The following is a 144,179-nucleotide window of genomic DNA, read 5'->3' on the forward strand; positions in this document are numbered from 1 at the left end:
CTGCCAGAATCCTACTCTCCCGACACAGAAAAAATTATTCCAAAGTTTCGCATGAAACCTTACCAAAATTATTACATTTTGTACAAACGATCAAGGAATTGTCATCAATTCATGTTAATCACACGATTCTAGCAGCACTTTCCAAGTACTATAGAAAACAAGCTTTCGATACTAACAAAAATTATGTCTACAAGTATGCGGCGTAGTGTTGAACTTTTGCAACTTTGTTGGTATAGAACGACAGAGGAAAGGCTGATCGGGATTTTAAAGCACTGCCTGTGTTCATTATAAGAAAACATGATTAGAATATATCAGCGTACCTGATTTTTAATCTTTAATTCCTTATGAATCACACATAACATTCATGGTATATGCTTGAAAACTCCCATTTTGCATATTTGATTACATGAATTCTCGTCACGTTTAATTTTCACTCGGCAAATATTTGATCAATAGTTATGACGTCATGGGTTTGGTATTTAGCCCCCGTGATAAATACTAAGCTGTTTATACCACCCAAAAACGACATGATTTTGTTTATATTATGTTTTTGAATGATTCCATTCATTTCTTGGACCTGAAATTAAACTATAAATTATAGATATTAATAGCGATTCTCTGTAACCACTTAAACTTCTTTGCTACGCATGGTCACCGATTTTGATGAAACTTTGCCCATTATTACAACTTGACACTAGAAACATGTATCAAATAAAATGTCGTTGCTATGTGTCTTGGTTGCCATGGTAACAGCCAGAAAAGGTGAAAAAATTAAGATTTTCAGCGACTTTAAATCTTTATTAAGCCTTAATAAAGACTAAGAAAAACAAACAAACCATTCTCCCAAAAACATGACACCTTGTTGCCACTTATGCTATAAAGAAACTATTTAGAATTTATCTCTAAGTAAGTGGTAACCATGGGTACATTTGGAATACATTTCAGATGCTGAAAAATGCTGAAAAACGCTCTGTAGTCACAAATGATAGATGTTACATGATCAAACTCAATCAACAACGTAAGAAAAACAATGAAAAATATTTGACCTCATGTAATTAGGTATTGGCAATATTATTCTAAAAATAACTTTCATGGTTGCCATGGTAACACAGTGTCACCATGCAAAATCTGATACTATGATTGGGTTAATACTACTATCGTGAGGAAAAACAATAAAATTCATGGCTGGCACATATGCATCCTTAGGACCTTGCAACACCGACAACATAAGAAAAATTGAGATTAATTGTTACTTTGCAGTGTAACCATGGAAACAACGTACTAGTTGTTTAAAGTGATATTTTTTGCAGCTTTAGGAATTTACTAACCTTTTAATCAAGAAACACATTATTTGAATCACCTTGAATAGTACTTATCTCGTAGAACTAAAGTTGAATATCATATATTGATGAAGGTTGTTGAAAAATACAACACTGTTGCTATGGTTACCAAGAAGAGAAAATGTTTGATTTTGTTTATTTTTTGTCAATATTAGACCCTATGTGCCAGGTTTTTGCATCCAGTTAGAGATTGGGTGATAGTCAAAATTGAAAGTCATGTTAGTTGCTCACATATATCAATCATTAAAGTTTTGGGAATCTACATACAACGGTACGTATCCAAGGAAAAAGAGTATTTTTCAGATTTTTATGCATGCTTTTTCGCCTTCTTTCCATAGCAACGCACTATTTAAAGAATTGAAATTGAATTTTTTGAAATGTGAAAATTAGGGTCACACCAAGACCTTTAAAAATTGATCATCAGTTATATAGAAATATGCTTTTTAAAAAGATAGGATAAGATTAAAACACGAAGAGAGTAAATTTAAAATCCCTTCGTGGTATTAAAACCATGGCAACCATTGGCAACCTATAAGAAATATCATATTTTGTCCTTGGTATATGTTACAAGGATCTTTTCTCTATTATTTGCTTCCATTTCAACCTATAATTGTTTTTATTCTTAATTGTTTGACTTTATAAAGTTAAATGAACAAAATTATTACTTTTGAATACTTTGTTTCCATAGTAACGTATGTTATAGATGATTTACTAAACATGTTTATCATGCATTTAAGACACCAGGCCTTCAACTTTCAGAAACAGTCATTGCCACTTGTTTGCTTTGCTGCAAACGTTAACTGTGGGACTCTGAAGATGTTGAAAAATGCCATTTTTCAAATTTTAGGACATGTTGCTATGGTAACCATGACACGTAGCAACCAATTTTTGCCTGATTTGAGTTTACGGTATCAAAGACTTTTATTATAGAGAGTTTGGAGAAATTCTGATACTATGCGTGCCACAGCTCCTATATAAAAGTTCAAGTCATTACAGAGAATGGCTCTTAAGAAATCATTATTTCTAAACTTCACGTCATACAGCTTACTATGACGTCATATTGTAGAGGCAAGTAGTATATCTCTGGGTGTAGCCTTAACATACCCGCGAAATTACTACAAATTCGTACTCTAAATTAACAAATAAACTTTTTGCTCCATCCATGTGCTTACCATTGATGTTTGCAAAAGGAATATTTTGTGCACAATTGATACATATGTTGTATTCAAGGATAACTAACAACTGGTTAAATGGAAAATGTGTAGAATAATCTGTAAACATCTTGTCCGCGCTGTGTGTATAGCTGGTTTGATTCTGGTTTCGTCCCAGGTGTCATCTACTGAATCAGGTAGTATTTTCGTTTCTTTATTTGGTAGAAGAAAATTAAATATTTCATTCCAAGACCATCAGCTGACTTGTAACTTTCACACAAATGTATAAGATTAGTGCGAAGTATGTATTCAGGTTTTTTTTATTATCATTATATTCTCTAGTGGAGAGGACTTATATAGGCAGTGCCTGCTGTCCAATCCAGTTATGTTTAATCATAATAAAATATTGTTTAAAAAAAAAATATTCTCTAGTTGAGTGTGACTTCAGTAAGGACACGTGCAGTTGGAAAAGTGTCAAAGTGTACACCAAAGGAGGAGAAAGAATTCCCATCTGTGGCTTAGGGGGGAACATAAGTCACTGTTTATCCCCAGATAAATATGTAGGCCAAATTACTTGGACAAGAATGAGGATCAGTGATCTAGCTGTCGACGAAATAAAATCAGGTATCGAAGTTCATCAATCAAATTACATTAAGTTAAACAGATTGAAATTTACATTTGACACTTGGGGTTCTTTTAATATGGAAAAGAGATATTAACTTGCTCTGGGGTTTTCTCACTTGTATAAATGAGATATTGCTTCCATTCTCAATTAATTATTTGATGTTTGAATACATATACAGGAAATAAATCTTCAACACCATGTGCGAGGAGGAACAATAAGATGTCGCTGATTATGTGATTTATTCTTGATTGTAATTATTTTGTTTAATACGTTTGGGGAAAATATGATGTGTGAAAATTTCCACAGCTGATTGATTAAAACAATGTAATTCTAATTGTAAAATCACCTTCTGCATGATCACAATGAAAAGTGTTGTGTATGGGTCTTAAAATCATAATTCTTTTTTTTTTAATTCACCCTAGATATGACTTAACTATAATAATCAACTATAATTTTGACCATGTTTGCTGCTAAAAATAATTCGTTTTAAATACATTAAGGTACAAAATATATGCTTACATAATCTACAGCATCTCAATATTACAGGGTTTCAAAACTTGGAGAGTTTCGCATTTGGTTTTGTTGACACAAACATTGTTATTCCTGGATTGGATAGGATTCGTACGTCATTTATACTGAGTGAAAGTCTTCTGTTTAGCAATCTTCCCAGAAGTCTTCACTACAAGTATTTCCTTTATGGAAACACAGCCTTGACAATTTCGTATCTAACAGATATTGCAGTTTACAAAAGCAAGATAATTGCTGCTCACGGGGCGTCTTCTTCACGGAAAACGAATGTTACAGAAGGATGTGTTGATTTGCCATTTCAAGCCGACTTTAAGGTAATAAACTAAACGTCCAGGTATAATTTTCTCTGCTAGTGTTTTGAAAGCTAGACAGCAAAGTATTCCATTGTTATGACCATCTCAAGTGCAAGCTAGATGCAACAAATTCTGCAATAAATTTAAAATTCTACAGATTCTTTGCTAAATATAATTGATTATCCTATGCTTCTTCGTTGCATAAACGAAGTTTTCTCCTATAAGTTGTGCAAAGCAGGAAGAAATAAAAGAGGTAATGGGCCTGAAGCATAGCAAGCCATAGGCTAAAATATTTGCCTCAAGCTTTCGTATACAGGATTGAGCCTCCTTTAAATTTAGTGAAGAAAATCAGTAAAAAATTGTCTTTTATTTATCTAAAGATAGTCTTTCAAGGAATATTTCAAGGAAGTAGAATAGAAGCCATTTTATTGTCTGAAGTGGCTGTCAAGTATGGACTCTGCAATAATGCTGATGTAGACGGTAAGTGAGTCAAACGCAATATCAACGATATCATTTTATAATGGATCATTCCATTGATAAATAGTTCTTAATTGTAATTTTTACTATGAATAAATCGAAGTTCGAATATATGTATTTTTTCTGAATTAATTAATGATTAATATAATCAAAAAACGCTCACATTTCCTGCTTTTGAATATTGAATAAGTTGGGGGACATAAACACAATATTAAGTTCGGGGGCATAAACACAATATTCAGGTGATAGTGAAATGGAAAAGCTAAATTCATCTCGTTATTCAAACAATTTAGTTCAAACAAACTAGTTTTGGCGCACTTTAACTGACTTTGAACTTCATCGTCTATATTTAGTAAAACATCAAATTAAGATGGTGCATACTCTAAGTTTTTTCATTCCAGTTACTGGGATATATAAGAAAAACATATGAATGGAAGTAATGATCGTTAATTGATCTGAATGTCATTTTTTTTATATAGAATATGATTTGCTTCGGAAAAAATTCTCTTTCTTAAGCAAAATCATCAAACTTTTATTGCTGAACTGATTTTCTTTATTTGCAGAAATATCAAAGTCGCTGAAGGGCATGTGCAAATTTCCTGTAGAAGACTGTGTTTCTTCGGGGTTGATTTTGCCTAACACTCAAAATTCCTCTCTAAACACGTCTCTGTGTTCATTTTGTGAAGGGGAAAATTTTAGTGTGTCAACTGAGGGCTCCCCTAGTTCATGCTTTTGTAAAGGGGACGACAAAGTTTGTAGCGCCTGTAGATGTTCTAGTATAGTCACACGTGCTTATGTCAAAAATCTGAAATGCAATGAATTCTACCTTGAAAGCGTAACAAATAACGATGAAAATTATGCATGGTTTTACAATCTGAATATACAATTTTTTTCCATATTAGTCGCAAAAAATGCTACGGTTTTCAATTTTGATGAATCGCAAAGGACATCTCTGTTTATTTCGATTAGAGGACCACATCATTTCCTCCATATTTCAAAAGGAACACTAAGTCTTATTATGGATTCCACAATGAATTGGTATATTATCAATGACGTCAGTAATTCTTCTGTCTATTTCAGCACAACTTTCGACTATTTTTACTTTGCTCAAAACAATTTAAATGAAGCAAAGCAGATAAATGTTGGTTATTTCAAAACGGTAGTTTCAACCAATTTCAGCAATTGCAATATTCCAAATCAAACTCGTTTATCAATAAATTCTAGAATGGTTGATTTGAGCGGAAACAAACTTACATCCTTTGTGATAAGTAAAAATACTGAATTTCTTTACATAAAGAATAATATGCTGAACGATATAGTAAAGAATTATGCTAAACTCGATAAACTTCAATATTATCCACTGTCAATTTTAGATATCTCCTTTAATAAAATATCCAAAATACGACGCGAAGATTTTAGCTATTATGTGTTACTTGTAAGCTTAAACCTTTCTGGGAATCTTATCGAGCACATCGACGTGGATATTTTTTCAGATCTCACATTATTAGTTTCAATAGATTTATCAGAAAACAAAATTTCTCGAATTCGACGAGAACATTTTAGATCGTTGAGCCAACTGCGTTACCTTTACATTCAAAAGAACAATATATTTCGTGTCTCTAGTGACATCTTCCATGGATTAGTAAACATGCGGTACTTACAGGTGGAATCGTTTTCAATTTGTTGTGCTAAACCACAGTCGATGTATAACATTGAGTGTGTTGCACCAGTGAACGAACTTTCCTCTTGTGACTATTTGATTGCAGTACCTATACTTAATGTTGCGATTTGGTATATGGCGCCTCTTGCTCTTTTGGGAAACTTAACGGTACTATTCTACAATTTGTTTCACTTGAAGAGTAAGACTCAAGCTAGTTATCTCATCCTTACCATTAATTTAAGTTGTGCAGATTTACTCATGGGTGTGTATCTGTTCATTATAGCCATAGTAAATTTGGAGTATGCAGGAAAGTATGGACTGATGGATTATACTTGGAGGCATAGTTATCTTTGCATTCTAGCAGGCATCGTTGCTACTGTGTCAAGTGAAGCATCCGTCTTTACTGTTTTTCTTATAACTGTTGACCGATTTCTTGCTATCAAATATACTATTTCGGAAAAACGAATTTCTAGGAGAGGGGCAATTTTCATTTGTTTGTTCATTTGGACACTGTCGCTACTGATGGCTACACTTCCAGTATTTCCGTTTCCCACGTCTTTCTTTGACGAGTTTTATTCACAGTCGGGTGTATGCATTTCTTTGCCGCTTTCTGTCATTCGAAAAGTTGGCTGGCAATACTCCATGATTATTTTTGTTGGGCTTAATACGTTTTTATTCATTGGGATTTTGACTGGACAAATTGCTATATTTGTTGAGGCTTTGAAAATAGGGAAAGATGTCCGGACATCCAAAATCAGAGATAGGGAGATTTCTTTGGCAAAAACGCTCATAGCCATTGTTATCACTGACATGTTTTGCTGGATTCCAATAGGAATTATTGGTGAGTATGGCATCAGCTAATGTATTTACTTCTAGAAAAATAATTTAAAATACTAAAAGTACATTGTATAGTAATTTTAATGCAATTTATCAACTAAATTATTTTAAGATATTTACATTGGAAGAATATATGTAAAATATGCAATGTAGGAGTTGATAGATTAATTCGTTTTGTCTTTAAAACATCTTCAGTGCTTTCTTTTCATATTCAGGCACTGTCACTTTCTTTGGAACTGAAGTTTCCATTGAGGTTTATGCTTGGATAATTGTTCTCGTATTACCCATAAATTCAGCACTCAACCCTATCCTTTATACATTGACAGCTGTAGTCAGACAAAAGGTATTTTGTACACGTGAATCAAAGAAATCACCCCTAATGGTTTATCCTTTTCTAATGTATCGGTCCTAAGTAATTTTGAATGGATATTTTCCTCCCTTCTTCTGCAATAAGAAATCTATGATGTTTAAAAGAAAAATAAAACTATTTTTTGTTGAAAGGGCGATATTTTCCTTGATTTTTATACTTTTCATACAAATTAAAAAGTGCAATATAATGAAAAAGCGTTATCTTTATTGTGACTTGTTTATCAATGTATTACAAATTTATGATATTATATAATAAAAAATAAAATAATACGCTGAAACATTATTTACAGTTTTTAATATGTATCGGTATAATTATTGATTAAAATTCCTGATTACTAGTACACAATTATAGTTTATTCCAAAATATTTTTTGTTCAACAAAATGTTATCAAAAGAAACATGATATTTAATAATCAATGCCTATACACTGTCATACATATTTCAGGGACAACTTCATATGAAACGATTGACACAAGAAAATTTGATTCTGAGAAAACAACTGGACACGTTGAAGGTATGTATGCTTATGTGTACTGTTTTTGACTCTGATATTTCTTAAAAATTGATATTAACTGATGTACTTTTGCATTTCTTTTGTAGAGTTCATCTTCTAACACCAAGCAATACTAGAAGGGAAATAATTTTATAAAAACTCTCGAATCCAAGCTCAGAATGTAATGATATTTTATCATTATTCATTTCAGTCAGTGTAAAAATTGTTTCCATCATGATTTAAGTTTTACTGTTTTAATGATTGATTTGTACACTATTGCATGTAAGGAATTAATCTTTAATGTATCTATGCATTTTTTGTTTGTTTGTTGTATAGACTGAAAACTATAAAGTTTTATCATTCATATTATTTAAATGTAATATTCTGAAAAAAGTATATTCAGGTTCCTATTTATCCTGTGCTGTAATTAAAATTCAAATATTAAGATTAAAGTCCATTAAATTAGGAAACCGGAGAAAGTGGTGATCGGAAGATTGTCTGAATAATATCCGCTACCTCCTTGTCGTTTGATCCAAATAGTATCATCTTGTTCGAGGCTTACCATTAACATGTTCGTCCTGTTTGGTAAGGCGAGATCCCAGTATCTTCAGATACCGTTGTCACCTTTGGATTTCCATTTGATACGATATGCACATATATATCGTCATATCTATATCCAACTACGGTTACAAGAAATTGATACATCCCTGCGACGGGAGCCTTAAAGATCCCTGTGTTATATTTATAACCACCTCCAATATTGGTGATCACCTTTGTAAGGACCAGTGCATCACCGGACCAGCCGGGGAATGACAGGGCATGCCAGCAGTAAATCCGACCTTTTTCTTTAAATCTAAATGTAAAATCATTTCAAAAAAATAGACGCTAAAATTGAAGTTGTATATTTTAAGAAGCATACGTACATCACAATAACTTCAGCAAAATAGAATTAAAAGAAACAGCTGCATTAAAAGGGATAAAATGAATCAGTTTGATTAAATGAACACATGTGTTGAACTTAATTTTTGTGTTGCCTGCAAAGCAGAGTAACACTTTGGGATCACTTTACCCAGCAACTGTTTGTCCGTCCGTCTGTCTGTCTATCTCTCCATCTGTCCGTCTGTAAATTCATATATCTCGAGAACTTTAAGAGGAATTGATTTGATATTTTGCACATATATTGCTTTTGTAAATTACTATAGTTACCGACTTCCTGACTCTTGACCGCAACCTATGACCTACTTTTCAAAATATTCTATAGTGCCGATAAACAACATATTTTTCACATTTAAGAGGTAAGTCTATTCTATGTAGCATGTGCACTGATTGTTCTATTATGAAAAATAGCATTGTTACAATCAAATTGACCTTGTCCTTTGAACTACTTTGCAAAAAATACCCTGGACAGTTCAAGTTTATTATATGTCTTTTGAATTTTGAGGGGCAGGTTTTTTTTATACTAAACATATATACATGTTTATGAGCTCACGGTACTGTACTTTAAAACTGTATGATATTCAGTTATCACACAAACTTAATATTTAAATACCATCATCGGGATCTGTATTCTACAATGGCTTGTGTAGACTGACAATTGCAGTAAAGACAGACTCAAAACTCTTTTGGATTGTTGTTGGAAACACGAATTAATTACACATGTTCCGGTATATACAAATTATTATTTATTATAATTCCAGTTTAATTATTCTTTTAGGGTTGGGGAATCATATATTTTTGATTGTCAGATTCTATTGCAGTCTAATACTATCCGTTAGATTTTTTTTCTTTCCAGGCAAATGCATGAACTATTATGCTATAGTAAATAAATAGCTGACCACTTATAGATTTATTTACATCTTTAATGAAGCTACAAAGCAGGCGACACATGGGTTCCTTGGAACACTCCAGTTTGTTAAATAATCACTTGATCTGATCCTTATTATGTAGTAATAAGATAGGACGAAAAGATTAAAATGAATACATTTTTAAAGACAATCGAAAATCAATAAAGCATTGTATTAAATTCAATATACAGAATTACCACAAAAACGATGTTAGAGTTAATCCAATCGTAAGAAGTTATTATATTCATTGTTTTTTATATATACTGTCAGATGTCGAGAGTGGGAGTGTAACTTAATTCCCCTATTTTTTAAGTCTCTTAGCGCTTTTGTATTTCAAAAATATTACCAACACCTAGAAAGTATAACTTGCTAAATATCATATATATATTTTACATAGTAGTTGGAAACACCGGCCAATTATATATGATAGAAGTTAAATGAGCAAGTACTTCCCATCCCTACATCCCCCCCCCCCCCCCCGACAAAATGAAGCTTCCTATTTTGATAATATCTCATGCAATGATATTTTAGTAAATATATAGAATATAAAAAAAATTGCAAATATTGTTTTTTGATTTTTATCATCATGTTATTTATAAGCTCTTTTTGATCAATTCGCATATTCATTGAAACACATCGTTAAAGAAAGAAATCTTTATTTAGCCAAATTGCACATTTTTTATTTTTACTTCAATTTTTATACGATTGTTTGTCAAATTCATTTTGATGTCCTCTTTTAATTTCTTATTTTCCTCTTTTAATGAAGCCATTTCTGTTTGTAAATCCGATATCAATGAAGAACTCTCTTTCTGCCATTTCTGCAATGAGGTGATAGTTTGCTTCATTTCCGTCATATCCCTCACCAAAGATATTCGGATAAGAGTTTCTTGGTTTAGCAGTTGTCGAAAAACATCTGTATTATAACTTCCTTTATACTAGTTAAGGTGTGGTTGTCGTTGCCTGTAACAATGGACAATCCTTTGATGTGTACAAATAAGGCAGAAAACACAAAGGCAAGCCAAGTCTTGGAGTTCATGTTGGTATTTCAAGCTATAGTCTGATTAGTGAGTTGAGAAAACTTTAAGGTCTGAGAAATTATGTATGTTCTTTCATTGAAGTATGAATACTTGAGTTAAAATTGTAAATCCATTACTAAAAGGCGTACCGTAAGAATTCAAGAAACTGTTATCTTTTGCAAACACTTTGTTTTAACATATATTATGGTCTCCGCTTGTGGTTAATCCACTTTCGTTGTAATTTTATCTCTAAGGAAAACACTTTTGTAAGATCTTTTTATGACAGCAGTTGTTTTTCCAACATAATACAAGTTGTTCTAAAACCTGAGTTACATGAGGAATACTTGATTTTTTCTGTGTATGTCCTTCTTTGTAGTAATTTAGGAAAAGTCATTAAGATGGACTATTATGTTTTGTAGCATTACACAAAAAATATGTTTCCAATTGCATTCATAAATCCCATTTGTTCAATACAGAGAAGTTTACCTATAACTGCTTGTATATATAAAAATGATATATGATAAAATTCTTACTTTCCATATAGGGACAAATCTACTCTAATTCTAGCAAGTGATAATGATGAGTAGAAACATCACATGAGACATTTGTAATTTAACTCTATTAGACGGCTTCTGGATGAGACCAACCAATCAAGTTTGATTTATAGTTGAGAAACAACTCAAGACCCCACAATTAAAAAATCAAATTACACCGCCCTTAACCAAAGATTTAAGCGCTTGTGCCAATTTTATAGTGTTACCTGCACTTAGGTATCGTTTTCAGGTCGTTATATTGATTGATTGTATGTTGTTTTACGTCCCATGCGAGCATTTTTCACTCATATAGAGACGTCACCATATACCGGTGAAGGGCTTCAAATCTAGACCTTTATTCGGGACTCAGGACCATTGAGCAGTGATGGTTGTTAATCGTGCCAACGCCTTCCGTGACACAGGGCCTCGACTTTTAAGGTCTCATCAGAAGGACCCGCAGCTTTCACTTCAAAGTGCCTAGCGCCTGGTGAAGGAACAGTTGCTACCTATTTTTCATCGACTTAGGTCAGTCGCGGCCGTGATTCAAATACAAGACCTTCCGATCACGGAGCGAGCGCTCTACCGACTGAGCTACCGTGACGGTCCAGGTCGTTAGATAATATTTCTGTAAAGGCAAAACAACAAAAAAAATTTTAAAGTCCGAAATAATAAGCAGCGCTCTCAGAATTACCTGGTCTGTATTTCCCCGTCAATCAAGTGAATTAAGATCCATCACTGGGTGCTTGAAATTGATTGACATTTAGCCACTAGTCCCTGTGTATACATGTAACTTGTTCACCTTGTTTGACGCTCGTGGTGACCATCAAATTAACTTTCGGTCTTTTGATGTTTATCGCAAATAGAACAGCGCGTTAAAGAAGTCGTATCCATGCAATTTAATTTTTTTAGCTTGATTATCATTATCTGTAGTACAAACATGAAAAAAAATCTCAATGGTCGCCACAACCAAATCATAAGGATTCAGTAAAATAAATCATGCTAGTGTATAATAACTTTTTTTTAATAAGAAAAAATTTGGTTCAAAGTACATTATGATTAGTAGATAGGTGAATGAAATCTTGTTTTCACTCGTAGAAGATTTTTTTTTGGGACATGGTGAAAAGATTACGATAAAAATAGAGAAGAACAAAGTTGATAACACGACGCTTTTTGTATATAATGGATAGCGAGGATGAACGCAGCTAGGTTAAGGACGCCCATGAAATATACGCCTTATATATTCAGGGAAAATGAATACAATTTTAATATTTTTTAACAGCATTAGTTTTGATAAATGTGATATGTGGTGTTTGCACTTGTATATATCGGGTCTCTGCTGAGTTCGGCCAAAAGGACATAGCTTACATCAGCTGTTTGTCACGTGACAGTTTTAAAATTAGAACTTATATGTACTACTACGAAGATCGTAAAAATTCAACGATTTTTACGCTATAAAATTTATTCTGTTTTCTTTGAGACAAATTCCTTAACACGAAAAGTGCTGGGAGCAACTTCCTCATGCTCGGGAATTGTTTAAAATTTAGCCGTCTTTCTAAAAACTCCAGTCAAAAATGTAATTCGCATTGGAATAATTTTACATTACGGAATAAATCAACAATGCACAACCAGCTCCCAGCACTTTTCAGAATAATAGGAATAATAGCTACACGTGTTTAAAAATTCAGAATTTATAGTGAAGCGGATATCGTTGAACTTTTGTTATTTTCGAGGGGCTGGACCTGTCATTCTAGCATGTTACTGTACAAATGTGCTCCCTACGGCCTAATATAAAGTCTACACATTATCAATTTAGTTTGACAATAAAATGTGGATTAATATATTTCAGAATATTTCTCTCTTTTTTGTCCGACTACGCGTGTTTCGTATTTATTTTTATTTTTACAAGCTACGATAAAAGCTTGATTCACGCCTCAAGAACAGAGAAACTGCGTGTCAAACTAAGAAATGACGTCATCTCAGTAAGTACAGCGAGATCAAGCTAGCTTTCATTCTACATACGCTAAGTGCTATTATGGCAAGATAAGTTGCACATCTATTTATCTTTATAATATTTATGATAAACGAAAGTATTTAATGTGTTTTAAAAAGAACATATAGTATTTATTCATCGAGATTCATTTGTATTGTTTTAACGTGACGTCATAATAGCTTTACAGAACCTCTGCATAGGCTGACGTATATATGGGAGTCCTTAACCTAGCTGCGAAAACAAAATGTCTGGTCAATAAAAAATTCACCTGGACAAGGTATTGAGGGTTTCTTCTTCTTCTTCTTTTTTTATTAACCCAGCACTTCTTGCTAAGTTTACCTCTTTCCGGGGTGTTAAACATATTTTTTGAAACAAATTGATATATGTTAACAATTAATATATATTTTGTTTATTGTTTTATTATAATCTACATTTACTAAAATATATTTATTTTGAACTCTATGAAAGCATCGTTCTCGCGAATTTTTCACCATATAGGACACACTTGCTAAAAATAGGACCACGTGACTTTTCATAAAAACGGGAAGTAACTATTAAAATTTGCAGTGATCGAAGTTCAAATGCTACAAAATTTACGATAATATTTTTTTTTAAATTGAAAGGAATAGGCCAGGATGAATATCTTACTTTTAAAAAAGTACCTGTATTCATTAATTTTAACGATGAAATCAACTCATTGCTACAATGACATTAAAAACATAGATTTTTATAAAAGTCGATCGGATTTCTGTTTGTTTGATATCAGTTATAAGTATGGAATTTTAAAATATTAGTTATTGCTAATGATATTTTCTATCGATGTAGAGATTTATAATAATTTTATCTCCCGATGAAATGTAGGCCAAACAAATTGAACAAGTAATACTCATGGACATCTTGTGTATACTGTTGGAAAGAGAGTACCAAATCTGCGGATATACACGTGGTTTTGTTTGTTATGGAAAGAAGTATAGAGTACTGAATAGTGTGCTTTACCTGATAGACTGAATTCAGGTATGTATTTTTTTCATTTTAAAGTAATGTTTGAAATAAATGATGGAATGTAGGAATATTACAGAAAATATAGAAATATCAGGGGAGATTGTAGGAGTGTTTTTTTTTTTTTTTTTTTTTTTTTTGTTTTGTTTTGTTTTTTTTTTTTTTTTTGCAGAGTGTCATTTACTGCCGATCGCTATCAGTTGTGAACAACTGAAATTTTGACTTATAAACGCCGTGGGACCATATATATTGGGGGATGTTTTTATAAGCGCATAAAATGAATTTTCAAACGGTGCTAACAATTGGTCTGAAAGTGATATGGTAAAGTACTGGGGAGCATAAAGTCTGTATAGAGTTCTATGGGAAAATAATTAGTACTCTTTTCCCTTGTATAGGGATTTAGCGCTCTGCATGGTTTCCAAGACCCTCAATGCCTCGGGTTACCACGTATGTAAAATTAATTCCCTCTTCTTACCTGAGAAAATCGTACTTTTAAAAATCTCCACCTTTAAATAAAACTTTTGTCGGCCAATAAAATGAACTATCATACTCGTACGTGTAATGAAATATGAAAATAACGAACAGTATTCAAGCGCAAAGTCCATTAAAACAATACAAATCGGAAGCAGAGGAAACATGGATCTCAGAATTTAGAGGTGGGATCAGGTGCCATGGAGGAATGAGCATCCCCTGCCGACCGGTCACACCCGTCGTTTGCTCCTTGTCATGATCGGTGAATAACGGAAAAAACCGTCGACAATTCAGTGTATAAGTAATGGTCTAACAATTACATGTAGTATGAAAAACGTCAGTCAGCATATGACTTATTGACAGATTGTATTTGCTGACAAGGTCACTGTATCGACCACAGAACCTGAGAAATGATGACTTTAAACGAGACTGTTGATATTCTGGTTTCATCAACTTGTTTGTCAATAACTTGCTTCGTTTAAGAAATTGTTCTTACGTAGAGCATGCTCTTGCGTATCGAATCAACGTAGAGATATACACCCATATGCAGGTGATAATGGTACATTGCTGCATAAGTAAAGGAGGCTGACGATTGAAAAGTTAAAATCATCATAGATAACCATTAAAGTCTTTTTCTAGTAAAATATCTAAATATGAAACAGATGCTTCAGACTCTGTAAAATCTTTTATTTCAAGCTCACTGGGATATATCGTGTCTATAAATGAATGGAAATAACTATTGCTAATTGATAATACGTCGTCGATATATCTAAATGTAGAGTTGAAGGCCACCGCAAGAGATTTCTTTTTCTCATGTATAACATTTTGAATAAATTCTGCTTCATATGAATACAAAAATAGGTCTGCTAACAACGGGACGCAATTGGTACCCATGGGAATTCAAAAAGATTGTTGGAAGACCTGGTCTCCAAAAACAAAATAGATAATGTCAATCAGAAACTCAAGCATCATTTTGATATCAACTTCAGAGTACTTATGTGTACAATCAGATTGTTTTTTAACAAATAATTTTGCAAAGGACCAGTGACAAGGTAAGTAAATTTAAGAGTTCCATTTTATTGAAAAAGCAGCTGCCAATGAAGTCAAAAAGCCTTTAATTTATCGTAAGGAATGGTAGTGTACAGAGTTGAAAAGTCGTAAGTTTTTATGTTATTGATTTTGGTAAAATTTTGAGATTTCAAATTTTCCAAAAGTTCCTTTGAATTTTTAAGTATCCATATCTAATTCAGGGAATGCATTTAATGTTGGTGTGTATGAAGTAATAGAGATTACTCTATCTGACGTATCCCTGTAAGTATACGTATCCGTATACGTATCGAGGTATTAGACAGAGGCATCTCCATCCCGATGTCTAAACCATTTGTAAACATTTCTATCGTTATTTGTTTGGTTTCAAAGCTGCCCCATTCATTAGCGTATGGTAAATTGTTTATAAAAATATATCAAGCTGCTGTTAACCCCTATCATTTTGTGGGAAACTTAAATAAGTAGAAAATGAAATTCAGTAAATAATTATGTATTTGTTTAATTATAATGTTTTAAAATTCATTTGCAATTTTGTTTCAAAACATTTATCGGGCATCTCTCTCTCTCTCTCTCTCTCTCTCTCTCTCTCTCTCTCTCTCTCTCTCTCTCTCTCTCTCTCTCTCTCTCTCTCTTAATATCATATATTTTAATTCAATTTGTAATTTACATATATCATTACATGGCTTAACAGTTACACCCACCCCAATCTAAAATACAAAAGATGCTAATATCAACAAGATCAATAAAACCGTGTAGCCTTTTTTAGAGAAACCCTTGAAATTTATTACACAATTCGCTTCCAGACTATTACCAGTATTTGATAAAAATGCAAGTTAATACCCCCCCCCCCCGGGACACACACACACAAACTTCGATAGCTTTCATTCAATTTTCTTTTCCAATGAACTTCTTGACAGATACATGTTTGTCTCCACACTCTCCAGTTGAAATTGCTTCTTTCGTGCCTATACTCATACGGCTTGATTTCACTGATATGGTGTCTCTCAGGCGGTATTAACTTAAAAAGACTTGATGGCGACACAAAGTGAGTAATGAAATAAAATACATTTGTTAAATTTGATTTTCTTTTTCGCTCTCTTGTTGTCGTACTTGTGTAATATCATTTATAGTTTGATATAAAACTGTTTCAGAATATAGTATTTATTATTCTAACTGTCTTTTTTATAACAAAGAAAAGAACATTAGGCTAAAACTTTTCAAAACAATTGATCTATCTCATTCTGCTAAGCTACCGTGTCCATCCAGCCTTTCTTTTTTTTTATTTTGGCCGAGACCGAGGCCAGTGTGAGTCAATTCAGCACTCAAAACATAGAATTGAAGAGGAGAGGCTGCTTCAACGTAGCAGAGAAAAAAAATCAAGGAATAAAGGATAAAATTTATACAAAAGAATATCAGCATTTTTTTTCAGAGCTTTCATGTCTTGTAAACCTGTACACTAAGAATTAAGGTCATCTAAATTTCATAAAAAGTACTTAATATGTACATAGAGTAGTGATTAATACATGATTACGATACACGTACAATGTTTGACTCGAAGTGCCAATGTAGTTTAGAAACGTAGTTATGCATAGTATTTTTATTTAAGGTTATTAATTGATAATTTAAAAAAAAAAAAAAATCATATGCAGTTACCGAGAAGAGTGAAAAAATAGCGTCTCTCTTTTAATTCGTGCGCAAAGTCCAGCGAGGTCTAGAAAATAATTAAATGTGCAAGCTAAACAATGGACACGAATTAAAGTTCATTAACGGTTTAAAATTAGAAAGTTAAAAAAAAAAAAAAAAAAAAAAAACGGTATACATGGAGGTTCATATTTATACATTGACGATGATCTTATACATGTATACATTGACAATGATCCTACTGTGACGCTAATGTTTAACTAATATTTGGCGGAACTATGGTTCTGATTTTTTAACTGTGGCACTAAGGAATTTAACTGTGGCGGGGCCGCCACGTTAAACGGCCCATGTAGAATCCTGTATTATTAGTTACATAGTTTTGTAGTGACAGGGCACGGGATGATACCTGGTTAGTAAATTTCATACCTGGCGAGGCGAAGCCGTGCCACGTATGAAAGTACTACGTACGCTAACTCACAATTCCCGCCTACATTTTACACCCATTTAATTCAATACTAATGACAATTTGGCCATAAAATCTTTGTTGAATCCAAAGAAGAGTTCGATGTTAATTGATTAATAATTTTAATACCAAATGAAATAATTAATTACTCTTAATTTCAGCTCTTTTTATAAGGAGGGTAGACGATGCTTTCCATTGAAATCAGGCTTAAAAGCATCAGCATATTTTAAAGTATTCTTGGATATGGATAAATGTTTTTTAAATCTTTCCTTATGATTTACTCATATAAAATTAAACATATGTAATAGATAAAATACAACGTTTAAGTTGTAAAACCCTTCGAAATTAGTGAAAAAATGTGTATTTTTGTCGTTTTTTGTCCGTAAAAATATGTCCCCCCACGTAAAACACAAAATTTGTGAAATAACAATCTATATTACCAGTAAAAAGGATTTTTTGTTTCGGGGAGGGGGGGGATGGAAGATGTTTTAAAAATATTTTCCGTTTTACCAAAATTATAGAGTTATCTCTTTTTGTTTTCCCAAATAAGTAATGTTTTATGAAAATTTATATAAATATCTATATTAATATGAAATATCATTCAAACGTGTTAACTTTTGAACATTGACTTGGAGGTAGGCGGGAGAACAATACTATCGTTCGCAGTTCTTTACTAACCAGCTATCATCCCGTGCCCTGTCACTACAAAACTATGTAACGAATTTACCCAACCGATGAAATATTTATGTATTGTCTGTGGTTTGTAAAATTGTTTTTCTCCGCTAAATGTTTCATCACTCGTAGAATGATTATAACGACGTCACGTTGTGTTACGTAATGTTGTTTTGCGAGTGTTTCATAACGTACTGACAGTTTCGAAGACTCAGTAAAGTGAGAAAAAGGTTCCATCTCGTTACCTACATTAATTAACTTTTTTTCTTGTCAACAGACACCAGCAAACCTCGTGAACTCAGGTTGTTCGAAGTGTTACAAAAGAACGATATCTCCGTATCAACCATGTATTGATTTTCAAGCGACTAGGTATAAGTAATACACTCCCTTCACGTGACAGATTTCAACCAATCGTAAGCCAGGGTTTTATCGAAAAATCATCAGAGGTGGGGTAAACAGTCAAATCTCGTTATCTCAAACTTGATGGGACCAAATAAAACTTTGAAATATCCGAGGATTCGAGTTGACAAAGTTCAACTGTAATACCCCGATGTAAGTAACGCTTTGTTGTAGTTTGTTGAAGTGTAAGAGATCAAACATTCTAGATAATTATAATTATGTCTGCATCAGACAGACATTTGAAACGGTTTTACAAAGGGGCGAGAGGGCGAGGCACGAGGAAAGGGAAAAAATAACAAGTGACATAAACAAAACGTTGACAACAAAACTATGAAGAAATTAACCAAACTCTAAATACCTATAACTAAGTTGGGGGGGGGGGGGGGGAGTTATTTAGTTCCGAGTCTCCCATTTCCACAAAAAATATTTCCAGATACAATACCTGGGAAAGATTTAACCATACTGCAACAAAAAATTGGGGAGGGGGGATTCACTGAAAATTTCAATCTTTTTTCTTTTTTATCATCCTTTGACGCATTTAATATAGCGTATTTGATTGCCATAGTTCTTCTAAGAAGCTAAGGAATTCCGGGGCGATTTAAAGACCCGAAATTCCCTTAATTGCTAGTCGATAGCCGTATCCGGGGTTTCAAAGAGCATGAGAATGGACTACAATGTCCGAAAGTGATACAATTCACGCGCAGTATTTTAACACTTGTTGTTGAGAAAAATTGTTAGGTTATGATCAATCTATATCTTAGAAATTACTCTTCATGGATAAACATATGATATATAATACATTTTTTTTTATATATATAATACATTTTCTCTCATAGTTCCTATATACAAAACCCTGGATCAAGTTTGACCAGACACATTACTTGTGTGTACATTTTTTGTCACACAGTTTCTTAAACCTTACCTCTGAATCTAAATTCACACCTATACTGGTACATGTATGCATACGTCATATAAATTTTTATTAATAAAAACAATTGGTTTTCATGGCCTTTATATATACAAGCCACGCCTTCTGACGTAATGCAAAACAGCCGTTTGTACATTCTATTTGTAAAAAATTGGCAATGAAAAACAAGGTTTTATGAATAAGCAAATATAAGCAATGATTACAATTAATTGCTAGACCACGGATTCTGTAGAGTGCCGCATATACAATGTTTGTTTGGTAAAATTCTTGAAAACTCATTTTCTGTCTTAACTTTATTATCTACATACAATATGATATTATCTCAAAAAATGATCATTATGTATGAGACTTATCAAGTGAATATTGTGATCAAATTTAGACTACATTTAGTAAACTACTATAACAACAGTTTATGGAATAAGAAAACCAGAGAAAGTGGTGAAGGGAGGACTGGATGAATAGTATCCGGAACCTGAACGCCGTTTAATCCACACTTTATCACCTTGTTCAAGACGTACCAACAACATGTTCGTCCCTGTCTGGTACGGGGCATGATTTGAGGATTGAGACAGCGCTGTCACCTTGGAAATTCCATTTAATACGATGTAATAGGAAGTAGTCTTAGAGGCATAACTACATATGTTTACAAAAAATTGGTACATTCCAGCGACAGGAGCTGTAAAGATCCCCGTGTTAGAATTGTAGCCTCCTCCAATATTTGTGATAACGTTTGAAAAAATTAATACATCGCCGGTCCAGAAAGAAGATTGCGACGGTATACCAGCTGTAAATCCCACCTGTTTAGTTAGACCTGAAAGTGATATAGTTCTAAATTTATTATATGATACAGGTAAGAAGCATACGTACATCGAAATTACGGCTGCAGTAAAATTGGCTAAAAAGAAATACAGTAAAAAAATAATAATAATAAATTGGATATGTGTTTGAACTTGAACTTGTTTGAATAATCTCTACATTTGACCTTCAATGTCTCATGATTATAAATAATTAGACACAAGTTTTAAAAAAAAAAAACATATGAAGAAATTTGTTTAAATAAATCGAAAAAAGAATTTGTTTGTGAGAAAAAGTAATAATTCATAAAATGTTAAAATAAAGAACTCGTAAGCATAAAATTCAATACACGGAAATAGCACGAAAAAATGGTAGAGATGATCCAACAGTAAGATGCTGTTTTGTTCAGTCTTTATAATTCAAGGCGTAGGATTGTAACATTAGATGATGTTTAAGTGCACTGATACTTTTAGTATATCAAAAATACCACCAACATTCAGAAAGTATAGGTTGCCAAAAGGCAATTTTTTTTATCAAAAAATATTAATATACTAATAGAATAGTAATATTTGTAGTAGGATACACGACCCCTTTAAATTTGACAGCAATTATAACCCCTCCCCCGTTTTTAGGTAAAACCTAATTTACTTGCTTTGGTATATTCTGATGAGTATCTAAGATTTTTCATGCAATGATAATTTCCTTAAATATCTAGAACAAAACAGGGCTTTTGAAAATATTAATGACTTTTTATTTTCCATCAGTAAACTATTTATAGCTCTTTTAGACCAGTTCTCATATACATCGAACCACATTACAATCACAATTAAAGACAAGACAAATCTATATTTTGTCAACTTTTACAATTACCTTCCATTGTGATTCGAGTGTCTGTCAAATTCCTTTCGATGTCCTCTTTCAGTTTCTCATTTTCATTTTTTAATGATGCCACTTCTGTTTGTAAAAAAGAGTTATCTCTCTGAGACTCCTGCAAGGAGGATATAATTTGCTTCATGTCTATCACATCTTTGATCAATGTATCGACGCTTCTCACCAAAGACATTCGGATAAGAGTTTCTTGGTTTAGCAGTTGTCGGAAAACATCTGTACTTTTGGCATCGACTCTTATTTCTTTCATACTAGTCAAGGTATAATTGTCGTTCCCTGTAACAATGGATAATCCCTTGATGTGTATAAATGACACAGAAAGCACAAAGACAAGCAAGGGTTTGAAGTCCATGTTGATTTTTCAAACTATCGTCTGATGAGTGAGTTGAGAAAGCTTTATATTCTGAAGAAATATGTGTGGACTTAAGCTTGAAGTATCTGTACTTGAAACAAATTGTAAATCCTTTACTTTAAGGTGTGCCATAAGAATTTGAAAAATTGTCATCTTTTGCAAACACTTTGTTTTAACATCTTCTGGCGTCCGCTTGCGGTTTTTCCTCTTCTGTAGGAATTTTATCTCTTACGAAAAAGGTATTTTCAACGACAGTGGTTTATCCAACATTACACACATTGTTTTTGAATCACTTAAGGTCAACATGAGTCCTCTTATAAAAGACCTACATTGCAATATTTGAAAAAAAAATATAGGTGTCCTACATGAAAACTATGTTGTCAAAATTAAACATTTGATTTTGCCCCTTAGGACGATAACAATAGATTGACATTCCTTGTTAACAGGCAAGAAATGATCAAACTATTGACGTTAAAGCTTAACAAATGGTATCCTATCGACATTATTAATTCATATTATATTGAATTGTCCGGATATTTCTACGCATTTTTTTCTTGCGACAAAAGTTATGACGCGAACAACTATCACGAGTTGATCAAAGTCAACAAAGCTGGAACAAGGCTGTTAAATCATCCAAGGTTTATCGAATTTTTCTGATCTCCTTGTACAAGTCGACATAATTTTGACGTTATAAACATTTTATTGGAAGATGACACTAATTTTATATTGCCATTTTGAGGTATAACACAACAACACAAGACAGTGATACGATTTCGTAAGAAGCAGCTATATAGTTGGTCTTATTCTTAAGTTCTTTTTTGAAATGGACCCCAGGTGTCGCAAGAGATGATAAATTGAAGTGCATGAGGTAATAACTAACATTTGAACACGTGATCAGACGTATAATCGAATCTCAGCTACATGGAAGATTTATCACCTGCTCTTATTATCGTCTTCATCTTCGTACACATTGCACACACATGTAATAGACACAATACTTACGTTTAATTATATTTTACCTCTTTGTTACTATAATTCTACCTCTGGATCCAACTTGACACATTAAAAGGTATGCATAATTCATATAAATTATAATTGAATTAAATAAATTAAATGAATTAAATAAAAATATTTCGCTTTTATCGCCTTCCCCTCCACTTGACAAAATGGTATATATTGTAGATAGGAGGTAAAGTCATCTTGAATTTCGTCATGTTTCATTGACCTTGTTTGACAATTGAACCATGAACCTTGTCAATTAAAGACAAACTATACGGACAAGTGATATACAATATCTGCATTGACGAAGGGAAGACTGAAAAAAATGAGCCGTGTTTCAGAGACTGATGATTACAACTCCATTGGGATCGTCCACATTATGTGATATACCCCTCAATAAATTTAGATGTAAATGGCTATATCGCAGGGCGAGTCTGGATACTGTCAAGAATTAGAGATTATTTTCTCTTAATACTAATAAACTGATATCAGCATTTATATTTTTATTATTGGGATGTGTATCTTTTTGCCCTAATCACACGGAGAGTTTATTCAAATTAAACGTAAGATACTTTGAATTAATTTTATGGCGAATTAGTTTAACTCGAATTAATTACTGCACATCAAATTACTTCGCATTACCTCAGTGTTAACGCTTTATTAAGCAAGGCTAATTCAAATTAAGTTTTGGCAAAGGCTTAATAACAGAATTAAGTCACATGCCTCCTGTCGGTTATCAGAAATAGGTAATTATACTATTTTGCAGTGAATTTTTTTTAATTTACTGCGAAGTAAAGAATTCAATGCGCATTTGTTTGAACAGCGCATTTTAATTTAACAAGATAAACTATGGATTGGTAAAACATAATTGGCCTTTTTCGTTTCTATGACGTCACAATCTGTTAGCATCTCCCATTACTTTTAGAGAAAAAAAGGGCAAAATGCATTATAAGTAATGTTGGCATATTGTTGCCTCCCATTATGACAGATAATAATGTCAACATGCAAGATAATTATTTCTACATTCAAGATGATAAGTTAGCATGCCAGCTTCCCATCTTTAATAGAATTGAAATTAATATAAGTTAATTTACTTACTCACTACATGGAAGATTAGATTCAAAGTTTTTTTTCTGTTGAGACTTATTTATGTCGACATGCGATATAATTATGTCATCAGTAGACTTATTCATGTCAACCTGGGAAATACTTATGCTGACATGAGACTTATTGATAAGGGCAGATTAACTTTTTTCGAGATGTAGCATTACCGCGTGTCAATATGATAAACTTGTATGTCAACATGATTATATTATATGTACATATTGATGTAATCATATGCATGTTGATATAATTAGGTTGCATATAGACATATAACTGGCGTGTGAATATAAATACTTGTATTACAACAAAATGTTTGTTGTGAAATATGGACATTAGTACATGTACCTTTCTTATTTACCTTGATTTATCATGATTATGTAGATGACTTTTACTGAACTATGACGTCATAAAGATGTGACGTCATAGAGGTTACTACGACGTTATGGAGATAACAGTTTTAGAGTTTCAATAAACCACTATACGATACAGAGGTGTTTTACTTTAGCTACATTCCTAACATTGGTGCCGTGACCAAAGGGGAGTAATGATTTCTAAACTCAAGGCAGTCCGAGCAGGACAAAGAAGTGCAGTAACTAGACTTTTGAAAAGACTGGAAGAGGAAAACACAGATACAGAGGATATTGAAACAATACTGGAATCAATGAAAGAGAAGCAAGAAGTTCTCAAAGATCTCGATGAAAAGATTTTAGCAGACACAGCAGAGGAGGATATTGAGAAAGAAATACTTGATACAGATGAGTACAATTTGAATCTAAATTCTAAAATGCGGAAATTTAAGAAACATCTGTCAGTACAAAGATCAAGTTTAAATCCAACTGCCAACAGTTACTCAGATCACAATGAGAATTCACAGATCAGAGAGAATGGTCAATCGTCACATAGTTTCAGTGAAGATTCCAGAGGTCATCATTCCTTCACAAACTTTCTTTCTAATTCCAATCTGGGTAGCAGTACTAACTTTCATAAACTACCAAAACTCAACTTGCCTATTTTTGAGGGAAATGTATTAGAATGGCAGTCATTCTGGGATTCATTCGATTCAGCAATTCATAGGAATGTTGTGAAATATGGACATTAGTACATGTACCTTTCTTATTTATCTTGATTTATCATGATTATGTAGATGACTTTTACTGAACTATGACGTCATAAAGATGTGACGTCATAGAGGTTACTACGACGTTATGGAGATAACAGTTTTAGAGTTTCAATAAACCACTATACGATACAGAGGTGTTTTACTTTAGCTACATTCCTAACAATGTTGTTGTGTGTCGACATAATTAACTTCCATGTCGACATATATATGTCGAATGCCAACATCATTGCGTTGCGTGTCGATTTAGTTATTTCGTGTGTTGACACAAGTTGCATATCCACTTAAATTTTTTGCACTTATGATGTAAGATCTTGGCATAAGTAAGTAAATTTGCCCATATTCAAATCAGAATTTCTTAAAAGATGGTTAACAACTTCCACCGATAGTGGAATGTTACTACAAAAATAAGCAGGGAACTTGATGATGGAAAAGTTCCGTTTCCGTTTGTGAGATAGCTTAGGTGTTAGTTGGCCATTAATGTCTAAAAGATCAAGATCTAGTAAATGTAAGGTGCCTACAGATTTCTGGAATTTGAGAAATGAATTCCTTCAATTACGCCTTATAAGTTCAGACTGGTAAAACAAACAAGATGTATCGTGACATAATTGTGAAGTAAACTCTAGGATAAAACAGAGTTTATAATATTATACTTGAATCTGATTCGTCGATAAACATTTGTTAAAAAACACAATTGCCCGCTTAATAATGAAGCCACGCCCTCCAGCGTAGCAACAGTCAACATTGCTTGACGACAGGCGATATTCAAAAAGATATTGACTGCGCAGAACTTACGCGCGCCAGGTTCACTGTAATATGTATTTGTATAAAACATTAAGTATTATATAATAAATATTGCGTGAAAGTGAGTGTAACACTGAAAATTTTCACCCCTCGAAAACCATTGTCAACCTCGGCTGCGCCTCGGTTGACAATTGGTTTTCTTGGGGTGAAATTAAATAAAATTGAATTTATTGCATGTAGTTGAGTACATATAAGAAGTCTCCATTCTTTATGTACAATAGAGGTCACGGTCATATAAAGAGGTCAAAGGTCAAATATTGTGACGTCATCTACTGAACACTGAACATTTCAATTTTTTGCCATTGAAATTCTTTTTTTTTTATCGCCAGAATATCTGAAACCATCAGTTCAATTTTCCGTATTTTGACACATCTTATTCTGGGATCCATGTTAATCATAGTGCTATTTTTTTTGTGAAAATTGAATTATACATTTTCTTTTAAGAGAATTCAAAGTGCAGAATATTTTCTTGTGAATTTTCAATTCTGGGGCTATGTATATTTTATTTTTTTACCATATTTTACTCAAATTTACCACTATCGATATAGTTTACTAAAATTTAGTCACAGAAAGGTTGCTTTTATAAACAGCATCACACAAGTTTGCAGAAGATCAATTAATAATTTTTAAATAAGGCACATTCTCATGTCGAATGTCTGATTCCATAGTCTTCTTACAGATGCCCGATAGGCCATATTTCAAACTATGTGGACAAAAAAATGTGCTTTTGAATTTCTTTCATATTAAATATAAAGAGAGATTTGTATCCTGGAACAAAATATCCAAGTTTCAAAGAAATTGAATTTGAGGAAAATATTTTAGCCCATCTATTGTTTTCTACCTTATATGATGCTTTGATTTACCTGAGACAGTCCGATATTTGAACAAAAGACGAAAGTGTAAATTGCCAATGAAGCAATTCTTTCAAGAATGCATGCTTGAATGAAAAGTACTCAGTATTTTTTGAATCAGATATACAGTTATGGGTATTTCAGTAATACAATTATTTGGAAGCGTTGGACTGAAATATCCTTTAGCGTATGCGTAGAGTTTTAAGCAGTGCATTGGATTATGACACAGACAGTCTAGTGAATGGGAAGGAAAATACAGATTGGAACTTTGAAATACAGAAAATAAATTTGATGCTCATTGTATATTAATTTCTAATTACTGCTGTCTACACCCGAAAATCCTATTTCTGAGGGGATGGGGTGGATCTTTTTACTTTTGGTACACTTTAAAAACAAAAGAAAATTGAAATTTGTCAGTGCTCGACCTTACAGCAACGAAAAAGCGGGGAGGGGCAGTTAAGTGAAGATTTACTATAGAAAAACTATAAGGACCTGCATTATAAAGGATTGCATGTCTAATGGGTATTTTTTTAAATATACTGTTCTATGATTGACACAATCTAATTAAAATTAGACTTGTATTTTCGCCCCTCTACTTTACGCTTCAATACAAGCGACATAACAAACTACAGGAGCATAAAGGATCTAATTTTAATTAGATTGTGATTGAAAGATTTACCAGCCAACTCTGCTGTATAAATATTCATTGGTTTCAACCCAGAATATGAGAATTTCTGAATTTTTAATACTGACTGAAAACATCACTAAAAGTCATACATGTTTATTACAAGTTCAGGGAGCTCAGGTTTGGAACGTTTTATTTTGTCCCTTCCTATTTCAGAATAATCATATTTTTAATTTTCCAATTCTGTGTGATCATTAAATAATATTCTGTTTTTAAAAAAATGTTCAAATAACTAAGATCAAACATTGGTGATTGCTATATAATCACATTTTAATTTCTTTTGTTCAGTAACAGTCCAATTTTGAAAGATATCAGTACTTAGACAGTCTGATATTACGATTAATATCAGACTGCTCACTAATATCGGACTGCAAAAGGTATTTTTTTTACTGCAAGAACAAAAAGAACAAAGGAATGACATTACAGCAATGTTGTAATATAATAATAATTCCATACATTTTATGGGAAGAAGTTTGAGACTTTATTCACAGAAAATCAAAGATGTATAAGAGATCGCAAGAGGATTATAATTATGGTAGCTATACATTTTTATTTATTTGTTTCTCTTTCTTACACCAGCTAAGAAAATGATCTTGATTTTTTAAATACGAGGGGTAATCAAAATGTTTGCAAACTAATTGAATTACTTCCATAAAAGAAATAAAATCAAATTTTAGTGTTTTTTTATTTTTTAAAGCAGCCCACTCCAATTTTAATGCACATCTGTCACTGTTCTGCCCATACGTGAATCACGTGGTCCATGGGGCCACGTGACATGCTCTGTAGCGTACTGTTCACAAAAGCTGAAAGGTTTTTCCAAGACTTATATTTCTTACCTAGCTGGTTACTTTTTATAACAAAAATTAATTTGTCACAAATGGCCATATCCCGGCAATAGGATGGGTGGATAGACGGTATCCTTTCCCAGAATGAGCATGGTGACCATCACAACAGGAATTATCTGCCTTTGGTGCGTCGTTTATCCAAAGTGGATCAAGTTTGGGCGCCTTCTCTTACCATATTTGAAATGTTTTAAGTCTAAAGTTAGTGATATTTTAGGAATTTAATAATTATTCTATTGTTAAGATATTCAACTGTTTTTTCTAACTGTAACTTTGCGATCTTTCATAACAAATTGCTCAACTTACTTTCACTGGGCACCTAAGAACACCATTTTTAAGCATCTCCATTCCTTCCTAAAACAATAAATCAAATTAATGATTGAACTTCTGGCAAGTCCTTTGTCCTACAAGTGTAGCGAACTATGTGTGCGGATCAATGGATCTGATTTTATCAGATTGGTTCTTTGATTTCATAAACCTTGTACAAATTATTACTGTAAATTACTTTTTATTCACGGGAACTATATTTTCGCGTAATTACGCGAGACAATGTGATCGCGAAAATATCATTCTCTCGTAAATAAGTATTCCTTAAGATTATACAGAATAGTAACCACAATTCGTAAAAATTTTGTCTCGCTTATAAAAAGTTTATGACTACCTCGCAAAAATAAGGTGTCACGAAAATTAAGTGATCTCCATACGTTCTATTTTTCCATAATTTCTTTAATACACATTAAACTTAAAAGTCCTTCCTTGCTCGAGTATGACTGAGTCAACCATTTTTTTATCAAAGTCATTTACATATTGACGTCATTTTCACATCGTGACGTCACAAACATGGAGTAAAACATTACGTAACATCTGCTATTTATAGACTATGTTTATGACTTTATGTGTGCGAAATTTCATTTTGATCTGAATTGTGGTTTTGTAAATATAACGAGATAATTCGCGAACTTTTTTTATCACCCCTCATAATTAAAACTGTGGAAACTTATCTTATTAAATGTGATAAAACAAATCAGAGAAAGCGCGAATTCTTGCTCTAATAGTCAAAGAACATCATTATAGTCTTGTTATGTTTTCTTTTAATGGGGATAAAACATCTTGTATTATTAACGGAAAGTAAAGTTAAGCTTTAAATATTGTTATTTGCCAAACCATGCAGATTTTGTATCAAAATATGACACAGGGTCATAATTATTATACGGGGTAATTTTTCTACAATCCACACGGAGAAAAATGACCCCAAGGCCATAATTTCTACGAAAAAGTTAGTCATTTATCAACGTAGAATATTGACCGGGGTCAAATTTCTACGAAGAAAAATGATCTCCGGTAAACATTCTACGGGGGTCACTTTTCGTCGTTAAACCGGCGCACCCCCACCCCCCCCCCCCCCCCCCGCCCGGTGGTTTGATTTTTTTTTTTTTTTTGGTAAATTCTGTTTGTTTAACTTGTAAACTTGTTTGTTTAACTTGTAAACTTGTAAAATTTTCTGATTGAATAATTTACTTAACATATACAGTTACACACCTTGTGACGGTACATATTGTCGTTTTGTACATATTGTCGTCGGCGACAATATGTACATACACTCACTGCACATATTGTCGTCCATCAGTACATATTGTCGCAGGCTGATAAGTAACACATGTACATATTGTCGCTGGCGACATTATGTGCCTCACCCTCACAGTACATATTGTCGTCCCATAGATTTTGTTGCTTAAAGATTTCTTTTGTTTGTTTTTGGTAGTTTTGTGAATGTAATTGGTGTGTGAATCACACTGACGTGTCGCGTATGCTATTTCATGCAGCGTGATGTGACGGTACATTTTGTCGTCCTGTTCATTTTGTCGCCGGCGACAATGTGTACCTACCCTCACCATCAGAGCAATGATCCATATAAATATGCAATGCAATGCAATGATCCATATAAATATGGTCAGAGAAACCAAAAACTCCAACAATGGTCATATACACTTAATTTGATCGCCAAAATATGGCCGAAATATTGCCGACTCGGCGTTACACATAATTTTTAATCACTCAATCCATATATATATGACTTATCATTGCTTTGATGTTTTTAAGAAGGTAATTTTTAAAGAATATTCCTATATATCCCTTTGTAAAACTTTGATCGCCCATTGTGGACCCACCCTAGACCCGTTTTGATTTGAAGATACTTGTATCTGCGCTACCTGAGGATGTTTCCATAAAAAATCACTAACCACGGGCTTACTGCTGTTCTTATTGGTGGATGAAGGAATTTTAGAACGGAAAGGGTTGGGGGGTTCGGGCGGTTCAAAAAAATTTAAAAGTCATTTGTATGTAAAGTTGTTTCACTGTTTATGTTAAGTAAATTATTTAATAATGAAATTTTACTTGTGGACTAATTAAGAGTATATACAAGATAAACAAAGAGAATTTGCCAAAGCAGAAAAAAAATCAAAACACCGGGCGGGGGAGTGGGGGAGGGGGGGCGATGCTACATCTTTTTTTTTTTTTGGTTTTTGAGAAGATTTTTAAAGGTTTTCTGTATATATTTCTATGTAAAGCTTTTATCACCCATTGTGGCCTAACCCTACCCCTGGAGTCATGATTTGAATAAAATTGATTTTGTTTTTATTTGTTGTTATAATGTCCATCTCGAGAATTTATCATTCGTATTTAGACTTCACCACTTGCCGATTGAGGGCTGCAAAATTGAACCTTTACTTGGCATTCAGGGTCACTGAGTAGTGAGGGATCTTTTTCGTGCCAGCACCTCAAAATTGAATTTACGCCTTATAACGCAGCATCTCTTTTGACCCGGTTCTTCTTGAAAAAAAATTGAAAGATTTTTTTCTAAATATTCTATGAAAAATTTTGATCACATTTTTAGCCACACCCTTCCCCCGAGGGACGTGATCTGAATAAAACTCAATCTTCACTTCATAATGAAGCTTTCACATAAGTTTCAACTTTTCTGAAACAGTGGTTCTTGAGAAGATTTTTAAAAGATGTCAATAAATTTTCACTCATTCTTAACTACTTCCCTTAAAGAGGGCATGGCCCTTCATTTGAACAAACTTGGATCCCCTTCATCCACGGATATTTTGTGGCAATTTTGTTTGGAATTGACCAAGTAGTTCCTAAGAAGAAGCTGAAATTATGAAAAGTTTCCAGACAGTGAGACGGTCAGAAAAAATGTGATCAGAAAGGTTCAGGTGATCTAAAAATGTCAACCCCAAATATATCCGCACATGATTGTATATAAGAATAGTGCAAAAATGATTTCCAAATAATCATTACTACTAAACAAAAAAAATATATGTTTTCAATCTCAAAGTATACTAGTATATTACAAGAAAAAAAGAATGGGCTGATTTATCAGATATTTCAAATATTTTGGTATCTTGACATGTAATGCTGATGTACATCAATCCTGGACACAATTTTCTGACCCAAAAGTTTTCCCCCTACAACATTGCAGGTAATGCTGTCTGTCTTTCTCCGTGCGTGTGTGTGTGTTTGTCAATCTCTCTTTCCTTTCTCAATTAAATATTCGTTGAAACAATATATCGATGACAATATATGACGACCTTGACTGTAAATATTGTCGCCGACAATATGTGCTGGTTCTTGACTGTACATTTTGTCGTCCTTTATGGAGGAGGAAAAAATGGCTCGTCTCGGTACATATTGTCGCCGCGGCGACAATATGTTTCGATGGACGACAATATGTGCAGTGAGGGTAGGAATATATTGTCGCCGACGACACTATGTACAAAACGACAATATGTATCGTCACACACCTTTACAGACAAATAACTTTTTTTGCGTGTCAAAAAAATTCTGAATCGTACCCCCTCCCCCCTCCGTTCTGAAATTTCTGGATCAACAACTGATGCACAGCAGAGCAGAAGGCCCGTGATTAGTGATGTTTATATAGAAGCATCCTCAGGTAGCGCAGATTCAAGTACCTTCAAATTAAACCGGGCCTAAGGTGGGGCCACAATGGGCGATCAAAGTTTTACATAAGATTATATGGGAAAATTCTTTGAAAATTATCTTCTCAAAAAAAAACAGCAAAGCAATGATTAATTATATTTATATATGGAGTATTGTCGTGCATTGTCAAGCGACATGTTCTGATGGACGACAATTTGCGCAGTGAGGGTAGATACATATTGTCGCCGGCGATAATATGAACAGAACGACAAAATGTACCTTCACAATCACGCTGCATGAAATAGCACACGAGACTCGTCAGTGTGATTCACACACCAATTACATTCACAAAACAACCAAAAACAACAAAAAAAAATCTTTACACAACAATATCTGTGGGGCGACAATGTGTACAGTGAGGATTGAGGCGCATAATGTCACCAACGACAAGTGTTACTTTTCAGCCTGCGACAATATGTACCGATGGACGGCAATATGTGCAGTGTCGGTACATGTAGGTACATATTTTCGACGACGACAATATGTACAAAACGACAATATGTACCGTCACACTCCATTACTGGAAAATTAAATATGAATAAATATATTTTTCAGCATATTTTCATACAGAAATAACGAACAATCTGTTAACAAAATAATAAATGAAATAAACTTGAAACTTATCTATTACAAGCTATAGTATATGTCACCCAAAACTGACCCCAAATGTACAATTATATTTTGGTTGAATGCAAAAATCAGAAAGAACTATTTTAAGAAATTCCACAATGAAATTTAACCATATTTCCAATGCTATTAGCCATTTTAGGAATTTTAAACCGTAGACATTGGGACTTTGGGAGGCCCTAAGGCATCAAAATTATACAGTTTGAAATACCTTTAAAAGCAGAAATAATGTTTAAATTCCTTTTATTTTTCCATAGCAGCAGAGACCAACTTTGTCGACCTTGCTGAATCGATTCCAATATCTTTTGCAGGAATTAGATTGATTTGGTGCAAGAAATAATTCTTTAAAGTTATTTTTATTTAGCTGGGCAGTTACTTAGAAAATGAATTTGAAGGTGTTTATATTTTGTCTGTTTCGATGGTAATGGTCGCCATTTTGAAATTTCCAAATGCTGAATGCATGGACAGCAAGACATAGTAGTTATCATTTTTAAAATGTTTCATTAAGATTTTCCGAGCCATCTGCGAGAACAATAGCAAATATAAAATATTAAATATTATGTGGAATAATAACAATATATCTATCCCCGAAAATGTTGGGAAAAGCATAATTCATATCAAAATGCAAATAATTTATAAGCAATGATTACAAAATTGATGAGGAAACAGCATGAGGACGACAATACTAGTGCATTAAATAAGAAAACCAGAGAAAGTGGTGTACGGAATACTGTCTGAATAGTATCCAGAACCCGACTTCCGTTTAATCCACACTGTATCATCTTGTTCGAGACGTACCACCAACATGTTAGTCCCTGTTTGGTATGTCGAGCTAGCTGAGGCTTCGGACATCGCTGTCACCTTCGAATTCCCATTTGATACCACGTGAAGGTCAATAGACTTAGTATCATAACCAACTAAATTTAGAAAAAAATGGTACATCCCTGCGACAGGAGCAGTGAAGATCCCAGTGTTAGAATTGTAACCTCCTCCAATGTTGGTGATCACTTTTGAAAAGACCATTACATCACTGGACCAATAAGTGGATGACGAGGGCATACCAGCTGTAAATCCTACTTTTTTGTTTAAATCTAAATGCATAAAATATTCAATAATTTGTCAATATCGTGTTGTTACTTCAAGATTAATGAAGCAAAATTAGGTTAAAAGACATTATATATATATATATATATATATATATATATATATATATATATATATATATATATATATATATATATATATATATATATATATATATATATATATATATATAATTCAAAATGATTGAATTTCAATATGTTTGATATATTAAATAGGTTTAAGTATTTTCAAAACTTGTTTGACCCAATATCTTTATTGTTTCGTTATAACTAGTAAATAATATAAAAAGTGAACATATCAAAAATTGTTTAATTTAAACCAAATTTAAATGTAAGTAAAATTGAATCTGTATATAAAATTCGGGAAGCCCAGGTTCTGCTTCCTGTCAACAATTTGCTGGATGCAGAGTGGGTGCAAAATAGGAGTTAGGGGCCTATATGATTTTTTCCTTCGATGGTTTGGATTTTTAGCCTGATAATCCGCATGTTTTCTTTTAAGAGTAGTTATTAGTTTTTTTCTAAATAAATTAATTTATGGTTATTGTTCATTCCTATGAGCTGAAATGCCTCCAAAAGGCGGCCTAATAGCCTATAGTTGTAGTCAGTCCCACACAAGAAATTCCCATTTCACATCTATCCCCGCGTTGGCTGTTCAAGCAGATGCTAGCATTGCTTTTGGCAGTTTCTTTTCGTTGATATCTCACCTTACATAGACAATGGGTAATTGCTTGCCAATACATATTTGACTGAATCTACAGAGAAAAAATGTCTGGTGAAAAGATTGAATCTGTCGGTAGATGAACATATGCTTTTTTAAGTGTATGCCAGTATATATCACCCCAATTCATTTCAAGTTTTTTTGAAATATTTACATGACATAAGACTCGGGACATCAAAATGTGGTAAGGCCATTTGGGGTGGAAGAATTATAATGAGCTATTCAGACTCCTTCGCAGTATCGATCTCATGGTCTAAAGTAGATAACGAGTTATGGTTGAGAACTGAATTTTGTTTAATTTTCAAACAGTAAATTGTTCAATAATTAACTTTTGGATCAATTTTTGTATGTTTTCAATTACATCGGCAAAGAAAAAGTAGATCTATATTTAGCAATAAATTGTCAATTTGTTATTTACTTTCATTTTTGATACTCACCACAGTGATTGTTCGTCACATTCATTCGGAATACCTCGAGAGAAGACACAGCAGAAATGAGCCTTAGATTTTCCATCTTCGACTGTGTGACATCAGCCCTAAGGGCTGTTTATGTCATCTATGAAACAATAAATATATTATATATAGCAAGTACAATCTCTAAAATATGTTATACTGCCTCCACATTTACCTGTTATACCTCTCTTCAAAATTACTGTTTGGTAACAGTAGTCGTTATTCACAGCTAAATGTCGTTTGTATATATATTCATATCTAGCACATTCAGAAAAGCTAAATTAAATCTTCGTTAACTTGCTGAAAAATCAATTTCCGCAAAATATCGTACACACTAAATGCAATGCATTTACAGTATATTTGACGAATGAAATTTCTTTTGAAATATTCGATACTTCCGAGAAGTTGAATTTGCTTTAATTTGTTTTCAATTTATATGCATGTTAGGATAAGCTTTAATCTGATCTTATGATGAAGGAGTACATACGAGAAACAGATGAAGTAAAAATGTTTTGAAATGAGCTCAGATCGTTTGCTGTCGTCAGGAGTCTTCTCTTTGTAGCCATCAGATCCGCATTCAGATTATTAAAAGATTCATTCAACATCTCATAATCTTTAGCATTTTTCTCTTCTATGGTTTTGGGCAAGGTCTTCTCCATATCCATTGTATGTTTGTTCAAATCCAGCAAAGTGACAGATTGATATCGAACCTCAGTCTTTAGATCTCCTAAAACGCTAGATATATTTGATTCAAATGTCTGTCTTTTCACTTCCATATTTCTGTCTACAGTTTGCTGAATCTTTAATAATTCTGTCAAATTTTCTTTGACTATTTCAGCATTTTCTTTTAAACTTATAATGTCGTTGTTTAATTTCTTATTTTGTTCTTTTAATGAAGCAACTTCTGTTCGTAAATTTGATATCAAAGAAGAGCTTTCTTTTTGAGACTCCTGCAAGAAAGTTAAAAATTGCTTCATGTCGACCATATCCTTCATCAGTGTATGAACGTTTTTCACCAATGAAATTCGGATGAGAGTTTCTTGATTTAGCAGTTGTCGGAAAACATCGGTATTTTTGGCGTCGACTTTTATTTCTTCCAGACTGGTCAGGGTATGGTTATCGTTGTCTGTAACCACGGATAATCCCTTTACAAATGCAAATGAGATGGAAAGCCCAAAAGCTAACAAAGTCCATGTTGGTTTTTATATCTACCGTCTTATGAATGAGTTCAGAAAACTTTATAGTCTGAAGAAATATGCGTGGACTTCAGCTTAAAGTATCAGTACTTAAAATGAATTGTAAATACTTCACTTTAAGGTGTACCACAATAATTCGAAAAACTGTTATCTTTGGAAACACTTTGTTTTAACATCTTACGTCGTCCGCTTGCGGTTTTTCCACTTCTGTTGGAATTTTATCTCTTAAGAAAACGTTGGTGTTAGATATTTTCACCGACAGTGGTTTTTCCAACATTATACACATTGTTCTTGAAACTTGAATAGAGGTAACTTAAGTTCTCTTATAAAAGTCCAACTTATTCCAATAATTGAAAATTTGAAAAACAATCACGATAGAACAGCATGTTTGTAGCAATACAGAGAAATAGGTTTCCATTTTCATTTATGAATCCCAATTAGTCCAACAGAACATTTTATTTTTCGAACTATTACTTGTATCTACATATGAAATATTATAATTTTCTAACTTCCCATACAAATGTGCGTACTGTGGGGGGAAAACATCCTCTTAATTCTAGTTTTTGAGAATTTGGAAATATGTTTTAGAAATCTTTGAGTAAAATATAAGTAGGCAAGGTGTTGGAAGCAGCTGGTTTCAGTCATAAGTTCACGGACCCCAGATGTCGCAAAAGATGTCATATTGTTGTGTATGAGGTAATAACTAACATTTGAAAACGCGGGCAGTGTTGTTTCAAAATTAAACAGTCAAGTGGCTTTTAGAATTTTTTTTGCTTTCACTAATTAATTTCCACTTTGAAATAATTGAGAATAACCATCATCATGACGGATACTAAATGGAGTATTTTGTGTAGCGTAGCATAACATAGATATTGGTAGCCAACTGCTTTCTTGAATGCTTATTGAGAAAAGCGTGAGCGGAATTTGTAAGCATTTCAAAGAAAGGTTTTCGAATGACAGTTTCCGACTTCCTTTTGGTTTATCAATCAGAAAATAAATAGAAACGTGTTTGAAGGGTAACCGTTGAAATTACATCCCTCCAAAAAGAGTAAGTGTGTCTTTTTGATTGATTAAAAAAATGGTCAAATTCAGGTTTATTTAAAAAATAATAAGTCCTGTTCAAGGTGCCCTATTTAACATTACCTTAAAACCAATGGTATATTGAAATTGTTGTAAAAAGTTAACGATACAATTTTTTGGATAATGAGTATTTTCAATAACACTGATATATCCCTTAGTGAATTATGTTGTTCAAGTGGCTATTTGAAGCAATTATTTTTCTATGTTAAATACCCTGATTTGGTCCTTTTATCATAGAATAATTGACATTTCATCATACCTCTGCTGTACTTGAGGAGATTTTTTAAGATACCATCGTATTTTTATGAATTCATATTAAAGAGACTGTGGCTATTCGCTTGCAGAAACTAGAATCTTTTACCCAAGGAAACTTTATGGAAATCTTTTTTTTTTTTTAAATCAGCCTTTTTATTATGAACAAGAGGTTGAAAATGTGAAAAGTTTACAAACAATACAAGACACACGACAGACGGACACTGGATATATATTCAGATCCCTTGAGTCCTTGTTTTAGATGAGATAAAAACGGAGATTCATATACAATCTTCAACGCTCTGATAAGGTAAAAAATGAATGTCCTTTTAATGGTCCTTTGGAAAAATACTTAATGATCCAGTAAGTGTTAGATCCAGCTCTGTTGGTCCTTGAACCTCTCTGATTCCTTTTTCGAAACACCCCATTGCCTCAATTAGAGGATAGAGCTTAACACAGGCAGCATGGCCGACCTGTCGAATGATCTCCCTCTGCAATACAGGCATGAAATAAATAGAACAATTGATGTGTAGTGGGCAAAAGAGGATGGTATGAAAAATTTCTTGACTTAAATTGTTTTGGATATTTACTATCTAAAACAAAAACTTTCAACATGCAAGTGATATGTATTAAATGAAGTATTCAAAAGTGTGGTCTCAAAGGGAAATATTAACTTTTACTTTCAGAATGAAACAGCAAAACATAAGTGGGTATAAAAACAAAAAAACAAGATTTAAAAAGACTACGTTTTGTTACATTATCATTTTTATATATACAATGTTTTATGTTACACATAATTATATTAATAGATGCATTATTATCAGCATCTAAATATCATTCTTCTCCGCACCTTTCCTTTGCATTTTCTTTATCTTCACAAGAATTTCAGGAGCCTGATAATGATCGAGATTTTTAATAAGCGATCTGAAAAAAATAAATTATAAGACAGAGAGATGTAAACCATGAACGTGATATTCATTTTTTTTTTTTAGCATTTCATTACATTCCTTTTATAAATCATTGACAAATCTTTGAAAAGAAAACAATAATAGTCGTATTTAATAACAATAATAGATATATAAATCTTAAAATAGATTTGCTGTAGTAACATCTTAACTATCTTAACAAATGTGTATTATCTTTAAAATCTCACTTCTGAAGTTTTTCTGACTCCTTTTCCCAAAATTTTCTGTTTTTCTTCTTCATTTTCTCGTCCATTCCTGGCATCCAAATAATAGAAAAGAAATACTTTAGTCTGTGTATTTTATTTTACATCACTCAATGTTTTAGCATTAGGTTGCCAACTATTTATCCATACCATTTCTAATGTTAGTAATCAGAAATATCCTACCAAATTTGCCTAGCAGTCAATAGCGAACTTCTTGTACTTAAAAATGTATAAAAAAAAAAAAAAAAAAAAAAAAATGTTAGTAAAATATATAAAAAATTATAAGAATATTTATTTACATTCTGTGAGTATTTCTACTCAATTGAAAGTAAAAATACTGCGAGCAATAATCCAGTATGTATCTACTTTCTAATAAATAAAGTTTGAAACAACATCGGTAGTACCTTTGTAAAAATAAACATTTGATTCCGTAGACTCACTCCTTGAGACTTTCTGTGATGATGAGTCATTTCCTTGAAAATGGATTTAAAAAAACACTAAGTATAATCGTATCATTATAGATTGGCTAAAAATATTCTTACAACCATCTTGCAAAAGAGTAAAGAGAATTCAAAATAAGAAAGAGATTGTAAAAATTTTTATTAGAATGATGTTTCTACACATGATTTCAACTCTAAGCGCTGTTGTGATATTACAGGTCAAATATGAAACTGAAATTTGTTACGAATTCATAGTATTTTGAGTTCAGAAATTTTAGTTTATATGGTTTAAATAATTCTCAATGATCAGTGTATCATTTTCCTTGCATCTTAGGAAGTAAAAATTTGAACAATTCTGCATTATTAGGTGGAAAATCATGAAAATCAGAATTAAATTGACTTTACAATAAGTTTTTAGAAAAAAATTATTTTTCAGTGAAATATATAGTGAAAAAAATTGAAATTATGAATCACTAAATGGCCATATACTGTAGTTTTTCCATACATTATCCAGCTAAGCATGATTTTAAATGTGCACTGAATACGTTATTTAAACCCCGAAGTGGTAGTTTACGTAGTGAAAACATTTCGAATGTAAAGTTAAAATATCGTTCTTCCTATATGATGAAATATAACAACCTCTAGCTATTAGTTTCAGCAAATTCTGCGAATTCATCGAACTGCGATTGTGTCAGAAAAGAGAAGAACATGAAAATTATAATCCGTGAAAATTATAACCCGTGGAATTAACCAACTATAAGTATTACATTTTTGTTTGTAGGTGTGTGGCATATAATGTAATTTTCTTGTTTTGTGAATCAGGTACAATACTCTTTGGTTTTTATGTCTGTCGCGTATGTAACTTTTTGGTTTGTATTTGATTGACGTAGGTTACTTTTTTTTTGGTATGTCTGCAACCTAGATTACTATTTGGTTTGTATGTGTGGTCGTATATTTCTTTTTTATTATGTGTGATGTAAATTACTTTTTGGTTTTTGTGTGTGATGTATGTATATTATAACTTTTTAAGTTTGTATGTGTCATGTGTATGTGACAAATATTATGTTTTTGGTTTTGTATGTGTGTGAAGTATTTTAGTTTTGGGGTTTGTATATGTAACGTATATTATACTGTTTTGTTTGAATGCATGTGACCTATATAACTATCTTGTTTATATATGTGTGTGTGTGACCTATGTTACTTTTTGGTTTGTATGTGTGTTACCAAAACTTTTTTTGATTTGTATATGTGTGATTTTTTTTACATTTTGGGTTGAATATCTATGATCTGTATTACTTTTTGGTTTGTATATGTGAGAGGTTAGTCGTAAATAATTTGTTTTTGGTTTGTATGTTGACTTTTATCAATTTTTGGTATGTATGAGTGTGACTTATATTACTCTTTGGTTTGTATATGAGTGACGTTAGTCATATATTATTTTTTGGATTTGTATGTTGACTAATATTACTTTTTGGTTTGTATGTCTGTGGTTCCTGGAGAAACTTGAGGATTTGTTTGATAGTTGGACGGTCAGCGCTCACTTTGGATAGCATCTGTTTAATCAGGTTTTCTATGTCGTCATTGTATGGAATGGCAGGACTCTCTGGGAGCTTTTATAATACAGAAAGAATCGTTACCTCCCTTTATAGCAAACGTTAATTGATTAATTAAATAGTCATTTATTGCAGCATTGTAATTTTGTCTTCCTTTTAATATATATATTACAAGTTAAATGAAGTATTGTTATATTTGCAATGAAACTGAACGAAGCTCTCGAGTGGCTACGCCAGAGACAAAAAAAAAACGAACAGTATTTGTCTATATCTTTAATATACAATATGTAAATGCTTACCTTCCCTTTACATACAGCCTCTTTTAAAGCTTCCATTGTATCAAGATGAAATGCGTAATTTCCTGTTGCCATTTCGTAACAAGAGCACCCAAGGCTCCAAATATCTGTCTGTATTAATTAAAGATTTTACAATTTTTTAATTAATTTTGTCGCTCAAGATAAATTCTTTCTCGTGCGTTATTGTTGTTTCAATAAATCATTAATTAATTCATGATATTTAAAAAAGAAATTAATTTACTTTTTCGTCATATGGTTTTTCTTCGAGAATCTCCGGGCTCAGATAATACGGTGTTCCTACCAAAACTGACATCTTAGGACTGTTGCTGATGAGTCTACATACGAAAAACAAATATAAAATTTTCAAGAAGCAGTCTTGTTGAATTATTTATGATTACTTGTTCGGTTAAGCATACTTTCCTAGACATTGCAGTGATAGAAAATATCAAGGAATTTTTCACATAAAATCACATAAGACAATTAATTATTTGATTTTAATTCTTCTGAACAACTGCTACGTACACTTTTGCTGAGAGAATAAAATTAAAGAACAAGTGCACTTATGGGCACTGAAATTTGGGCACTATTCAAAGATGTAACAGGTGACGATAACAAACAGTGATTAATATCATAAATCCAGTAAACAAAACCAATTGTGAACAGGACAAAACACGGACCCCTGGAAACTCCAGAGGTGGGATCAGGTGTCTAGGAGGAGTAAGCATCCCCTGTTGACCGGTTACACCCGCCGTGAGCCCTATTAATATTGTATTGACTAGTGTACGGAGTACTCCGTAGTCAAATTTAGCATTAAAATAATGACTTTAGAAATAATATGAATCATGTCATACGAAATACGACAAAACAGAGCAAAGCCATACAACGAAGGGACGAAGGAAGAACGGACGAAGGGATCATCCGATATTTTTTTTTAAAAATTTCTTTAGTAAATACTCGTCCTTGATTTACTAAAGAAATTAAAAAATATCGGATGACCCCTACCACATTGTATGGTTTTGCTCTATTTTGTCGTATTTTGTCTGACAAGTTTTATACTATTTGTAAAGTCACTGTTTTTATACTAAATTTGACTACGGAGTATTCCGTACACTGGTCAATACAATTAGGGCTCACGGCGGGTGTGACCGATCAACAGAGAATGCTTACTCCTTCTAGACACCTGATCCCACCTCTGGGTGATTCCAGAGGTCCGTGTTCTGTTCACGAATCGTTTTGTTTACTGTATTTGTGAGATTGTTCACTGTTTGTTATCTTCACCTTTTATATTTTTGAATTTGACTTTTATCCAAATTCGTCACTTACTTGGCCACTCCAAAATCTCCAATTTTTATAACTTTTTTGTCGCCAGTGTACATGTTTTTTGTCTTGAGATCTCGGTGTATGATAGCATTATCATGAAGAAACTGAGAAAAAATAGATCCAAACATTATTTTACAATATTATATTTTCATGTCATATTTAGTTGAATCCCTTTCGCCGAGAAACATTTGATAAAATTGATAAAATCATGCCCTCCAGCACGACAGAGGGTAGCAACAGTCAGCATTACTTGACGACGGGCGATAGTTCAGTAAATGTTGACTGCGCGGACTGTGCTCAGTCTTCTAAGCAAACTGTTTGCCTTCACCCTAACGGCCACAGACATACAATTTGGTTCTTGCAAATAGTCCGACAATTTAAAAACGCATGTTGCCCTCGAACTAATTTATATATATATGTAGAATGTTACCCTTACTACGCATGCAATACCTATATAATGTGCACATGAACCACATTATACATTTATTGACTTTAACTTTACATTTAAGTTTTGAATAATCTGTAGTTCCTTCAATCTAGTACATATACACCATTTTCAAATTCATTCCAGTGTGTAGTTCTCGCAGTATTCCATTTTTCTTAACTGATCACCGACCTTTTCTTCCACATTTGATATCCGACTTCCTAATGAAGTAATGGTTTATGCCAGAAAATCAGCGGCCTAGCGTGTTTTCCAGTTTCAACGAGTGTATGATTTTTTTAAAGCGAAAAGTTTTAAGGAGGCTGGGGGGTCAACAAATTAACCACCAGATTTAACTTAATTTTTTAGATATGATATCTTAAGCTGTCAACTATCATTTGGCAAAGAAAAATTTCAAAAATTCTAGTTTTAAAATTTGATCATTTTCTATACATGTATCTTCATATGGAGCTCTTCTTCTAAAGGAGATCAATATACATGTAGTCTAAAAATGGCCACAACCCCCCAGCTTCTTTAAAATACCATTAATTTTTATTAACCAGTATATACCTCTACACCTTTGGCGATTTGAATTAAAGTACTGACGAATTCCTCTTCGTCCATGACTTTGTTATCCCTCTTCAAAGCTCCAATGTGTTGGAACAAAGTACCTCCGCTGCAGTACTCCATCACTATACACGCTATCTTGTCCGCCACTATGTGGTACTGGTAATGTACAACATTTGGGTGGTCCAACTGCTGTAAAATGTTTATTTCTCGGTTGACAAGTTCCCGATGACGGTCTGTGGCATTTTCTAAGCTTAAAATCTTAGCGGCATAAATTTCTCCCTAAAACATGTAAAATGAAATAAATTAATAAACAGTGATAAAGTAACGGTTTCTGCGGAGTACATGTTGAAACGCGCTGATTAGCAGAATAGTAGCTTTGCCTTTGCAAGTCAAGTGCTTCTGATCCGTTCTCACCTCAAAGGTGAGAAGTGGAGCAGATCAAACACTCTTGACTAACCAGGGTTAAATCACGAAAATTATGTTTATAATTTGTAGGTAGTGTTTTAAAATTGAAATTCTCGAAATTTAATACACTAAACACAGATGTGTTGTGAAATTTAAAACCGTTTTAAAATAGATATGCAGAATTATAGTTTCAGATATAGTTTAGTACCCTATAGTTTCAGATATGTCATAATGTTAGTGACTCCATACAAATATTTTCGAAAAAAGACGAGTTTATCAATATCACTAGGAGAATTTGTATTGAAATATTTGCCATTAATACCCCAGTATGAGCCCTACCAATGTCCATAACACCCAGCACTTTTTCTGCACTAACCTTATATCCTGTGGAACCTGTTTCTTTATCCGTCAATCTAGCTTTATACACAAACCCAAAACTACCCTTGTTCATAAACTCAACAAGTGCACAATCTCCATACTCCTTCCCGGCTAAGTTTTCCATTATTTTCCAATCTTCATGCAGAAATTTTCCATCGTCAACACTCAATTTGTCAATAAAAGATGCAGCTCGATTTCTGATGAAGCAATATTCTATTGGGGTAGGTTTTTCTTCCTCTTTCGTATTCCTACTTCAGGCTATAACCTTCCAAGTTTAAAATTCCGATCTATCGATTTGTCCACACGGTATTTTAAATATCCTCAAAGAATAATATGGATAATTGACGATAGGGTTTCTTTATTCTTATTATCTGTCGCAGTGCCAATAATGCATATCTTGAACCGAGATTTCCCCGCCATTCTAAAGAAAATAAACGGAACAGTTACAAATACATATGGAAAGTATCAGCACATTATTTCAAAGTATCAGCATATAATGTTGAAATATCAGCATATAATGTTAAAGTATCAGCATATAATGTTGAAGTATCAGCATATAATGTTAAAGTATCAGCATATAACGACGAAATATCATTACATGATTGTTATCCACAGAAGGCAGTTGAGGCGTTCCAAAAATACGTGTATTTAGCATGACAAGTATATATTTACTAGGGCTAAGTATCAGTTGGAAATTTCGTATAGCGATATATTGCGATATTTGGAACTGTATTGCGATATATTTATTGCAATATTTTAAATACAGTTAAAATGCACTTTTTTTATTATATTAACTTCCATGTATAAGCAGAGGTTATAAAACTTTTATAAATACGTTGTAACAAAAAGTTTTAGTTTATTTCACTACAGTTTGGCAACGAAATGCAACCATACAACAGAAACCTTTACCATTTAGTACTGTTTGACAACGTTTCTCACATCTTAAATTCCATATTTTACTTCATAAATCTAAAGCCCAGTCATTTTGCCGGTATATCGGTACTGGAAAAAAGTATCGCAATACGATATTTTTGGTTAACGAATCGCAATATACCGGAATATCAATATTATTGCGCAGCCCTAATATTTACCAAGTTATCAGACCGGAGTAGAATGGGAAAAAATCTCCTTCAGCCATCCTGGAGCAATGATTTAGAGAAACTTAGATCTTCACTACATGTATGCTTCCATAACAATAAATTTTATTGTATAGCTTTGTTGTTTTTGAAAAGATTTTTCAAGTTTCTTTTTTTTTTTACCATATAATACAATGTGAAAATTCTATCCCCTTTGTATGGTCCATCCCTAACCCAAGTAGATGATTTGAACAATCTTGAATTTATACACTCAAAGAAAAGCTTTCCTGTAAGTCATTTGGTACTTGAGACAATTTATTTCCCTTGAAAAGACAGGACCCTTCATTTGTACAACTTATAGCCCCTTTACCCTAGGTTGCTTTGCCCCATGTCTGGATAAAATCACAAGTGGTACTGAGAAGTTGTAACAATATGAAACGTTAACAGATGCCAACAGACAGACATCTACACAGACAGACAGACAAACTTTGATCATAAAATTTCATTTGAGCCTTTGGCTCCTGTGATCTAGAAAACAACAACAGTGTAAAATTTATTACCGTTTATTATTTGTAAAATGTCGTTTGGTTGCCATTAAAGTACACGCAATTGAAAGTTTCTAACATCTTAAAGGTTTAGAGCAATAATCTTTAACTTTATTGCTATGAAATATACATGTAAAACAAATGAAGATTATAGCTACAATACTATGTAGTTTTCTGTCAAAAATATGTGTCTACATGTAGCATTTAATATTTATGCCTGAAAATTTACAGAGAAAGCAGATCATTTAGCATCAATATAACAAATACAATTTTTGATTGCTACAAAACAAAGCAATTAATTTTGATACCTCTTTTAAACTGGTATTAATAAGAAATGGGTATTTGACATACATAGTTATGCTATATGCAAGACTCTAACAAAAAAAAAAGCACTTCCTTTGATAAATTTATAAGGACTTGTCTGAACATCTTTCGACTTTTCCAGTGCAATGAAAAACATCAAGCATTATGTGTATACAGCAGACAAAGTGTATGGAGATGAGCAATTTTAACCCATTCTCTCTACATTTAATTTCTTGTACTTTGTCTGTTTGAATCCCTGACATCATGAACACAATACAAACACTTCAGGATTTAGTGTTGTTGTTTCCTTGTGTCAATTAAAATATATGTAAATGTATGTACACCATATTTTATGCAAGTCAGATCTATCAGCTAATACACTGTACATGTAAAATAGCCCCTTCCATACAACACCATATTCATTATTATCCATTAAATACATGTACAGTAAAACATGCTTATAGGAAACCCGCTTATAATGAATTGATGCTTACAGCGAAGTGATTTTCATTTTGATTTTTTTATTTTCATAATGGATATAATGAATTACGTTTATAACAAAGCAGAATCATCCATCCTGGCACTTCATTATAAGCCTGATTTACTGTCCATGAATTTACATGTACATAATGATCCTTGCAGTGCAAAAGCTGCAACAAAGTGTTATACACAATAGAGTTTCAACATTTCATACCTGTAGAGATCTGACAAACTTTCTAGTTATCTAAAAGGTTCAAGATATCAAAGTTGAATCTCAAGTATACAACATATTTGGAAAAGTGAACTCCTTGATCATATCCCTGTTATTTGACATATCAGTATAAAACAAACCAAAATTAAACTTTATTGAAAACCTTAAATACTGAAAAATAAATAAATTGGAAATAAAAAAATCTATCCATTCATTCATGTAAATTAAGAAAGATTAATCTCTCCTCTGTTGGTGTTCCATTGATTGTATTGATCTTCCATTGATTGTACATGTATTGGTACCGTTACAGCGATATCTTACTTATATTACCGTTTGAATTAACCCATATGTAGCAATTTAACTCCCCACCTAAGAGTTACATATCAATCATAATTTATATCAGGCCATCATTAAAATTTTTTTGTTTGATGTACTCCAACCCATTTTTTTTAAGGTAGTAGGTACATTTTTCAAATCATCTAACACAATGATAAATATTATGAAAATCACAAATTTACATTTACCGGTATTCCTCTACGATTGATACCTAAACTTCATTGTCGTAGTTTAGATAATTTTCCTAGGACAATTTGACGCTGCAATCAGAGCACATCAAACAAAACATTTTTTACTGTTGGCCCCATTTAGAAATTTAACCACAGTATTTATATCGAGTACATCACATGTTTCCAAAAGAAGCAAGATACACTGCAAATAATAATACGGAGCATTCTGAAGTTATTAAATGTATTAAAAAGCTGAATACTTTACCAGATACAGGTTTTTATGTTACATCTAAATCCAGAAGTGAATTCCATTTGATATGCATAATAATTTCGATTCTCTGTCAAACCCTGTTTTCCCCTGATTAGTCATTTATAATTAAAGCCCATTCAAAATCCTTCCTTCTCATTTCTTTTCTCACCGAGTATTGAGTATTTTAACTTTTTAGTTTCAAATGTGAACTATATTTGTATAAGTCATTTTGAAAAACTCAATCTGACAATCCTTAACAACATAAAACTTTTTGTAACAGAAAAAAATCCTAAATTCTTACTAAACATGCTTTAAAAAAAAAATATCATAAAATAACAGTACCAGACAAAATGTCTAAAGGGAACAAATAATTTATAAAACTGTCATCAACAATACTTTCTATCACAATACAATTTTAACTTTTAACGTCCATCCGAGGAAGTCCTCTGAGCTCTGTTAGGAAACGTTGAGTGATTGTTTGACAGTGTTCACGATGTTAAAAACCTGAGGGAAAGAGTGGTCTTCTAAAGTTTTTGCATATGGAGTAGGTACATCTGCACCGGTAACCCTCATAACTGGAGCATCCAGATAATTAAAGGCTGGACCTGGAATTTTATGACAAAATTAATTCAATAAAGAAAATTACAGACATTTTCAATTTCTTCATTGAGGGATTTCACAAAATCATTCCAAAATGAAGCAATGAATAATTTTATTGACTGTGTACTCTTATTTAAAATGAGTATACTGAATTTGATACCATTATGTCTAAAACAATGTCATAAGAACCTTCAGAAATTTGGATACCCACGTTGTTAAATTTCCCAAATTAAGCGTAATATCAGTGGCAATAGGTTGTTGTTTAAGTGAGGCCTATCAAAGGAAATCTTGATGTCCACTTACTTTCTATAATTCTAGCACAGACTTCAGCCCCTATCCCACACTGCGGCCATCCCCCCTCCACAGTCACTAGGTGATTGGTTTTGATGACTGACTGGATGATCGGGGCATCATCCATTGGCCTCAGAGTTCTTAGGTTAATGACCTTCAATTAGATGCAATAGATTTCTTTACATTTGCATTTATGTAAACAATTCATCTCATATAGGCTGCAAATTGTAGAAACTAAAAATTATTTATCAATTTAGAAAAAATATGATTCATCTTAAAACACCTCAAAGGAATTTTTCTAAGACTGACATTTGTCCACAATTTTCAAATCATCACAGTTGTCAACAAATTTCAATTCAAGATTGACAATATAATTAAACTAAGCCTAAGACATTTACTTTATTTCACCACACAGAAGCTGTTCTGCTATTTATTACCGGCCGCCAGGAGGCGGTCGGTTATTTGATATGAAAGTTTTAAGTAGCCGTGCGTTTATGCGGAGCTAACTGAAAACAAATAAAAGTATTTAACATTCATATAGAATATTAATCAGGAGTGTCTAAATGTTTAACAAAAACGCACAATAATTATAAAATAAAAAAAATTAATAAATAATGGGGTAAATATTTTATCTGATGGAATCCTGATTGACGAATTTTGAAGAGCGGAGAATCCTATCAGCACACGTTTGGCATTATCTAAAGCAAAGACCGAGATATATATAATCAACATTACTTTCTCAGTTTAACAGGATTTATTATATTTGTTTTAAAATGAAAAATAAACATTTCATTAGAAATTTTAAAAAAAACTTTTGACTTCTTAAAAGAAAAAATACAGATTGTTACGAAATTTTTGCTCCAGCAAACGAGGATAAAGCGCGTTTTACAATGTGCCAAGCATATTCCCGCCACATCTCAACACCACAACAAAGAAACTGAGAGAAGAAATGCAGTGGTGGATCTAAAGGGGGTTGTTTGGGTTTCAACACTCTCCTTTGGATTTGCGAGAGAGAGAGAGAGAGAGAGAGAGAGAGAGAGAGGTCCCAAATATTTGCTTTGTTTTACTATTAAAGTAAAATATTTCGTGAAACGCAAATTATGTATGAGAAAGATTCGGTTGTTGAAAAATGAAATCCGCACCTGCATTGTCCCGTATGTAATGTTTTATGTCACCGGCTTATATTAACAGATAAATGTCAGATATATTAACAACAGATTACGCATTTCAGTTTCTTGCCTCAGAGAGACAATTGGTTTGCGGCCGATTTTTTGACGCTTGCGTCAATATGTTTCTTGTTTATTTATTTTATTTATAAATACTGTTATATTAAGCAATTTTTAAAGGCAATAGGCTAACAAAGATAAAAGAAAAATGGGGTAAAGATATCAAAGTATAGAAATAAACAGTGACAAACAATGATTAATCTTACTTCAGCTTCTATTCCGATTCCTGCTAGTTCATTGGCTGCCTCTAAACAATGTCCTACGTATCTAGAGTGTGACACTAGGGTTATGTGTTTTCCTGTCAAAACACAAGACTTAATAAAATACTGAATTTGAAAAAAAAGCCTAAACTTCAATCGAAAAGTATTATTCAAACACCAATGTGATAACATGTATGACACAATTTCATTTTCTGAATTCCTTTCATTATATATGACATATTTTATTGTTACATTGTAGACATTTCCATATCAACCTCTTTAAGATACTGTAGATCATTCAAACTTTGCGACCCCTTATTTTTGCAAGATTGTTGTTTGGTATTTATAAACGAAACAAAAATTGCTCGAATTTTGGTTATGGTTCTATATAATCTTTAATTGTAGAATTACATGTATATGCGAGAATGAAATTTTCCCAGGCAGACAGTATCCCATCACTATGCAAAATTAAAGTTCTCATGAATAAAAAGTGATTTACAGTATATTAGAAGATATTTAAATCTTCAAATTCTCTGTAAAACCTACCTTCTCTTTCTATTTTACTTTTTCCTATGGGGATGAGAAAATCGGGTGAAAGAGCTTCATCTGAGATTTCAAAAGAGGAACCATACATGATCTCGTTCTCCAAACATACCACTACAATACAAATAACATTTCATAAAACATCAAACATTCTTACAAAAACTTACATTATGTAGTAATCAATTCAATTCCAAAACAATACAAAACATTTCATTTGTAGTTTGATTTCTTCAAAATTAAAGACATTTAACAGGCCTCGGGAGAAAATATGAATACAGTACAATATATCTTAGAATATCTTTTGAGAGGAGCTCTACCTACCACCTAACAGATCATTAACAAATCTGCTGGACTGACAAAGAAGCATATTGCTTAGAAAAACCAAATCTTGTACAAACACCATGGAAGTTTGCATCTGTATCTTTCTTTTATTCCGCAGATGGCAGATATACAATTTTGTTAAAAAATTATGCATCATATCATTAACAACTCATACCTTTAGATACAATATATGCTTAAAATAATTTTCAGTACTTAGGCATTAAAAAAATTCTTAGATCTTCTTGTAAGAAAAATTTTTAAAAATCATATTCCAAGAAAAGAGAAAAATCAATTAGCTGGGGGGAAAGTCCTTTCCTCCTTCTCATATAAAGTTCATGTAAAATGCTATAGAAAGAGATATTGTGGGAGAAAAGCACATACACACACTAAAATACAAAGGTACGTGCAGAACTTACCCGGATTGGGGTCACGGATGGCTGACTTGAGCAATCCTCGACAATCTTCCGGACTGAAAGGGGAGACAACTTTCAGTCCCGGGCAGTGACTGTACCATGAGGCGAAACACTGGGAATGCTGTGCTGCTACTCCAGCTGCTGCTCCGTTAGGACCGCGAAACGTGATCGGAACAGGGACCTACCATATAAAAAAAGCAGTCTGATTTAATACTGATGAAATATTAATGGGTGACTATTCCTATTGGGCCTATTGCAAACTTTTCTATTAAAGACTACTAGGTGTAGCATATGATGCACCAGAATGACAGACCACCTAAACATAGACTACATGTCAGCAAGTCTTGTTTGTACAATACATTAAATCTTGAACTTTCTTACTTGTCTTACATTTAAAATGGTTAGACAGGAAATCAACATACTCCCCACTAACTACATTGTGGTACAGGACTTATGTTAATTTCAAAGAATTTATTAATCTTTTTTCAGCTAGGGTATGCAACGTGTTACTAGGCTATATGTGTGAATTTCATATCTGTGTTACATTTACAACTTAATACAGACTTAGCTCAAACTAAGGAAATTTCAAATACTGTATGTGACCAATCTTACGATCAGATGAAACTGAAGACTATATTCCACAACTAGCTGGATTTAAAAATATCTTGACTGTTATTTGCCGATGTTACACAAAATGGTGAAAAAAGTTTCTGGATATTTTCTTTAATATAATTAAATAGATATAATTATCAATAAATCAGCTCTTTTTTTGTTTCTCCAAGCCTTAAAAGTATCAATAAATTAGCTTTTTTGTTTCCGCAAGTCTTAAAAGTTGTATGAATAAACTACATGAACCTGGTTGTAAAATGAATCTAACGGAAAAGACAGTGTGACCTCTGTACAATCGTTTATTGTTATTTTTAAGTCATCCATGTTTACAAAAGCTGTTTGGAACAGTCTTATGACTCATTATTCAATATGCTAATAATATCTGTGGGTGATTTAAATCTATTTATATCTACAACCCGGAAGTAGATTACAAATCTCCTAAAGTCTCATTCAAACTCTCTTTCTACCAATCCCAGTCTGCTGCTCTATAAAATGGTTACTCCTAGGTCTTTCACAGGTATTGTGAGTGTATAGTTAATTTTTAATTTCTGGTAGTTATTTTCAGGATGATCTTTCCTGTATTATATATTAGTGTGCTTTAATGCATCTTCAACATGTTTAATGTACATTTATCATGTATAATGAAAACAACTCCTTTCAAATAGATCTCAGGAATTTATTTCATATTATATAACAACTTCAAGCTTGTTTTGATGAAGATGTTGATTTTTGTTTTCTAATGTGTTTTAGTCTGCTTTTGGTCATTTGAAATCTGACACAACACAATGCATCCAGCTTCTGCTATCACCAAGGTTAGGGAATTCAGTGTATACGGAGTTGAGAGTGTAAGCCATATATCTCTGGATCAATCTGGCAAACTCTGGATCAGTGACAACAATGAGAACCTAATCCAAACGGATCAACAGGGGAACCAGCTACAGGGGGACCAACTACAGAGGAGGATAAAGACAAATGGTGAGGATGAAGGCTACCATGCGGTCAAACAGGATGGGGAGCTGGTCTTCACTGACCGCTACAAGAGAGTGGTCAACAGGATAACTGTGAATAATTATATCGTAAAATTCATTAAAACTGGGGACTGGGAACCAATCAGTGTATACTCCTCCCACATCAATGGGGACATTCTGGTGGGGATGGTGAAAGGTAAAAAGGCTAAAATCACAAGGTACAACAAGACAGGCGATAAAATACTGGACATACAGAAGAAGAACCTGATACAGAGACTGTATGGTGAACCCCATTACATCACAGAAAATCAGAATGGTGACATCTGTGTATCTGATAATGACAAAGAGGCAGTAGTGGTGGTGAATAAATCAGGACATTACAGATTCTCCTACAGAGGTCAGCAAGAAAAGTTTCTTCCACAAGGGATCTGCACTGATGCCCTCGGTCACATCCTGGTGTGTGATTTTTACGATAGCTCTATTCACTTGCTTGATCAGGATGGGCAGTTTTTATTTCTGTTACTCAAAGAGCAGCCAGGGGTCAGTTCCCCTCAGTGTGTGTGTGTTGATAAAGATGATAATCTTTATGTAGGAAAAAATATGCACACAACGGTCACAGTTTACAAATACTTGTAGTGATTTTGTCTCCCTTAAACACGTTGTGGAACATGTGGATGAATTCTGTTTCTTATGACTAGTTTATAATTTGCTACTTATGTAAACCTCTCACTTATAATAAAGCTAGTTGAGCACGCTGCACTATATATTTAATAAATTCATTTTATCAACCTTGTTTACAGCTTTTATATGAATATTGTAAAATATCATCAGAGAAATAAAATTGTATAATTTCAAAGCAAGGCCAATTTTACAGCAATAAAGTTAAATATAGCATTTTAGACAGGTAATGGGGTATGTAAGACAGATTTGTTGAACAGGTGAAGTCTACTACACATGATGAGATGTACACTCACAATTATCAAAACACTTAAGCCATGCATACACCAATTATGAACACTAAATGGTCCAGTAGTTTCAGTGAAAAAGCAGAAAATTTAATTGTGTTTTATAACCATTGGCAATATGCAACAGACAAAAGAATGGCGTCTTGTGGATTCAGATTACAACCATCATAAAATCATAGGAGTATGTGAAAATATGGGAGAAACAAGTTGGATTTTAAAATTTATTCTTTTTTAAAAATCGCCTATAAATACCCCTCCAAAAAAAGCTAGGATCAATTTAGGCATAAAATGGTCCAATCTAGAGCGTAACCAATTTATTCACCTGTCATCTTATCTCCAATTTCAAGTGTAAATATCAAGAAGAAACTTCACACTTTTGACACCCATAGAGAAAGTTACTTCTGAGAGTTGATGTAGTGAAGAATAAACTTAATGAAACTGTAATGTTTCTGACTGATATATTTGAGTATAAATATAAATATTTATACATGCAAATGAGCACAACCCTCAATTTAAAATGAAAGTTGTGTAATAAACTTTAATAACTGCTCTATCAATATATACACTTAAATTTTTCTATCAGAGATTACGCTGTATTCCAAATAATGAAAAGAAGCCTGAAATAATTGCCGTTTTGGAAGAAAATTTCATAAAATTAGAATATTGACAAATTCATGACATCTTGCTACAAATACACTAGGAAGAAATTTAAAGGTTTTTATTTTTTTTTTCAGAATTCGATGGGCTAATTAATACCCTTGGTGAACCTTGCTCTTCCTAGCTTGAATTTTCTTGAAAATTTTGACAAATTGCTCCACAAACATCCGGTGTACATTGGAAAAAATGTTTTAACTTAATCAAACACCCCCCAGAAAAAAAAATTGTAAGTTTACACCTTAAGGACTTATCTCATATTCATGCCCACATTTGTATGATATTCAGTAACTGCATTTAAGCAAAGTACTTTTAAGTGAAATATCCAAGAAAATATGAACATGAAATTCAGAAGAATAATTTAATATATATATACTGTAAAAGCAGAAATATTCGTTGGGGATTAAATTTCGTTAATTTCGTTGTTAACGATTATAAACGAAATAAACTCACACAAAATTTTATATGACTATATACTGAATAGGGTTACTTTCGAAACAACGAAATTAAATCCTCACGAAACCTTTTTAGATGACAAATCAACGAAATTTCATCCCCACGAAAATTTGTGCTTCTACAGTATTAAAATCACATTGTACCAACTGTTACTTAATCAATATATACAGGGTTGTCCCTAAGACTTGAGAGCCGCAGCATTTCCTCCTCCCCCCTCCCCCCCCCCCATAATGGCATTATCCCCTGGTTACTCAGGCATTCCCCCTCAACCCTCTGGTTAAGGAAGGAACCCAAGACCCCCTTCTTCTTTTTTAATTGTCCCCTACTATTTCAATTCTTAGGAACAACCCCAATATATATGCATAAAATATTATTTAAATGACACATCCCAACTATAAGTTCACACTTACAGTTCCTGCTGACATGTAGAAGGTCTTGGCAGCTGAGTTGATAACCTTCAATAAAAACAAATTACAATAAATTTAATGATAATGAATTAATAATTTGATGGTCCAATACCTGTTGTAGGTTTGCACCTGTTATCACAGTTAATCATTATCTACTGTATATATATATTTTTGGATGAAACATTGAATAGAAACTTGGTTCGCTAGTTTGACTTCTATGATCTTTAAATCATACCTAAATCTCTTTTATAGGCTTTACTCTTTGTTTAAGTAAGCTTGTTAAATCAAAAATATATCTGTATCACACCAACAATACACAAACATGTAGTATTATTTGTGGGGTGACATGGGTCCCCATATTTCTTCCTTTTAAAAAGGTTTATTACATGTACATAAGGTCCAGGGTTCGACACTAACGGTGGACCGGCGGCCTGAGTCCACCAAAAAATTGAAAGGTCCACCAAATGTTCTGGACTAGGTGGACCATCGGTCCACTTAAAATTAAAACACCGAATTGAAAAATACACAGTAAAATTCCGGGTTTTTTTTCTATAAATCTGTTATCGACATCCGTAAATCAAATGATTAATTCATCCATACTTGTATTTTACAATAAATAAATATGGTAAAATTTGTTTTAGGTAAATATTTAGCTGAATATATATTTTACAAGTAATATTGATGACTACAATAACAATAACATTGAAACGCAAGAACATTCAACATGGACCTTGAAAAGAAGCATGTGAAATTCGTGCCAAATTAATCAGTCTCTCCTTCCTTTATTTAATGCACAGAAAGGTGTGAAAATGTACACTGGGTTACAGGAAATCACTTCACGCTTGAATGCAAACTGATGGTCAGGTTTGGAGATAATTAGAATTGATTGACAGCTGCATTTATGCATTGTTAATTTTTTTAGATCTTCAAACAGGCATGATTTATTTTTTATGAAACGTTACCTGCAGTTTCTTTTTTTTTCTGCTATACATTAAATCACATTTGAATAAATAATAATTTTAAAAATAATAAATAAATACATATACTTTTGTTGTTTTGCATTGTAGTAAAAATTGTTCTAGCCACAGATACATGAAAAATTCACTTGTTTATATATACAACTTAATTACAGGGATTTTAAATTTTATCTACTGTTGGAAGCAAAATAAATGCTGGTTTTTACCACTGTAAATAAATGATATTAAAATAAATTGTTTGAAGATATAGATTGTTTCTTTTTTAAAATACTGAAAACATATTAGAGAATATTGCAGAAAAACTCCTGACTAATTGATTTGTTTCAGTTATACTTTATTAGTATGACTGGACTTGGTACACAAGTTAGTTTCAAGCCTTGTGTAATGAATTCATTCATTAATTCAAACGTTTATGAAGGTCCACCAGAATTTGAGAAGGTCCACCAATAATTTTTGACAAATGGACCTGCGGTCCACCAAGGTAAAAAATTTAGTGTCGAACCCTGAGGTCTTCTTCTTTTTTTTTTTTTTTTTTTTTACATCAAACCCTTCTTTTATTCTGGAACTGTGGGATGGATAGGAACTTTTAAAATCAACAATATGCAAAAGTAGGCATATATCTTCTATACTTGCCTGGTCTATAGCTTGCATTGAAAAGTTGAAGGTCATGAATTCACAAATAGGTTTTAGTCCTGCCTGCAAAAAATGTAAATCACTTGGCTTTAAAAAATGTTATTTACTCTCATTCATGTGAATATTCCAGCTACTAGATTTCAAAAGCATACCAACATAATATTTATCAATTTTATACACTCCAATTAAAATTTTCAAACAAATAATGTAGATCAACATAGCCTGCATAACTAATGAACAATCTGACCAAACCAGTCTATAAAACATTATTTCTGTTACATACCATAGCTGCACCAACAGCTAGGCCCGCAAACCCCATCTATTTGGAAAGAAAAATGTTCATAAATGGTATTAATTCTCCTTCTTTAAGGGGGGGGGGGGGGGGGAGAGAGAGAGAGAAATATTCAAACTTTTCTCTACAAAAATGCATGTCTTGATTTAACCATATCTTAATTTCATTTACACAAGATTATAAAAATAACATATTGACAAGAATAAAAAATCTGAAAAGATAATTCCAATTTTACAAATTTAATTCAAATCAATTCCAACATATTTTAAAAACTGCAAATCATCTAGAGAGAAACAATTTCAAAGGTTCAAAACTGATGTAAATATCAAACTTTGAAACACTTACCTCTGTAATTGGGGTGTCTATAATTCTTTTGTCTCCATATTTAGCATGAAGTCCTCTTGACACCTGAAAAAAAAATCATTAGTATTTTAAGAAATGCTCAATTCTCCAAATTCATGGAGAAATTCCTTGAGAAACAATGATGAAATAACTTTATCATAAACAGTAAGTTGAATCATAAGAAATTAGCAAAAATTCCCTGCACTTATTTTTCAAAAGTTTTACTTTTCATCTAAAATATGTGTTTAATATTACTAAAATTGATGGCCTGGCCTTAAGTCAAACCAGTTCATTTTTCTTAGAATTTAATATTTTGAGATCATATACAATATTTTTGAAAACCTCCAGTAAAAAAATATTTTTTAAAAAATCCGGCGAGAGAGAAAAAAACAGTTATTTTGGAGTTTAAACACTGTCAAGAATTTATTTAAAAAAATCAGTGTTTAGGAAATCACCTTATAGGCCCCATCATACAGAGCCACTTCCTCCCCCATTAAAAACACTTTGTCATCTCTTGCTATCTCCTCATCCATGGCGGAATTTAGGGCATCTCGCACCGTCATCTAATATTATTGAATGAACAGCAAACATGTTTAATACAGTTAGAATCTGAGAACAGAGAAAATATAGACAGGGATCAAAATATTCCACACCTTTAAAATAGTTCAATTAGATAAGGAACAAACTTAGACCTACTCTACAGAGTATACATTTGTAATACTCGGCAGAATTTTTTTTTGGATATGATCATGTAGAGGGCCTGAGGCTCAGTCATACTGCTAAAAAAAGATGGGCAGCCAGACTTTGGATGGATATTTCCATATAATTTAATTTTGTTTGTATTCTAGCCTCTGATTGGTTAATATCCAAAAAGGAACACAAATTATTTCTGTATAACCTGGTTTGGTATGGGACCCCCCCCCCCCCCTGACAACCAGCTGAATCATCTGTATCCATACAATCCTCTTATTTCCAGTCCTCGGGATTCATGGAAAATTCCAGATTTAATAAATGTACCTTTAACTTCAAACAATAATTTGATCTTACCACATGTAAACAAACAACAAGGCTGATAGGCCTATGTATCAGTTTTTACCTCCCCTCGCTTCCTATCACTTCCGTAACTATGGTTGTATTATTGAGCGGCAAATTTGAACGAATAAAATGCAACGAAATTTCACACCCATAGTTATTTAATGATTTTTAAAATTAAATTATAAGGAAGGACTCTAATTCTTGGCCAAATTATTCGAGTATAACCTGGTTTGGGTCAGTTTACGCTGTTTTATAATCTGCTTCACGGATTTTAAAGCGTAAACTGACCCAAACCAGGTTATACTCGAATATTTTGGCCAAGAATTAGAGTCATTCCTAAAATAAATTAACAGTAAAACACTCTTCTTGGAAAAAGTGGTCGTTTCCCCACCCCATCCCCGTCCTCATACTAAGGACAGACCAACTCTACCATTAGCATGAACTGGATAGACCAACTCTACCATTAGCATGAACTGGATGTTTATAAACATTTTTTTCACACTGCAATAATTGTACGAAATGGCAGCTAACACTAGAACTTCACCTCTGGCTTTCAAACTTAAAGTATTATCTTCTGAGGGAGATTAAAATTAATGAATTGTCTAGGTTCCTGATAGGACCAGGATTAATATTTCACAGTTCAATAATGTGTGCAAGGTGCAAAACAAAAAACAAAAAAAAAAGAGGAAACAATCAAACTCTATATTGAATTTTCATACTAAAACATACACTTAAATAAGATGACTATCTTTAATCATGAATTTGTAAAATCCGTTTACCTGGGTCGCTGCCCTTGAGACAGTGGTAGAGAAGTTTCTCTGCACAATTCCCCATGACGATTTCTATTAAAAAAGCATTAACTGAATCAAGAACAATATTCTTAACAGATTCAGAAGTTTGCACTTTCTCATAACTAGCAATAAATAAGTGGATGCATTTCAGTGTTTTTGTATTATTGCTTAGAAGACTTACACCGAGCAATCGTGCCATTGCTTTCGACGCCATGTTGTTTTCTGCAGTCACCTTCACAGGCAGTGATGCACTTGTTCACACAACGTTTAGGATGGTAATTTTAATAGGCCTAATTAAGTCCATTGATAAATTCAGAATATGATCAGGCTAATTTTTTATTTATAATGTACAGATAAAATGTATCTCACATTGTTTCCTTATAATATCGGAATGTTTTCGCAGATTCGTCTGCCTTTTAAGGGTCCATCTCAAAACATAAAAAAAACCATAAATAGTTGTGAAAGCTATACACTATTCTTATAAGGATATTTAAAAAAAAAACAAAAACAAAAAAAAAAAAAAAACAAAAAAAAAAAACACGCAAAATGAGCTCTTTAATAATATTTTTGCTCTAGGACAAACTAAGCACAATTTCTGGGCTTACTCCTATATATATGGAGAGGAAAATGAAAAATACATTCAAGCAGGCCCGTAGAATGGGGGGGGGGGGGGGGGGGCTCCCCCTTAAGACCCTTTTCTGTGGAGTATAAAATAATGCTATAGTAAATTTTCCATTATACGCTGGTGCCCCCCCCCCCTCATTTTTCTTGCAGTATGGTCGCTCCTCATGGAAGTTTGTAGATGGCGAAATGATAAACTTGAACTACAAGTCTACCCCTCTATACTACAAAAATCAACTGTTGATTTTATAAGCCTAGTATAGAGGGGTAGACCTATGTGGATTTATCATTTCGTCATCTACAAACTTGCATGGGGAGCGCCTATGACAAAAGTCCAGGTTTTGGACTGTCTTGGGGGGTTGGGGGTGTTACGGCCTGACCAGGTGGTTATAAGATTCATAAACTAACAACTTTGATGCTAAACGTACATGTATATGATTTTTTTTAAAACGGTATTATGTATATATTGCGGAAGCAAGCCTCTGTATGCTCTGGGTGAAAAATAAAAATTATTTAAAAAAACGATAATTATATGAGATAGGCCTGTACCCCCCACCCCCCACCCTTCCTCGTCTGCATGGATTACCCATGACAACTTATCAACTTATTCAATATATTCTCTGTAAAGAGAAGTTAATAGGCATAGCCATACCTGTCCATCCAGTCTCTAAAGAGAATAACTTATCCCGCAGTTTAACTGATTTCCAGAAAAACACATAAAGTGATTTGCCGCTTCCATTTATCAGTTTTTAATTTATATATTTTCGTCAAAATATCAGGGCTTAAAATATTATAAACTGCATAATAGAAATAGAGACATTTTTCACTATATCGTTGGGTCATTCAGTAAGAAGAATTATAGTATGTCAACATTCAAAGGCTTTGATTTGGCCGAATTATAGACTTTGTTCTTTCTTTAGGTTGATCGAGAGTTTTCTTTTTAAAGAAGAAGAAATGCAGTCTCCTGGAATTTTACCGATAATTGTATCGATATGTAATGATATCCCTTTTCACCTGAAAAAATAAACTAAAATTTGTAAATGTGTTAAAAATTTTCCGAGGGGCATACCCCCCCCCCCCCCACACACACACACACATCTAGCCTCATCTTCCCAATTTGTCAATTTATGGATTTCTGATCCAGAAATCCTTGACTTGGTGAGATGACCTAGCCCTTACTATACGCAGACCAGTGGCGGATTCAGGGGGGTTTGGGGGGGTTCGGGAAACCCCCCCCCCCCCCGCCCGATCAATAAAAATATTTTTACAAGTGTCATTTTAACAATATATTGCATGAATTCGACTCTATCCAAGCCCATTGTTTTACACAAAGAGGTGAAATATACAGCCACCATGCGAAATCCTTTCTGCTTGAGCGCATACAATACACAGGGGTAATCAACGGTACAGAGATCATGATAGTCCGTGCAGCTACTGAAGACACAACGTCATACCCAACAACCAAAACTACACATAGTTATCACGGTTTTGTTTTGGCATGGCTGAAGTAATATTGTTTCAAGAATTTTCTTCTTTCCTTGATAACCGATTGTTACTTTATTGAAGTACGTGAATAAACTGTGATTATTATTTAGAAAAAAAATTAATTAATACATTAGGGACGTATACTGTCTAGTTGTTTACGTTGTGACCTGTACCAAAAAGCACATTGAAAGTATTCCTTTTGTAGATGGAAGTTACAATGCAATTTTAAAAAGCAAAAGATCTGCATTTTTTTTAATTACAGTTGAATGATATTGAATAAAACCCAGCAAACGGTTACAACTTTGTATAATGAATTGACAAGTGCATGTTGTGGTAAAACTGATACGTATAAATTAGAGGTCCTGTCAAAACAAGAATTGGCCACTTTTTTATTGATTGTTTTTTCAAGATTTTTTTTTCAAAACAGGTAAGTGGGTAAAAAAATAGAATTAAAGAGTGCATTTATGTTAGAAGTTATAATTACCCCCCACCCCAAGGAATAAGCAATAATTCCAACAATTTCCCAAAATAATTTATATTCATTCTTTAATATGAAATATCATTATTTGTTTATATTGCAAATTATATGAACAGTATAGTCAAGTAGTTGAAAAAAGTAATTAGGGTTTCTACACAGTATTCGAATTTTGTAAGTGTTGGAAAATTGCACATCATGCAACATGCAACAGTATGTTGGACGTGCATTTTAAAATGAAGAATTGGATATTACATATCAAATGGCGATATTTCTAATTTTATCAGATTTGAATTTAATTTTTTCTTTAGAAAAGTCTCATTTTTCAAGTTAACATGGAAGTTAAAAATTATCCCAAAATTTTAATTTTTTGTTCAATTTCTTGAAAATTTGGGTAGGTCGGTCTTGAAAAACAACAAGAAAAAAGTGGCCAAAACTAACTAATTCAATCTAGAATGCTGGAAAATGCACCATTTGGAGCCATTTTTAAAGAAAATTTCTCGAACCCCCACCTATGGGAGGGGGACACCCCCTCCCATGCCCTCCCCCTTCGGCCCTACGGGCCTCAAACAACCCCCCCCCCCACATGGACTTCTGGATCCGCCACTGCAGACGTACAGCCTCTGTGGAATTGATTGGTACCTAAAAGGTTACTTGGTACTAAAAGTCAATTCAGTGTTAGGAGGGAGGGGCATGCATTGCATCCTAACAAAGTCAGGGGTCCTGTGTCAACCCGTTGTCGTGGGACCCCTGACAAATTCCAATCGGTTTTATTTGGGCTTGCTTCTCTCATCGGAGACAGATAATGTAATTAGAAATTAAGGAATCAGTTGACACCTATACATGTAAAATGCACGTGTTACGCATTGTTCATCACCGAAAAGCTAAGTGTGATTGTTTGAAAGATAAGAAAAACAATCAAGATTTGTAATATTCCCGAAAAACCTCGCTGCAGTCAGCCCGTTCCAATGAAAGAACTACGCACGCTAACTCTCGATTCCCGCCTACATTTTACACCCATTTAATTCAATACAAATGGCAATTTGGCCGTAAAGTTTTTGTTCAATGCAAAGAACAGTTCAATGGTAATTGACTGATAATTTTAATTCCAGTGTTAAACCAGGGACCTATATACTAGTATATAGGTCCCTGGTTAAACACTGAGTTATTTACCCCTAATTCCAGCTCTTTAAATAAGGGGGGTAGACGATATTTTTCATTGAAATCGGGCTTTAAAGCATCACCACATTTTAAAATATTCTTAGTTTAAAATATATTTATTCATTACAAATGAAATGGATTGAACAGCAGGCATAATGCCTTGGATATGAATAAATGTTCCTTAAATATTTTCTTATGTTTTACTCATATAAAATTAAACATATGAATTATTAATAAAATACAATGTTTTAGTTGTAACCCCTTTTGAAATTGGTGAAAAAATAAGAATTTTTGTAGTTTTTTGTCTGTAAACATATGCCCCCCCCCCCTCCCCCCGTGAAACACAAAAAGCTTTGGTATGAATTTGTGAAATGACAGTCCATATTACCTGTAAAAAGGAATTTTTGTTTCACGGGGAGGGGGGAGAGAGAGAGAGAGAGAGAGAGAGAGAGAGAGAGAGAGAGAGATAGATGTTTAAAAAATATTTTCCGTTTGCCGTTGATTTCTATTTTTATCAAAATTATAGAATTTCTCTCTTCGTTTTCCCAAAGAAGTAATGTTTTATGAAAATTCATATAAATATCTATATACATATGAAAAATCATTCAAATGTGTTAACTTTTGAAAATTGACTTGGAGGTAGGCGGGAGAACAATACTATCGTTCGCAGTTCTTTTTCAGGGGTCCCACAGCAACCAATTAATTGAAAAAGGACCAAAAAGGACGTTGTGAGAATGGGGGCAATAATTGCCGCTGACAAACAACTATATAAGCCCTACCTTTTTGAGAAAAAAAAAATAATTCCCGGCGAATTTTTAACACATCCTCCCCAAAGCCAAATCCTGGATCTGCAACCTGAGGCATATTCGAGTATGGATGTTATGCCATAAGAAGCCTTTCTGCTACATAATGATAGAAAATGATTAAAATTTGATTTTGTTCTACAGGAACAATTTGCAAATACAACCAAATGAATGATCTACATAAAAACAAGTACACAAAAAGCAAACAAACAGACTTTTTTATATGAGAAAATACATGTAAACAAACATTGGGGAAAATAGAGAGAGAAAAAAGGGAACATGTTATAAAAGTAATAATTTAAAAAAAAAAAATTAAAATTAATTCCTTGCAAGAAACCAGAGACATAAAAAACCTATTATTTATGTCTCTGAAGAAACCTATACATGTTAAAGTCCTTTTGAGATACTTGTGATCTATCGAGATCTCTTCATTCAGTGTAACTGTGGTGACAGATCATATGGTCAAAATAGTTAAATTATAATCTAACGACAGAGTTAAACATGAAAATGCTACGTAAATTCTTTGAAGAATTATTTTCAGGAAAAAAAATGTCTCTGAAAGTTTTGATACAATCCCTGTAACACTGCGGAAGCACTGTCTACATGTGCATCATATACATGCAAAAAAAGAAAAGAAAAAAAATTACTTTTGCCATAATTATGATAGATGTTATCAAAAATATTATGAGAACTTTATATATGTAGCTTATTTTTCAAAATATTCAATAAATAAAATGTTCGTTTGATTAGTGTGACGTCATCGCATTTTACCCAATGAAAATAAAGAGTAAACGATTTCGCCGTAACTGTTTTAACCGACCCTTCGTTTCGACACGCCATTGAAGAAAGGTGACTGATAAACCGGCTTTACTTTTTGAATGAAACATAATGATTTTAAACTGATTCCTTTAAATTATTGCATATAGTTTACAGTTTAAATGATTCAAACTCATCTTTTTATACTTTACAGGGCATCATGTTCCGTTCTTTGATAGAAACTGCTCGGAGTAATCCCCTGGCCAAACCGTTTTTCAACGAAGCAAACTGTCAAAGCAAAAACGATGCTAATGGGACAGGAATGGCAGCAGCTGCGGCAGGTACAAAAAAATTATGTGCTTGATTGAGACCACGGTGTTTAAAAGTGAATGTTTGGAGTTTAACAACTTTTTTCATTCACATTTTTCTTGTACAGAGGCTCGCGGTCATGTCAAGGACGCTTGCCATATTAGAGTTTTTAAATGAAAAATTAGATTTAAGATCACTGATCAAAACAAAATAAATAAATCCCCACCGAAGCTCCAAGTTTATATTAAATTTTTAATTTTTCATCTGACAAACATGCTTAAAACTTATCAAATATGTAAACATTGCCAATGGTTCATTTTGAGATCGTTCAGTCATGAATTATTTTATTATATTACAACCTATGCATTAGAGTGTTGAAAAAATATAATTGTTTTATGTTTAAGGATCCGAAGAAGTAAGCTGTGAATTTGGATCCAACAAATATTATGCCCTCTGCGGTTTTGGGGGTATTCTCAGTTGCGGTATTACACATACAGCAGTGGTACCCCTCGATCTCGTTAAGTGCCGTATTCAGGTCAATCCAGAGAAATATGGTGGCATTGTAAATGGATTTAGGTTAACGGTCCAGGAAGGTGGACTGAAAGAATTATCCAAAGGATGGGCCCCGACAGCCATTGGTTACTCAGCACAAGGACTCTGCAAGTTTGGTTTCTATGAAGTTTTCAAGATTGTGTATGGAAACCTTTTAGGAGAGGTAAATTGAATGTTGAATAGATGTGTGTCTTTAAATGTACATTCGGTGGTATCTAATATGACACACAATGTACAGACATTGTTTCCAAGTCTAATGTGCACATTTAGGCATTGCCTAAGGGTAAAACATGTAAAAAAAATTTGGGCTTGTCTTGAATAAAATTCAAGCAGGACCAGAGCTGGTCTTTGTTGTAGAACTTGTTTTTTTTTTTTCCATTTTTCTACTAAAATAATTGTACAATAAATAAAAAGGAAACTTTGATAGACAATGAAACTGAGGAATGATCACCAGGGAAGGGATTTAACTTGTAAAATTTCAAAATATAATTCCAGTTGATTAATTTTAATTACTTGATCCTGTAAACATGCCTGTTTAGCAGTAATCATATTTTAGCAGCTTTTGCACTGCTTCATGTACACTTATTCCAAATCATGTTAATACACGACAGACTAATATACAAAATGTCTTTTTCAAGACTCCCAGGGGCTGAAAAATAGATTTTTTAGGCACTTGTTCAGGGGCAAGTGTATGGTGAAAATTCACTTGCCCTTCCTGAATATTTGTTGCCCAACCGTAAACTAATACTGTATTTATATATATTTTTAAAAAAATAGGAAAAAATACTGAGTAGAACATGCAATCCCCTGTGTCCAGTATTAAGGGGACGAAGGACACATGGTCACATGACTTCTGTTTAACTACGTCATAGTCTCTGTTTATATAAGTGTAAAACATGTAAAGCATCAGTTCTTGTATATGTTTTTGACAATTTGTTTACTTTAATTACCATCTTATATTAAAAAAAATTAAAAGTTTTAACATTCTTGTAAACATAAACAAATTTTGAAATTGTTTGATCCACTCCTCTGTTTCCCTAAACTGTGCGTCCAACAAGTCGGTGACGTCATACACGACCTGTTAGTACAGCAAGATCATACTCGGAATACAGAGGCGGTATTATTATGTAAAAACTAGGGCTGTGACGATATATCTAGATATCAATAATATCGATTCTGTGTGAGGATGATACACATATCGATACATATGAAGAAATATTGAAATATCGCCAAAAAAATTCTGACTTGTGTTTTTCTTTGTTTAACTAACATTTTGGGTTGAATATATAAAATAAATATGCTGAATAGAAATACAAATATGAAATACATTATAATTAACACCACTTGTGTAAAATAATTTTGCTTTACAACAGATATACAACTTCTTTGAATAAATTATTCTTATTTGCAAAGAAATGTTTTGTTTATTTCCATACAAAAAAAGATTTTATTACCAATTCAAGATATCGTGATACATATCGTATCGTGGCTCAAATATCGTGATACGTATCGATATAGAAAATACTGTATCATCCCAGCCCTAGTAAAAACAGGTCATAATCAGTATATGATGAAATATTTTGAGAAACGGGGAACACAAAAATTATTTTTGCATTGCTGATGAGGGAAATCTTATGTAGGTATATCTTATTTCGCTTATTTAGCTTACGTGTGACGTCATAGTTGGTTTTTCCCGTACTCAAGAAATGTAAACATGACACGGTTTTGTCATGCTTATGTCTTCTTTAACGATGTCCTGTGCAATATTGAGGTCAGCTTCATCATTCGAAACTTTTACAGTTGATCAATAATATGAAGGACTTGCACTTCAACGTAAATTTAAAAATATTGAATGATAGAATTTTTTGCAAATTAAGTTTTTGTTGTTGTTTAATTTGTCTTAAAAAGTACGTAATTTTCCCTATCCAGATGCAGTTTGATAGAAGAAACTTGCCTTTTTGAATTTTAAACCCTATTCATACTCTGAAATATTTTAAAAGATACATGTACGCTTACATATTTTTTATCTGTGCTTAAAAATCCCATTATGGACAGAGTAATGGGCCCGGAAACATGGAGAATTAAAACTCCACTTAGATACTGTAGGGCATAGTATTTGTCAATCAATATTTCTAAAATAAGTTAAGAAACCTAATGATATAAGTTCTTTAAGATATATGGGACATACTTAATTCAAAATATACAAAATATGAAAAAAATTGAATGACAAGTATTTTTTCAGCTCAAGGTTCTTCTTCCCCTTAAATCTATGACTTAAAGGTGCTTGGACACAGATTTGAAGTTAATATTTTCACAAATTTTCTGTATAATTTCATGAGTTATATGTTGCTATAGCATTTCATACTAAAATATAATAAAAATCTTATTTCATCTCGAAATTATTAAAACTTCGAATTTCTGGATGCATTGGATTGACACATCCTTGCGCTTTCACATATTTTAACTTTATCCATAATATTTAAGAAAAGTGGCAATTTTGCTGTGTATTAATGAAAAATATTAAAACTATAACCCAGAAAATTCAGAATAGAAATGTGAGAAAGCAAAACCAACTCACCAGTATTGTCACTCCGTGCTCATTGATGTGTGCAGAGTTAAACAAATTGAACACACCCGTGAAACTTAAACATTAACAATAGCAGAGCTTGTGCCCTATTTACAAAAACAGTTTACGTTTCACGAGTGTGTTCAATTTGTTAAACTCGGTTCGCATCACAGAGCATGGACTGACAATACTGGTGAGTTGGTTTTGCTTTCGAACATTTCTATTTTTAATTTTCTGGATTATAGATGTAATATTTTTCATGATTAATACATAATAAAATCGCTTCTTTTCTTAAATATTAAGGATAAAGTTAAAATTTGTGTAAGTGCAAAGATGTGTTGATCAAACTCGTCCCGGAATTTGTAGTTCCAATAATTTCCAGATAAAATAAGTATATTTTCGTGTGAAATGCTATTACAATACATAAGTCGTGATATTATGTACAGAAAATTTGAGAAAATATTAAGTTCAAATCTGTGTCTAAGCACCTTTAAATATTTATTTTATTTTTTATAAGTCACTTGCCCACAGGCAAGTGGTTGATAAAATTTCACCCTCTCCTAAAATTCACAAGTCCCGGGCGTCGGGCAATGGGATTTATCAGCCCCTAGACTTCAATGGGTTGGGTTTTTTCCCCCATTTTAAAGAAAGTCCCTGTGGATTTTGAAGTGGGAAAAATTATCAAACTTTTAGACAAATTGGAGAGAGAAAAAAAACCGAATCAGCAATATCATCACATGATCATTCTAAATACCTTGTGTGATCTAAATCGATTATCAAAAACAAATAATGCATATCATTTGATTTGATTTATTTCAATTCCATCTTTTGCGTTACATCTCTTAAACACTGTGGTATGATAAAAAAAATCTCTAAATCAGTTAACCTTTCTTTTTCCCAAATACTTTTTTTATCCCCAGGGAAAAGTACAAGTTCAGTTGGCAAAAAAAAAAATTCACTGTTATCATGGTTATTGTAAATTACTAATTAATAATTTTTAAGAATAAATTTACTTCAGAAAAAGATATCCATACCCAAAGGGAACACACTATGCACATATTGGAATTGTCAAACAATAATGTACAAGTTTATTTCATTTTAATAAGGCAACTAAACTTCAGTTATTTTTTTTTAATAGCATTCTGAATATTTTTGCTGTGATGACTTCATTCTGTTTTCAGGAAAATACCTACTTGTGGAGGACATCTTTGTATCTGGCAGCCAGTGCATCTGCTGAGTTCTTTGCAGATATTGCACTCTGCCCCATGGAGGCCGTAAAAGTCAGAATTCAGACGCAGCCAGGCTGGTCCTCAACTCTCCGAGAGGGATTCCCACGAATCCTCAAAGAAGAAGGAGTCAATGGGTAGGTGCAGTTTTTAACCCAGAAAAGAAGTCTTCTGTAAGTTTTAGAACAGAGGAAATCTTTAATATATATATATATGTAGGTATTCTGGTTTCTCAGAAACACTGATGAATGGACTCAGGGTTCTCATTAACGCAAGAATCTGCGTCTTAGACGCAGAAAAATTATTTGGGACACAAGGTTCTTAAAAACGATGCGTCCGCGAACTCATGAGTGGATGCGTCCTCGTCAGCGAGAAAATTCGGGTGCTTTCGAGAACTGGAGATTTCAGATGTTAGAATTTGTCAAAGAAATATTTAATCGAAACCTTTCTCTAACTATCATAAAGTTTATCCAAGAAACAACTTTTCTTGTAACCTATTTCTTTTTTTAAACAGGGATTGATTACAAGATATTTCATGTTTATTAGTCCATAGTCATAATAGTGTCGCATGCCAAACTCCGATAGCTGTAATCACACTGCAGCTTCTTTTTAAAAACACTTTTGAATCTTGGGTTTTACCTAGAAACCATAATTACTGCTTGTATTTACAATGCGGCTTGATTATCTCGTGAATTTCACCCCGTGCAGACAACCGACAGGATTAGTTACGCCTCATTGCACATGACACCTGTGATTGTATACAGTCAACTTTAGAGTACTAATTGATTATGCAACAGTTAATTTTAGCTTTATAAACATATTTTTATGGCAATTGATTACGCGTGTATTTTAGATGCATCACCAGTTTACATATTTGAATACGTTAATATTTCATAAACAAACTGTTAAAATAATAAAGTTTTTTTTTGGATAGTGAAATTTTTGAAATTTTCAAGCTGTTAAAAAAATAAAAAGAATTTACCCATTGATGGTTTGAACATTCATTGAGGTATATAGAAACAATGTACAAAAACAGGCATCATGATAAGTTTGTTCTTCAATGTTAAATTCTTCCAAAGTTTGTGTTAGGCTAGCAGATTTTCCCAATGATAGTCAAACTATAGGAAACCAAAATTACTGAAACTCCAAAAATAAGTAAAACATCAGAGGCTGACAAATCCCATTGCCTGACGCCCGGGACTAGTGAATTTTGGGGATGGGCAAGTGAATTTTTATTAACCACTTGCCCGAGGGCACCGATTTTTTCAAGAAAAAAATAATGTCTTAGTTTTAAGTGGAAATGGACACTTGTAAGAATCATTTTTTTATCTTCCTGCTTTTCATAGTTTATGGTTGGGCAAGTAAAAATTCAGGTAGGGCAAGTGAATTTTGACCATATACTCGCCAATGGGCAAGTACTTGAAAAATCTATCTGTCAGCCCATGAACTTGCTCAAGATTTTATTTTTTCATTGATGTTCTGGACAGTGTACAAGAAGCATCATTTTGACAATAAATATGAGAGCTAAATGGTTTTAGGACACTTTTGACAAAAATTATGAAAGTTGCACTTTACCAGTAGGAACACATATGTCATCTCCCATCATAATTTTATGAATTTTACATAATCAATTTAGTCATTAGACCTGCTATGAAGTATGCTTTTTGGCCAGTGGGCCAACTTGAAGTGTATTTTGGTTAAAAATTGATTTTTCCAACTGTCTTACAGTTTCTATAAGGGACTGGTTCCATTGTGGGCACGACAAATTCCATACACCATGATGAAGTTTGCTTGTTTTGAAAGAACACTAGAAGCTCTGTACAAATATGTAGTGCCAAAAGCACGATCAGACTGTAGCAAGGGAGAGCAGCTGTTGGTGACATTCTCAGCTGGTTACATTGGTAAGTGTGTGTAAAATGTACGAGTAGGTAGATCATAATTCAGAACTGAACCACTGCTAATGTCATTTTTTGCAAAACACATGCTTTTATGTGAACAGTGATCATTCTCATAAATGCAATATTAAACAATGCATATAGTGAATGGGGCAAAATCATGGGCCCCCTGGAAACTCCAGAGATGGTAGGAGAAGTGCCTGTTTATTTGCAAATTTTACAGATTCTCCAGCAAAAATATTTTGGTAAAGAATGTGGCTTATTTTGATAAATATCAGGATTGGAAATATTATTAAAAAAAATTTTAAAACTTTAATAAAACTTTTTTTACTTTCTCTGAAATAATCTCTACTCTGTCCATCCAGTGCCTTCAGGAGTGAAAAACTCAAGATTTTGATCTGTACGATAAATCCATTTTCCTACTTTTACAGCTGGTGTATTCTGTGCTGTGGTGTCTCACCCCGCAGACACAATCGTTTCCAAACTGAACAATGACAAAGGAAGTACCTTTGTGCAGGCAGCAAAGCAGTTGGGACTTAGAGGTAAGACGAGGATTGGATTTCAGTCACCTGCTGTTCATTAACAAAGATATGATTTACAATTAAGTTGAAAAATAAAAATTTACAGAGTAAGTTATGGTGTGCAAAATCCGTTGGGGAAAAAAATGCAGGCTTACTAGTAATATATTTATATATTTTTAAAATGTCATGTTTAAGATGAATTTAAAAGTTTTATTTTTCCCTCTTTAAATTACATGGTATTTATTCAATGAAAATTTGTCTGCCTTGAGAAAAATTGGTATTGTCAGGCTAACTACAATTTTATACACTGCCAAATAACTAAGAAAACTTAATCAAGATCTTTCTTGTTTAACAGGAATGTGGAAGGGACTTGGACCAAGGATTATCATGATTGGTACCTTGACCGCCCTGCAGTGGTTCATCTATGACTCAGTCAAGGTCTACTTCCGACTGCCCCGCCCACCACCGCCCGAGATGCCCGAGTCTCTAAAGCGCAAGCTCAACGTTCAATAATGACAACTGAGTTCTAGGATATAATTCAATTTAAACATTCATAAGAAAGAGAAAAGCCAGTTTAGCCGAATATATTTTTACCTAGTTTTGAAAAAAAGACAATGCTTGATATTAAGTGTACATTGAATATTTCTTGTTACATTAACATATAAACATCTGCTTTAAAAGGGGGGAAAGAATATTTCATCAACATTTTGTTTGTAGTGAGTTTGATTATGCTACATTACAGAACTATATTTTAAAAATTTTTTAAATATGAAGGGGAAGTGGTAGAAATTGTGATATTGTGTGGAGTTTAATTGCCGTCTTCCCCAGTACACTTTTGTTTATACACAGTATTTTGCCTTAACTTATATTCTGTAACATGGCAGATCTGTTTTTTGTAAGAATTATTTCATTTACTTTCTCACCACATAACTTTGTTGATGTTTGACAGAGAAAAATAATAAACATCAGAGTGAAATAAAATCATGGTCTTTTTGTCCTTCATTCTGTGAAAAATTTTCAAATTGCTAATCCTAAGTTATGGTTTGAATTTAGTAAAACTTGGTTCAAGTTTAGGAAACACTAGGATATACAATTCTGTATACCTGGTATGCAAAAAAACTTTATATGCCCCGCCATGAATATGGCCAGGGCTTAAGTGTTCGTCATGTCCGTCTTCTGTCCTTCCATCACACTTTGAGTTTAGCTCTGTTCAAAGCTTAGTTTCAAAGAAACTATCCAAGATATTTTTATCAAACTGATAGATATTGAGGAGAGCTATGCAACAACATCAACATTTTTTGACCTTGACCTTTCATTTGACCTTGACCTCACTTTTCTTAAATTAGAGTTAAGCTCAGTTTTAAAGATACCATTCAAGATAGTGTAATCAAACTTCATATGTTGATACATACTGATGAAAGCTATTCAACTGCATCAACATTTTTTGACCTTGACCATTCCTTTGACCTTGACCTCACTTTTCTTAAATTAGATTGATTGATTGTATGTTGTTTTACGTCCCATTCGAGAATTTTTCACTCATATAGAGACGTCACCATATACCGGTGAAGGGCTTCAAATTTTGACCTTAACTCGGCACTCAGGGCTATTGAGCAGTGAAGGATCTTTATCGTGCCAACGCCTGCCATGACACAGGGCCTGGGTTTTTAAGGTCTCATCCAAAGGACCCCCAACTTTCACTTCAAAGTGCAGAGCGCATGGCGAAGGAACAGTTTCTACCTATTTTTTATTGACTTAAGTCAGTTGCAGCCGAGATTCGAACTCAGGACCTCCCGATCATGGAGCGAGCGCTCTACCGACTGAGCTACCGTGAACGGTTTCTTAAATTAGTGTTTAGCTCAGTTTTAGTGAAATCATTCAAGATATTTTTATCATACTTCATATGCTGATACATACTGATGAGAGCTTTTAAACTGCATCAATATTTTTTTACCTTGACCTTTCCTTTGACCTTGACCTCACTTTCCTTAAATTAGTGTTTAGCTCAGTTTTTACGATACTATTCAATACAGTGTTGTCAAACTTCGTATGTTAATACATACTGATGAGAGCTATTCAACTGCATCAACATTTTTTGACCTTGACCATTCCTTTGACCTTGACCTCACTTTTCTTAAATTAGTGTCAAACTTCATATGCTGATACATAGTTATGTAAGCTATTCAACTGCATCAATATTTTTTGACCTTGACCTTTCCTTTGACCTTGACCTCACTTTTCTCAATTTGTGTTTTTAACTCAGTTTTAAAGAAAACATTCATTATATTTTTATCAAACTTCATATGCTAATACATACTGATGTAACCTTTTCAACTGCATCAACATTTTTTGACCTTTCCTTTGACCTTAACTTCATTTATTTTAAATTAGTGTTTAGCTCAGTTTTAAATAAACCATTCAAAATATTTTTTCAAACTTAAATATGCTAATACGTATTTGTGAGAAGCATTCAACTGCATCAAAACATTTGACCTTGAACTTTCTTGTGACCTTGACCTCATTTTTCTTAGAAACTATAATTCAAGATATTCTAATCAAATTTCATACACTAATACAATTTTTCATGTTGCTTTACTAATATACCCTCGGCGAGGCATTCATGTCCTATGGACATATTTCTATAGTTTTAAAAAAGTGTTGCATGTCCAGGTGCTACTTTTCTGTTCCACTATTATATTTTAAAGTACACTCTGGTAGAGCTACAGTTTCAGCAGAGACCTACTTCTGGATCTGATTATTTTCCATTGTCTGTTTTTTATTCATGACCTTTACTGAAGCCAATTAAACTTGCCAATCTTTGGTGAAATTAGGGGCATTCAAGCTTACTATAGTATTTAAAAGAACAGCATCTTGCAGTGATATCATTTTAAAAATGAAGTGGAGTCATATAAAAATCTAATCTCAGCGAGATTCGTAGGGACTAAAAACTTTGGTCTGGTGTCAGACCAAAATTTTTAGTCCCTACGAATCTCGCCGAGATTAATAAAAATCATCTTTATAACTACAGGGCCTGAAAAAAATTGTATGTTTTACATAAGAATATATACATGGAAAGCTTTTCCGTATAAAGAAATGAATATTTAGCATTAATTCAAATTATGGAACCATTTTCATGTGTAGTGGTTTGGGCTGTGGAGGCCTGGGTTGCTCAGAGGTAAAGCTCCTGACTTGTGATGCAGAGGTCAGACGTTCGATTCCCGGACCAGCCACACTTCTCCTTTCCTGTTATATAAATCGGCGCCGTTTACCACCCCTGGTCTTGCAGGTGAAAGTCCTGTTAGGGACAAATAAGAGCTTGGATTGTGACTGTGGGGGCGAAGCCAATTTAAGAAGGGATGAATGTAATGGTTTGGGTCGTGTAGTTCAATAGGTAAAGCAACTGACTAGAGATGCAGGGGTTCCGCGTCCGATTCCCGGTCCAGCTATACATTTTTTCCTTTCCTGTTTCACATTCAAGGTTGTTTAAAATTAAAACATTGTCCTACCATTCACCCACAAGTGTTTCAAAGGTTTATGTAGGAGTACTGGTACTGTTTATAGAAATAATCTCAAGAACAAACCAAATCATTACTTAAAAATTCAAACATTGCCGTAAACATGTAATAGAGAATTGATTTTGGGTCTATACCTGAAGATGGTACTTGATTAGATCCTTTGATCCGCGCTCACCTACGATCGATTGATCGCGCGCGTCTGGAATGGTCTCTTACACTGCACCACAGGCCCTTAGATCGCTTTAAAAAATTTAAGGTGTTAAAAAATATCTTTTTTATACACCCCAATTTTTTTAAGTCGGATTTAAGCGATCCAAAGGCCTGTGACTGCACATAGTAAACTAGGCTAATTAATGGTGAGCTTTGAGCTTTTTTTTTTTTTTTTATAATATAACTTTGTAATTTTACACACAAAGATGTAAGAACTGCAAGTTTGATGCATATCAAATGACTATTTCAAAACTGCAAGAATAGGGAATATAGTAATAAAATTGTTACACCTTCTCCTTTTAAAGAAATTAACTTCATTGCTTTTTTATTTTATTTCGCTGTTTTTATTTATTTATTTATTTTTTTTTTTTTGTTCATTGTAACATTTTCCACACGTTTCAAGATTATTACAGAGTAATTGCCCGTTGAATATAAAAATGATGTTGATGGCGCATTTGGCCTAGTACATGTAATTTGATGCTCTCTCATTTCAGTAGAGTTCGTCTTTCCTTCTTTCATCAATTCTATAACAGTAAAAAAATTAAGATATCACACAAACTCATCTGAAATAAATGAGGATCTTGAAATGCAAATTAATTTAACGAATAGCCGATTTTAAAAGAGTCTTTATTTAACTTTATTCACGATTGACGCAGTTTATCTTAATATGCATGCTTGCAAAAATGCGTAGAAAAAAGTTATTCGGCTGTCTTCCTGGACCCTGGTCTTGACATAATTAATTGATTAATCAACTAAAAGTCACACGTCTGTTTCTTCTAAGTTCAGGGAGATAACTTTCTCGCCCAGTCCTAACGGGAAAGAAGAACGGAGGTTAACTGCAAAAAATAAAAAAAGACACTATATTCAAAGAATTTAGCGTAATTTAAATCAGTAACTTTAGTATTGTAATTATTTGGGAAGCATACATGTATTAAATTAAAAACAAATGTATGAATAAAGAACAATGTACATGTACATATTTTAATTTCAAAAAAGTGTCCAGATAATTTCGTTATCACCTGATTCACGCTGTCGAATCCTTTCAATAATCAAATAGAGTTCAATATATCAACTCAAATACCAATACATTTAGTTATAATTCTATCTTAGCAATTTGAAATAGAATTCGAGGAACTTTGCTTTTAATTGCAAATTATAGATCTAGCATATATCTCCCCCAGACGACTCCAGCAGTGTATAATATTGGAGTTGAAAGCAGTGTAAGCAAGTACCATTTTGATATTTTGCAAAAATGAAGGTTCATAAATTATCTGCTCCCTCATATAAAATCTGCTTTAACTAACGCTCATGATTTTCCAAGAGAAATATTATTTATAATTAAAATGCACACTATTTCAGGATACCCTGCAGGGTAAAACCTGGCAGAACTTGGAAATGACAGCCATAAAAGATTGTTCAAGCCTCAAAATAGCAAAATAAAATTTCACCGACTTAATTCGTGGTTACGTAATTAACAGCATTTATTCATGATTGCGCTATTTAATATGTGAGATTAAGTCCATTTGCCACTATATTCTCTTAATTCGTACAATACATACACAGTATATAACGTTAAATAAATATACTTTTATATATAAGAAGTACTTATACCCATGCTTGACCTATAAAGCAGATGTCATGATCCTCACTTACCCTCTAATTCCATGGCAGTTTACACTTGAATTACTCTTCTGTAACACATTTCATTAGATGAATAAAAACAATTGTGAATTGACGCCATGAGTGGTCATATGACGTCTTTTCTTATAATTGAATGATTTCTTACCCCGAGTTCGATCAAAAACAGTGGTAGAGACGAGTTTATCGCCCATGTAAATCTTAAGGATGTGGCGCCCAAGGGAGACAACGTTCACTCTGACGTCCACCATTGCATACTCGTCTTCCCTGGGAGTCACTTCTCCATCAAAAATGTTTCCTATAAAGTGGCAAATGATACTTCTGGATTATAATTAAAAAAAATTACAGTGAACATTTTTATTTCTCTGTCTATCCGTTTCTTTTGTTTGTCTGTCTGTTTCTTTGTCTGTTAGTTTGTTTGTAGGGGGGTATTTTTGCTTTTTGCTTGTCAAGGATTTTTTTTTCAATTGTGCCCTCCAAAATAATTGAGGTTGTGCATCCCCCCCTTACTCTTGAAATTGCTTCCTACGGGCTATAACTGTAAGAAGATACTTTATTTTTCAAAATTCCCAAACAGCTATTTCTAAATAATGTTTTATACCTTCGGGATCCTCAACTGTTGCCTTCATTACAATGGCATCAATTTTGATCGGAAGTCCTCTGTAATCTTGAGGCATCATAGTGAAAATCACAGAGTCGTTCTCCATGAAAGTTTCATCGACAATAGTAATACATTTGTCCGGAAACACCGAAGAAGTCCAAATCCAGGCATTCTTTGCAATGACCTGTTCCATATTTATTGCCAAATCGTCTTCATAAAAACCGAAAGTAGACAGCTCGCGTGGATTTTGGTCTATAACTTCATTTGAAAGTTTTTGAAGTTTGTTTCTTATTGTTTTCTCCAACTGAAATTAAAATGTTTTTTTAAATACTTAATGTCCATGATCTTATGCAAATAAAAGTAACAACTTTTATCATATATCACATTTGCGGCATTATTACGTCTTATTGAAGGAAAAAAAACCCATATGAAAATACGTACCTGCATAACAGCGACAGAGTTTGGAGAAATTAACACAAGGTCTGTTAATTCTTCTGCCTCTTCAATCTGTTTCTTTAATATAACTAGTTCAAGTTTTTGTTTTTCTAATACCTCTAATTTTGTATCCACTGCTTTTCTTAGCTCAGTTTTTAATTCTTCTTTCATCATTTCAATTATTTTCATCAAACTTTCGAATTTTGAATCAATATTTTCGACGACTCGTTCAGCATTATCTTCTATATTCTTTTTCTCCGAATGAATTCGTTCGATAGTTGCTGAGACGTCATGTACAATGCTCTCCACTTTGTCCATCAAAGCTACAATATCTTCCCGCTTTTCTTTGACAATACTTTCAACCTTTACGGTTTTGTGCGCATCTAGCTCCTCGCACATCTCCAAAGCACACGTTGCACACATGGGTTCTTGGCAAGATTCTGTTGTGCAGTAAAATTTGAGACAATTTTCTGAATGACGTTTACACATCACGTTTCTTTTGAACCCTTCTAGATTTTTTGCAAGTTTCATGTCTTCAGTCGACAGTAAGATGTGCTTCTTTGTAGCACTTACTCTTTTATGTGCCTCTTCACATTCAGAGCACAGCCATTCCGCACAATTTGTGCATCTGTGCGTTGCAACTTTATTTGGACATACACTACAGTACAAATTTTGGTTTCCATCCTTGAGTTTACAATATTCTATCAAATCAAACCTCGTGTCATCTCTTGGACAATCTTTGTCCATGTCCATTACGTCATGTGTTATGTCACAAACTGTGCATCGTACTTTATTGCCTATTTTTGTATTTTTTATACAGCGAAAACAAAATGTATGGAGACAAGGCAGAAGCCTGGGTTGTTTATTTTCCAGATCGAAGGACTCCGAACATTTCTGACAATTAAGATACCGCTGAGACTTGTCAGGCGTTTGTATATTTTCAAGAACCTTGCCGAATGTATGATGGTGTGATCTCTCTGAAAAAAAAAAGAAACACATTTTAAGAACAGAAGTAAAAATCGGTTTATTCATTATACTAATTAAAAAAATAAAATTTCTCTTTTTTTTTCGATGTGTGAAGGTGGGGTTGGATGGGGTGGATATCAACTGTTGAAATACTGACCTTTACTGGGCATGGTGGTCTTTCGTTTTGGCCTCCAGTTTGGGGAAATAATGTGGGTAAACACAGCATGCTCTTCTGCCCAGTGTTTTTGATGTTTTTCTCGATTCGTTTCCAAAACACATTCAAATGGTAAATCAAAGTCTGTTTCTTTTAGGCTTGACGTCTTAGGAACAAAGATTTTCCCAGTAGTTTCATAGGCAATGAGACGATAATCTTAAATGTAAAGTAAATCTATTGACTTAATTTGAAGAGAAAAAACACAGAAATATTAGACTTTGTCCTGAAAATAAAATTAAAATCATGTGCGAAACATATCTTTTAGATTTCAAAATGTTGTGACTTATATAATAATAGATAAAAATCTGCTGAAAACTGAGCCTTAGACGTCTCATAGAAAAGTTATGTATATATATTGACATTAAAATTAATTTTTTGATAAAGAAGATGGGTGAACATGACGAGCGAAAAGCCTATAGTGTGACAAACATGAAGGTGAAAAATTAAATCTCAATTATATCAAAATTTTCCTTGATATTTCATCTAACGTTAAAATATACTTTGTGTAAAATCTCTTTAATTTGCAAAATCTCACAAAGATTGAAATTATTTGCTTATGAAATATTGTACACACAATAAAGAGGGCAAAAAGAATCATTTTTCATACTAAAACACTATTTTTCGATACGAGTGGGTCTTCGCTCCATTTTTTTTTTTTTAAAGTTAATCCTCGAAGTATGCATAAAAATATACATTTTTTTGGTTTCCAAAACTATGGAGCAAAGACCCACTATACCTTAAAAATATACTTTTATGACATATCATTCGCATCTTTTCGAGAAATACTTGAAGTCCATTAAGTCAATGGTCATATCACAAACATGATTTAAATGCCACTATTCATCAGGTCTTGTATAGTCTGGTGGTTAGAGTGCTAGTCTTGAAAGAAAATGATACCCAGGATTTTTATTGCTAGGGTTCGAACCCCACGAATACCACATATTTTTTCTTAAATAAAAGAATAAATTTTGCAGAGAAAATTTTTCCCAGAAAAGTTTTGTTTATCATAATTTCATAAATTTCAATAAAGAGAACTTTACTCTAAATACTAAATTCCCATTGAACATGATTTTTATATATCTGAAGCTATAGGCTTTCTGCACGCTATGTTCGCCCATCTCCTTTTGCGAGTCAAGAGTGTTCTCTACAATTGCCGTCGAAACCCCGTACGCGAACTGTAGTTTATGAGTTCATGTGATTTTGGACTCATTCTTTTACAATTCAGATGGGAAATACTGCTACCGGGTATATATTTATTCATTAAAACCTACCATTTCATCAACGTCCACCCCCTCCCCAAAGCTGATCTGCAAAATTTTAAGGTTAATGCTTGACTATGGAGTTATGGCAAGTCTTTTTGTGTTGATTTTGTTTTGTTTTTTGTTTGATTTTTGTTGTTGTTGTTGTTGTTGTTTTTTCGTTGGCATATTAAACTTAATGTCATAGTAAGATGTGCTAACCATTTTCTGGTTGTATATGGCGTTGCCTGCAGTCCTCCAGAGTTCTGATGGAGATTTGTAACAGCTCTAAGAACTTTTCACAGTGTTCGTCCTCTTTGCAGAAATGGACGGTCACAAAGCGCTCTTTCGGGCCGTATTGTCTGGAGAATTCGTACCAGTACTGGTCCTTCCTCGTGTAATGGAGGTTATCGTCCACTATGTTGTTCAGGTTCAAGTCCATCCTTATCTGTATTGTAAAAATACAATGAGATGTTCAAATATATCCTTATTTATTGCAAAATTGAAAAGAAACGTTCAAGTCCATCCTTATCTATTACAAAATTGAAATGAAACGTACAAGTCCATCTTTAGTTATCTATTGCAAACTTGAAAGAAACCTTCAAGTCCATGCATCCTTATCTATTGCAAAAATACAATGCGATTTTCAAGTGTACTAGTATCCTTATTGCAAAAATGAAATAAAACGTTCAAGTCAATCCTTTTCTATTGCAAAAGTACAATGAGATGTTAAAGTCTTTATATATCCTTAATACATGTATCTTTATTCAATTGCTAAAATATAATGGAATGGTCAAGTCTAGCCTTATCTATTGCGAAAATATAATGAGATATACAAGTCCAAAATTCATTCTTATCTATTGCAAAAATTTAAGGAAAGTTCAAGTCCTAGTCTATAATCGTCTATTAACAATAGCATGAATGTTGAAGTTGAGGTCAATCTATATCTATTACTACTAAATTTAAGTAAAATGACGTGTTCAAATCCATCCCTATGTAACTGCGAAAAAATATAAAGAAATGTTCAAATTCAAGTCCGTCCTCAGGTATTTAATCTCAAATTTGCAGGCTGGAACCTCTGTCAACCCTGTATCTCTATGTGTTAATAAAAGCAAATTGGCGGGTTTAAGGGGCGCGTCCGGTGCCTCCTTATAATTTTCAAAGTCAATCTAAATCATAAAAGACTTCATTTTGCAATATATAATCTTTAGATTCCAAAATCGTTGCTCCCTATGTCCCTACAAGGGCTTTGACCTGCACCCAATTAGGACCTTAAGGCGTTTATCAGCTGGCGCCCCTCTATCTTCGATTCCTGGAATCCGCCCCTGAAGTTCCAGTATCAGTACAGTGTATAAACATTAAAATTTGATAAAATGTCTTGAAATTAAAGATATTAATTATACGTACACAGTGTAAATGTAATAGAATTACTCTCGACGAAATCAACGTCCTTTCAATTATAAATTACCGTACATTAAAGAGAGTGTAAACACTGAAAAGTTACAGAATTTCAACTTCTTCCATGAAGATGAAGATAATCAAAATGGCGTGGAATGTTTATCTTCGGTAATCATTTATTATGTGTAAAAGAATGTATTAATTATTTACATTATCGAACGTTGACATGCTATACAGATAGAAGTTAGGGAAATTAAATTGATATAGTACACTGTAAATACTAAAAAAAAAAGTGCGAAGAGACTTGATAAAATTTCACAAATAATTCAAATTCCGTCTCATCGCATTACATGTTCATCACTTCAATTGAGCAGGAAAAGAATAATTTATGCATTGAAGATGAAATTTCATACCTATGTCTTTCATGTGACAAAATAAATACTTTGCGTGAAACAAAAATGCAATCGTACAAAGGTGTAGATATAGCATATTAGCGATTCTTAACACGTGAGCGTAGTTCTGAATGGTAGATGACGACATTCTGCATAAGAAATGCTACTTAAGTGCACCCTTTGACCTTTTGTTGTCCTGGTAAGTCCGAAATCGACCCCGTTGCAGTGTCCGAACGTCCGGCAGTTTGAATCAGATAGACGTCACAATGTCCAAACGAATGCAGCTCACATTTAAGTACAGAGGTACTCGATTCCGGTAAGGATGCAGGGATGTAAATTTCACAGGTTGTGGAACAGACGACATTTTCGTCTTTGTATACACCTCCAAATCGGTTCATGTCAATTAATTTTCAGCTGTTATTCACGCCTATGTTTTTGGGGAAGAAAATTGCAAAACTGTTGATCATAAGGGATTACGTATAAATAATTATAACTAGTATTTCCAATGTTTTCAATGATTCACAATACGTTAAGAAGCGCGTGCTAATTACTCAAGATTGAAACAACCTTAAACAAAATCTGTTCTTACCTTCCAAAATAAATGGCCTAGTTTGCGTATATATGAAACCTAGCTAGCTGTCCCATGATCCACACAATCACGCGTGAATGAGCTCGCGCTTAGTTGACAAAAACAACGCTGGTGCATTGTTAAATATGAACATTGTCAGCAATCATGCCAATTGTTTAGTCTAGTCGTTTTTCAAAATGCTGCAACAAATCAATTTTTTATAAAAAATGTTTTTCCTATTGATTCTTTTTATATGTGTTTGAGCAAAATGCATAATTATCGTCTGTCGAATCATTGTGTCTCTGAATGTAACAGAATTTTCCATTAATTATCAAATCAGAATTATCGAGGCGGATTAGAAGAAAAAACTGGCTTCACTCTCAAAATTATGATGACATTATATTTCATTAAAGCAACATCTATGCATCCCAACTGCTTCTTACACTTGAATCACTCTAAACTTTCAGTGGCAGATTTAAGGAATGAGGCGTCTGGCGCATCCCCTTGCCCCCCATTAGAAGAAATTATATATTGTCTTTAAGCGCTGGATTTCAAGATGGAGTATTTTGTACTAATATTGTGTGTGTGTGTGTGTGTGTGTGTGTGTGTGTGTGTGTTTTATATCTGTGTAAGTACACTGATTAAAATAAAAATCGAAAATCGCTGAAATTAGTATTTACAATAATGTATGTACATAGAAATACGATATTCTTAAAAACTGCCAATTTCAGCGGTTTTTATTTTTAATTTAATCAGTGTCGAAACAAACACACAATACACAAAATATACAATCCTGAAACTGGGCGCCTATGGTAATCTCTTTTTCAAAAAGGACAAAAAAAGATAATATATTGATGCACTGCAGCATCAGATCGGCTGCAAAGTTTTCACGTGTTGATGATGTGCAGATGATTTCTACAGACGATGTACAGCACAATAAACAATTTTAAGATATTTAAATGAGAAATTTAATTGGGGGAGGGGGGGGGGGGTAAGCATTGTGTCATTAGCATCCGCAACAAATACAAAACAAAGTTTAGTACCAAATTTCTCTTTAATTTTTAGCTCTATTGGTCAGAGACCAGAAGAGCTTATGCATTGGTAAGGTGTCTTACAGTTTGGTCCATGCAGTTTCAATAAGACTTGGTACACAAGTAGACTATACTAAGATACACAATTCTGTGTATGTTTTTTTTTTATTTCGACAAACGGTTCTGGCATGGTTACTAAAAAAATAGAAAATTCATTGAAATTCTTTCAAAATGCTACTCCTTCTACAGTTTTGGTCCAGTTTTAATAAGAATGGGTACAGAAAGTAGACTATTCTATAAGATATAAAATTCTATATATCGATTTTTGATGTCGACAAATGGTGTTACCATGGTTACTAAAATGGAAATTTCTTTGACGGTTTTTAAAACACAACTCCTCCGTCACTTTTGGTCTGATTAGACTTTTTTACGCAAGAAGACTATACTAAGATTCACCTTCATTTATCAAAAGTACACGCCAGTAGAGCTAAAGTTTCGTCAGAGACTTCTGGTTTAAGTACAGTTACTACCAATTCAATTCACGTTTAATTGAAAAATATCATGAATCGTATTTAGAAATAATGGATTGCATGTTCAAAATGTGCTAATAAAAATGATTTTAATTCTACATGGTCTGTATTATATTTTCAAGAGTTATTGCTCCTTGTTGAGGAATGTACATGTATGCATTTTATACCAACCTGGTAACAAAGGACAACATGTACATTTTATCAATTTAGTTAGTTTTGATTTTTCTTATTTATCTTTTTTTATTTACTTATTGATCGAGGTATTCATTCATTCATCCATTTTTCATTTGTGCGTCAATTTTTCAATTTTGCATTCTCAAAAATTCTGAAGGTAGTCCGATCCTAAGGTTCCGAAAATCAGCTTTTAAGAAATTGAAAATGCTCACAAAAATGTCTCTGATTTCACAGAGTAACGTGAATTTACCACATGGTATTTCGTCAAAGTTCATCATTAAAGTTTATCATATTATATAGGGAAGATTATCAAATTTCAAATATATTTTCAGGAAAAGCGAATAAAAACACCAGCTATGCATTTTCTATTTGAAAAGTGATCAACAAATATATTTTAGGATTAAAAGATATTGGTATCCAGGCATTTGGAGAAAACTGCATCTTTTTTATGCTTATACACTATTTTAGTTCTTCTATTTACTTCAATTGTTACATAATACGTAGTATAAAATGCTTGTGTTATCATTGCTAAACATCACAGATCACATCTAATTTCATATCATGCTAATAAGCATTGATATCTACTGCTAGATTAAGGTATTCGATGTATAAGGAAGGGATTTTGAACAATTTTGAATGATTTTAAACTAGTTAAAAATGCAATGCTAGATAACAATAAAAGTGAAATGAACCAAATTCACAAGACTGATAACATGTAAGAAGCCGGTCATTTTGCTCCTTAAAAGTTTTTGAAGAGTTATCTGCCCTTGATGAAAAAGAGAAAAATTTGTCGAAATATCTTCGGTAAATGTTTCATTTTATTTCATAGTTAAATAAAGGGAGAGTTTATGCATATTTTCACCAAGAGATTTGATTCAAATTTAAATTACTATTTACAATATCTTAAAAAAACATGCGCTACCCATAAACTTCAATGTTAAACTCAAGGTGCAATTGATTGGACAATAATCAAAATTTGGTAAATTCCTCTGGTGGAGCATTTTTATTTAATAACACCTTCATATTGCTACCATAATCAAAAACCATGGACCATTCATTAATTAGGTATAAAATATGGTCGTTATACATTGAATACCTTAAAGGAAATTCGATTTCTCTAATAATGAATTTATCTTTTTTCTTTTATGTGGTATGAATGTCAACTTTTTACAAGCCTGTTTCTAAGACTTCAAGGAATCTTGAATCATACTGAGATACATAAAATAAAAATTGTTGCACGAAAAGATTTCATTTTCAAGCTTCATTTTGAGACTTTTTAAATAAAATAATAAATTTAAGAGTTATCCTTCCTGGCTGAGGATCGGATATCCTTAAAGGGGCTTGGACACAGATTTGTAGTTAATATTATCTAAGGCTCTCGGTATACCATGATTTACATGTTGCTAGGGCATTACAGACCAATATATCATTAAAGCGTGTTAGAGACTTTTTTATCTGATAATTAATTTCGGGACTCGTTTTAGACTTTCGCGAAGGAAAATTTAATTTTATTCTTAGTATTTAAAAGAAAATGGAAAATGGAAAAATGGAAAATGTGTTGAGTATTTATGAAAAATATAAGAACTATAATCCAGAAAATTCAGAGTAGAAATCTGTGTGCAGAGTTAACAAATTGAGCATCCACCCTGTAAAACGTAAACACTAAAAATAACAGATCACGTGTCCATATTTTCTAACACAGTTGTTTGATCTCGTTTAAATTAAGAAGAAATGCAGTTGTCGCTGAATTTTAAGAATTTTCGTTTAAGAGTTCAATTCATTCAACTGAAGTTATTTTTTAATAGTGCCCAGGCCCCTTTGATCCACCCATGCATTTGTATCCTCATTATAAATCATTATATATTCCCTTCATAGTCACTGATATGTTGATGTTGCTTTCTTTCATTTCTATTCTGACTTTTCTTGATTATAGTTTTAATACATATATGATACATCACAAATTTCTCGCTTTTCTTAAATATATTAAAGATACTAGTATATTTTAGTTTGTGGAAGTGCAAAGAAAAATATGACAATCACACACTCCTGAAATTATAGTTTGCAGAAAAAGTAGTTTTTAAAACACGCTTTTATAATATATCGCTCTCGCAAGAAGTATAAGACATGGAATTCAATCTAAACTTTTGATGGATATAAATTTCGAAATGTGTCCATGTCCCCTTCAATGTCGGGGTTGCAAAATTAAGAATTACTCAGAGTCACATCTAAGTAAGTAATATAAGAACTCGAGAGAAAAAAATGACCTAATAAGCGTTTAAATCTGAATTAATTACCTGAGAGCAACATTACATGCATGAGACGTTGTGTTTTACATGTAGCAGCTAGAGCATGCAGAGTACACGAATAGTTCTCACGACTTATTTTCACTTACTTGGCAGGGAGGAGCATGTATACGTCAAGTGGGATGGGATTTTGACCTTGAACCCTACCATGTTTCTCATATAGTGACCGTATTCAGCGCTTAGCCAAGTTATAACTTTCTTATGCTGCATGCTTATTCACCCTGCACTAGACATATGACTGTATTACATTGTATTTGTGAGATTTGGGCCCCTTTATTCTAGCCTCTCCTCGAAATGTCCAGTGTGTTGTTGTTCCAGTGGGACTGTTCTCTTGAACCAAAAAAGTTAAGAGTCTTTAATTTATTTTTGCATTTTATTTTCAGTTTAGGGTTCCTTTGTAAGATGTCTTTAAATACGAAATAACTAGAAACAAACTTTGCTTCTTGGGGGTTGAAATGCTATTGAAAGCAGTCTACCAGCTAGTTTCATGTGCTGCAGAAATGCAATTATTGAAATGAGATCCGAACTTAATCCCAAGATCAATATTTAGCATCAAAATGGGAGTCTTTTAATGTGATTTGATGCCACGAAACCTACATTTTGGAGCTTATATATTGTAAACATTGTAAAAACAGCATTGATGAATGTTGTAGAATACATTTTAGTTAATTGTTTTAAAAAACCCAAATGAGAATATTTAAGTCAATCAAACTGCAATTTCTTACGGGTTTTGTCTCTAAAACAGAGAAATTAAACTATATTTTAAATGGAAATGTTCTCAAACTTTAATTTTACCAGTGAACTACGATTTTTCTTTTATTGCTGATAAAAATTTTAAACTGATGTTTGAAATAGCCATGTAGATTTTCAATATTCTGAATTTGAAATTATTTTGCAAAAACTGACTTCGGGAGGTATAGAGGGCGAAAACAACAAACAATTAAAAATTATGCGCATGTGCCCCAAGTCTACATGTACATGTACTGAACACAAGTATGTATATTTACATGTACAAGTTAATGTTGTTAATCCGTAACAAAACAACGTTCACCTTGACTCAGATTCCGTATCCCATTCACGGGATTTCGCCATGACGGAGTCCCTCTGACGAAGTTATGTGGTCAGAAGAATGATGCTCTCAATGAAAATAAAAATGTCAGAAACCTTCCGGTCATTCGGGAACCTCTGTCCAAATGTACGCAAATGTTGCTTACTCGATATATAGGTTATATGTATAAGCCGTGAATTATGACGCTGTATATCGTCAAAAGGTATAAACATGATCAAGGTTAAAGCGATGGTCAACGTAAATGTAATGTAATGTACATGTATAAAATTTACATACGTGTATTTTATACATGTACATTGTATATGTATATGCATATTATGCTAATTTTTATGTATATTAATTTAAAGAAAGTTTATATACAAAATATTTTAATTTAGAAAGCAGGGCGTGCATACCCAGTTAATTACTATGCCAATTATTTTCATAAAAACTACGAGTATATTTCATGTCCAAATCAAATTTTGTAACGTGTCTCAGGGATACAATCGTACATATTTTTTTTGATAGAAATTTAATTTTTTTTTTTACTGATTAGACAAAGTTGTTGAAATGCTGAAAAGATGCTAAGATATCTTCAGTTTCTTCACAATAAAGCGTTCCTCACTTTTATTACCCATGAAATCGACATTGAAAAAAAAGTGACTCTGTTTACTTGTTTGTTACTATTTTTTATATCATGTGAAATATTTCACGAAAATTTATCTAGGCACCTTCATAAATGGAATAAAATAGTGAATAGTGTCGTAAATACATGTATACCCAAGTCTTTACTTATACATTTATCAGTCTTCCTAATGTCTTGTTCTGCATTTTAACCTTGAAATAGTGATAAGGATATCGAACGCAAGCGTGTCCATTCAAGAATACCCCTTTCTCACGTATTTGAATGAGGTAAATAACTACATGCATTATAGTTATTGAACTCGTTCATTCATCTTCTGCATGCTTGAGTTTATGCGTTTACCTGAAGATTAAAAAATAGAACACGAAATTTAAGGTTCGCAGGATAAGTATATGACACATGAAAAAAGATAACAGTGTTCAACCAAAGCTTTACATCTGCATGAAAATTTCGGTATTCTGAGATATTCGATTATTGAAATATATACTCACTACTTCTCAATTCAAAAAAGACAAATCTTGTAAAAATTTCATTTTAAAACTTATTTTATGTTCCGTATCTTGTTTCAGTGTCGCCAATTTCACATCAATGATCCGCGTATTCAAAACCACGAACCAGCATCTTAAATGGTTTAACAATTATATCTAATTGGTCACGTAGGCAGAAATTTATTATGGAAACATAGGGAAAAAACATGATCCCAAATAAACAAAGTGAGTACCAAACCGAGGACCATTTAATATCAAAATACAGATTACAATCCCTCTTTTGCTTATAAGTTCCGCACGTTTGTTTGACCCAGCTGTTTAAATGTAATACAATATAATGTTAGTAAATTATTGTTCCTATGTTTTTCAGTTGTTTTTAACAGGATACACTCTGTAAATAGTCCGGGATTATTATGTTTTCCTATGTTGATGACCTTGAGGTGTGTTTTCGCTTCGTCCTCTAACGTTATGTGATGTAGATAGAGATCCACAGGAAACTTTGGATGGGATGGTGAGGGACATCTATTATAATGTATACATCTCTGGATGGTTTTATCTTGATATTAGAAACAAAATTTAAATTAAAAAAAAATCAACATACATGTAAATATTTCCAATATAAAAGTGCCTTTATTTTGAGTGTTGATGAGGGGGGGGGGGGGGGATATAAAAGACACATGCAACCAGCCTTTATAACACGCATCAATTGAAAAAAAAAGGATAATCTCCCCACATCATCCCCTTTTGTCCGTAACTAGTATGTGATAAACAAAGTTTTCTACTATAACGAAGTTCTAAGACTGCTAGACCATATATATATATATATATATTTTCTCGTAATTTTTACTGATCGATAAAAATAGCTGCTTAATTAAGTTAGAACTTGATAAAAATGATTTATTTGTGTTAATGTATGTGTATTTTCTCCATGACTATTTAACATTTAGGTTTAGGTAAATGCATCTTAGGGCACGGATGTTTGCATGACCGTAGGAACACGGGGGGGGGGGGGGGGCGCTTGCCTCCAATTATTTTGTCAAGTTCAATTTATTCACCCAAACTAAAATATTAGTACATGGGTACATAAATAATATATATATTCATAATATACAAACTGCAAATTATATACAAAATGTCTTTATAGAGTATATACTACATGCCTGTATATAAAAAACATGGATGCGCACCCTCAATGGTTCCTTCAGATGACCTCTTTTATTGTTAAATTATTTGTTTGTCAAGGAAATTTTCCTTGGTAGTGCCCACCACAACTGAATTTGCTTCTTACGGGCCTGCTGTCTTACATTTCAGCGGAAGGTCATTTTCCGAGGAGGGTAAGAATTTGATTGAATATTGGTCCCATACCAGAATGCACTACGTGTTTCTACATGGATAATGGTTAGTTTGTTTTTTTTAAACAATATACAGTTCCATTTATGAAACGATCAGCCACCGGCATTTATTTACAAATAGATCTGAAATTCGGCAAACCAACCGTCTAATTTAGAAGCGTTTGATATAAATTGGCAAAGAGTACTTTTGTACATCTTACTTTATTTAGAATAATTATATCTTTCGTTTAAGCGCACATGCATGCATGTTATACATTTGGTGCTTTAGTTAATAGTTTTGTGCTTGTTTTTATATAGAGTATAATAATAATTCAAGACCGTTGAAACGGGGGTGCGTTGGGTCGGAGGCAATCGACACCTTTAAAAAAATATTGAACAAATAATTAAATTTAACTTCATTTATATCTATTTACAAAGTTTAAGGATTTTGTTTATTTGATATGTAAAGAAATTACATACAGTTTCAAGTATGCACCATAACCCGCCAAAATGGTACCCAGTTATGAAAAAAATTTCAGGCGACGGCACAGAATATTATTCGTATAACATGTACATTGGATATTACAATAAACATGATCAAGTCAATTCTGTTAAAAACTGGGTCAACTGGTATATAAATAACACATGGCAGCTCTGCGTTGGTCTTGCGTCATTCTTCAGAACCGAACCGAAACTATTTATTACTGTAAAAATAAGAAGACTAAATCTATAATTCTGATTGAAAAAAAAAAATGATACTCTGCTAAATGTTAAAAAAAAATTCCGTAACAAGATCCGCCACCAATGAAAATAAAAGGAAAACATGTGGTACTTGGACGTGTGCCAAAACCTCTGCTAATACCAAATACATACAACTAGCGATACAGCTTTAAAATTGTTTATTGAATTAAGTACTAGGTCCAGATATATATTTTTTATATTTCTGAATACCAATGCCTTCAATTGAAAATGTTTTGTTGTTGTTTTCAATGTTCATTCATGAAATTTTACGCGCTCCGTCATACGAATAATTTATTTACATGCGCATGCGCATCTCCATGTAGGTCACTATTCCAGCTCAGTGTAGTGATGAAAAGCTCATTGGAAGTGTAAACATGTTTTTAAACATTTTGGGATTATCATAGGATATTTGGGGAAATTCTGTAGTTCTGTAAGTTGCAAACATACCTTATTTAACAGAAACAGTTAAAAATCCACGTTAAAACGCGAGGTTTTTCGTATTTTTGTAAAACTATGTGCTGTTGTCATGTGTAGTGGATTAAAGGAATAATAACAACAGTCGTGACCGAGTGTTGACCTCGATATGTTTTGTAATATCATGTTTTGCAGGATTTTTCATAAATAACGATAATTTTGTCTTTGAAAATCATTAATTGTGATAAATTAAGAGCAGTGATGACTTTTTTTAACAAGTAATTGCAAAGATTTAAGCTATCTTATGTGCATGTAATTTTAAGGTCGCCGAGGATAAACATATTTCGTCTATATATATCTTGTAAATAAGGTTATCCAATCATTAATAGATAGATTCATGAAAACATATAAGCAAAAATATATTGTAAATTGGAGAATATAAGAATCGTCTACTTAACCATGCCCAACTTTTTCTTACAAGAAAAATGTAAACAAAACGCTGACCGACATTCCAGCCTCGAGCTAAACGCATGTAAACAAAAAGCCATGAGAGGTCTGTTTATTTGGTTAGCTTGCGAAATGTCACCACTTGGGTGTGCAAAATATTTTTCTGAATGATTAAAGGTTTTTAATGGACACAGTGATCGCGGGTCATTAAATGAGAGACGTGTCGAGTTTTAGTAGGTCGATTTTGAACAGCATTATTTATATAGTTGTAAACATGCTGCATTAATGTACATGGTGTAGACTAGTGATTTACTATTGATATCAAATAGATTCATGGGGATAAAGTTTTCAATGAATGTTTTAAAAATATTTCCACTATCGACTGAAGAATAAGGAATGCGCAGTAAGATGAGTTATCTCGGCACATTTCCAGAAAACGTTCCAAATCATAAATAGGTCACATGTTTGGGCGGCAACACAGGCATGTGACGCATTAGTCTGCTACGTGTCTGGGTTTCAAGAAGAAAATATAGATAAACGCATTAACAATAGATTAATGTTAAACCATGCGATTTTTTTTTAAATTTTATTTTACAAAAATATTAGGAAAAAAAAAAAGAAAAATTATAATATTTAAAAAAAAAATCACTGTTGAAGTGTGCAAAGGATTTCGCCCGACATTCAAATATATCCGGGAGCTGTGAAATTGTATGACCCCCTCCCTATTTTGCACATATTTCTCTTTGCTAAATCCACACCTAATTTTATTTCATATTATTTTACGTAAATATATATATTTTTAAATTAAGAAAGTTTTTGCTATATTTTTTTTAATAGGGATTACAAAGTTATTCTAATTAATTTTATTGTTATACAAAGTGCTGCAAAAATAAATTTTAAAAGAACAAAAAAAGAAAAAGAAAAAAAAAATAATAAGTAATTTGGAGTCTTACTCTCAGCTGATATGATTAAATGAAACTTGGTAGAATAGACAGAATTAGTGTGGGTAATAACGTTATATAAAAGGTTTTGGAATTACCCGTATGATAAATCCAAAAGAAAAAAATCTACATGTAAAGATATTTTTCTTACTAGGAAAATTAACTAATGACATAATTTTATACTTCTGAACTTCATTTACTAATTCCGTTTGTAATTGAAAAGTACAATTGATCGAAAGACCTTTACAAGTGCGACTTTTATAATGCCCAAGGTTCAGTACATACCTTTTCTTAATTAATCAAGTTTTGAGGAAATACCAAATAAAACTACACTTTTTTTCCTCTTTTCCGACATTCAATTATTTAGTCATCTGTAAATTTAATACTAACATTACTTTTAATTGATCTGTTGTTTTTTTTTCTAATTTCAGCATGCATGTAAATTTTTAAACACTATTTTTTTTTTGTATTATAATCATCTCAAGCGCATTATTCTGTACAGCCGAATTATGTTCTGTTACTTCAACAAATTATCAGGAGACGGATTAATATAAGTTTTCAAATTTGTTTTCGAATCCTGTTTGATCTGTACTATATGCTTGTATATTTCAAATAAAATATGGTTTAAAGTAAAACTGTACTTTTGAATTTTTTCTTTGAATGTAGTAAAAAAATAAATGAATAATTTAATGAATAAAAAAACAAAGAAATAAATGTAGTTAAGGAGGGATTCTTGTCTAGTTTCTGACTAGATGAAATATCCAAAGTATATTTGCTTATGTGTCTTATATATTTAGATGTAAGAGATTGAGAAGATCATATTTTCCTTTCCTCATCATAATTGTTCAACTTTAAATAGAAATGGTAAACTGAGTTTGAAATCTAGCAGGGACTATATTTTTGGCAGAACGGCGGCGTATGAAAATATCTCCTTTTCTGCATTGCAAAATTACTGAAGAAAATGAATTTTAGTTAAATTTTTTAAACAATGAAAGACTAAAAAAAATTTCAAATGTAAGTAAAATTAATAATGATGGTCTGAAGTTTTTAAATATATCAAATAAATATGACTTTCCAAACAAACTACAATTTTGTTAACGTTTAAAAGCTTCCGATCTAAGTACAGATTTGAGCCAAAAATCCGTAAAAAGTGCTTTTTCTCTCTTAGTAAACGGTCAAAACATTTTGTTTTTGTATCAATTTGTATCTTTATATGATTACTTTACCATATGTGAAAATAAGAAAAATTTAAATATAAGAAGCACATAAAAATAACTAATATATATCCTAAAAATCTAAGAAAAATAGAGGAAATTCGGATTTGCCAATATCCATCTTAGCTAAATTATCTACATGTATGTCAATTTGGTAGCATCATCTGATAGACCCTGTATGGTAATATCTTTTTATGCAAAAAGAAAAACATTTAATCTTTTGAAATAGAAGTAGGCGTCGCATGATTGGCAACAGTATTTTTTTATTCTTGAGGTCAAGGAAAAAGAAAATGACCTTGACCTGACCTTGCTTTTAAAATAAAACGGTCAAATTTAAATCTAGTTGATACCATCACTTAATGATAATGTCTTCTTGATCTATGAAAATTTCATTAATTTTTTAATACAAGAAATATGAGAAGAATCCCTCCTTAAATACATCAACAAATGATCAATATGCACGTCATCTCTGTACCAATTTGAAACCAGCATTGAAGGTCATGAGCGATGGTCGCTGAGTTTGATAGAGGCTACAATGAAATTTTTTCAGGGAAAAATAAATATGGATTAACGTTTTTATACCCCTACAAACCATTTTTTGGGGGTGTGGTGGGGGAGAAAGGAATCACTTTTTAAAACTCTTATGCCCCCAAAAAGGGGGGGGGGTGATATAAACTAGTCTACTGCAAATCTAGACGGGGCAAAATGTTCAGGACAAAAATTTAAAAACATATACATCAGCAATTTGTCAACACAGTTTGATGAAATTTTGTTACTAGTAAGTTGGGCTTAGGGCCAAGATACAATACAAGAATTCCCCTTTACTTTCCATTTGTTAATTCATTTTTGTTTCTAAAAAATTGTACGTAAATTTCTGGGCATTTGTTTAAAGCAGATAGCCGAAGTTTGGTATTTTTGTTTAGATTTTACTTTTTACATTTTTTAGATGAAAAATTTGACAGTAAAGTAAGAAAAAAAGACATGGACGACGAGGATAAGCCGTCTAAAATCACCGTCATCGTCCGATGTGTCGTCATAGTAACCGCAGCAGTAGTATGTATCCTGGGCAACGGCATGGTGTTAGGAACCCTAGTTTTTGTGAAATACCCTAAAATTCCGTTGTTTGTGGTCATCGGCTGCTTAGCTCTTGCAGATATTTTGCGCATGGTGTCGGAGGTACCATTTTACGTCATTCAGTGGACAGACAATGGTGATTTAGTCACCACAGAATATTGTAAAGTTAGTGTATATGTGAGCGAAGTCAGTATATTTGTGGCTGCCTTCGGTATAGCCTTACTGAGTATAACGCGCCTTCTGCTTCTGACTGACAGGGGGCACTCGAGGAAGTTCGTCAATCGCACATACGTAGTATGCATAGCACTTTGGATTCTTACATTTCTTGCAAATATTCCAAACATTTTCTCATCGAAAAAAGACGAACTGACTCAAAATTGCGTAGAAGCAAATTCGGACATCGGGGTGAGTGAAGAGGTGAAACTATGGCTCTATGTTACCTTCTCGTTCTTTTTCCAGCTGTTGTTGATATTTTTAATGTATCTCCTTACATACTTCTGGTCCAAAAAGTACTTCACCGAGAGTTACTCGAGGAAGGAACGCCGCTTGTCCATGATGGTCAATATCCTGATCGTAACTTTTGCGTTGTTTAAGTTTCCCTTGATCGTTGTGAAGCTGTATGAGTTTTATAAGAGCAGGAAGGTGAAGGATTTGATTGACAGATTCAACAACGGTGAAGTGACTTACGAAGAATTCGAAAAGCATCACGACATTCAAAGTTTTGTCAAAATGGACGAAGTAACGAGAATTACAGAATGTGTGTCGCTTATAGACTTGGCCATTCGGCCGTTCATCTATTACAAACTCTCCTACTATTTCAGTAACAGCTTTGATAAGGTTATCAATTGTAACAAGTATAACCATAATAATAATATTAGGATAGTAGCGCGCAGGCGTCGTAATGACACTGAGAATACAACGTGTACAACGGTTACTATAGATACTGCGCGAACACCGCTCAATGACGACGTTAGCGAGGGCGGGAGTTCGGACAACGCTAGCATTAATAGAAGTCAATTCGAAGGCAGCATTACGGAGTATCGCTTCGATGGCAGCGTGTTAAACGACGATCTTTATGATGGTAGGAGTTTCTGTGATGAAAGACTATACGACTTAGACACAGAAAAAAGGAAATTCGGTGGTAGCTTTTGTGAAAATGACGTCAGAGTACAAGAAACAGATTTCTTGTGCGACGATTTTGAAGATGTTAGACAAGTCCAAAGTGCGCTAGTTTTATGTATGAATAGACAAGGTGGGCCACAGAATAGCCAGACTGTTTGTAGTTCCACCCAGATTCCTAATGACTTTCAAACAGATTCGGGATCCGCAACAACGGAGAAAGTTGTTTTCGAGTTTTGAAAAACATCGATGAAATAGTATTCATTGCTAGAGATAATTGCATACTGCATTTAATTTTATATGGAAGCAAGATATTTATGCCAAAAATCTTTCGTTTTCAGCTAGTTTTTTATGGGCATGTAGTTGTCAGCGGACGTAGTTTGTGTGGTATGTAGGAAGTAGTAAAAAAGTTAGATTGATTTGGACTATAGATAGAGGTAGACATGATAAGACAAAATAATAGTGAAAACAAATACCTGTCGGTTGATTCATTGTTCAGTTATAATTTATAATTCATTATTACTGCCTATACCTCTGGTATACCTTTGTATATTGTAAATGTTTTATTAAAGTTTTAGAATTCACAGAATTTAAAATTTGATGTAGTATAGTTGGATTTTACTTCCGTAAATTCTAAATCTTTAATGTAAGACAAGGTTTTAATGTGAGATATGGTTTTATCATTCATCGAACTCAATTGATATCTACATGCAGTTTACCATATAAATCATAGTCTTATCAAAAGGCACCCAGGGCACTTTTGGCTTATAAATTTTGAAGAGGGTGCTTGTGAGATCAGCCCTACAGTAACTCAAACTTGCCTAAAACTTCAACTTGATTTTTTAAAGAAAGAGTTGAATTGGGGATTTTAATACTTTTGTCCCCATCATTAGAAAGGTACAAAACATTCCTTATAATTGAAAAAAAAGATGTGTATCTTTGTATCTTTTTAAGTCAAGGGATGGTAGTCTCTTGTTTTGAGATTTTAAAAAAAATGTGAAGGCGCATTTATGATAACACATTATGATGTTTTTTTCCCTGAGGATTTAAATTGTATATAAAGAAAAATGAACTTAATTGAATGAAGAGGACTCAGGTTGTTTTGATTGATCAAACCATTTAAGAAATCTAAGAAATTCAACTCTTGTAAAAAAGAAGGAATTTATGGATTTTCAATGTTTTTAACTTATTTTTTTACAGACATGAAATATGCTGCTTTTGACAAGATTGAAACTATTTATTTGCTTTGTTGAGTGTCTACGGGTATTCATTTAAATTAACACATAGTCATCTGCCTAATTTAAGTGTTTAAGGACAGTAGATTGCTTTGTATATTTTTTGTTGTACAGGATGGTTTATCAATGAAAATGCATTTATCGGGTAACAATTATATTGACAATGTTATTGATTTATTACTATGAGTACATATTAATTATCTCCCATATTGTTTGTGGTGAGAGAGAGAGAGAGACAGAGAGAGAGAGAGATTTGACTGACTTTGAAACTGTTTAAATGCAACATGTTAAAAGTTGTATTCATTACACATGTAAAATACATGAAAATAGTTTTCAGTTTTTGTGTAGAGGGCACTTGAGACAAAAGTGAAAATTACTAGTATATACATGTATGTGAAAAAATGCCAGTTTGCTTTAAATTCAGAAAATTACATTTATGGGCATTTAAGTAAGGCCATGTCATGATGGGCATCAAATTACCATGGTTATCATGTTGTAAATCTTGCATTTACCTTTACCTAGTAAATTCAAAATTTACAACATGATAAAATGATCATTTGCTTGAATTTATTAAATGATAATCACTCTTCCCTTAGGAAATCTGGATTTTACCAGGTATTTAGGTGAAGGCTTTTTCTCCCCTAAAGGTTTTGAAAATGTCAAAAGTTTTCAGTTAATAAATTTGCAGTTGTTTTACTAAAATTCATATCTAGTTGAGTTTTTTTTAAAAAGCAATGCAAAGTAAATCTTATTTAGGAATATATTCTTATTTTGAATAAATTTCCCTGGAAAGTGAAAAAAAAATCTGCCCTTTTTTCAATAGGAAATTATACCTATTTTGGTTGGATACCAAAAAATTCCTAGCAAATCAGTGGTACCAAAGTGTTACTTGCTTATCACGTGACATTCACTTGTTTCTATTTTGTAAAGTATTTTTTCCCCATTCCATTATGGGTACCATTACATTTTGATTAAGACTGAAATATGGACAGGATCACTCGCACAATCGCCTGTATTTTCTTTAAACTGCATTTTACTCAGATTTATAAAGTTCATCCATGTTTAAACTATTTGAAGCATTTTCTAAAAGTTTTGATATCTGAATTTTTATATAGCTCTTTGTGTCATTTTTTTAAGGGAAAGAAACGAGGAATGGGGTGTAAAAAAGTGCATTTTTCCAATTAAAATAAAAATGAATTTCTAAATGCTTTTGGATTGTAAATGCATTAATGCATGTTTCATTGTTAAAGTTTCACATTACTCGAGACATTAATAAATAACTTTGTAAAATAACTACATGGCAATTAAACATAAGATTTTCATACTTTTCTTAACACTTCGATTTTTAAAGTCGGTTATAGAATATTTGAACTCTGTAAATATGTTTATGTCATTAATACTCTTCCCAATCCTAAATTTCCGGCCTAGGGGATAATCCCTGAACAAAAGCCAAAGTTGTTTTGAAGGTTGATTTGTTATGTACACACGCATGCGTACTGAAGCTTTTTTTTTCTTTTCGTATTCCAAATTTCTGTGTTGATGTTGAATGAGGAATTTGAAGACCACTGATTATTTTATAATGCTATTTTTTAAAAAGATATTCTAGTGCTGAATGTGCATCATAAATATATGCTTTACCCGTGAAAATTGGTGCCCCTTTTAAACTTCAGGTTCTTTTTCTGTGAATATTGTACATAATTATGTAATTAAGAAATGTACTTTTTGTCCTAATTGTGGCAATGTTTCGTTAATTTGTATCGTATTTGCTCATCATGCTCATTGTTATGAATAAATTATTTGTTACCTTCATTGATGTTTATATTTCTAGGTCACGAAGCGTTTATCAGTTGGGCATGTACAACATACTCCTTAGACCTGTGAACTTTTATCAAATCATATATTTGAACTACATAGGAAAAGTACTTGTTTCTTTGAAAACTGTGTCATTGGCCCATTATTTTATGGTATGAGGAAGTTTAAAAGAAGTGATAATGATATAATGAGATGATAAGTACGATTTTTACCCAATGCTTCATGAAATCAAATAAAAACGGATATTTTTCATCCTTTGATTTTACACTACAAAGTATTGTAGCCATGTCCAAGAGTATAGTTCATGTATATTTAATTCTTTGGTAAATCTTGTATGCTTATTCTTAAGTAAAATACATGTAATTGAATTTGAGAACATCAAATCTCAAAAGTAAGGCATTTTCCTCTGAAATTCTTCTCTTTTGTTAAGTAAAAGTACCGCTTTATATTAGTCAAAGAAGGTTCTTTTAAATCTCCAAATATGGAGGGTAAACATTGCTGTAAAATCAGTAGAGACTTACAAATTACCAGGTATATAAGAATTAAGCATTAAATTCCTATTTTCATTAAATACTATTAACAGCATGTACATCAATTTCAGTCATTAAATACTCTGAACTCACGGAAGAAAATTTGATATACCGTTCCCACATTGGATTCCAAAAACTTCTTAAAATTCTTTACAAATAAATTTAAAATACATTGCAGGGTTCAGTAAATGTCCTACCAATTTTTTAGCTCCTACAAAAATATTAACTGTATTAATATTGAAGGAGAAACTTCAGGCACAATATGCGACGACATATTCAAGAGGTAGTGTATTTCAAATGTGGATTATCGCAAACTTCCAAAAACAATTTGAAATCATAAAATTTTCCCCAAAATATTATGACTTTTCGACACTTTACACAATTATCAAAGACCGTACTTTGAAAGATGAAAATTTGAAAAGTGGCCGTAAATACTAGTATATGGTTCTTTGCTCACTTGAGCAAGAAACCCACGTGACTTTTTCTTTCAAAAGTTATTTGATGCCCGTCTGTCAGTCTGCCTGTTTGTCGTCAATGACGTGTAATTCCGACTTCCCCTAGATTCCGGGAACCAATGAAAAGTCATAATTACATAGAAATATTGGTTAATACACTTATATGTTTGTCTCCCCTTCCAGTTCAAGTAAGGCTCAAGTTGATAGATATAGACCTTGTTAGGGTGGGATTCTTGTCTGGTTTCTGACTAGATGAAATATTCAAAGTATATTTGCTTAAATGTCTTTTATACATGTATTTGGATGTAAGAGATTTAGAAGATCATAATTATTTTTCTTTCCTCATCACAATTGCACAACTTTAAATGGAAATAATAAACTGAGATTGACGTTTAGCAGGGACTATATTTTTGGCGAAACGGCGGCGTATGAAAATATCTTTTTCTGTTATTCAAAATTAATACAGAACAATGAATTTAGTGAAATATTTTAAACGATCAAAGACTTAAAGGAATATTCAAATGTAACTAAAATTAATAATAATAGACAAGAGTTTTAAAATATATTAAATAAAAATGATTTTCCAAACAAACTGTAATTTTGTTAGCTTTTGAAAGCTTCCAATCTAAGTACAGATTTGAGCAAAAATCAGTAAATGAGTGTTTTTCCCTCATAGTAAACTGTCAAAACTTTTTGTATAATTTTGTAGCTTTATATGACAACTTCACCATATGTAAAAATAAGAAAAAATTCAATAGATAAAGCATATAAAAATAACTAATATGATCCTGAAAATTTAACAAAAATAGAGGAAATTCGGATGAACCGATATCTGTTTTAGTTAAATTATCTATTTCAGTTTAGTAGTATCATCTGATAGACCCTCTATGGTAACATCTTTTTATGCAAAAATAAGAACATTAAATCTTTTGAAATAGAAGTAGGTATAACATGATAGGCAACAGTAATCTTTATTCTTAATGTCAAGGAAAAAGATAATGACCTTGACTTGACCTTGCTTCTAAAATAAAATGGTCAAATTTAATCTAATTGATACTATCACTTAGTGATAACGTTTTCTTGAAACTATGAAAATTTCATAAATTTTTAAGTACAAGTAATATGAGGGCCCTCCTTAAGCAGTTTCTAATATGGTGATACCCACACGCCTTGTATCTGGTTCACAATACAAGAAACAACATTCATGATGAAATAATCATCAGCAATATATCTTAAACCTAGAAATAAAGCACGATGATGGCTAGGTTTACTTTCTAACATGCTAAAACATATTCCCTGATTAATGTACAAATATCATAAGCAATATCAAACACACTAAGACTAAGCCTGGGTCAAAAGATAAAAAAAAACCGAATATTTTTTTTTTTTTGGGGGGGGGGGGGGGCTCGAACACAGTTATATATGAAAAAAGAAAATTCATGATAGTAAAAGAGGAAATTTTCCAAAGGGAATCATAACAACAAAATATCCCTTTGGCAAAGTTTATTTCCAATAATAGGATCATAATTTTGTCCCGCCATGTACATGACTAAGGCATATACTGTTAATAATATATGTCCTTCGTTCTTTCAAATGAACTTTCCATCCGTCCACCATATTTTTTGTTTATCTCAGTTTCAAAGAATTTAACCAAACTTAAAACAAAAAATATCTAAAGAATATACCAAATGTTTCATAATTTTTTGACCTTGCATGGCCTTTCCTATGACCTTGGCCTCACTTTTCCTCATATTGTATTCAAGTTACTTTCAAAGAAACTGTTCACGATATTCTTTTCATCAAACTCATGTGTCATAATTCTCTGACGTTAACTATCATTTTGTAAATTTTGAATTTACTAGGATGAGGTTGTAAATTTTGCATCCCCCCCTAGTTAATTCAAAATTTACATGATATAACTTTCTCTGTGACCTTGAACCGCTCCTAGTTCGTCTTTGTAAGATTTCAAATTTAAATGTGCCGGTGTATTCTAAATATTACTGTTCTGACAGAACGACATCATATGATAAGTACTAAAGGGATTATACTTAAATTTGCTACTTACAGAGAGAATGAACTTGAAACAATACGACATCGTTTTGGGTCTTGGAAAGATATGAATCAACACTACAGTTCAATGTACTAAAGGTATCAGTTATATGTATAGAAATACACAAGTATATCAACTTCTTTTCATCATGTTTTATATTATTATATACTCAGACAGAAGAAACAATTTAATCTAAAACCCCCAATACTTATGTGGTAAAACAGAAGATAAGTATCATTATTTTTGTATATGTCCAAAGTATAAAGAAACCAGAAAAGGATTTGTTTTGATGAATGTCTACTTTTTTGATTAAATCCACATTTTAGATTCAATTCTAACTAGTATTAATTGTAACGGGGACCGTTACAGATGTTCCCCAAACGCTCCCCAACTTCCTTTTGGTGTCTTATTCCCTGTAAGCTTCATTAAATAAGGCAATCAAGTATATTGGTTTTTTTTTACGCATTACACACGCGCGCACAGGCATGCATGTACAAAATGACCATGTCAACTTGTCTACACTTTTAATACATCTTTATATTCAAATTTCATTAAAAGAAAAAAAAATTCGGCTATATTAAGTATATCTGTCATTTTACACATTGCATGCGCGCGCACGTGCATGCATGTCCACGATGACCGTGTCATCTCGTCAACACTATAAATATATCTACATATTTCGGGTATCAATTCATTTCATCAAAAAGTATAAAAGTTACAGCTATATCAAGTATATTGGTCATTTTAGCATTGCATGCGCGCGCACGTGCATGCCTATGCATGTTGACAATGTCGTCTTGTCTACATTTATAATATGTCTATATATTCTGAGTATCAAAGCATAACATCAAAAAATGTAAAAGTTATGGCTATATCAAGTATATTGGTGATTTTACTCATTGCACGCGCACGCACGTGCATGCAAATGCATGCATGTGCGCGCTGATCATGTCATCTCGTCTACACTTCTAATATATACTTATATTCTGAGTTTCAAAGCAATTCATCTAAAAATATACAAGTTAAGTCTATATCATTCGTATAGGTTATTTCAATCATTGCGCATGCGCACACGTGCATGAATGTGCATTTTGACCATGTCGTCTTGTCTACACTATTAATATATCCTGATATCCTGAGTATCAAAGCATTTCATCAAAAGAGTTGAAAGTTATGGCTATATCAAGTATATTTGTCATTTTACTCATTGCACGCGCACGCGCGTGCACACACGTGCATGCATGTGTGCGCTGATCAAGTCTTCTTGTCTACACTTCTAATATATATTTATATTCTGAGTGTCAAAGCAATTCATCAAAAAATGTACAAGTTAAGTCTATATCAATTGTATTGGTTATTTTAATCAATGCGCATGCGCGCACGTGCATGCATGTGCATTCTGACCATGTCATCTTGTCTACACTATTAATATATTCTTATATTCTGAGTATCAAAGTATTTCATCAAAAGATATAAAAGTTATGGCAATATCAAGTATATTGGTCATTTTACTCATTGCACGCGCACGCACGTGCATGCACGTGCGTGCAAAATGACCTTCGTTCCGCAAATCTACATTACATTCCTATTAACCCTAAAAAGGTTTCAACTCAATCGGATGTATAGTTTCGGAGATCACTCACGGACAAAAAAGTACCCAGGAAGAAAAATAATAATAATAATAATAACTAGATGAGATCTCGTTGCGAGCAACGAGTAGGTCTTCCGTCCGATTTTTCGATAAGATGAGATATTATTTTGACTATGATCTTTGTCAAAAGATAATAATATATAGACTTCCCTAATTAGATTTCATTCTTTTGATTTATATAACATTATCAAAAAGCTCTAGATGGCATGCTTTTGGCCCCTCTGAGCCCCTAGTTTGAGGGGTCAGCCCCTTTTTCTTGATATCAATTGAAAGGTCTTGTGATTTTGAAAACGTTTTGTTCAAGAAATATTCAGAGATTTCTTTTCGTTGTGGAGATATGCTGAATGGAAATATTTAGGGGCCACCCCTCCAAGTCCTTAATGGGGCCGTTTGACAAAAATTGAAAGGGTTCATATTGTTTAGAACCTTATTCTGACCATCTTTTGTTCAGTATTGCTTATTAAAATATTCCCCCTTTTGGAGATATAAAGCGTCAAAGATTTAGCATTCTGGCCCCTTGTGACCCCTTATTATGTAACATGATCAGAATCTTATCATATATTGTTGTAAATCATTAAGATAAGCATCTTTGCTTCAATAATGTATTACAAATTATTGATCGTTAAAGAGTTATAGATGAAAGACTTTTGGCCCCCCTGAGCCCCTAATTTGAGGGGTCAGCCCCTTTTTCTTGATATCAAATGAAAGGTCTTGTGATTTTGAAGACTTTTTGTCCAACAACTATTCAGAGATTTCTTTTCGTTGTGGAGATATGCTGAATGGAAATATTAAGGGGCCATTCCTCCAAGTCCTTAATGGGGCCGTTTGACAAAAATTGAAAGGGTGCATCTTGTTTAGAACATTATTCTGACCATCTTTTGTTCAGTATTGCTTATCAAAATATTCTCCCTTTTCGAGATATAAAGCGTCAAAGATTTAGCATTCTGGCCCCTTGTGACCCCTTATTACGTAACATATGATCAGAATCTTATCATATATTGTTGTAAATCGTTAAGATAAGCATCTTTGCTTCAATAATGTATTACAAATTATTGATCGTTAAAGAGTTATAGATGAAAGACTTTTGGCCCCCCTGAGCCCCTAATTTGAGGGGTCAGCCCCTTTTTCTTGATATCAAATGAAAGGTCTTGTGATTTTGAAGACTTTTTGTTCAACAACTATTCAGAGATTTCTTTTCGTTGTGGAGATATGCTGAATGGAAATATTAAGGGGCCACCCATCCAAGTCCTTAATGGGGCCGTTTGACAAAAATTGAAAGGGTACATCTTGTTTAGAACATTATTCTGACCATCTTTTGTTCAGTATTGCTTATCAAAATATTCTCCCTTTTCGAGATATAAAGCGTCCAAGATTTAGAATTCTGGCCCCTTGTGACCCCTTATTACGTAACATATGATCAAAATCTTATTATATATTGTTGTAAATTATTAAGATAAACATCTTTGCTTCAGTAATGTATTACAAAATATTGATCGTTAAAGAGTTAAAGATTAAAGACTTTTGGTCCCTCTCAGCCCCTAATTTGAGGGGTCAGCCCCTTTTTCTTGATATCAAATGAAAGGTCGTATCATTCTGCACAACTTTTCTTCTATATGTTTTAACAAATTCTTAACATGTATGAAGATATGAAAGAAAAGGTGTAAAATTTTGTGAGATGTTTCCGAGACATTTTTTGAGCCCGACCGAGCTTCGGCGCCTTTTGCGCTAGAGAGATTCGGACACCTGCCTGCAAATCTACAAACCTTCCCCTACCTTCACTGAAAATCTTGACTCAATATCTTAAGTCGTTTCGGAGGAGTTTCCAGGACAAGCCGACCCTCAAAAAATCAGAAAATCCTAAATATCTCGAGATGGAAAGTGACGTCATCATCGGAAAAAATTTCCAAGAAGGTTCGGATCAATACCTATCAGACCTGAAAGTTTCATGAAAATCGGCCAAGACGTTACCGAGAACTTGCGTGCACAAAATCGGTAAGAATAATAATAATAATAATAATAATAATAATAGGGAAAAAGAAACCGAACGAAAACAATAAGGTCTTCCGTTGGAGACGGAAGACCTTAATAAGAAACAGAGTAAAAACAATATGTTCCCAAACTTCGTTTGGGGAACATAATTATGGGGGATAGATTCATGGAGTATACACGATTGTTTTTTTAACATTGTGCGAGAGTCCCCAGAAAGGGCCGAATTTAGTTTAATTCTTCAATTACGGGATAGAATTTCTTTCTCCAAGAAAAAAACCAGAAATACCATATATTTTCTTTTCTTTTCTTTTTTTTCAAGTAAATAGACACACATACAAAATTAGCCCAAAACACTTTAAAGGAGGGATTCTTCTCTTATTCTACTCATATTTCTTGTATTTAAAAATTAATGAAATTTTCATAGATTCAAGAAGACAATATCACTAAGTGATGGTATCAATTAGATTAAATTTGACCGTTTTATTTTAGAAACAAGGTCAGGTCAAGGTCATTATCTTTTTCCTTGACATTTAGAGTAAAAAATTACTGTTGCTAATCATGTGATGCCTACTTCTATTTTAAAAGATAAAATGTTTTTCTTTTTGCACAAAAAGATGTTACCATATCGGGTCTATCAGATGATTCTACCAAATCAATTGACATTATTTAACTTAATTAAATATTGGCTATTCCGGATTTCCTCTGTTTTTCTTAATTTTGTAGGATATATTAGTTATTTTTATATACTTCTTATATTTAAATATTTTTTTTATTTTTACATAAGGTAAAGTAGTCATATAAATATACAAAATGATACAAAAACAAAAAGCTTTGACCGTTTAGTAAGAGAGAAAAAACACTTTTTACTGATTTTTTGCTCAAATCTGTTTTAAGGTTGGGGGCTTTCAAAAGCTAACAAGATTGTAGTTTATTTAGAAAATCATTTTTATTTGCTATGTTTTAAAACTTTAGGGTATTATTTATAATTTTATTACATATCAAAATTTCTTCAAGTCTTTGATTGTTTAAAAAAATTAACAACATGTAATGTTCTGTAAGTGATTTTGATAGGCAGAAAAGAAGATATTTTCATACGCCGCAGTTGCGCCAAAAATATAGTCCCTTATGGATTTCAAAGTCAGTTTACCATTTCTATTTAAAATTGTACAATTATGATGAGTAGAGAAAAATATGATTTTTAAATACATTACAGCTAAGTTTATAAGACATACAAGCAAATATACTTGGAATATTTCGTCTAGTCAGAAACCAGACAATAATCCCTCCTTAAGTTTTGCGCTTCTATGTAAATAAACACGTGATTTGAAGTATGGAAATATAACGAGATAACATTAATTCGGTTAAGTAAATATAAATACATCCACTTATTCATTGAAACTTTACCCTAAATTTTCGACAGAATGATCATTCGGAGATTGTTTTCACTATTAAGGCTTATGAACAAGCACAATTCATGCTGGATAAAGTCCATATTCCTGATCATCTTCCGTTTCAATTAAGATTGATGGTGACTGTATAATATATTGTGATATATATATTTGATACATCGTACATTCAATGTTTACAAACAAATATTTGTGCCCTGTTATCATACCTGGGAATACCTGCATTTCTTTTTAAGAATAGAAATTTATAATTTCTTAGTTGCAATGATATGATGTATTGTTAATTGGTGTCGTATTTATTCATCATGTTCACAGTTTCTTTTTTGTTACAGTAACTTTATCTAATATTTAGGTTTCTGGGTTACTCATCATTAAAACTATAGTGCATCTCCTGCTCTTTAGACTCCATACTTTTAGAGATAAAAATTTAAGAGGTATTTGAACTATATATATACATGTATATATAGGTAAATATAGTACTTACACTGTACATGTATACCATACATGTAGCTGATAATATCATTTGGTTTATTTGCCTGTTTATGCACGGTATGAGGAAAAACAAAGTGCCTGATAAAAGTTTATCATGGTTTATCAGCAAAGTGAAAGATACAAAATTGTGTCACTCACTTTCTTAATTTTGGAATTGTTTTGGACAAATGAAGGCATTTATTCTTTTTTCCAGTAAATGAAAAATTAAAAAAAAATGGATATTAATTTCAACCGTAACAAACATATCTTTCTAAAACACGAAAGATGAAGAGAAGAACGGAACAGGAAACAGAATTAAAAGTATATTAATTGTAGACATATTGTCAAAACGCAATTATGTATTTGGCTAAGTATTGTCCAGCTGGAAATGTCGAACCACATAAATCAATTTTTTTCCGATGTCCAATGTATAAACAGGTTCCTGAACTTCTCATATAAGAAGTCACAATTGGGTCATCCACATACATGGCAATAACCTGTACCTTAGCCACAAGTTCGGTCAAGGTTTAATTCATCTCGTCATCTGGTTCGACATCGATTGTATCACGTGATTTAATAATAAGAAAATGTCTAGCTCTTTGAACATATACGCATTCGTCATAAATTTGTTTTATTTTTCACAAATTTAGACAGTTCTTGTGTTCTGTCAATTTGGACAGTTCTTTTGTGAAGACAAGTCGTCAACAATGACTCGATGTTGGTTTGTCATTGCCTTCTCTTGGAATTCACTTAAAAAAAGCTTAACAGCTAGATTATTTGAAATTACACATTCAAACAAGCACCACGCATTTTGTGTACGGGACTGCCTTCTTTTCAACAGTCTTCCAGCAACATCTTGAGGCTCTGTAATACATTCATCAAAATAAAATATATTTATTATAAAGGAGTTGAAAAACTTTTTTAAACACACAATCTAAATTAACATACTTGTTCTGCTTAATAAGCGTTGCATATTTATATGTGAAACGAATTGATTATATGATTCCAGGTTTGTATTTGAACAATGACGTAAAAATGGGTAATATTCGAGAAGTGGTGTAAATCAGATGTGGATACTTTAAAACTCAAAGGAACTTGGAGAAAATTTGAAATCACAAAATTTTAACAAAAACAATAACATCAAAACTTACGACTTTTCTACATGTTATCTGTTTATACAACCATTCCCCAAAATAAATTAAAGTGCAGGCTTTTTGATATCATAGACAGCTGCTTTTTCAATAAAAATAGAACTTGTAAATTAACTTACCTTGTCATCGGTCATTTGCAAATTTATTTTGTTAAAAACATTCTGATTGTACACAAAAGTACTCTGAAATTGATATTAAAAAGATGCTTGAGTTTCTGATTGACAATATTTATGTAGTTTTTGGAGACCAGGTCTTCAAACAATCTGTTGGAATTCCCATGGGTACTTATTGCACCCCCCTCCTTATACGCAGACCTATTTTTGTATTTATATGAAGCAGAATTTATTCAAAAACACTTGCTGTGGCCTTCAACTCAACATTTATATATATCGACGACGTATTCTCAATTCTCAAAGATACCACAGATTCTGACACAACTGTTTCATATTTGGACATTTTACTAGAAAAAGACTTTAATGGTATCCTAACAAAACTTTATGATAAACGTAATGTCTTCAATTTTTCAATCGTCAACTTCCCTTACTTAGGTAGCAATATACCTTTATCTGCATATGGCGTTTTTGTCTTTCTGTTGATTCAATAAGCTATTGACAAATAAGTTAATGAAACAAGGATATCAACAGTCTCGTTTGAAGTCATTATTTCGCAAGTTTTATGGTCGATACAATGATCTTGTCAGCAAATACAACTTATCATTCAGTCAAATGCTGACTGACGTTTTCATACTAATTGTTTGCCCATCATTTACACTGAATTGTTTATGGATTTTTCCGTTTTTCCCGATCATGACAAGGAGCACAAGGCGGGTGTGACAGGTCGGAAGGGGATGCTCACTACTCCAAGGCACCTGATTCCACCTTTGATGTTATGCGAGGTCCGTGTTTGTTCTGCTCCCGATTTGTAATGTTTGAATGAACCTTGAGCTTGAATACTGTTCGTTATCTCCATATTTCATTCATTTCATTCAATTGATGAGAAATATGGTGATCAATATTTGAAACTTTAGCAGGGTCGACCAAACAAAGTGACATACTGTTATTTGAATGATAGTATTTCTGGTAAAATGCTTAAAACCAAAATCCTAACAGGAATTGATGATGTCTCCGAAGCAATACCGACTTTTATATATTTGACTGCATTAAATTTGTGAGCTTATGTATTTGATTTCAACATGGCAAGAAATGCATGAGTACAAACAAGTAAATATAAAAGTACAATATAAAGTTTTTCGGACTGCATAGAAGAATTGATGTCTTTGCTGTTGATCATTGCTAGTAACAAGTAAATGTTCAGTAATAATCTCGGAATTCTAGCCGTAACTTTCAACACCATCTATGTCAAGCCAACACATGATGATGTATTTTCGTAAAACTAAGACTTCAGTCTTCTTATAAAGTAAAAGTTTGGAGTTGTTGTTGGAGTTGCTTTACAACGATATAGTTTTCACTGTATGTTTTTATTAAATCTTTTTAAAGTATGCAATTGTAATTTTTGGGAATAACTTGATTAAAAAAAAGATATATGAAAGCATAACATAAATCACGACTTTGGACCACTTTCTCTTAATAAACAACGCATTGTGGAAATTAATTCCAATATCTGTTATAAATATCAAATTTACAAATCATGTGAGAAATCTACACAAAATATATTTTAGCAAGATGAGGAAACAGCTGTTGTTATTTATTCTTGATACTTGCGTAAATGTGCACCACTATCTTAAGGATGTGTATCACAAACAATCTGTACCGTGTATTCACTATCACTAATTAATTTATATCTCATGCTAAGAGGATTAAAAATAGAAACTAACACGTTTATCTAATTGTCCTGACCTTGTGAATACGGTCTGATTAACATCTTCACTGACCAGTAAGATAACTACGGAAACCCATTTAGAACCTATCAAAAATATTTTCGAATTCGATATACATGTAATGTATTGTAGAATTTGTTATAACAAATTTGATTCGTTATAACAATTTCTTTGAATTCGTTATAACGAATTTAATCTGTTATAACAAATATGTTGAATTCGTTTTATCAAATTCAAAAATTTGCTATAACAAATTAAATTCGTTTAAACGAATTCTAAAGTTTGTTATAACAATTTTAATTCGTTATAACGAATTCAAAAATTTGTTATAATGAATTAAATTCATTAAATCAAATTCAACAATCAGGGTTTATACAAAAAAAATGTATGAATTTGATATAACGATTTGGCAAATTCGTTTTAACGAATTTAAATCGTTATAACAAATTAGAGAATTTGTTATAACGAATTTAATTCGTTATAACACATTTCAGAATTTGTTTTAACAAATTTAATTCGTTATAACAAATTTTTGAATTCGTTAAAACGAATTCAACAAATTTGTTATAACAGATTAAATTCATTATAACGAATTCAAAGAAACTGTTATAACGAATTAAATTCGTTGTAACAAATTCTACAATTCGTTATATCGAATTCAAAAATATTTTTTGATAGGTCCTAAATGGGCTTCAGTAGATAACTGACCTGTAAGATAGAACGATTTATTACATTTTCAACAGTGAAATACTGTGATTTATTTATTGAATAAAAGTGATATTCTCTCACAGTGTGAAAGGATACCAAAATGATATTCTCTCACAGTGTGAAAGGGTATCAAAGTAAGTAAAAAATAATTTCTGGCCTGTCATAAGATAGAGCTAGTAACTAACCATCTTGATTCGTTAAAACGAATTCAACAAATTTGTTATAACAGATTAAATTCATTATAACGAATTCAAAGAAACTGTTATAACGAAATAAATTCGTTGTAACAAATTCTACAATTCGTTATATCGAATTCAAAAATATTTTTTGATAGGTCCTAAATGGGCTTCAGTAGATAACTGACCTGTAAGATAGAACGATTTATTACATTTTCAACAGTGAAATACTGTGATTTATTTATTGAATAAAAGTGATATTCTCTCACAGTGTGAAAGGATACCAAAATGATATTCTCTCACAGTGTGAAAGGGTATCAAAGTAAGTAAAAAATAATTTCTGGCCTGTCATAAGATAGAGCTAGTAACTAACCATCTTGATAGAGCTAAAACGGCAAATTTCTTCCCAAATATGTTGCTAAAATCCATGCTATGTAATGTTTTCAATCTCACAGCTGCTAAGCTATGACGTCTCAACCGCTCAACTATGACGTCAAGCCTATGACACTGTGTTAAGAAAAGAAAGAAGCAAAAGGAAAATCAAAGAAAATGTAATAAACAGAAAATTCAATGTTTTGTAGATGAATATGGAATTAATTTCACTTGTGAGACAGGATTTTTTTTTATATTTTCACTCGTGCTTCGCACTCGTGAAAATATAAAAAAATCCTGTCCCATTCGTGAAATAAATTCCATATTCATCTATAAAACATTGAATATCCTCTATATAAACTGTCTTTTTACAGGAAAGCCATTTTTAATTGCATAAATGTTTACAGAACTTTGTTCTCTGGAATTGGGAGTCGTAATGTCATATGGTCTCTCAGTCTTTTATTTTCTTCACATTTCCAGGGAAGCCATTTTTAATTGCATAAATGTTTACAGAACTTTTGATATCTGGAACTGGGAGTCATAATGTCATACAGTCTCACAGTCTTTTATTTATTTTTCTTCACATTTATATTATTTACATGTTGTAGCCATTTCATAAGGCATAATACTGTTTTTGGCCAACCATTTATCAATCTCAGTGTAGTCTGGTGAATGGTGACTTTCAGCAATGAAATTTAAACAAAAACACTATTTTATAATCATCAAGAGAGTTGGACTCTGCTTATATATTCGGAAGTTTTCAGAATGGAAAAGATATCATTATTCTAATAATAATAATATCATATAAACTAGCCATCTCTCTTTCTTTTTTTCTGAGTGCATATATTTCATAGAGAAAGGTATACATGTAATTTAATATTAAGGAGTCAAATTAAAGAAATAATGTCCCAAAAAGTAACTTACAATAAAAGAAGGTACACACTGATGATAATAAATAACAGGAAAAAATTTAGCAAATAAGTTAAAGGCATTATGAATGGTTGACTTTCATAGAGTTTACGTGGGCTTGATATAATACAATAGACAAACAACACAGAAATAATGTGTATTTGTGCGCCTAGGAATGCTTCCGCTGTTTGCGTGTTACATTGAAAAGGCAGAGTACACATGTTCTTGTATCGCTGTGTTTACTTTCTATTTCTTGACCTTCATATAGTCCTCTATAAACCAGGATATTCCTAACTATGTTTTACATCAGCGCTTGTTAACATGCGGATGAAAGATTTACTGCCGGTAGTTGAAGGCATAACCTACGTCAAAATCCAGGTCTTCTTTAAACAGGTTGGAGAGAATACTCGAAATCGGGTATTATCCGTGAAATCGCGTATAGTCCCCGAAATCGGGGTATCGTTGTATCCGCGAAATCGGGTATAGGCGGTGTAATCACCTTATAAAACTTAAACAATGGGATGGCGCATTTTGCCAAGTCAACTTTCACCTAGAGACAAATGTTATCTAAAGGTATCACTAGCCAAATAACAATTTGGAAGTCTGAATTAATGCGCATATGACAACAAATACCCGTGGAGCTTAGTACATTTCATGATCTGCACCCAAACAAACGTTCGTTCTGCTTTTATATTTTATATAATGTTAAATGTATTTGCATCTTCTTCATGTTCATACCCAACACAACAGAACTATTAAATGTCAGAAGTCTGGAATTTATAATATTTCCATATCAATACGACAAACATGAACATTTTGTAAATAATTCAATATATACGGAAACACATTTCACACACAAAATAATCTGACATTTAAACAGGGGGTTTTCTATCGTCATTAATTGCTTTAACATTCATTTTGTGCATAAAAATAATTCATTACAAAATGTATAAACTATTTAATGGTTAAAATGTTTCAAATTACGGCAAAAACTAATATAACGCGTATATTATTTAGTATTTTTTCGGAAGGGGGGTGGGGGTGTTATGAATCTATTTTCATCAGTTGATTTTTTTGTCGTTGAATAGCATTCCTTACATATATCTTGTACCAGTACATAATTGTGTTTTATAAACAGAGAATGACAATTAAAGCTAATTTCCAGAAGTTATAAAAGGCGACATATTCTTTCTTATTTTTTTTTAAATTATTAAAATTTCCTTTGGATTCAACATGCCTCCAACGTTTTAGCAAAGACAATGATGTTCTCAGCAACATGACTTGGGAGAGAAAATAACTGTTGATCAATTAATTTCGCGGAGTCGGCAATATTTTACCATTTTTCGGCGACTTCAGGGGACGAAAGTGAATAGCTATAACGGTTGTTACTAGCTGCTTAAATTAATTATTTCTTGTCTGGACTATCTCGGTCAAGCGAATTTTAACCTCGAATGTGTAATGCATGTGTCCAAGAGAAACATCCCTCCCTTTCAAAATAATCAAATTAAATGTAAAATGTTATTGTTTATTGTAGAGTTTTGTGCTAAACGTCATTGAATGGTATATATTCATTGCATGATAAAGAGAAAAGATCTATTCATCTAATAAAAATCATATTGATTCCCTATTTTGCCCTCTTGAGTGAATAGAATTCTTCATATCTCCAAAACATTCATGCAATAATTGTTTATACATGTATACCGAAACAATATGAGGTTAAAATAGAAACCTGTTATTTTCTACCACATTCGACAAGTTTTAAAAATAACTAAACTTCATGTTTATTTTTAACACATTTTTCACCATAGATGAATAATAACAAAAAGTGATAACCATGAGTAATAAGTATCACAGATTACAGAAAAGACAGGGAATTATGAAGTTTTAGTTCCCTGTCACGTGACGTACTGTCTAGAATCAATCAGATAGCGTATGATAATGAGGTTTAAAGCGATATAACCTAAAATAAACTACAGACTCTGAAGGGAAAATCTACCCTGTCTATCCAATACTATAATAATAATAAAAGAAAGTGTCTCCAATCTGTATGGATGATTAATTAAAAACAATGCAGCTCAAGATTTAAGCCAAGACGCGATTGAACACTCCACTTCAGTTTGTTCTTTTGTATAAAAAGTAAAAACAGTATAATATGTGAAAACTTTAATATATAATTCATATTTGAATATTAGCTCTATATTGAGAATGTATAATAAGCACATGAAAAGATGTGCGAATTGGATTTTTTTATTTATTTATATGAACCAAGCCCCCCCCCCCTTTTAATCCTTTTAACATCTCGTTCTCAATTTCCACACAAACACACATAGGTAAAATAACGTCGCTTGCATCAATCAAAATGCAACCAAAACATTGGCGGTTTCTTTGAATGAAAATTTTCATGGTAAACTGACATTAAAATATTTTCTTTAAAAAATACGCACCTCCTCCTTTCCCCGCGGGAATTGCAGGACTGTATACATACACCATAGGAGGAACTGATGATTTTACTAAAGATTCTTTACCTTTATCAATAAACACTATTAATTTTTAAAAATGTATTTAAGTTTACATGCATGTACACATGTAGATATTAAATTTATTTCATTTTATATCATTTTTCAACCTGCTTTCCCTTTGTTGTTTTTTTTATGTTTGTTTGTTTGTTTTTATTTTATTTTTTTTTTTAATTACGAAAACGTCGGTATTCTATATCGATGAAAAATACATGTACTTACCAACTGAGGAATAATTTAAATTTAACGTGAAAGGGACACCATACATTTTTAAGTTAAAAATACATAATACAGCGTTAGTCGTTAAATTTCTTCAAAGTTTTACATTTTGTGAATAATGCACAGGTTAAGAAATTAAGATGGGGGAATAATTTATAGGGAAATAAACACAGACGACATGTAGTTATTTGTTTTTAGAACTTGTACTGAAAAATAATGACGCCACCGTGCCTTCTTTGCTACCCCAGCAGTGTTTGTCGTGTGATTTTAAACTTGTCAGACAACCATTGAAATTGAGTTCAATAAAAATAAACTCCCAAGATACTGATGTACAAGTAACACTAACTGACATAATGCGCCGTTGCTTTATTTTTCTGTTTTTATAGAAAGTTGCACGGTATACCCGATTTCGCGGATTCAACGATACCCTGATATCGAGGACTATACGCGATTTCACGGATAATACCCGATTTCGAGTATTCTCTCCAACCTGTTAAATGTCACCACGAGTACCCTAGATTATATATCAAAGCTTATACTAGTACGTACATGTAATACATGATGAAATATCATTGTACTTGTAAATAAATAAATAAATATAAATAAATATATTTATTTTCAACAGTACTTTAATATATTTACTGAATAAAAGTGATATTCTGACACAGTGTGAGAGGGTATCAAAATGGTATTCTCACAGTGTGAATATCAGAAGTGCGGCCGCAAAACGTACAATTTTCCTTCCCTTCAAGGAAAAATTCCTCGCCTATTATAATATAGATTATAATTATAATTATAGAGTTAATGAGCCATCGTAACAGAAACTAATAGTTATTCTGCCAAAGTTTTTCCAAATGTGTCGTTAAAAATCCATGTTTACAACGTTTTTCAATCTCGCAATCGCTTATAGCTATGACGTCTCAACCGCTCAACTATGACGTCACAACCTATGACACTGTGTTACGAAAAGACAGAAGACGAAAAGACAGAAGCAAAGGAAAAATCATTGAATATCCCTCTCTCTCTCTCTCTCTCTCTTTGAAGATATGAAAAAAAATTGACATTTGCCTTACTATAAATATATCTAGACAAACTTGACTCAATTTCTAAAAGAGAAGCCTAAATAATTGTTTGGTGCATCTGTGATTTACATATAGATATCCAGGGTATTTATTACCGTTTTATTACATTTTCAACAATGAAATACTGTAATTATCCATATAGTAATATTTTCACAGAATTGTTATTTTCACAGTGAAAAAAAAAAGAAACAGCGAAAAAAACTCTTCTTCCTGTCACTAAGAGGGGTTAAGGAAATATTTGTAATAGATAACAAGAGTGAGTAAACCATCCTGACACTGACTACTACCGCCAAGGTTTCCCAAAATGTGGTTAAAATCCATGATAACAATTTTCAGCTCACAATAGCATAGCTATGACGTAACAACCTGCATCTCACCCACACCAAAATATGCTATGAACAGAAATTAATTTATTGTTTTGTAGTTGGATATGGAAGTTATTTTACACACGAGACATGTTTTTAAAAACTAGTATATCATTCGTGCTTCGCAATGGTAAAAGTAAAAAAAAAAAATAGTAAATAAATAAATAAAAAAAAAACCCTTTCCTACTCGTAAAATAAACTGATTTCCCTATCAAACTACAAAACATGAAATGTATGTAAACATACATCTATGTATATTTTTCCTTACATTTCATATAATAAATTGTCAAGAGATAATTAGATTTTAAAAAGATTTGTATTATAAGTATTCCCCAGTGTTGCAATCATCAAGAATTGGTTGAAGCAAAATTATGACATGTCAAACTTTGCAATATTTGATCTCTTTCATTAGTATTCTATAATTTCCATTTGTATTGTATTTTTTAAATTTATATTTTATTGTTGTCCATTTGTATTGTGTTAATTCTATTTGTATTACATATTTTTCTATTTGTATTTTATGATTTTCAATACATATTGTATATGTTCTATTTTCTATTTCGTATCGTAAGTGATTTCCAATTTATTTGTATTCTATCGTTAGATTAATTGGATATTTACATTGTCATTGTCACACTGGGTCTTATCATAATATACAAATGATTTTTTATGGAATACAAATTAAATTCACATACAATTCATTTGGAGTACAAATAATTATTATAATATAAAAAGAAATTACACATCATAGAATACATGTAAGATACATTAAACAAATGTAGATACATAAATGTAACAAGAAATTTACAGAATACAATATAAAATTATAGAATACAATAAAAGATTATAGAATACAAAAAATTATTGGATACAATAAAAGTATACAATGAAAAATGGATATTGATGAAATTCATATATTAATGTTAAAGTACAAAAATAAAATGCTTTTAAGCAATGTAGTTTGACAACTAAAGAATAAACAAAATACATAGAATACAGATGTCGAATATATGATACAAATTTATGTTGTATATTTCACAATTTTTATTGTACAATTTCTATTTGTGAATCTGCTCTCGTCCATTTGCATTGTATATTTTCTATTTTGTCTTGTAAGCGAATTCCATTTGTATTCGATAGAAAAAATAATCTGTATTCTATGATTAGAATTATGGGATATTTTCATTTTCTTTGTCACGATGGATCAATCTATAGAGTACAAATAATATATTTGGAATACAATAGAATTCACATACAACATAAATGCTAACATTTAAAAATACAAAGGATGTGTTTCACACTACAGAAGGAAATTTTACAATATAGATAATAATATATAGAAATCATACAGTAAATACACATGGGAATTTGAAGAATACGATAGAAAATTATAGAACAAACATGGAATCATAAATACATGCGTTTCATTGAATACATATTATTTTTCTATCTAAAATTAATTAATTAAAATTAATTATTAAAGATTTTTTTTTAGCACGGCAACATTACTTTTGGATCAACTCTTGTAAAAATAGAACAAAATACACAAATAGAAAGTTACACCGTAACAATGTCAATTTATGATAATTTAATAAAGTGATGAAAAATGTATTTTTTGTTATTTTGTAGCAGTACAATCCCTAATCTAATTTAATTTCTAATCTTTATGTGTTAATAAATGGAGAAAACTTGCAAATAATGTTTTTGTTTCTAAATTCTATTGATCTTTATTCAAAAGGAAATAATATATCAAATGTAGCCCATAATTATGTCAATCCATAGGAATAACAATTTCCAAGAAAAAAAAACCGATCTCGCATTTTGTTCTCGTTAGATATACTTTTCTTTGAATTCGATATATATGTGGATCGACCATGATCATAAAAAAGGCTACGTTTTTGTGATACTTACGTATATCAAGACTCATAATTCTTTATATTAGTTTCAGCTTTTGAAAATGGCGTAACCAAGGTTACTAAAATTGATTCTCCTTCTAACATTTTCCCCAATAAATCTTTTTAATGTTTTGAAAAATCAGGATACACAGTTTTATTAATGGTAAAAAAAGAAAGTTTCATTTCCAGGTACAACTTCTGTTTTTCACTATTATATAATAATAAGTACAAACCAGTATAACTACTGTCTTATCAGATACTTATGGTTTGACATGTTATAATTAAGGGAAAGTTATTAGGAACAGACACTGGGGCCCGTTTTACACAAGAACTTACGACTAAGACCAAAAATTTGAGGTGATTGTAAAATCTTGCACAGTTGATGTTTCCATTACAATTTGCCAGCATAAATATTTCTTTCTAAATTCTTTTCTCAAAAGATTGAAACCATTGTCATATTTACGAAAAAAGGAAAGTTATTTGCAAAATTACATTTTGGTCTTAGTCGTGAGTTCTTTTGTAAAACGGAGCCCTGATGGTCCAGAATCAGCTCGACCTCGATAACAAAATCCTTTTTGTATTAAATATTCATCTATATTGTCTAAAACATATACACTGTATCAACATCCTAGCTATTGGTATACAGAGATAATAATTTGGTTTAAAATGAATTCACTTAATTTGCCAAATCAAATAGGTAAAAATAACAAACAGTGATCGAACTCAATATCTATAAACAATAAAAATATGTGAACAGGTCATAAAACATGGATCCCGGTAATTCCGGAGGCGGGATCAGGTGACTAGGAGGAGTAAGCACCCCCTGTTGACCGGTCATACCCGCCGTGAGCCCTCTGTATTAATTGACTGGGTAGACGGAGCATTCCGTAGTGAAATTTAGTATAAAAACAAAGTCCTAACAATTTGTATAAACACGTCAGCTAAGTCAAGAGACATACATCTCATAGACAATATTTACAATCATACATTTTATTACATATATAGATGAGATTAACATCCAACATGTACAATAAAATATAATGATATTTTCAGTAATTTATATACTGGTTAAAGACAATGTTCTTGTTGCACTCGCTAATTGCAAAATTTCCCCTAGAATACGTAATTCTTCCACATTCTGTGTACCAAGTAATTGTATCAATTTGAAGACACTTGGTCTTCGGGAGTAGAAGCTTTTGTGTATTTTTTTTTCTTAATGTATTATAGCGTGGATATTTTAAAACAAAATGGAATTCATCTTAATTTTATGACCCCTAATGTTTACTGCAGTACCATAAGTTTATACATATATGTACTCATCATTGTGATACTTTCACCACTTTGTGTGATATATATTGATATTATACTTTCATGTAAATTACTTGAATTTGATTCGTCGTGAAACATTTACTAAAAACTGAATAAGGAAATCAAGCCCTCCAGCGCGATAGACCTTAGCAACAGTCAACATTGCTTGGCGACGGTTGATATTCCAAAAAATAAATAAATAAATAAATGAAAAAAAAAATAGTGACCTTGTGGAATTTATGTCCACGAGCTTCACATTTCTTTTTCTTTTTCTTTTTTTTTTTATTGGGGGGGGGGGGGAGGGGTTTATAACAATCAGTTTAATATAATAAATACTGCATATAGTTGAGGATAACCCTAAAATCTTTTGCCCATTTTTTCGACAATGCATGGTTTTCTTTAGGTAAAAATTTTCAATGTTGCCCTTAACTACATGCAGTATATATATTCTTTTTTTTTTTTTTTACAATAATTACTGTGTATGATAATTATATGTTGATATTTGTTATAGAAAACAAATTCCTGTGTAAGAAATACCAGGATGTTGATACAGTGTATATGTTTTAGACAATACTAAATTACTGGCATAAATAATGATCTTCTAGTGTTTGCAATTTAAATTATGCAATAATGTACGATAGAGAATCAACTAATACATGTGTATCGACAAAATGTTTTCATTGACCAGTAACTTTGAAAACGAAAATGAGTTACGAGTCTTCGAGTACAAATGTTGTTTAAAGCTGCTGACGCAATGAAGCTATAGATAAATGATGATACATATCTGTGTTATTCGTAATGCGAAAATAATTGAGTAAGGAGTAAATGATTCATTCACACCTTATTCTGATGTGTTTGGCATGGTATTTTATAATAATGTAACGCATAATGCCTCTAGACACATTACCAATTAATTCACAATAAACACTGGCTTCATTATTGCTTTATTGGACTTGGTACATGTATTGGATATTAAATTATGATATGGAACAAAAAAAAAAGGCAAACCACGTCTTCGAAAATCTGAGTTTTCAATCGACAAGTAACCTATCTTGTGACTGTAGTAGTTTTGGATTGTAAACCAGTCACATATTTCAGTACTTTGGTAACAACAGGCTTATCAGCGACTTAAACATAGATACTGTAAAGATATTTTTTTCAACGGGTTCATAATTCCACGGAATCACAATTTCGGTTCAATTCGAGGGTGGAAAATTACGCGAAATTTCTTACATTGCCAATGCCTAGGATGTACGTTATGTACACAGAGACAAATTTTCGCGGAAAATTTGTGACCGTGTACATTGGGTAAATTAATACCACGCGGAAAAAAGTACTAGTACTTCTACAGTATCCGATTGTACTTTGTCATCCAGATGACTTAATTGTAATTTATTTACGAACTTATTACATTAGAGTATGTCATTACGTTTTGGGTTTTCCCCATTAGCAGTGTAAGTTCCATAACTTTTGCGAGTGTGTAATAACCTGCTTTTCGTCAGCTCAGTCCCCTACTCTTTAGATGTCACAAGACAAGATACTTGTTGATATTAACTATACAATGTCATCTTCTTAAGACTTTTAAGCTATTGTGACATTTCAGTAAGTATTCAAGACCTTTATATTTAATAGATCAGTGTACTTTAAATATAAATACGTACAGGTGTTGTATCCCTTAAATGAACCCTGAATGTATATTTTTTTTTATTGTTTGAGGACACTGACATTGTTGGCAACAATTGCGTAAAATCGAACGACATTGTAGATTCATGGCCATTTTCTGTCATGGAGCAAACTGGGATGTTGAATAACAACCGACTGACAAAATAAATATACCTTTATCAAAGTTCATATTTATGGCTAAAATGATAAATCTAAAAAAAAAAAGGTTAGACTATGGTACATTTTTATTATCAGGACACTATAGGTTACAGAGTACATACATGTAGTATTGTCAAATTTAAGTCTTTTATTATTTTTGAAATGTCAAATTTTAGACTTTGTTTATTTTTGCAAAAGTAATTCACTTTAGTGTTTTTTTTTCTTAAGAAAATTAATGATAAATTCACTTTATGCATTCTGTTTCGTCTCCTCCCTTGATACATGCTTTCAATGTCAACTAACGTAGTCAGAATTTACAAAAAATGAATTCATATTTATTAAACTGAAATGTCATCGAATGGGCGATTGGCAAATAAATAATTCAACTCAGCTAATCAAATTTAAAAAAAAAATGACTTAGCTTATGATTGATAAAGAAAATCGATTATTAAACAAGTGCTGCAAATACGAACGGAAGTGAAGTAAAAATAAATCATACTCTCTTGTCTTCAAAAAGTTATTGTTAATTAGAGTAAGGAAATATATAAGAAACCATTTTTAAAATTGCTTTAATATACGTGCATGTCAATGAATATAAAGGTAAGTGAAGAATATGGATGTATGTAAACCCACACAGTGCTATACAGTGAAATGAAATTTGAAAACTGTGCATTTTCCTCTTCTTTTATGAATTTTGAATTATATATATATATATATATATATATATATATATATATATATATATATATATATATATATATATATATATATATATATATATATATATATATATATAGAAAGCACTAAAAAACCAACAACACTGTATATCCTAAGTGTCTGATCTACTTTAGATACAAGGTCAAGGATGGAAATTTATGTAAAGCACTAAAAATGACCAACGGCACGAACGACAGAAATTGTCAAATCAAATTTTCGGGACGCCCTGTCCCTTCCTCAGGACAAAGAAAAGGTTAAGAAGTCATAAAAACAAAGGAAACAGAAAAAAAAAAAAAAAAAAGAAAAACAAAAAACAACTAGCACTACTACTTAACTACCAAACACTATGTCTTCACCAGAGTACACCCGAGAGACCGGACTTATTTCAAAGCGGTCCGGATTTCTCTCTTTACAACTGGCTATAAGCTTCATATTAAACATATAACATTGTAAATACATAATGTTTGGTAGTTTAGTAGTAGTGCTAGTAGTTTTTTGTCTTTCTGTTTCCTTTATTTTTATGACTTCTTATCTTTTTCTTTGTGTCTACAATAAAAACTAAAATATTTGGTTCTTTATCAAAATTTATTTATTGTACCATAATTTTGAGGAAAAAAAAAAAAAAAAAAAAAAAAACTATCATGATTTAATAAGTATCCCGTTCACAGAACTGCTAATGAATTAATGATATAAATTCTGAAAAAAATCTGTTCTAGTGGAAGTGCGCTTGCAATTTGCCTACTAGTATTCATGTCTAATGAAGACAAGACAATTACACATGTTCGTGGATAAGTACAGCATGTACAGAGGGTCGATATACTTAAATCCATTTCGTATGGTGACCAGTTTGGTGATCAGTCTGTATGAAACTTTGTGACTCAGCACATGTTCTCAGCCAAAGGGTCTTTCCTCTTCCTTTCCACTAGGGAATCACATGTTTCCTGGAGGCATATGGGGGACGTTATTTCTCTTACACGTACAGCAAATCTGTTTTATTTCTGATCGAAATTTGACGTCAAAATATCCATAAATAAATGGATTCACAATGTGATTCAGCAATAAAAAACGCGCAAAAAATATCCAAACGTTCATCCAGCTCTCCGGTAACTGGAGGTAGTAAAAGCCCTTCAGTGTGTAAGTTAGAATTAGAATCACAATGGATGGTAGGTATGAAAGTACATAGAAAACAGCTATAATTATGAACATCACATTGATTTTCGTTCGGATATTTAATCGATGTTCTGATCTTTTTGTGTCATTTGAATGACCCTCAGAACTTGTTTTCTTAGTATTTTCATTGGTGTCAAAATGTCCTTTGTATATATTAAATATTTCGTTCTTTCCACCGGTGTGTAATCTAATGCTTTGCAGATTTTTAAACAGATTTTTCATTAATACCTTTTCCTCGTATAACGTTTTATATATCGTCCGTATGATAAAAATGTACAAGACTGATATCATTATGAGATTGGCGGTTGTCAGCAGTAGAAAGGATCCAAAATATGCAACGGAGAGTACACAAGGATTCACATCGAACACGCAAATATTGGTTAAGAACGTCCTATTTTGAAATGTCTTCTCGGACGTTTTAATGCCACTGATTAACAGAAGAGGAGTTCCATAGAGAATGCAAGCAAATGTTATCACAATTATTGCCAAGCGTCTCCGGAACAAAGACAATTGCTTTTTGTACGGGTGACAAATCAGGAGGTATCTTTGAAGCGCTATGGCGCCCAAAACATGACCGGAGAAACCAGAGGCAAAAGTCAAAGCAAATAACAACACACGACACATAACTTCACTGGGATAGCTAAAGATAAAGAGATTGTCAATAACATAGAATAAACCGTTAGATAGGCTTCCAATACAATCTATAAAAGCCAAAATAGGAATGAAGTATCTGTCTCCTGTCTTATCCTTTATACGAGCTATATAAATAATGAGCACGGTTATATTCCCAATTACTCCGGCTACGATTCCACAAGACATCAGGATCGTATTTGGAAGCACAGTGGCAGAATATCTTTCGTTCAGTGCTGAAATGTTATCCATTGGATTTGGTAGGATGATGGAAGACTGTCTCTCATTTAACACTGAAATATTGGTATCAATAACAGAATGCTGCATCTCTTGGGAATAAAAAATTATTCTGGAAAACAAGGAAATATTTGACTTGTGCTTTCATTCGATGACTTCTGACATCGCTTCTAACTGAAAATAATATTCCCTTCCTTGTTAAAACCTTTCATCAAATATACTGTCAATTATAATACAGTCACAATTGTTTGCACTGCATTTTAAATTAAGAATCGTGTGCTCGGAGCTAATCATGTTTTTTGCCGTAAAGTGTGCAACAGAGCGAATCAATTTTTTAATTGCTGATGTTAATATTAATATTTTATTCTAACTGCAGACATAAAATGGCAACTTTTAATTATAAATAATGTTATTTTATAGTTCTTGTGGTTTGCTTATTACAAATCTTAAAAATCGTTAACCGACTTATCTTCTCTAAGTCATTCTCTGACATTTCTGGAGGTTCTGGACTTGTTTTCTCTAAAGTTCAAAACTATACTGATTAACCTTAACTTTCAGACTATTTTCAAAGAAAGTAGTTTTGTATTATTATTTATTTTTATTTTACATTCCGTGGTATTTCAGCAGCAGTTGTTTAACAATATATTGTTAGCTGCCGTCATTTAAACGCCCTTAGTGCATGTATATTTTAAAAGGATATCAAATTTACTCAGTAATTAAACAATTCAATGTTTGTTATATTTATTCAATGCTATAAGATGTATGTCTTGGGCAATAAAGATTATATAATAATTGAAGTACATTTACATGGATTTCTTGAGCGTTATGAAATTTCCATATAGTAATAAAATTATGACTTAATTAAATTTGTTGTTAGAAATTTACTACAATCAAATGAGGAGGAATGTGGCAGCGGATTCAACTTATAACATATATAAAGTATATAATATTAGAAAAAAATATATAAAATCAAACACATAATAAATTAAATAAAAAAAAAACTCGAAATGTAGCCACTAGTACATGTATTAGAAAATGGTCAGTTTAAAGATAAATTGTCAGTGAACTTTTTATACAGTGATTATCATGCTTATATGGCTTGTTAAAAAGATATGATGTTCTAAAAAAAATCCAAGAATTAACTATTCTATTAATATAATTATAAAAGTCTATTTAGAAAATAAAAGCGGTTACTGACCTCTTGCAGTCTGAATTTGGTCAGATTTCTGAAAACGGCGAACAGAATAAGGATTCTGGATTTTAAAATATCACGGCCATATAAACATTTATATTTATGTAAATCAGAATGTTTTGCTTTGGAGATATTTATAAACATTTCATGAGATCATCTTTTCTACTAATCCTTTTCCCATGTTGAAATTTACACCTGTCAAGTACTTAGTTAAAATTAATCATAGACTTTTATCTTTCCAGTTTTGCCAAAAAAGTTACTTGTCATCTCGAAATATGGTAGAATTGAGTCGACCAGCGATCTAATTATTAATAACATAACATGTTATATTCTAATTTTTGAATTAACTTCCTTCCACTAGCTAAATTAAGAAATTGGAACATTTTTTATTTCACCAAACACAGTAAATGAAATGGGGAAAAAGTATGACAGCAAATGCCTAAAGTCTACTTTCATTTGCCTATATCGTAATAATACAATAGCCATGTGAAAAAGTTTCAAAAGTATAGGAGCGCATTTTACGTGAGTCACAACAATGCAAAAAGATTAAATGTATTCTTTTAGTCCAACATCGTAAAAATTTTGTCAAATGGGCAAATATGACCAGTTGTTCTAAAAATATATTTGCATATATTTATCAGCTGGCGCTAATGGCTTGTCATAATTTATCAATATATATTTACATCCACTGAATATTATCTTCTTTATTTGGCTCCAGTTTTGGCACCTTTTCTCAGCTCTTCAAAGTTTGTTATCTTTATTCCTTATTTTGGATTTCCCACCGTTTCGGCATGAGCATCACTGAAGAGACATAATTTGTGGAAATGTGATCTGGTGCATCAAAATTGATATCGTATACGATTTACATTCTTAAGAAAACCATTGCCGTTTTTCATTCAGAAAACACCGCTAAGCATATCACCTCTACATATTCCTTGAGCAGTGTCTGTTCCATCAGTAAAACGTACAGTGATGTTCATATCAATAATACAATGTTTAATCTTCTTAATCCTACTTTGACTGATTTTTTACAGATATAAATATAAACAATAGAATGTCTTTCTTTGATCGTTGGTACGGGAATTAACGTTGCAGCTATTGCAGAAAAAAAATACATAACACGCTTACGCGGGTTATGTATTTTTTCTGCAATAGCTGCAACATTAATTCCCGCACTAACAACCAAAGAAAGCATTTTATTGTTTAAATGTACGTATTATTAAATTATGCATGCCAAATATTGCTTAAAACCAATCGATGCTTATTTTGTATATCATTCTTTTGAGCCATCACGGTAGCTCAGTAAGTAGAGTGCTCGCTCCGTGATCGGAAGGTCGTGTGTTCAAATCACGACCGCAACTGACCTAAATCGATAAAAAAAATTGGTAGCAACTGTTCCTTCGCCAAGCGCTCGGCACTTTGAAGTGAAGTTGCGAGTACTTTGGATGAGACCTTAAAAACCGAGGCCCCGTGTCACTTTAATTGCTCAATGGCCCTGAGTGCCGAGTAAAGGTCTAAATTTGAAGCCCTTCACCGGTAAGTGGTGATGTCTCTATACGAGTGAAAAATTCTAGAACGGGACGAAAAACAACATACAATTAATCAATCAATCATTCATTTGAATTCAATCGTCAAAAGCTAATCTCTCCCTTTAAGGGGAGTAATTAAAAAGCATTGTCATGTCCTCCTCGAGTCAAAATTTCAAAGATTTTCTTCTAAAAGTATTCAGCAACATGCTATTAGCAATGTTAAACGAAGAAATTGTAAGAAGTAAGTCGATGAAGGAGTGGGAGATCACAGGTTTAAAGTATGTCGCAATACCCCAATGCAAATAGAATGAATGTTGGTTTAGCAGAAAATATAAATTGTATATGTATGTATCCTGTCCATGTAATTATTTTTTTTTCAAATTCAGATTTGAATTTGAAATTTCAGATAGGTATTTAGTCGTTTATACAATTTTTAAAAGGCATTCGTTGAAAACAAGGGTATGTATATATAGTAGTTTTTTAATGCCCCATTTTTCTGTATTCTTTAAAATTAATCTGATGAATCAGCACAAATCTGTCAGATACACTGTAGCACTAAAATACAGCCAGAATAAATTTGCATTTAAACACAAAATTTAATTTTAAAAATCATTTGTGCTTGAACACTACACATGTATGTAATTTTGTGTGCATCGCACTCTGAAAACATATGTTTAATTTGGCCCTGGTAGTACAAAATGGTCCAAGGTCATATTTTAAAAAAAGAGTTAGCCGACTTCGATACTGTGAACCTAGTGTAAATGAGATTTATATTCATTACGTCTGTTAAAGTCCATTATATGATTTCAAACTATGGTGACCCCGCTGTTAAAAAAAAATATACATCAACTGACATTTATCGGGCAAAAAACAATTTAAACATGACGAAACTTATAGATTAAGACAACTAAACGTGTCGTTTTTATGCAAATTGCATATGAAGAATACATATGATAGTAGAACTACCATTTTATGTTGTATTGGGAAAAAAAACCAACTACAAAATGCAATGTTTCTGTTGTTTCACGCCTTGTTATTTATAGAAAATTTATACTTTAAAATAAATAATCTGTGCATTGTTTGATATACTGTTAGTTTATATGCAAATTATGTTTATAAATTCCGTAGAAAATGTCAAGTAAATTCATGATAAACTTCAACATTCTTGTAATTTTGGGTAGTGCCTACCTGTCCTCTGATATATTAATAATTAAGGTCAGTTGACATCTTCCTCAGAAGAATTGCTTCTTCAACAAGTTTCCTCACAAAAATATGAGGTACATTACCAGTCATGTTTGTAAGATTCCAGAGGATGGCATTCCCTTTATAATCTTATTGGAAATGATATAACAATTTTTGATTTATGCATATTGTTTATACATATTTTGAAAACAGTTTAGAAATCAGAAGATAATAATAACTACTGGTATAAATATTCTACCATATTAGAGAATTCGAGAAACATATCGTCAAACCCTACACATCTTTCATTATTTTATTTTAAATTTTAACCATGCTGTCGGTTCTCTTTCCTTCCTTTTTGTTTCCAAAATTAGATAGATGCAAAATATTTTAACAAATGATACAGTCTTAATTTTAAAAACAAATTCAAAATCCTCATATAATTTTAAAATACCGGTATGTATAACCATCCCTTTCATATATACGTGACCGTCACGGTAGGTCAGTCTGTAGAGTTCTCGTTCCGTGTTCGGAAGGTCGTGTGTTCGAATCACGGCCGCGACTGACCTAAGTCGATAATAAAAATAGGTAGCAACTGTTACTTCTCCAAGTGCTCGGCACTTTGAAGTGAAAGTTTGGAGTCCTTCGAATGAGACCTTAAAATCCGAGGCTCCGTGTCACGGTAGGCGTTGGCACGATAAAGAACTCTCACTGCTCAATGGCCCTAAGTGCTGAGTAAAGGTCTAAATTTGAATCTCTTCACCGGTATATGGCGACGTCTCTATATGAGTGAAAAATTCTCTAAAGGGACGTTAAACAACGTACAATCAATCAATCAATCAAATGTACCTCTTTTCTTCATACTGAAGTTATGAAGGTAAAAAGGAAACATCAAAAAACGTTTATATCTCCACTGCACAAAGATAAAGCGCAAATACACATTTGCACTCATGGCTTGTTTTAATTGGAGTATCCTTGAGGCAACCTAAAACACAAGACCAACCAATCTATGTGATTGAATCAATGATTTTAATCTGAAATACAGAGAATCAATGGGTGACTCTGGTATATATAGTTCATTAAGACCTGGCTCCAATCAGAAAGTTTGAGTTATGCTAATATTTACAGGGTGATTATGAAACATAGCTGCAAGAACAGTCCCTTATCTGACAATATATCAGGTGGGAAACTGATAATTTCATTCATGCATTGTGAAAAAAGGAAATTCCCTGCATATGCCTATTATTTTTTACCGTCATTTTGAAATCCTTGGGCCCATGGTTCGTGATCATTTATTGAAATTACATTACATCTTTGAAAAATTTCGATTCTTCTCTACTAATGAACAATTAACAGAAACCTTTTTGAACTCATGATGATAATAAACACTTGGCTCTCTACCAGAGTTGTGGAATTCATGGCCATCAGGTCATTGGTTCAGACCCCAGAGTAAGGCTAAGTTGTCATATAAGAGATAAAACACTTGATCCCTGGTTCACGTCCCGGGTGGATTTGATATTTACATACATGTATTGAAAGTTTGTTTGTTTGTTGTTTAACGTCCTTCTCGAGAATTTTTCACTCATATGGAGACGCCACCACTTGCCGATGGAGGACTGCAAATTTTGACCTATACTCGGCACTTAGGGCCATTGAGCAGTGAGGGATCTTTTTCGTGCCAGTACCAACTGCGACACGGGACCTCAGTTTAAATACGGTCTCATCCGAAGGACATTCAATCTTTGAAATTCTTATTCATTTAATTATTGAAATCTGGTAGGCAAATTGTTGGTTTGATTATAATGAACAGGTAGCTTTCTTCAAAAATCTATAAAATCCATTATCCCCGAAGTCCAGGAGTCAGGATTGTAGGGTCCCAGATAGCAAGCTTACGTTGGGCCAATGCAAGCCCAACGGTGAAAATTACGTTGGCCCTTTGTCAGTTTTATGCGTTGGCCCAACATCATCTTGCTCATCGGCCCAACATTCAAGCAACAAGTTGGCTCGACGTTGGGACAACATTCAACGGTTGGTTATCTTGCATTGGCCCAACGTTTAACTTCCTGTTTGCCCAATGTTGGTTCAATGTTTTTTAAAGCTAAGAATGAATGTTGGACCAACGTTGGCCCTACGTTCTATAAACATGTTGGCAAATGATCGGCGATTGAATTATTTAAGTACAACAATATGAATTCCTGTAACCTTTTTATTTCCATAATTACGAGTAAAACACAATTGATTGCATAAATCCTGCATGGTAAATTAGCTTGTTCCACAAACAAATGTTTTATTTTTTGTCACTCCTATGGAATGAAATCAACAGAGGGAAATAAAAGTAGTTCAATGTTTTCTCAAGTCTATCCCATATCACTTCAATCACTATAATATTCCTCTAGAATAAGGGTCCCAGTGCTCAAATTTGTGAAACTTTGGAATGTTCTCCTGCCACATATTACTTCTGAACCATTCACTCCTTTTTTCCTGTTCATGTTATTGTTTCTTTGTCTGTAAATTCCATGTCTCTCACACTGATAATTGAGATAAATCGCTCACTGTCCATTAAATTCCAAACATCAATGGTCTTGTAACACAAAGGGTTTTCTCCCCACCAGATGCTATAAATGATATAAAAAATATATCAGTTTAATCCATTCAAAAATGATGTCACTTACTACTTATAAGTTATTATAACTTAACCAGATCTAGTAAATATACATGCATCAGTGGCGTATATTCCTATCTGCTAATGTGTAGGCTAGTGAGAAGTCAGAGATTTAACCCGAGTGCAAAATGTGGGTAGGCAAAGAGAAGGTCGCCCCCTCTCGATATATAGGGATTTGGGGAAGGGGTGGGATCTTTTTTGCGAAGACATCTACGATTGTCATCTACAATTTGACAAGTAAAAATAATTTTGTTAACATTTCAGTTTCAGTTTATATCATGATATGAAGACTACTTAAAAAAATGAGAACTTTTAACTTATTTTTACTCTACTTAGAAAATATGCAAACTTCCTTACTGAATAATCTAAATACAATCAATACATTTAATTTCCTACTAACCAAAACTATAGTTCCAGTAATTGTAGATGACATAGATACGATTGTCGTCTACAATTTGACAAGTGAAAATAATATTGTAAACATTTTTTTTAGTTTATATCATGATATGAAGACTACTTAACAAAATTGAGAACTTTTAACTTATTTTTACTCTACTTAGAAAATATGGAAACTTCCTTACTGAATAATCTAAATACGATCAATAAATTTAATTTCCTACTAACCAAAATATTTATTTCCAGTAATAATAATTTTATTTCCTGCACTTATCATGGCCTCCTGCTGCTGTCGGTGATTTTGAAATTCTCTGGTACAGACTTGATAAAATACTTGAGTTTCGGATTTAAAAAATCCCAACTATAGGAAGTTTTGTCATTAATTATATAGTAAAACTGTCAACGTTGGATAGGTATAAAAATACGGATTGCTGAGAATGCTATTTTGGCATTTGCAACAAAATAAAATTAATAGATAAGAATTATTATAATCTTTTCTTCCTTTTTTCCAACCATTTTTTTTTTATCCATAAGAAAATGATGTGTAGGCTACAGCCTTTTTGCCTATATGGAATATACGCCACTGTTGCATATTCTTGAATACTAGTAACATGTTCAATTTTACAAACTATGCTCAAATTAAAACATTTACAGAGATAAAATTCTATCAATCACACCTAAAACGACTATACTTACATTTCAAGGGCTAAAACAATCCATTTTCTCTTGATTCAAAACGGACAGGTACATGTATATACTTTGTTCAAGTGTTGCAAGTGATAAGATGCGACCACTCCGAGTTTACGAAACAGAGCTGATTAGGATGACTGTTTCCTAGGAAACCGGCCAGTCACCTGAGGAGCCAGTGGATTTCACCAGTGACCTAATAAATCAGCACTTTAAGTTCCATGATGCTAAATATAGAACCTACAAAATTATATACTGTGCAGAATAATTAAAACTTCTATATACATGTATTTGCAATAGTCTCGGACACGAATTACAAACATAAATCAGTATTAAATATCTTAATTTTTTTCATAAATTAGGTTCTGGAATAATTTTTCGTTTTTTTATCAACATATACACTGTAAATTATTAATAAATGGGCTATTAAGATAATCCCTCGTTCATAATATTTTAACGAAAGATGAGATGTCTCTATTGAAAGAAGCTTTAAAGTGGTTCTAAAAGATACAAATTTAATATGTGTAATTAACAGATCACCTACATGTATGTTAATGAAAGTTGTTTTCTTCCCAATATTCACTCCGTTGAACCAACGCTGGGCCAAAGTTGAAAGCCATATCAATACCTCATTATAATCAAAATTAACTACACTGGGCCAACATTGGACCAACATTACTTGCCCAACACACATTTCATGTGTTTTATGTCAACATTACTTGGTTGGTCCTATGTTGGGCCAACATTACATCCCAACACACAGTGGCTTTGTTTTAAGCCATACTTGGTTGGACCTACTTTGGGCCAACATCAAATGCCCAACATGTAATGGCCATGTTTCATGCCAACATTTACTACAATGGACCAACATTGGCCCAACATCGCATACCCAAGACAAATGGACCAGCTTTCACGCCAACATATTATCCGCTGGACCAATGTTGGACCAACATTTACCGCCCAACGCCAACACTATACCAACATACCAACAATCAACCAATGTTGGCCCGATGTAGTCTTGCTATCTGGGGTGTGGCTATATTGGTCATGTATTGATATCTGTCACACTATATTACGCTCTTTAATCTTAATTTGTATGAAACAGGCTGCATAAACATGATAATGATTATAAAGTCCTCAATAAAATGTAAAATTTTGTCACATGAGTCGAGACTTCTAGTTTGGGATGGGCATAAGTGGTCATAACTTGAGAAACTTGTCATATATTTCTCAGGTTGACCATCAAGGCACATAGGCCTCTTTTTAAAAAACCCATGTAAATGCATTATTTCTGAACCCTCATTTTAAGTTGGAATCCTTTACCTCTCGACATTAGATTATTAATCGTTCATGTCAGTAACTACAAGGATCGAGAAAAAAACACAGTGCCATCCTAAATTTTACCGGCACTTGTTTTATATTAAGAAAAATAACTCTTTCTCATTGTGTCGAATTCTGTAGTATGGATTACGTATCCTTCTTCTCGAGTTCCTATTGTAAATTGTATTGTAAACAAGTAGGTTCTGCAGTAATATAACTTTTGATCAGAACTAGTTTTATATATTTTTACTACATCTGAATTTTCAAACAGTCATGAAAATCATTAATACGCTGCAATCAAACATGAAAATAATATACAGTAACCATGTTAAAAAAGCCAATTAAACAATACAAATTGAGAGCAGAGCAAGCATGGACCGAAAAAAATCAGATGCCATGGAAGATAAGCATAGTCCCTGTTGATTGGTCACACTCGCCGTGATCCGTTTGTCTTGATCCGGTTAACGGAGTAATCCGTAAATACATGTATTCAGTATGACCTAGCTATTTGTATTAAACACTTAGTCAATATTTGACCTAACGACAGGTTGTATTTGCAAACAAGCTATCGAAATATGTTTTTAAACGAGACTGTTGATACCCTTGCACATCAACTGATTTGTCAGTAGCCTAGCTACCTCTTACGTATAACATGCTTTAGTGTGTAAAATCAACTAGCAGATATAAATACATTATTCAAATGATCATTGGTCTATTGCTACATAATTAAGGGAAATAGATGACACAAAAGTTGAAGTCATCGTGTTTATCGTAAAATGTAGTAACTGTTGTTTGTCTGCAATCAAATAATGTTTAACTTCAGTAAAACATCAAAATACGAAGCAGATCGTATGTGATTTCAAATTTCATAAAAGTTCTTCGGGGCTTTTCGTGTCCACATTGGATAAACACCACTCCTTGAATATGTTGGTGTAGGAGGTTCTCCTTCACTGTTGTAAAATATTTACAGAAAGAGGCTTGGTAGAATAATTAGTAGATACCGCTATGTACATTTTTTGTAAGAATTAACGGTAATTTCCATAAAGTTTTGTAATCCAGTGTAAGTATGGTATTTCAAATTTAATTTTGTTGTTAGGAATATTAAAAAATATTTAAATCTGACCATTGTCTTGTAGAATCTCTTCCTCAGAAAGGGACCAATGAATTAAGTTGGATTTACTACTTGAAGAATAATGTAATAATGAGACTTACATTCTACGGCTATGCTGCTACCTGCTTTTTCAGCTGGAACCAGCAAATTTTTATCAGTTATTTGGTCTGTTCTAAAATACTGAAGACAGAAGAATAATATATTGTTCGCATTTCGCCATCTGATTTTTTTTTATATAGATGTCACCAAATTATTACCATATTTTCGAAATTTACCATGTAAATGTACCATGCATAAGATTGAAACGCAGCCATGCACTTTTCACGAAGTCTCAGAGATATAAACAAAACAAAATGATATTGTTACATTTATTTTTATCAATTTTGAAACCGTTCTTGGTCGTACATATCAGATTAAAAATAACGATTCACGAATGATGGTGTTAAAGAATAGAAGGTTACATAAATGCATAAACATAAAAAATTAAGTCATCGAACACGTTGCTACACATGTATATGTAAAAAATGATATACAGTTATAGACTGGGTATGAGAGCAACATATGATTTGTTGGACCTGAAGGTGAAAATGTTGCCCGAGGCCGTAGGCCAAGGGCAACATTTTCACCTTCAAGTCCAACAAATCATATGTTGCTCTCATACCCAGTCTATAACTGTTTTGTTATACCCTTCACTTCAGATAAAACAATTAAAATGAAAACATTTGAACAGATTTAATCAATATATAATCAATTATTTTCTATGGAAAATTTTGGCTTGATCAATAAAATAAAAAAATAGCAGACTGAGAATGAAAAAATTAATAATAAAATTATTATATCACAAAAATCATTTATCTGAAAACATACTCTTCCCGTGCCTGTTAACTTTCGCTTTGAATACGAGAAGCGATGGTGGTCTGTTAACAACGAGACCTAATAAAATTTAGCCATGGCATATAGCAGCCTAACATTGGCCGACTTACGCCTTAAGTTAAAAGCCAAGGGTGCCAAGCTGTCTGGAAGGAAAAAAGAGCTGATAGAAAGGTATTTATCAAATACAGTTTGATGCATTATGGTAAACAATATCAATATGGCGGCACCCATTGTTCATTCTTCGTTCGCTAATTATTTTGTTAAAAGTAATGTATTATCCACAAAAGTAAGTAACAAGATCATAGTGAATACGTTAATATAGTTTTCTTGAGCGACATTAACTTTACTATTTATAAATGTTCATGAAATATTTCCTCCAAAATTGAAAAAAAAACCCACTACAGACAGAAGCTTGTGATCGTTTTTTCGTAAATGCATGAACTTAAAAGTCATAAATGAGTTTAAGTTTGTCAAAATCAATTTGCTTCTTTCAAACCACCTAATGGTTCCAGATGTTATGAACAAATACAATATTGAAAACTGTACACTGTGAGTGTACACTTCAAGCCTAATGGGACAGTAGACATAGAACTACATAGTGTAATTAGTACTTGTTAGAGTAGGCAGTTGACAATAATTCTGCGGATAATGAGTACATTTGCACTTCTGAATTTAAACAAAAATCATAATAAAAATGTATACAAAATATTTCTTGTCTATTTTAGATTAGAAGCTTATGACCGTAACTCAAATTTTGGGAAAGACAACACAATAGAAGAAGGACACTCGATGAAGTTGCCTGATTTAATGAAATACAAAGATCTGAACAGTGACTGTAAGACAGTTCCTCTTCAGCTGACAAATATTACATCATATCTAAGTTTGTACGACAAAATTCTTGATGATGCACCAATCAACCTTTATAAGGAACAATATTTATGTTACATACGATTGTTTTTTGATGAGGAAATAGAGTGTTTTTATTTTAGATCTGCATGCAGAGCAGAAATGCGAAAGAGTGTCGTGTATCACGTAGATGTCTGTATATCTAACGATTGTGATATAATTGAGTGTCAGTGTGAATGTGGTGCAGGAATGGGCCCTAGTGCCCACTGCAAACATGTTTGTACAGTATTGTATGCTATCACAAAGTTTTCCAAAACTAAGACTGTAAATGTTGAAAATACATGCACACAGAAACTTCAGTCCTTTCATAAAGTAAAAAAACATACTGGATCACCTGTGAAAATGCAAAATGTAAAAATGGCATCTTCTGTAAATACTAGTAACATACATTTGACCCTCGACCACCAGGATATGACACTGAAGAATACAGACATTATTTTCGTAATGTTTGTTTGAATTTCAGGGGAATTTCACAAACTCCAATTTTTCAGATATATCATACAGCAAATGGCAGAGCTTGTGCACATGATCATGACTATCTAGAAAAAACCCCAGAAGATAGATTTTTGGAAGCATTTGGTTTGATATCATTGACTCAGGAACAAATTGACAGCATTGAAATGAGAACTAGAGGTCAAGGTTTGAATTCACTCTGGATTGATGAGAGACAAAAGCGTTTGCAATCATCAAATTTTGGACGCATTTGTAAACTAACAGATAGAACTAATAAAGAAAAATTGGCGTATTCGATTGATGAGAGACAAAAGCGTTTGCAATCATCAAATTTTGGACGCATTTGTAAACTAACAGATAGAACTAATAAAGAAAAATTGGCGTATTCGATGATTAATCAGAAAGATTTACATTCCAAGGCAACTGAACATGGTCGTCAAAATGAAGAAAAAGCTATACATGCGTATGAACGTGCATATAATTGCTCTGTAAAAAAATGTGGTATTTTTGTTCCAAAACATATGCCCTTTATTGGAGCTAGTCCAGATGGTATTGTGTCAAATGATATTTTACTTGAAATAAAGTGTCCATATTCAGCCATACACCAGGAAATTACAACTAAATCTATTCCATATCTTCAAGATGGAGAAAACGGTCTTGAACTAGATGTAAATCACAATTATTACTATCAGGTTCAAGGGCAGATGTTTTGTAGTGGAAGGAAAGTGTGTCACTTTGTTGTTTTTACACTTGATGATATTAAATGTATACGTATTGAAAGAAATGACAGCTTTATTTCCAATATGCTGTCAAAGTTGCATGAATTTTATGCAAAATATTACAGTTCTGCTATTTTGGAAAGATTTTTTTACAGAGATTTATGCTAGAGAAAAAAATTAACATTCTAAAAAAATGTATTTAGTTTTGTTCAGCTACTAGCTTCTTTTGATTAAATTTCCACTAGGTAATCTGAAACAAACATTTTGTATGCTGATATGCTTTGTTAAAAAAAAACCCATTGAACTATGATTTAACGAAAATTCTTCTGTAGTCCGACATCTATGACATGTTCAGTTTACATGTACAAGTAATATGATTTGATGTTACTAGATTTATAATAACTCGTGTATTAAAAATTTAGCACAACAGACAACAATTATCTTTTCAATATTTAATGACATAACAAGAATGATATGAAGATAAATTAATACAATAATAAATAAGGGTTTGTTTGGCATTGCCCAGCCATGCTAGAAACAGTTGAGGTAGTTGAGAGGAAATCATTTTTCATGAGCATTTTAATTTCAAAGAACACGAATATTTTAACAGCAGACTAGTTATTGTGTAATGATGATGTCATAATATTAATTGTACAGTCTCAATTTATTAAGTCTACAGGTTTTCCTTGCCAAACAAATTCATTACACCTCATGACAGAACAATCTTTAGATTCATGACAGGATGAACCAATTTTCAAGCGTGTTTTGGAACAATACATGTTCTAAAATTACAGAGCATGAGACATATGAAAATAATATCTGAACTTAAATTTGCCTCTGTTGCATTCATTGGCTCTGTCAAAATTTTATAAGTTTTGGCCAATCCGATGATTCTCTCAATATGTACTCTCTTACTTGAAATACGCCTGTCATTAAGAACAGTTTTGTTGGAAAGTCGATTTCTCTTTCTGAAGAAAGTTGGAACATTTATTGAAATATTTCTTGGTGCAAAAAGGTCTTGCACATTGAAGCCTTTGTCGGCCATTATGCTGTCTTTTGGATCACATTTATCCATTAGCACACTCCTCTCTGTAATTTGACGGTCACTAGCACTACCTCCATACGCACTGGAAACAAATGATACAAGTCCACCAGGTGTTGCACCAACTAACACTTTTGCAGTGTTTCGGTTTTTATAAGTAGAAAATGTTTGTTGCTGGGCTTTTGGATTTTTCGGTTTTTTAATTGGGCATTCAGTCCCATCAATTATAACTCTGGTGTTTGGAAATGACCTCATAAAGCCAGATGGTGTAAAGTAGTGCACCAGTTCTTTCGCTGGCCAAATGTCTATCTGACGCCATTGACGAGACATAAAATTGATCCAAGTAATTATAATATTTTGAACCACTTTTTCCGAGACACCAAACATTCGTGATAATTCAAAATTTGTTGTGTTTCTTCTTAATTTTATAAGCACCATGAAAAATTGATTTGGCACATCCAAACTTATAACCTGATGGTACAAATAATTTAGACAAAAAGCTACTCTGCCCAAAGTATATAATACAAAATAGAATTTAGTAATATCCTCTAATCCTGTGTACAAATGAATGCCAGGATTGTCATTTGAAAAATATTCAATATTAAACATGGGACATTTCTCAGTCTGAGTTGTACAGCTTGAATGGTTAACACATATGCTGGTCTCAACACTCTCCTCTGCTTTTTGATTTTCATAAGTCGTCAGAACTTCCTGTTGACAGCCCACACTTAGTTCATTGTCTAACTCAACTAATGTGTCATTGCTATTACTATAAGTGCTGCTACACTCTGTTTCGTTTTCAAACTTCAACCTTTTTACTGATCTTGCAATGTAACGAGCCTTTCTCTTCTCTGTGCTCTGAAATTAAACGTTTTATTTATATGAAAACTGATTTTTAGTAATGATTAATTAACAATTATTAAATCACCCATGATTCCTTAAATCAACAAGTTAAATAAAACTTAACACGAGTTGATAGTGTTCTATGCATACCTTTGACCATGCAAACTGAGATGGAACTGCTGTCTTTTTCAATATACACCGTTCTGCTTTCAGTCCTACAGACAAAAAGGTAACCACAAATAAAAATAAATCTATAACGTGAACGATTTCACTCTACTTCTTTACCCTCGGAAAAAAAACAAAACAAAAAAACGAAACGGGTATCAGAAACATGATCACACATAGGGTATACAAATGTTAAACACACACAGACTATTGCACTATACTACACAACCCATGCTTACCGTGATATGTAAGACAAACATAATCGTCTTCCTTGAAATGATTTTTGCAGATGTACACATATTTACTGGGAGGCTCCCATTTTTCATACTTGGTCTTTCCGCGTCGAATGGCTTGGATCCACGCATCCCTGCGTTCCTTATTTGACGGCAATATGTGATCCCCCTTATTTTTACATTCTGGCACGATGCAGTAGGTTTCTGGCATGGTCTATAACGGGCTAACCCCCGTTAATATCGCCCCATCAAAGGACCGCGCAGCGACAACTTTTTGTTTACGTGACGTAATGTAAGACCAATGCAGCGCTAGCGCCATCTATACTATTGACCAGGAACGATAATCGACGCCGGTTTGCCATTACTTGTGACGTTGCAGAGATCTTGCGGTCTTACAATTCTTATGTTGGACTGGCAGGCCGGTCAACAATGAAATTGTTAGACTGATGCAATAACCATTTCTTCTGTTGGACTTTTTATTAGTAATAAATATATAGAAAGATACTTATAAAGGTATAACAATACACTTTGCTTTAAACTTAAGATGCAAAGCACAATAATTTCCAAAGATTTACGTCAAAACTTTTTAAATTTAATTATTTTGTTTAAAATATCAACAAAATGATAATCGTCTTTAGTTTAGTTAAACTACATAATATTGTAACTAAAAAGAGTAGACAGCAGCAATTTGACATTTCATTAACTGTAATAGTGTTTCATGAACAAAATTATCTCATTTTTAAAACCATTTATATCATTAATGTTACAATTGTAAGATTTTTTAAATTTTACAGACACAATGGTATTTCTGTAAATGCCACGACATTCTTAGAAAACGATGTATTTCAAGTACGTACATTTTAAAAACTTTATAGTTTTACTTACCATCTCTTTGGAAGAACACGAGAGAGAGAGAGAGAGAGAGAGAGAGAGAGAGAGAGAGAGAGAGATGCTAAACCATGTATACAGTAGTTTTACTATAAAAATCCAATTACATCAGTTTTGTTGTATAACAATTGCTTTTTGAAAGGTGCATACATATACTTAATTTATTCTGATAAACTACTTAATAAATCTGAAACTTTCAGGATAGATCTATAAAGAGAAGGACCAAGACAAGTTGACAACTGAATGGAAACACAGCGTGATTGGTACAGATATTATCTACTATCAAATAAATCACGTGATTTATTAAATAGGGGGAATATATATATATATATATATATATATATATATATATATATATATATATATATATATATATATATATATATATATATATATATATATATATATATATATATAAAATACGAAGAGAAATAAATAACATCAAGTTTCTGTGATGTATTGTTACTTGTATAGATTGTCCTGTATGAAAAATAGGTTCTGTAATAATAATGCAACACATGGTAATGATAATTGATTTTTATTTTCACAACAGCTGAAGTTTTGAACAATTGTAAAAATCGTTACATTCGCTGCAATGTGATTTTCTGTTTGTGTGTTTAAAGCTTACATCGAATTATCAAAATATTTGCGAAATGAGCCATGTAGGAATGCAGTCTGATACTACAAATAAAGCAAAAAAAGACATTGTTTAGTATAATATAGTTTTCAATGATGATACTGTTCTTGGTCAGACATTTCAGATTAAAAAAAAAAGATCCGAACTCCATGTGGTAAACCAGAAGGATAGAAAATGCATTTAGGAACACAAAAATAAATAAATAAATAAATAAATAAATAAATAAATAAATAAATAAATACAGCATTTGGTTTTCCTTTATATTGCATGTGAAGCTTATATTTCATTGTATGAACCACACCAGTAATTTAATATTTAGTTGCGAACTTTTGCGAGTGAGGATCATGTCAATATTGCACCTAATGCAGCCGTTCCTTGTTATAATCATGATAATATTGTTTTTTAATTGTACATGTCCCTTGAAAGCGCTTGATTTGTGAATAAACGTATTCTAAATAAATAAATAAATAAATAAATAAATAATCAGATTTCTACACAATTGCAAAAAAGATCTAGTACACTGTTCATACCATTATCACAGGGTTTATATCTCTCATGCTCTACGTATTAACAATTTCTAAAACGAGGAAAGTCATTGACAAACAAGTTGATGAAACAAGAATTTCAACAGTCTCGTTTAAAGTCATCATTTCGTAAGTTCTATGATCGATCGATACAATGACCTTGTCAGCAAAAAGTCATATGCTAATTGACGTTTTTCATACTAATTGTTAGGCCATTATTTACACACTGAATTGTCGACGGATTTTTCCGTTATTTCCCGATCTTGATAAGGAGCACATGGCGGGTGTAACCGGTCGGCAGGGGATGCTCACTCCTCCATGGCACCTAATCCCACCTCTGATGTTTTTGGAGGTCCGTGTTTGCTCTGCTCCCGATTTGTATTGTTTTAATGGACTTTAAGCTTGAATACTGTTCGTTATCTCCATATTTCATATGAAGAAATAAATGCATTTTAAAATTTTCCCCATCTTTTAAAGTTAAATTCTCATAACCAACTACAATTTTTATGGTTATAATTGCAATATTTCTTGATTTAAAGACAAAATAATGGTATTACTGTTAAAGTCATTATATATTTAGAAAAAAATTACTTATAAGTACATGTCCATACATTTCGAGAACTGCATCGCTTAATTAAGCTGTTGTACATTTAACATTTTCTTATATGAGGAACACATGATTCATTAGCTTGGCATTAACTGATTTTCACATTCATTTGTAAGATATTCTCGCTTCACAGATACACGACCGTAGTAAAAATTGCTCATAGATAAAGGCAAGGTCTCCTCCATCATAAATGTGAAGTTTTCCTCTGGTTTGTATTGTATCATGTCTTTGGTTTTTGAGAGATCCTTCTCTCCTCCCACGATAAGAATTCTCCCGTCAAATTCACATACACCAAAGCCTTTTCTTGGAAACTGCAAGATGTTGCCTTTTCTATCAAAAGAGTAGTCTCCCCGATTTCTTTTTAAGCTGAAAACTACACCCTCCTTAGAGATGATAAACAGAGTGTTGTTTACTACAACTGCTCGTGCCTGGAGTCGAATTTGTTCTGGAATTGTACACCACCGATATAAAACAGAATAGCCAGCGCTCATATCATAGTACTGAAGTTTTTCTGCCTTTCTGTTATTTGGACAAAATCCTCCGATAAGGAAAATTTTGTCATCAAGGACGCAAGAGGCACTGGATCTTACTTCTTGATCAAGAGTTGTTCTGGTCTCACTCCAGCGATTGGTTGCAGTATCAAAGACGTCAATTTCCTTTATAAATTTCGAGTTGTTTTTTGCATCGGTGCCACCAAGGATAACAATTTTTCCACAGGAAGACGCCATGCAATGGTTTTGTCTTGGAGATATTAGATCAGGAAGCAGACTCCAAGCATTGTTTTCACCATCGTACACGCAAAACCCCGATCCTTTTCCAAAACCTCCCGACACGTAAATCTTGGACTCGTGGGTGCACACTGAGAAATACAACTTGGGATCATACGGAATGGGAGGAAGTGTTAACCATTTTTTCTGACGAAAACCAAAGCAGATGACGTTTCTATTGCTCCCCTCATCGTTTCCTCCCAATATTACAAAGCATTCTTCTATATCCAGTCTCACTGAGCCTCGATTTCGATCTTCTTTAGATCTGGCATATATTATATCGGTATCCATAGCACTTCTGAAGACATCACTTTCATTTAATTGAGGAAAGTTTTCATCAGTTACTAAGCTTTTCAATAAAGTACGATTTGTCTGCAGTGCTTGACATATATCCCTGGAG

At 32.6% G+C, this 144,179-nt stretch overlaps 12 protein-coding genes across 13 annotated transcripts in view; 4 read left to right on the forward strand and 8 right to left on the reverse strand.

Annotated features, from left to right (window-relative positions):
• Positions 1–3,021: 3,021 nt before the first annotated feature.
• On the forward strand, positions 3,022–7,921 carry LOC133194678 (G-protein coupled receptor GRL101-like). Its single transcript, XM_061330582.1, has 7 exons — positions 3,022–3,115; positions 3,663–3,958; positions 4,318–4,417; positions 4,978–6,915; positions 7,127–7,254; positions 7,726–7,794; positions 7,881–7,921. The coding sequence occupies exons 1-7, from the start codon at positions 3,076–3,078 to the stop codon at positions 7,908–7,910; spliced, it is 2,601 nt and encodes an 866-aa protein (XP_061186566.1). The 5' UTR covers positions 3,022–3,075; the 3' UTR covers positions 7,911–7,921.
• Positions 7,922–20,186: 12,265 nt separating this feature from the next.
• On the reverse strand, positions 20,187–21,811 carry LOC133195154 (complement C1q-like protein 4). The gene is made up of 2 exons (XM_061331018.1): positions 21,442–21,811; positions 20,187–20,587 (listed from the first exon to the last, which is right to left on the reverse strand). The coding sequence occupies exons 1-2, from the start codon at positions 21,809–21,811 to the stop codon at positions 20,187–20,189; spliced, it is 771 nt and encodes a 256-aa protein (XP_061187002.1).
• Positions 21,812–33,533: 11,722 nt separating this feature from the next.
• On the reverse strand, positions 33,534–35,209 carry LOC133194679 (complement C1q tumor necrosis factor-related protein 6-like). The gene is made up of 2 exons (XM_061330583.1): positions 35,101–35,209; positions 33,534–33,933 (listed from the first exon to the last, which is right to left on the reverse strand). The coding sequence occupies exons 1-2, from the start codon at positions 35,174–35,176 to the stop codon at positions 33,536–33,538; spliced, it is 474 nt and encodes a 157-aa protein (XP_061186567.1). The 5' UTR covers positions 35,177–35,209; the 3' UTR covers positions 33,534–33,535.
• A 361-nt stretch (positions 35,210–35,570) lies between these two features.
• LOC133195155 (uncharacterized) lies at positions 35,571–36,317 on the reverse strand (the record flags this gene model as incomplete). The annotated part of the gene is made up of 1 exon (XM_061331019.1): positions 35,571–36,317. A coding segment is annotated over one exon (747 nt), but the record flags the coding sequence as incomplete, so codon positions are not given.
• A 2,475-nt stretch (positions 36,318–38,792) lies between these two features.
• LOC133195156 (serine/threonine-protein kinase Nek4-like) lies at positions 38,793–44,318 on the reverse strand. Its single transcript, XM_061331020.1, has 8 exons — positions 44,193–44,318; positions 43,412–43,690; positions 42,424–42,524; positions 41,342–41,435; positions 41,104–41,211; positions 40,720–40,861; positions 39,216–39,284; positions 38,793–38,863 (listed from the first exon to the last, which is right to left on the reverse strand). Exons 1-8 carry the CDS (start codon positions 44,316–44,318, stop codon positions 38,793–38,795), a joined length of 990 nt encoding a protein of 329 aa, XP_061187004.1.
• A 1,499-nt stretch (positions 44,319–45,817) lies between these two features.
• Positions 45,818–59,556, reverse strand: LOC133195750 (pyruvate dehydrogenase E1 component subunit beta, mitochondrial-like). The gene is made up of 12 exons (XM_061331676.1): positions 59,470–59,556; positions 59,277–59,339; positions 57,918–58,025; positions 57,466–57,528; positions 57,112–57,147; positions 56,829–56,891; positions 55,222–55,266; positions 51,163–51,340; positions 50,429–50,539; positions 49,889–49,980; positions 48,469–48,610; positions 45,818–48,170 (listed from the first exon to the last, which is right to left on the reverse strand). Exons 1-12 carry the CDS (start codon positions 59,500–59,502, stop codon positions 48,022–48,024), a joined length of 1,083 nt encoding a protein of 360 aa, XP_061187660.1. The 5' UTR covers positions 59,503–59,556; the 3' UTR covers positions 45,818–48,021.
• On the forward strand, positions 52,234–53,488 carry LOC133194680 (uncharacterized). Its single transcript, XM_061330584.1, has 2 exons — positions 52,234–52,285; positions 52,519–53,488. The coding sequence occupies exon 2, from the start codon at positions 52,554–52,556 to the stop codon at positions 53,370–53,372; it is 819 nt and encodes a 272-aa protein (XP_061186568.1). The 5' UTR covers positions 52,234–52,285; positions 52,519–52,553; the 3' UTR covers positions 53,373–53,488.
• Positions 59,557–64,601: 5,045 nt separating the features above from the next.
• Positions 64,602–72,639, forward strand: LOC133195751 (solute carrier family 25 member 3-like). Its single transcript, XM_061331677.1, has 7 exons — positions 64,602–64,682; positions 64,804–64,930; positions 65,303–65,613; positions 69,198–69,379; positions 70,971–71,143; positions 71,569–71,679; positions 72,014–72,639. The coding sequence occupies exons 2-7, from the start codon at positions 64,810–64,812 to the stop codon at positions 72,169–72,171; spliced, it is 1,056 nt and encodes a 351-aa protein (XP_061187661.1). The 5' UTR covers positions 64,602–64,682; positions 64,804–64,809; the 3' UTR covers positions 72,172–72,639.
• Positions 72,640–75,994: 3,355 nt separating this feature from the next.
• Positions 75,995–82,707, reverse strand: LOC133195758 (E3 ubiquitin-protein ligase TRIM45-like). Of its 2 annotated transcripts, XM_061331685.1 has the most exons (8): positions 82,451–82,707; positions 80,698–80,923; positions 79,181–79,393; positions 78,064–79,034; positions 77,623–77,926; positions 77,170–77,319; positions 77,037–77,074; positions 76,158–76,219 (listed from the first exon to the last, which is right to left on the reverse strand). In XM_061331685.1, the coding sequence occupies exons 1-7, from the start codon at positions 82,661–82,663 to the stop codon at positions 77,067–77,069; spliced, it is 2,085 nt and encodes a 694-aa protein (XP_061187669.1). In that variant the 5' UTR covers positions 82,664–82,707; the 3' UTR covers positions 76,158–76,219; positions 77,037–77,066. The 2 variants fall into 2 exon arrangements, with proteins under 2 accessions (XP_061187668.1, XP_061187669.1); XM_061331684.1 differs by lacking the exon at positions 77,037–77,074 and having other exon boundaries at positions 75,995–76,219.
• Positions 82,708–91,436: 8,729 nt separating this feature from the next.
• LOC133195752 (C-C chemokine receptor type 6-like) lies at positions 91,437–99,375 on the forward strand. Its single transcript, XM_061331678.1, has 2 exons — positions 91,437–91,552; positions 95,085–99,375. Exon 2 carries the CDS (start codon positions 95,120–95,122, stop codon positions 96,569–96,571), a length of 1,452 nt encoding a protein of 483 aa, XP_061187662.1. The 5' UTR covers positions 91,437–91,552; positions 95,085–95,119; the 3' UTR covers positions 96,572–99,375.
• A 39,413-nt stretch (positions 99,376–138,788) lies between these two features.
• Positions 138,789–140,567, reverse strand: LOC133195157 (uncharacterized). Its single transcript, XM_061331021.1, has 3 exons — positions 140,363–140,567; positions 140,109–140,173; positions 138,789–139,973 (listed from the first exon to the last, which is right to left on the reverse strand). The coding sequence occupies exons 1-3, from the start codon at positions 140,565–140,567 to the stop codon at positions 138,828–138,830; spliced, it is 1,416 nt and encodes a 471-aa protein (XP_061187005.1). The 3' UTR covers positions 138,789–138,827.
• Positions 140,568–142,963: 2,396 nt separating this feature from the next.
• LOC133194681 (kelch-like protein 24) overlaps positions 142,964–144,179 on the reverse strand; it is a 10,626-nt gene continuing 9,410 nt past the window's right edge. The window contains exon 2 of the mRNA XM_061330585.1: positions 142,964–144,179. This exon is cut by the window's right edge and continues 440 nt beyond it. Coding sequence (XP_061186569.1) covers positions 143,090–144,179 — 1,090 coding nt within the window. The 3' untranslated portion in view covers positions 142,964–143,089.

Source organism: Saccostrea echinata, unplaced genomic scaffold (assembly GCF_033153115.1).
Source record: "Saccostrea echinata isolate AGI-Se365-2 ecotype Australia unplaced genomic scaffold, CSIRO_AGI_Sech_v1 ptg000029l, whole genome shotgun sequence".
NCBI classification, from domain to species: domain Eukaryota; kingdom Metazoa; phylum Mollusca; class Bivalvia; order Ostreida; family Ostreidae; genus Saccostrea; species Saccostrea echinata.

Coding starts and splice junctions, on each gene's coding strand:
- LOC133194678 (XM_061330582.1), top strand. CDS start 3,076: ATGAGGATCAGTGATCTAGCTGTCGACGAAATAAAATCAG. Junction 4,418..4,977: donor CAATAATGCTGATGTAGACG/GTAAGTGAGTCA, acceptor CTTTATTTGCAG/AAATATCAAAGTCGCTGAAG. Junction 7,255..7,725: donor CAGCTGTAGTCAGACAAAAG/GTATTTTGTACA, acceptor TACATATTTCAG/GGACAACTTCATATGAAACG.
- LOC133195154 (XM_061331018.1), bottom strand. CDS start 21,811: ATGGACTTCAAACCCTTGCTTGTCTTTGTGCTTTCTGTGTCATTTATA. Junction 20,588..21,441: donor CACTCGAATCACAATGGAAG/GTAATTGTAAAA, acceptor TATCACTTTCAG/GTCTAACTAAACAGGTGGGA.
- LOC133194679 (XM_061330583.1), bottom strand. CDS start 35,176: ATGGAAAATCTAAGGCTCATTTCTGCTGTGTCTTCTCTCGAGGTATTC. Junction 33,934..35,100: donor TGTGACGAACAATCACTGTG/GTGAGTATCAAA, acceptor TTATGCATTTAG/ATTTAAACAAAAAAGTAGGA.
- LOC133195156 (XM_061331020.1), bottom strand. CDS start 44,318: ATGGAAAACTTAGCCGGGAAGGAGTATGGAGATTGTGCACTTGTTGAG. Junction 43,691..44,192: donor CAGGTTCCACAGGATATAAG/GTTAGTGCAGAA, acceptor TACATGTTTTAG/GGAGAAATTTATGCCGCTAA. Junction 39,285..40,719: donor ACAGACATACAAACCAAAAA/GTAATATTAGTC, acceptor TCCATTTTCAAG/GAAATGACTCATCATCACAG.
- LOC133194680 (XM_061330584.1), top strand. CDS start 52,554: ATGCATCCAGCTTCTGCTATCACCAAGGTTAGGGAATTCAGTGTATAC.
- LOC133195750 (XM_061331676.1), bottom strand. CDS start 59,502: ATGGCGTCGAAAGCAATGGCACGATTGCTCGGT. Junction 49,981..50,428: donor AAGTAAAATAGAAAGAGAAG/GTAGGTTTTACA, acceptor GTGTTTTGACAG/GAAAACACATAACCCTAGTG. Junction 48,171..48,468: donor CTGTGCTAGAATTATAGAAA/GTAAGTGGACAT, acceptor ATAAAATTCCAG/GTCCAGCCTTTAATTATCTG.
- LOC133195751 (XM_061331677.1), top strand. CDS start 64,810: ATGTTCCGTTCTTTGATAGAAACTGCTCGGAGTAATCCCCTGGCCAAA. Junction 65,614..69,197: donor ATGGAAACCTTTTAGGAGAG/GTAAATTGAATG, acceptor TTCTGTTTTCAG/GAAAATACCTACTTGTGGAG. Junction 71,144..71,568: donor ATTCTCAGCTGGTTACATTG/GTAAGTGTGTGT, acceptor CTACTTTTACAG/CTGGTGTATTCTGTGCTGTG.
- LOC133195758 (XM_061331684.1), bottom strand. CDS start 82,663: ATGAACCGATTTGGAGGTGTATACAAAGACGAAAATGTCGTCTGTTCC. Junction 79,035..79,180: donor GACCACCATGCCCAGTAAAG/GTCAGTATTTCA, acceptor TTTTTTTTTCAG/AGAGATCACACCATCATACA. Junction 77,927..78,063: donor ACTCTGTCGCTGTTATGCAG/GTACGTATTTTC, acceptor TTTTAATTTCAG/TTGGAGAAAACAATAAGAAA.
- LOC133195752 (XM_061331678.1), top strand. CDS start 95,120: ATGGACGACGAGGATAAGCCGTCTAAAATCACCGTCATCGTCCGATGT.
- LOC133195157 (XM_061331021.1), bottom strand. CDS start 140,567: ATGCCAGAAACCTACTGCATCGTGCCAGAATGTAAAAATAAGGGGGAT. Junction 140,174..140,362: donor TGTTTGTCTTACATATCACG/GTAAGCATGGGT, acceptor TTTTGTCTGTAG/GACTGAAAGCAGAACGGTGT. Junction 139,974..140,108: donor CTCAGTTTGCATGGTCAAAG/GTATGCATAGAA, acceptor GTTTAATTTCAG/AGCACAGAGAAGAGAAAGGC.